General features: G+C 42.8%; 3 protein-coding genes and 2 long non-coding RNA genes across 8 annotated transcripts; 1 reads left to right on the top strand and 4 right to left on the bottom strand.

Annotated features, from left to right (window-relative positions):
* Window positions 1-2,887: 2,887 nt before the first annotated feature.
* On the bottom strand, window positions 2,888-11,195 carry LOC146760376 (uncharacterized). Of its 2 annotated transcripts, XR_014947686.1 has the most exons (4): window positions 11,107-11,195; window positions 9,592-9,812; window positions 4,275-4,385; window positions 2,888-3,169 (listed from the first exon to the last, which is right to left on the bottom strand). It is a non-coding gene; the product is annotated as an uncharacterized LOC146760376 (long non-coding RNA). The 2 variants fall into 2 exon arrangements; XR_014947687.1 differs by lacking the exon at window positions 4,275-4,385.
* Window positions 11,196-47,588: 36,393 nt separating this feature from the next.
* On the top strand, window positions 47,589-57,015 carry LOC146760375 (uncharacterized). Of its 3 annotated transcripts, XR_014947684.1 has the most exons (6): window positions 47,589-47,910; window positions 49,195-49,613; window positions 49,939-50,024; window positions 50,631-50,740; window positions 51,047-51,170; window positions 55,990-57,015. It is a non-coding gene; the product is annotated as an uncharacterized LOC146760375 (long non-coding RNA). The 3 variants fall into 3 exon arrangements; XR_014947682.1 differs by lacking the exon at window positions 47,589-47,910 and having other exon boundaries at window positions 48,159-49,613; XR_014947683.1 differs by lacking the exons at window positions 47,589-47,910; window positions 55,990-57,015 and adding an exon at window positions 54,228-54,348 and having other exon boundaries at window positions 48,159-49,613.
* Window positions 57,016-58,929: 1,914 nt separating this feature from the next.
* LOC146760374 (pre-mRNA cleavage complex 2 protein Pcf11-like) lies at window positions 58,930-77,491 on the bottom strand. The gene is made up of 16 exons (XM_085551541.1): window positions 76,974-77,491; window positions 73,646-73,771; window positions 71,357-71,545; window positions 70,748-70,939; window positions 68,745-69,853; window positions 68,284-68,473; window positions 67,557-68,196; window positions 65,751-67,063; window positions 64,720-64,807; window positions 63,919-64,041; window positions 63,286-63,391; window positions 62,805-62,988; window positions 62,284-62,406; window positions 61,693-61,785; window positions 60,985-61,020; window positions 58,930-60,370 (listed from the first exon to the last, which is right to left on the bottom strand). The coding sequence occupies exons 1-16, from the start codon at window positions 77,160-77,162 to the stop codon at window positions 60,161-60,163; spliced, it is 4,911 nt and encodes a 1,636-aa protein (XP_085407667.1). The 5' UTR covers window positions 77,163-77,491; the 3' UTR covers window positions 58,930-60,160.
* A 6,868-nt stretch (window positions 77,492-84,359) lies between these two features.
* Window positions 84,360-88,107, bottom strand: LOC146760373 (kinesin-like protein KIF20B). The gene is made up of 5 exons (XM_085551358.1): window positions 87,578-88,107; window positions 87,071-87,151; window positions 86,216-86,342; window positions 85,536-85,678; window positions 84,360-84,520 (listed from the first exon to the last, which is right to left on the bottom strand). Exons 2-5 carry the CDS (start codon window positions 87,107-87,109, stop codon window positions 84,440-84,442), a joined length of 390 nt encoding a protein of 129 aa, XP_085407484.1. The 5' UTR covers window positions 87,110-87,151; window positions 87,578-88,107; the 3' UTR covers window positions 84,360-84,439.
* Window positions 88,108-96,786: 8,679 nt separating this feature from the next.
* Window positions 96,787-99,180, bottom strand: LOC146760372 (myosin-binding protein C, fast-type-like). The gene is made up of 3 exons (XM_085551357.1): window positions 98,662-99,180; window positions 97,938-98,042; window positions 96,787-97,040 (listed from the first exon to the last, which is right to left on the bottom strand). Exons 1-3 carry the CDS (start codon window positions 98,672-98,674, stop codon window positions 96,889-96,891), a joined length of 270 nt encoding a protein of 89 aa, XP_085407483.1. The 5' UTR covers window positions 98,675-99,180; the 3' UTR covers window positions 96,787-96,888.
* Window positions 99,181-127,886: the final 28,706 nt, after the last annotated feature.

Genomic DNA, 127,886 nt, shown 5'->3' with positions numbered 1-127,886 from the left:
GATTAACAACACACAGGAAATGGTCTTTATGAAGAAATCCAAGGCCTGCCTATCCAACTGTCTGTACAATTCATTGTCCGGTTTACTTCATGCTAACTTTGTCTTTCAGCCAAGCCAGCAAAGAGTTTCTCTATAATATTTACAAGAAAGCTTCGTTTCATTTCAGTCCTTTCCCCCAATCCCAAAAGGAAACTTCTCTTTTCTTCATTGAACACACTCCCCTTTTACATTGCTTTGATAATTCCCACTTCATTGGCCTTTGTCAGAACTGTCATCTTTTCACTTCTGGAAAACCTTACTGGGATGTATCTCGGGACATGGCATCAGTGACACTTTAGTGACCACAGAGTTTGCTGTTGAATGAGCCCAACCTGCTGACCCTCAGATTAGAAGTTAGGTACCACAGCAGGTCTCTGCTAGAGCTTCAGAGCAAGCAGCAAAACAGTAAAACATTTGGTAGGGAAAGGAGAGGTATCATCAAATAGCACAAACTTTCAATATATGCAGAGACAGGAGGAAAGCTATCCATTGCAAATATTGTATCATTTCGGTTTATTTTCCAATCAGCCTCATCTTTCTCTTGCTTACCAGATTACTGCAAGGCACGGCTGCAGTTGTCCCAGGGCTCCCAGGCTCTGAAGGCAGCTTTCACTGAAGAGAATGGATTTTCCTCATAAGGATCCTCACCCTGCCTGGAAACTCTCAGTCAAGCATGCTCTGTGTGCCATGCACCCTGAACCAACTAGTTTAGACCAAGCTTGTTTAGACAAAGTAAAAGGAAAGATCAGATCAAATTTCACTGGGATGTTTGAAGCCACTGAGGACTGCCAGTCCCACAGATGGCAAGCCTAGAAGAAACAACCAGCAGAAAAAATTAAGGGCACAATTATCTCAGAAGATACAATTGTTACAAGGTACGAGTGCACTGTATCCTAAAAATTTATGAAGAAACTTAAATTTATATTTATATACATGTATATATATATATACATACATACATGTATGTATGTATATATATATGTATACATACGTGTATGTATGTATATATATATATACATGTATATAAATATAAATTTAAGTTTCTTCATAAATATACATACATGTATATAAATATAAATTTAAGTTTCTTCATAAATACATAAAATAGATATTCAAAGAAAAGAGATGAGAATTCAGAGCCATCAGCTGCTATGGGACATCGATAGTCCATTGTGATGCAATTCCTGATCATTTTAGCTAATAAGCCAATAGACTGATCTACCCATGCAATCCCTGCAAACCCAGCTCTGTGCTCAGCAGGCATTTTGCAGAGGATATTGCATCTTTTTTACTGCAGCTTGAAGTAGATCAAAATTCAACCTCAGCAGAGGCACAACCAACAGCTGCTGCTCCCTAGCACAGAAAAAAGCCATTGGAGTGCTTTTCAAAGCTAACCTTCTCAAGCTTGTGCCTGTGACCTGCTCCCCTCTCCATTCTGACCTCACCCAGGAAGCTTGCCTTCCTTGTAGCACATTCATTTTGTCTCTTTTGCATGGGTTGTACAGGCTGCTGTGTTTTCTTTTCCATCCACATCTTCACCCTCATCCTTCCCCCTACCTTTTTTTTACTTCTTTTTTTATACTGTGCAGGCAAGCTGCCAGCATTAACACTTTGGTTAAGGACTAAGCTCAATCACTGGCCTGTTTCAATACAAATCCCTGAGCTGCTCTCCTGGGGGAAACAGGTTCTTCACTCCCCACTCCTCATTCAGTTTTCCCTCAGGAAACACCCGGCAGGGAACAGGCAGGGACTGGCACTGTACCCTGGAAGGACAGAGGAATAACTGGCTCAGACACTGCCCTCAGACCCAATGCACCTTCGTTCAGTGAGAAATAAGGTAAGCAAATAAAAAAGCAGGGGAGAAGTTTCTCACCGCTTGCCCTACTCTGCTTTTGGGACATGCATCCAAATAGCTCAGAACTGTTCATACAAACACCTCATAGTGTGCACATCTCCATTAAATCAACACAGAAGCTTTTCCAGATAAATCTTCTCTGGAGAACAAACTTGGAAAACACGTGATTCTATTTCTTTCCTCACCTCATTAATTAATGTGGGAGCGTTGTCTGACTCCCACATCCAGATCTGCTGCTGAACTGGTCTCTCTGGGCTGCTCTGCACATTGAGGCTCTTCTCACACATTACCACATGCCTCCTGCTCATCGAGATTCAAGTGCAAAACTCACACATCTATTTTTTTGTCTGTTTACCGATCAAGACGAAGGTATCCTAAATTGACCTTTTCAGGAATTGCTGTCTTTAATACAGTTACTCCTCTAAGAAGCCCAGCCCTACACAACCCTATCAGAGTAGAGAAACAAAACAAAAAAGGGAGAGTGGTGCCCAAGGTTCATGTTCTCCTCCACCTGCATACAAACCATTCTCACTGGATTCTGTCCTTGAAGCAGCTTTTACGCCAGCCTGCAGCCCGCTGTCTCTTGGGCAGAGTGCTTGTACTTCCAAACACAAACACCTTCCAGCAGGAGAGCAACTCTCAGCAGTTCTCCTCTACTCTTGTTGTCTCAAGCATAGCAACCTTGTTTAGTACGACTGAATATTAAGACAGTCTTAAAAACATGTTCTTATCTTCCTCCTTGCCCCACAATTGCTTCTAACTAATGTCTTCACTGATGTAGCAAAGTTATAAGCAATTAGTAAGTTCTAAATAAGGTGATTTGGCTTGCTGCAGGTTTTTGTTCTGAATTTAAAACTTAAGCATTTTTTCAGTGCCAGCCCGTTGCCTCCAACAGTCAAGACAAATAACCAAGGAGCGAGTTTTAGGACTGAGTCTCCCCTCACCTTAAGAATTCTAATCCACACCTTTTCACAGCACCCATGTATACCTTGCCAGTGCCTGATTATTCCAGGTCACTCAAACCCTAGTTAGTGTGCGCACAACTCACCAAGGCAGACTGCTGGCTTCTTGCCCCCTCAAATCATCTTCCCAGCTCCAAGGCAGTCACAGGACACACTCAAGATGTGTTTCATGAATAAACTTGTTTGGAGTCACAATGCCCAAACAGGTCACAGAATTAGTCCAAGAAATAAACTGATGTGGGGCAGAGGGAGTGACGTCTTCTTTTTCACCCAGGTCATCTCAAGAGTCAGCTTTCCAGCACAGACCTGCAAACTGCAGCACAAGGCACCTGAACCACATGCCAGCTTTCTCCCTGAGGAAAATAGATAGCAGAGCCAATCCGACTCCTTCAGAGAAGAGCAGCTAGTCAGACAGAAGGAGAGAAGGGACTACTAAAAGCTGAGCCAATCCAGCAATAGGAAGCCAAGTCAAATCCATAAAGATATGTCCTTGGTTTTGGATTTTGGCTTGTTTTAAGGATTTTTCTCGGTGGTGTTCATGTTTGGTGAACTTTTTGTTGTTGTTGTTCTTGTGTTTTGTTTTTTAAAGATAGTGTTCTTGAAGAGTTAAACTCACTCAAGTTCATTTTACAATGAAATCGGAATGTTTTAGATGGAAACAACCTCTTATAAGTGTAATCCTATATTCCTAATAAGCAGAATTAACAGTTCTAGGACCATTGTTCTCTCACACACTGTAATGGAGAGCATTATACCAGCAATGGACCATCTGGAACAACAGGCAGGGAGAGCCTTGGAGGATCAGAATGGATAACCATTTGCAGACTACATGGTTTTGGGGGAGTGAGACTTTAATAGCAGAGTGCAAGCATCTGTTTTCCCAGATACATGATCTGATTTGAACCATGACTCTTTGATACTGGTACCTACTGTTTTACTAGAGCCAAGTGGCTCTAAACAATGTCTATTCAGTTACTGCTAAAGAGAAATAAACAAATTAACAAGCTTATTTTCAATAAAGTTTAGAATTGGAAGAAGAATCTACTTATGTTGTGTAAATCTCCAGCTAGAAATTAAAATATCTGGACTTGGTTTAATTACATTTTGAATGTGGCCCCCAATAGGACTCTGTAACCTTTAGGGTTTAATAACTTCAGCTCATTTAATGTCCTTTCATTACATTACTGTAGCAATCCAAGAGTGAGGTTTGAAAACTAAAACTCTGTGCTTCCTCCTGGGCTTTCCCATATGTTCACCATCTTTAGCTTAGACTCCCAGGATACTCACGCCAGGTCTTACAAAATTGCCTTAGCAGAACAGAAAAATATCTTCTTTCACTTTATTCTATATACTTATTCTTTGTAGAGGAAGGAAAGGGGGAAAAAAGTTTGCCAAGCAATGCTCTGCTGAGTACCTACAGAAGATCCTGCCTAACTTCATGGAGAAAATCCAGGCAGCTCTCCTCATCCAGCCCCAGGAATAGGTCAGATAGCAAGGTACAGGCCCAAGACTGGCTGCTATGTTATGACCTGTTAAAAGACAGATTGCCCGACTTAAAACCTGCCACTAATAACCATGAATTTGAAAAACTCTGGATGAAGAGTCATAGAATTAACCAGACTGGAAGAGGCTTTTGGAGGTTGCATAATCCAACCATGCTCAAAACAGGGCTAACTTGCCCTAGTTGTAACAGCAAAGGACCCATTTGACAAAGTCTCCTACAGCACCTCCACTTCTCTCCTATGCATTATGTCAAATGAAGTGTTTTAGAATGTGGTTCTTGTGCTGACAGGCAGAATTAAAACATCTGGAGACTACATTTTCACATCTGTGAACTCTAATGTCAAGGCAAAAATCATACTGGTGTGCAGGAAAGCAGAACCACAGAAATGCAGAGCGGGAGGCCAGTAGATGGGAAGCACCTCACTGCAGGAACCACTCTGTGCTGACACCACAGGTGGGATGCACATCACTGAGCTTCAGAGCTGATGACTGTGATACAAACATCTACTCTCCCTCCATAATCAGTGGAAAGAAATAAACCTCTCAGGCACAATTAATCTGACCTATTTAAGTGTTGCTTTAAGATAGCAGGAATTGCACTCGAGAATCTACTGACTGTCCTGATGTGATCTCCACTGACTCTAAAGAGACATAGTTGTAAGGAGATGAATCCTACCCAGTGATTGCTTTTACTCACAGCAAACCTTAAAATAGAAATAATGTGCATATGTGAACAAAGCAGGGGTGGAATATACCTTTCAAAGCCAATACCACTCAATGGAGACTGTAAAAGGATAGCGTTTCTCTTACAGTGAATAGATACAAATCTGTACAAAAGACTATAAAAATACATAGACATACACTTATAAGTGTTTCTCAGAGTTCCTTTCAACTACAATTTCTGCATCTCCAGGCAGCTGTCCCCCTTCATTAACAAGTGCGAATACATATCGAGATGCCTCTGACTCCACAAACAAACTGAATTCATGCTTTTACTTTACAGGGTGCTTTAAGAAAAAATATATATGTGTATATATATATATTTTTTTTTTAATGACACTTCATTAATTTTTTTTCCTAAATCCTGTTCATAATAAACTAATTTCTCATGGCCCAATAACAGTGTGGATAGGAGGATGTTCTCTCCATGGATTAACATCAGGACTGTAAGTCCCAGTGCCACAATTTGGCCATGCCCACACAGACAAGTACTCTTCCCTCATTTGCCACTAAGGAAAGATTAGGACATCGTTTAATTTCTAGACTGTTCTATAATCCAGAACTGCTAGAAACAGAAAAGACCAAGATTCTTTTGATTCAGAGCTACTAGATATTGGAAAACACTGTGAAATTAATGCAACAGATGGCTCTGAACAAAGACAACTGTTAAATCCAGGTATTATACACATATAGAGCACTTATACTTGAGTGCATAAAATAGCCACTAGGGCAATTACCATTTAAAACCATAAGGCAATGTTATAACAGAAGTCTAGTGTTGAACATCCTCTAAATATTATGGATATAAGTTAAGGTTTTAAGCCTGATACCTACTCCACTACAAAATGAACGTGAAAACTGCAGCACCAGACTATAATCCGACGTAGGTTTAATCAAGACTGAAATTTGTCACTACAGACCTACATTTAATTTAACAAATACATAGGTGAAACATCTGTGAATCTACCACGGCAAGTTTCAACTTGATGTTATGCGCCCCATGTTTAACACAGGCCAAAAAGACAAAGCTCTGATGATGGAAAGCCTCAAATCAGGAACAAACAGCTCCAGATTTGTATGGCTTTGTACTGCTGCCACAGCACCCATATATGTCATTTATGTATACAAATCCACTCATACACACTGCTGAGCTATTACCAAATCTTGAAAGGAATTTCCCAGCTGCACAAAAATGAACTACCACTTGGGCAAGCAAATGAATTTGTATGTGCAGCAATAACATCTGATTGATGTCACTGTCACATTCTCTTTAGTTTCAGAGAATTTGATAACCCCATCAGATACTGCTGCTGTGAGGAGAATCCCTATTTGTTAATCCAAATGGCATCTGTTACTGGAAAAAAGTAGAGACATCATTCCTCAAAGATGCAGTTCATATACTGTTGTTCATATATTCCCAGCTAGACATGATTTCAAGTACTCTGAAGATTAAAGAGGAGCTGTTTTGTGTTTCAATTAAGAAACAATTTGAATCAAACAATCAGCTTGCCTTCTCCTAAGGAATTATATTCTCGGTACATATATTTATGCCTACACAAATTACCTTTTGTGCATTCTCCTGAGTGTGTGTGGCATGTAGCTGTGTGATGAGCTGCCCAGTGGGTGCTGGCAGACACCACACCTCTGTACTCATATCTGGGAGGAAGACGTACCAGCAACTGCCCCTAAGAAGTGTATTTATTGATGCTTGTACGCAACTATGTCATGATGACCCATCGCTTCAGTTTTTCCTTCTGATCTCTTCCCCTCCCCTGCAAATCTCTGCTGAAGGCATAACAGTCCTTGAAGTATAGTTTTAAAGCAGATAAATGATTTCATTTAGGACTCGCCATAGATCCCTTTTTGTACCCAAGCTATCAAGACCAGACACTATCCTCTTCAATTCTGCTAAAAGAGCAGAATGATACAAGTACAAGAACAGAGGTAAAAGTTGAATATGACAAGATTCATGTTATAGTCAGACATCAATTATATTACAAAAGCATTTTCATTTGTGTCTCTAACAGCTCTAGAAATAAACAAAAGGAAGGCACATATGATTTAAAAGTTACATCCGATTTTTAAAAGCCTGCTTTAAAAGTTCTGATTCCTATAACATATGTAAGAGCATTGAAAGTGGAAGAAGCACATGACTCTAAATAAGTACACGAAGATTTAATGCAATACAGGGTAGGCAGTGTAACTGCCATTAGTGAAGTTGCAAGAGCAATTGACCTTATAGGACAATGATATTTTAAGTGTCTATAAACTGGTAGTAAAGATGTTTCAACATTAAGTGCCCATATAAGACTTCAATAATGTTTGCGGGGTTTTTTTTGAGTACTTCATGTTTTACTACACTGCATTTCTGGTAATAACAGAGCAAGTAAAACACAGCTTAAGATTTATAGCTTAAGATGGTCAAGAAATAAAGTCAAAGTTTTCTTTAAACGTAAATTATTTCTGCTCTCAAAAAATAACCTTAAATATCCATTGTTCACTATGCTCTCAATAAAGCAGTCTTTAATGAGACACTAAAATTTGTTTGTGGAGACTTGTTTTGTAACAGCACTGAGGACAAATCTATTCTAGCGTCATGTACAACCGTAACAGTGTTCCCTTTAACTTATCATCTTACACTACATTTTTAAATTAGAAAGACCAGATTATCTTTAACTAGCTAGTCAGCTGCAGCTGATGCGCTGAGGACCCCACAACTTCAGGTTTCTCACTCATATTGTGAGAATGGCTCTTCCTTACAGTTTCAAGCACCCAGGACTGACGAATGAAAACCTAACATGATGCACTCTGCCACAGCTACTGAATGAAATCTTGAGTGTGCAAAGCATCTGACCCAAAGCCCAGATGTAGACATGAGAGGCATGCAAAGCGTTTCCATTCAGAAATGAGCATAACAAAGCAACTTTGATTTCCCATGAATCTGACGTCCAGGATGATCAGAAGGGTGAGCGAGCACAGTGATTTTCAACCTGAGATCCATCATCCAGAGACACTGAGCCTGTTGGCCCAAGCCCCATCATCAACTAATGCAATGTGGGGCTCTTACAGATGCCATGAATTCTGCAGGTTTCATTAAATGCCAGCAACTGACCAAAACATTCATAGGACTGCTCGTAAGTGTGGAATTTTGAAAGGCACAAGTTTCCCAGCCAATCAGACTAGTTTTCATATCTCCTGAGCATTATGTACCAGCATTTCCTATTTCCCTCTGATATTTTTATAATAGAAATTTATTACAAGAATTTAAATTAGCATCAACAAGATTAGTTAAGAGGTTTGTGACTTTACTAGTTTCTAGAGCATCCCCCTCATGTGATTTGACACGTGGCTGAAATTGGTTAAATTAAGTCAATGAAAAAGGGCTTGCATTACATATTTTGTTCAATTGCATCTATGCAGATTCACAAATTCTTCTTGCTTATAAAATGAAAGAGTCTGAAGTTAAATTGGATTTTATGTCATTTCCTTTAGGTTCTGCCCATAGGTTAGTACAGTGAGGTTACAAGAGTGTTCATGAAGAGCAAAACTGCTTTCCAGTTATGATTCTATGAGACTGGGCTCTTCCTACCTCCTCTCTTCACAGCAACAATGTGAAATTTAATTTAATCTATTTCAGAACTGCAAAGACAAGTACTATTTTAGCAAAGCATAAGAGGGTTATCACTTTGAAGAACCACATTAGGCACTATAGTTCAGTCTTACACAAGAGATTAATTGACATGTGCTGTAGATTAATCAGAATAAGGCTTTTCATTATGAGTGGCCAAACATAACCAAATCACTTTGGAAGCAAATTACTGACTTGCCTAGAAATATATATGCAACAATTGCAAGTTTATTATTGCTGCTTGATGAAATGAAACAGCCTTTCAAAAACATTTACCTTGATTCTACATGAACCTCCTCTCACCTGCAGAATGCCTACATTAAAACTAAAACTAATCAAAAGCTACTCCACACTCAACAGAGTACTAAGTTGTCAAGCACAACTGGCATTCTCCTCTCAACAGCAGTGCTTGAGTCAAATTTCTGGCTGAAAAGGCTGCATCCTTTCATATACATCCAGTTGATAAACTATGTTCTACAAAGAGAAGTTTAATGAACAGGAAGAAAAGAAATGGAAATAGGAAAAAGAAACCACAGTTCTCCTTTTGTAGTATAGCCTTGTAACAAATAGTGCAGCGAAGAATATAGAAATTCTGATCTTTTGTCACCTGTCAAGGAATCCAAAGGAGGCAATACATGTTGTTGACACTGTGAAACCCAAACTTTTTCATCTGACTCTCACACCCACTTTGCCCATTTTCCATTTGTTTTTAAATAAGGTCTGGAAAAAGCCCATAGAGCTACCACAGACTAAGAGCACAATTTAGGGCTGTAACACAACAGAAAGCACAACTACAACAGCAGAGGAGCAAGATCACAGGCTGCAACAAGTGAGGATTTGCTCAAACACAGCAGACACAGAAATAAAGAAAAGTAGCTACTTACTTTGAGAAGGCCTCAGGTATACAGGAATCTCCAACAAGATATCCTCACCTTCACCACCAACCCTCAAATGAGGTGTTGGAAAGGGTAGATCTTGGCTCCAGCCCTTCCAATCACTCAGACACATTACATGCACTTAAGCTCCCCTGGGTAGGCCCTGCCTTCCCACCAGGAGCTCCGTCACTGGTGCAGGCTGTGACTCAGCAGTTCTGCTTCAAGAGTATCTATGGGGAATGAAATAGAGAGAAACTTACCAACCACTGCACCGTGAAATTCCACAACATGAAGAGTATTTTCCTGAGTGCCACACCACAAAAGAAAAACCTTCATACACGTGTCCCATTTTTTCATAGGCTATTACTTTTGTTACATGCTTCACCCACCAGAGGCAAGTTCTAGTTCAAATTCATTTTGATTCAAATTTAATTAGCATCCTTTTCATGCAAAATTATCCTGTGTAACTGCTGACATGTCAGTGCATCACATACTTGTTGATCTTTGTTTGGAAGTGGAGAAAATACATTTTTATGGCATTTCAAAAGAAAAGTACATCCACGTGGAAAAAAAAAAAATCACACACTTGACTATAAAACACAAAAGAACTTCACGTGTACCAGAGCAGCAGCATCTGTACACTCAGCCCAGAAAATAATGTTTCTTTCCTGTGTTAAGTGCAAGTTTCTAGCACAAATTTACTTGGTGCAATTTTGTTCTGGAAAAAAAAAAAAAAATGTTAAAAACTGTTTGGATACACAGTGAAATCAGATGCAGTACATCTTTATTTTTAATGGAATAATAATTGTACCCAAATTTCATATTCAGCCTTTGAAACATTTACCAGGGGAAAAAAAAAAAACAAAGGTGTGCTGTGAAGGTTTTTTCAGCATGACTCATATTGCTGTCATAAGAGTAAAAAAGTTTGAATTGATTTTGGTTGTATTGTTTCTTTATCTATAGCAATTGTCTGTCCTCTACTATCTATCTGGCCACCTACTACTTGTGTCAAACGAAGAGATCATCTAGCAAGTGACCCCTGACTTTGATTAGGACACTGATTGCACTATTACCTGATTGCATATTTGTATTCCTTGTAAAAGAGTCTGAACTACAAGAAGAAAGTATCTAAGCTCAATTTTGAATGAAATATTTTTGTTTTGTTTTGCAATAGATTCACCTCTCCTAGCACCTATATCACACCATCTTCTAGAAGTAAACAAGTGTAAGCCTTAAGTGAGATCTGATTTTGTCACTTATCATCTAGACACAAATGGACACAGAGCAGTCTTGTAAATAAACTTACAGATAAACAGGTAAAGGGCAAAGACCAAAGATTTCAAAACAAGGTTTATATGAATAACATGTCCTCTCTATGAACTCTGTTTGACAGTGGATTGTGCACATATGGGTTTTCCAGGGCATAGGACAGGATATGTCAGTCAGAATAAGGTCATGAGCCCAAATGCTGACAACTACATTGCATGTGGAACACAGAGCTCAAATGCCAAGACTGGGACTCACCTTCTGGCATAAACCACCCACGAATCCCAGAGCCAGCAACTACCAGCAACTCATGAGAAATGAAGCTTGCCAGCACGGGCACAACCTGGAAAACAAATCAAGGACTGATTGGCCAGAAATTTATTCCCACGTAAGGAGTATGTTATTTGATTTCCATGCCATTGTTCTTCTTTTCAGAGGAGAAGCTGAGTTATTCAAGCTCAGTTTCTCTTTGTACTTATTCAGTTCATTAGTTAATGAAGGCTTCCTTATATTAGTTAAATTCAGCCACCATTCATCTACCTGTTCCAGAGTTCACAACAGATGCCCTCTGGCACTTCACAAAGACCAGAATCTGCCTCAAAACAGGAATAATATATCTTATGAAAATGGAGATGCTATTGTTCATATGCTTTACCCCTGACCTATTTCCTCTGCACTCACAGGGCTGACCTGTTCTCTATAATTTTATACTGACTAAAGCAGTAAAAGGCTGAAGTTTATTGTAATATTACATCAGTCTTTGTTTAGCCAGAAAGGAGGAAACTGCATTCAATCTGTTTGGGTTCTTACTGAATAGTGAAGAGCTCTGTACTCATCCAAAAGCTGCGGGTTCCTCTTCCTCACTAGCAAACACTGATAGTCAGTTCCCTTCCTCAGGTCTTTTAATCCCTATTCTGCTACTACACACACCAGCTTCATTTATACCCCTACAGGTCACCTTCAGCTCTTCTCTTTCAGTCTTAATTAAAGCAAGTGGGTGCTGCCTACCTGTAAATCTTTCCCAGACTCAAAGCTGCTTCTTCTTCTCTTATTTTAGAGATGCTGATGCACACATTTTCATACTCCCAAACTGACTATCCTTGCTGGCAATCCTAACTCATTGTTTAACAGTTTGTACGGAGCAAACTCTGAATAACGCACTGATGTGTCAATTATGTGGGGTGGCCACAAACTGCTTGCAGACATTCTTGGCAGTGCCAACACACTGCCTGCCTCTTAGCTAACTTAAGTGCTGCTGATTGTTAAAAACTCCACATTGACACCATGAAATGTGGGAAAAGGTACAGAGCTGTGGACACCACCTCACTGTGGGAGCAAGGGGGAGCCCTGCTGGTGGAGTCTTACTGATATTCAATCCCCACAAAAAAACAGAGCTTATTCCTACTCAGAATGTAACTGATCCAAGGCTTTGCAAACTTCCTACTTAAAGATTAGAGACTGCCTGACTCTAACATGGGCCATCCCAACCGTCTCAGTGAATAATGGTGCTGATTATGGATCAAAGTCTGGTAACTCAGCTTTTCCATCAGCAAACCCACAGAGGGCTGCTTTCAGTCACCTTTCTGACCAGGGTGTAGGATTGCGCACCAGAAAGTTACCACGTCACTCACTTTCCGTGCTTGAATGTGAACTTCAGGATTCTGCCTTAAATATCCCCAGCTTAGGCATAACCCACTGCTCACTTGTTTTGAGAGCTTCTCTCCTGATTTGCTCAACACAGCAGACATAGTTATTTCCTAATTGCAGACAAGCTCCAGATGTAGGTCAGGGAGTATTTAGCTAGAGGAGGCTAATAAAACAAGTCCCCAAGTGATGGGCTTGTCTTTGTTTCCCTGACATTGCTTACTTTTGAACATCAGAGACTACGAGACTGTTTTGGTACAGGAAGTATGTTATGGCTGATGTAGCATAACAAATACTAGCTCTACATCCTTCTATTTAGGCTTCAATAATGTCAGAGGGCAGAAGTGACAATCAATGTATTTTGCATTCAGCAGAGATGACAGGCAGCTAAGAGCAATGGACAGACACAACATGGCAGAACAGAAGGTACTTGCCTGGAATAAATATCGTCTTTGCTCCAGGCCTTCAAGAAATAACATTTCCGGTTTAGATTAATTCGTAATGCACAATGTATGATTGCAGACCTTGCTTTTGTACACAGTCCTGGCCTTAAGCATTGTTTGAACTGGTGTTGTCAGTCCTCTCTTGATCATTAAATTTATTTCCTAAAACTTAAGAAGCGTAAATGAAAGGCAGCTTCTGAAAAACAGTATTCAACATTTTTATGGAAAGTAGGTTTCTGGCTCTGCTCTTACTAATGCACCCTTCAATCATAAATAATAAAACTGGTGAGTTCTATCTCTTTTTCAGAAAAGTTAGACGGAACTATCACCCAGTGTATACAAAATAGGGCTTCAAAGACACCCGCTCTGCAACATAATAGAAGAAATGGTGCTGAATGATGGATGGGAATCAGTTAAACTGATTTCTGGGACACGTTGTGCATTAATAAATCAGAGGCTGTGTGTTCACTGAAAGAAGCGTAGGAGGCACATTAAGAACTTTTACGGGAGTAAAGAAAAAAAAAGTTAACACTGTATTTCAAAGGAACCTACAGGAGGATTAGTACTAAAATCTTTTTATGAGCACTAATTCTGAGCACTTACATGAAGATCAAGAAAATAGTCAGCTCCACAGGAAATCCTGGAAGTTAATTTTTTTAGAAGACACTGCCGCATTTCACTGCATTTAATGACAACCACGCACTATTTCTGAAGCGTTCTTGCCCAGCTCACAGCAAAGGTATTAGTTCCAACACTGATTGCTAATTCTAACACTACAAAAACACCTTCCTGCTTAGCAAGAACACAGCTTCAGAAACCAAGAGAAAAGCACTGAAACTAGAATCAAATATACACCTTCATCATGGATCCCAAGAAGTGCCCGCTGCAACACTATATTGTGAGCAGAGAGAGAAGCCTACAAGTCCTCGTGACTTGAGTCTGCAGACAACCTCAGTGCTATCTTATCTTCACCTTCCAAGTGGCTGGCTGAACTACATTTAAAAAGGAGGAAGAAAAAAAAAGAAATAAAACTCCTCCCAACCTGAACCAAAGATTGACTCCTTGCAGCTCCCAGGGACACAGAACTTGTGTAGGCAGAGAAATTTCACCGGAAAAAGGAAAAAAAACAGATATTTTGTCTTATTCATTTACAGAACGACCCTGCTGCTAATAGCACATTGAGGGTGCTGTTAGAGGCTACAGAGCAAAATGATTAAGACAACCATAGAACAGCTATGTGCTAGGGAAACAACATTTCAGTTAATAAGACAAGATGGTGCAGAAGTCTGTGAACACAGAACCACTCTTCTGTCAATAAACTCTTACCCTGTTTTCCTACTTTATTCAATTACAGACTCTTAGAATAGATGTACCACCATATAGTGGGCTTATATACCATTCAGTTAAGGTAACCTAACCATAAATACTTCCATGATTTCAGTAAATTGGAAAAAAAACCACGGTAAGTGAATACAAGATATGTCCTTCATTTACTGTCATTGTAATATAGTCGAGCTACAACACAATCTTCATTTAGGCAGCTCTAGGTACTAGACCACTTTCAGCAATGGACATGTTATAGCACAAAGAAACACGGGTTTCTTGAAAGCACTCCTGCATCAAAAGCTTAGCATTGTTATGGTGTGTGCATTTTAATGGAGTGGATTGTGTTGTGTGTTCATCCTACAGCTCATAGGAGACACATTTTCTAGAAAGCTAGAGGTTAGACAGCATTCTTAAGATGAAGAGCAGGCTGTTATGAGAAAACATAAAAACATGATTTGAGACAACTAAACTAGAAATTTAGAAATATATTGTAAGGCTTATAAATAATTGAAAAGAGAATGTTTTTTTTGATGTGTCATAAAAGCTTAGTTTAGAAGGTGATGAAATTATTTCAATTAAACAGAACAAATGTCAGCCGTGAATGCCTAAGCATTTTAATGTATTCATCCTGTAAAAGTACGGTGCATGCTGAGGCACGGAGGTGGTAGGGGCTCGCACAAAGGCAAGTTATTTGTGAATATAATTTGGACTGTACAAGAAATACGTTCCCAGACTGAGGAAGAGTTTCTCAATACAAAATCTGTAAAAGCTCCAGTGTTGCAGTAGAAACACTGACTTCAGAATGACAATATACAAAGATGAGGATGCAAATGGTCCAAAGCTACCGAAACAGTTTGGTCATAGCAACAGAAAAAAAAAAACTTCTTTAACTTGATCCTAATGCATATAAAACAGTTTTGGAACAGACTGATTCCATCGTCTTAAATGGTAGCACTCCCCACCCTGTAAAGGATACAATATTTTGTCTAACATAGGAGAAATATCTAAGTACCTAGTCAGTCCAAAGACAACATTCCCCTCAAGCAAAAACATGAACAAGGCAAAGAAGCTACACACAAACAAATACAGTGGGTAAACCTGGTACTCAGATTATTTCCCTTTAAGAAAAAGTGACCAGAGAAAGAAAATAATCAGAAGGCAACAAGCTTTAAAGTAAACAAAAACAACCTGCTGCTTGGGCACTTCAGAAACTATCAACTGTAGGACCCCAAAAGCACTTCAGAATACAGCTGGTTTTGATACCATTTCTTCTTCTTTGAGCCTGATTCCCTCAACCAACCATATCATTGAACTTGATACCAGATTTATCATATTTGCTAAATAGTGAGCATACATTACATACAGGTGAGTAAACAACCTGTGATGGTGCCCAATACTCCAACCTGTGGAATCCAGAGATCCCAAGCTACAGACTGTGTCATATGCATGTATTCAGTATGCTGATGTACAATGTGCATTGTTAGTTATGATACATTTTCAATTTGGCTGCATCTAACAGCAGCACCATGGACTCAGCTGATGTTATATTACCTGTAGATGAAGGTCTTAGGAAGGTGGCTTTGTCACATTGTAGAGTGAGAACCAAAATCAGTACTTCAGGAAAGGTCTCTTTCAGGCAACTTCGTATTCTTACACATCTTCCTGTAGGAGAGCAAATAAATGGATGATACTTGTAGCTGCTCACAGCAGTTCCTAAACACCTAAGAACAAATGGATTTGAGTTATGACAATCATATCAAACCGACAAACATACAGAAAAATATAATACAAGCTCGAAGCACTAAAGAAGAGTGTTTATTACTGGTATTTAGCTTCTCCCAGTATCTTCCAGTCATTCTATCCAGCCAAAAACCAAAGCTTCCAGATCATACAAATAAAACCTGATTCCTTTGCTCCACAGTAATAATAATGTACTGGACTATATTTCATAGAACTTATTTGTGTCCTGCAAAACAGACTTTTCCATGACTGCCTGTTGTTAATAACCTCTCATGGGCTCACGGGAAACCTCAGTTTATGGCACAGCGGGAGAAATGTCTCCAAATAATAGTTTAATTTTAAACTTCTTTGGCAATCCAGCCAGGTGCACCAACCTCACTAAGGAACAGGGATAGAGTTCCATCTAAGAGACTGTCAGATGAGTGGTAACTCACAAAGCCAAGGAAAATGGGTATTTGGTAGGTAAAATCAGGCCTGTTGGAGACTTCACATGGGACAACTGGAAATATCAAAGGCTTGTTGAAGTGCAAGACTGAGCACAGCAAACTGAGAACAGACTACAGTAATAGCACTTAGGGAATGGTGGAAGCTGTTACACAATCATTACAAACAGAAAGAAGGCAAAACACTGCAGGTATTCAGCAATTTGTAAGAAACAGCAGCCTCTGACAGGGTGTGAGCTATGTAGACAAAGAATGATTATGGATCTTCAGGCTACAAATGAAATTCATTCCTAGGATTCAAGTGGAGAGCAAGCCAAACTTTTGTGAAGAAAACTAGGAGGGGGTCTCTTCATCACACAGAGAGAGGAACAAATTGTGATACTTAAAAAAAAAAAAAAAAAAAAGTCATGAGAAGCATAGAAAAGGGGGGAAAAAATCTTTCAATAATAATAGATGAGTCCAGAATAATCAAATGAAACACTTGGAAAATTTAGATATATGCAGCCATAAGCATAAAGCATAAGCATAAAACTACTTAAATCTGCTTTTAATTTCTATTGTAATTTTTATCTGCCCAAAATGGCTATTAGAGTTTGCTGAACAGCACAGTCATTGATATGTTGATACATGATTACACAAGGCACAATGTCACATTTGGCAATCCAAATCCTAATTAATGAACAGTCCTTGAAATAATACTAACTCGAATGATCAAAATTTAAAGTGATGAGCTTGCAGAAGGAAGCAGCATCCCATGATTTCTTTTCCACTGAACCATGAGATCTACAGGAACAAAATAGAAAATGAAAAATAAGTTTTTATGCAATCAAATTAAAGACAAAAGCAGAGAAGAAAAAAAACAATAACAGTTTCTTTATCATCCCGAGCACTGTTAGTAAGAGTAACTTATTCCTCATAGCCTGGAATGTCATGGCTGAAGCTGGAATCGAGAAATCAACAAGTCACAATCAGCATCTGGTTGATGGCCAGAAGGATGCTCAACATGTATTCCGGTATTAAAGACAATCTACAAGCAGATAATAACGTTGCAGCTTGCCTTGCCTAATGGTGTCCAGTGAATCCATATTTCACATCCCAGCCACACTTCTTGCACAGCCATCCTTTACATGAGGATTTCATACATTACAGAGGTAGTTAATCCGATACCAGCAGAAAGCACTTCCAGGCCTCCCATACATGCAGCAACCTATAGTAGCAGTAGCTGCATTCAACTTATAAAACTAAAACCAAGAGCCTCCTATTTCTAGGAATATATTATATGGCGAGGTACAGAGTAAATGAACAATAACTTGTATCTTTTCCTATGTATCATGGATTTAAGTTTTAATGAGAGCAGGAAAAAAAAACAAACACTTTTATAGAGGATTTTACTAAGATGAGTGACACTGTTCTAATTACATTGAATAATCTTGAACCAAAGAATTTTTTCCATTTCATGCCTTTAATGGATTTAAAGAAAATAAAAAATAAAAAAGAAAGAAAAAAAGAAACCCACAAATTACCTTAAGAACTGAATAGTTCTGATGATTAACAATATTTAACCAGAAAAATACTTCAAAGACATTAAGCATCTTTCCAAAATCCCATTCACCCAGCCAACAGGAACAAGCAGGTTGGTTCTGCAGAACAACTAGCAAGGATATGGCCTGCCTCACTGATTTCCACAGCAAAGCTGACTTATCCCAAGGAAGACAGTGAAATGGCATCTGAACTCCTTACAGAAATGTGAAGGAGAACTCTATGGGTGATTTTAAGGAACTCATCTGAGTTCAGACTCCTTCCACAGCATCCTGCTGAAGACCAAGGAGATTTTTTTGCCTAAGGCCCTGAAGCCAGCTGCTGTGACAGCCTGTGCAATGGGGCAAAGACATATCTGATTGCTCTGGATCTGGATCTTCAGGATGTTAGGTCTCACAAAAACTGCTCAGTTGCCTTTTTCAAGGGGCAGGAAAACCCATAGGAATGATACCAAAGCTTTGGTCAGTTACCTTGACATTTCCTATAATACAAGCCAGGTTAAAAAAAAAATAACAGGAAAAAAAAAAAATTAACAGAAATCTAACATTTGCCTTGTTTCTAATGTTGAAGGACAAATGAACAAAAATAGAAGTGTGGTTTTCTCTTTAATCTTCTCATTTGAGGACCAGACCTAAGAGGTTTCTCACTCTATTCTGCAGTTTTAGACGAGACAACCCTGTGATGAAGGCTCTGCTCTTTGAAGAATCCTTCAGACCTCACATTCTCAGAGGAGAATACAGACAGAGGGACACATTTGCTACAAAATCCTCCCCCTTCTGCATGGCACTCCAGCTACTTTCAGATCTTGGTCCTTTTCTCAACCTTTGGGAATACCCTATTTAGCTTCAATAAGGATGCAGTTTGTGTAGTATTTCCTCACTACCATCTTCTCCCCTCCTCTACTGAGTGCCCCAATTTCACTGAACATGCTTGAAGTATAGATGTCTCTGTGAGAAAGTTATTAAAAAAAAACCAAACCAAATCACATTATATCCACAGTCAGGTCACAGACTGAAGAGGTAAGATCTGGACTAGAAGCACTGCTGACTTCCTAAATCAGTTTCACAAACCACACCAAGCATTCCACTGCTCTGCGCCAGCCACCCAAAAGATAAACTGAGGAGGGAAAAGAGAAATAAAGATAAGGCGTGATCACCACGAAGAGGAGAACTGTACACTCAGACACAGAGCGCCTCTACAGTGACACAGGTTCATGCAGATAAATGCATTTCCTCAGCACTTCAATAGAGATCAATAGCAATCCCTTGAGATAAACACCGCAAACAATATGCCACCACGGGAATAAATCAGAAGATTAGAAGCAGAAAGGATTATTTATGTAAAAGAGCTGCATTGCGTTTATTCCTTGGTTTGTGCAGCAGGTTTCTGAACGTCTCTGAGGAATTCTAAACTGTTCACTTAAGGACTGCTCATTACTTATAGCACTGAAAGGCAGCCACCCCAGGCCCGCTCTCTAGCCTCCACTAGCAATAGAGCCAGCATTGTTATCGTACATTGTGCTTTCCTTGAAGATGTGGCCATGGTTTTCAGATTATACAAAGAAAAGTCTCAGTCCTTTATTGCATAAGGAGAAACATGAATGCACCCTTATGCCAAAAAACTTGATAGCTACAGGACTGACAGCTGGTGTGAGCATGATGACACCACTCACTCACCACCTCCCCTCCAGTTGTTTCACCAAATACGACAGTCTTAGCAGACCCTGGCCTGTAGCCTTGGTAGAGGCAGATTTGTCCAGGACAGGTTTATGCAAGATCAGGTATTTCCACTGGATGTAAGACACTTTCAAGCTGGCATCTAAGAAACGCATCCTATGGAGAGAGTTTATCAGGGCTCCTAAAAGCAGTTTACAGTAATGGAAAACCAGTTCCTTAAAAGACAATAAAATAAAATAAAATAAAATAAAATAAAATAAAATAAAATAAAATAAAATAAAATAAAATAAAATAAAATAAAATAAAATAAAATAAAAATAGAAATAGGAAGAAATCACACACAGCACAAGTGTTCCTCGTGAAAGGTGCTAAGCCTTTGCAGTGCTGCAAGGAGTGCTGTTTCGTACAGTCCTGTTTTTAATTCAATTATCTCAAGCTCTGCTGGAGGTAAGGAAATGCTGTTTTGACACAAAGGCTTTGACTTCATATGGTATACAAGGCTAGAGATGGTAATGTTGGGCCTTCAGAAAGCTTCAACTAAAGTCACAAAATTCAATGAAAAATAGTATGGATTTTCCTTTTTGATAGGCGCAAGGATTATCTTCCATCACTAGAAAAAGCTATAAAGTTATATTCTGTGAGAATACCTTGAATTGATATTTCAAAGGGCTTCTTTTGAAAGAATGATTTATAGATCACAAAGATCAATGGGTCTTTTATCAAAGAAAATGGATTCCTTTTCTGAACCACAAAGAAAAGAATGACATCCTAGACCATATTTTTGAAAGTTGTGTACAGCCAAGAAGACAATAGCTACAGCAGGTTACCACTTTACAGCAATGCGAACAACTCACTAATTACAGATGAAGTCCTTACGGTGCTTTGTGGAAGCCAGAAAGCAAAAGTTATAGTGCAGGAAAATTCACACTGAGAGTTATCTTACTCACTCAGCACATATTAAAAATTACATGGAGGTTTTCACTAATAAGTGCATATGACATAATAGAAAAATGGATACAAGTGTGCCAGTGTGCACACTTCATATCTTACCAGAACTCAAAACATGCATTTATGTTAAAGCATGCTCCCTGTATGAATTTTAAGTTACCTACTTCTTGACCACATCCCCTCCTCAGCTCAGCAATGAAATTCCTATCAAGTTTTTATTTGGATAGCCTGGATAGACAGGCTTTCCAAAATTATTTTCAGTGCTCAATGTGGTGGTACAGTTGATCTATTTCCATCATTTCATGCGCATCTGCTAAAGCATTACTCATCACAGCAGACATGAGATTCCCCCATTAGTTTCCTATAGAAAGTTCCTCCAACCCACCAAGCCCCAACCTTTTTCTGCAGCTCATGAGCTCACAGAACAGTCTAACCCATAACCCTTGGCACTCGACAACTGAGCTAAGTCAGGCTTAGCAAGCAAGAAGAAAAAGAGCATATTAAAATAACATAATGCAACCTGCAGCACGGTTTTTTTATTAGCTTAATCAAATAGACATGATAGTAAAGAAGATAAAATTAAGAGTAAATCCTTACACAAGTTTATCCCTTAGATACCCAAGATATCCAAGGACAACATTATTTCTCCAATATTTTTATCAGTGCTTATTCCTCTAGTGCAGCATCACATTGTGCAAAGGGTACAGTCACAGGTAAGAAAAATCTTACTTCTTTGCTGCTTCCCTTTGTCTTTTTACTCTTCTTGTCGTCGAAAGCTTTGTTCTTTTGGGTTAATGTGGCATGTCTCCAACACAGCCTTGGAAAATGACTATAATGTGATTTGGGTTTGGTGTCATTAAACCTGATTACCAAGGAGTGCTCATGAAAATCCATAATTACCACACAAAACAAAAGAGACTTTTGTTTTTGTTTTGCTGGGGAACAACAAAGAGCTTCACTTCAATTTAACTATTTGGAGTACTCAAGAAAAGTTAGTCATATTTTTCTCCCTCTGCACTTCTCTGGGCTTTGTAAATATCATAAAATACCAAAATCTGCTGAAAACATCAATCTTCTCTCAAAACTGATTTCTTATATAATGCCAAATATACAGTCTTTATTTAAAAAAAATAAATAAAAATAAAAAGCCCTAGAGAACATAATGCGTCTTGATGGATGTGCTAGTGCTTTGGGTACAAGCTGGACTTTATGATTAGATCTATAATAGTGGAGGAAAAAAAGAAAAGTTGGCAATATCAGTGTAGTAAGCATTCAGATAATCGAACTGCCTCACCCCCCAGAACAGCAGTGTTGCAGGAGACATTAACCAGTAGCATGGTTCTCCTCCCCAGTTTTGGGGCAGTTCTACTACCACGGCTGATGGACAAGTGATGTCCACAAACCAGGAAAAGCTGGTTTAAGAGGCTTATAGTCTCTCCAGTTGTGTTAGATTAGAAGTTTATGTGGCCACAACCCTGGTTTTAAGCTAGTGGGTGTTCTTGAGCTACAAATGCCACAGACTCCTCCCCAAGCAGCTGTTATATCTGCATCCAGGGTTGTTCACCACAGGGTAAATACTGCCCCATTTTGACACTGAGACACACCAGGAATACCTGTGCAAAGCTTGCTGAACTCCATTCAGACACTTGATTAACTGTCCTCTATCTACCTGAACAGCAGGGTCTGTAGGCTGGGAAGCTGCCCTTGAAGTGCTCTAACATGCAAATTCAGCGCTGTAGGTGGAAACACTTGCTGTAAAATAATATTTGAGGAACTATCCAGCCCTAGGCAGTGAAGCCAAAAGACACTGACAATCTCAGTTGTAAAGTGAGAAATGTAAGAGGTAGACCAAAGTCACCTTCACGGTGTATGAGAGAAGTAAGCAAACTCTCTGTTGATTATATTAGAAGCAGGTAAAATTCCACTCACACATTTGCCCTCCACATGCAGGATAATCACGCTATCTAAATATGTGAAAAATAGCAAGTTTACTGCAGAAGCTCTTGGCTTGCCTCTCATGCACAGATTTGTAGGTACATGCAAGTACAGCTGATAGATTAGCTAGCTAAAAATTCCACCACTCCCTTCTGATCCAGTTTCGATTAATTCATTAGAAACAAATACCTGCATATCCTCCCCCTGGCCAGTTCCTTTTCAGCCCCACTGTATCAGAGACTTAAACACTGGGAGCCAGGTGAGAGCTTCCTAGAGCTGGAAACTGTCAGCAGTTCAGACTGAAAAAAGCCAGACAAACGGCTCCTGCATTTTCTAACCACTGAGAAGCTTTGGCTGCATGAGAGGTATTTAAGGCACCAAAAAGCTGTATGGTCATGTACAAAAGCACCAAATAACCCAGAGCTTCCATTTGCTTTCCAGTGAAAAAGAAAGCAGAACCTAGCTTACAATAAGAAGGTGCATACAACAGACCTGGAGAGCTTTATCACACAAATCGAGTTGGTGGAAACAACCTCTTACACTTGCCACTTCCCCGTCATCTAAGAGTATTAAAAACAAATGAAAACCCCACCTGTTGGATTAACATTGAACCCGGACAAGGGACGATCACTTAATTTAGTAGAAAGTTTAAAACAACCTTCAAGTATCGTCAGCAAAGGCAGTGTAGAAATTCTCCTTTTTGCATGACACAGTTCTGCCAATTAGCTGAAAACTGCAATTACCAGTTCTTTGCTTTATTATTTGTGAAGAACCTAAACTTTCTGAGGATGATAAATGGCCTCGTGGAAAATGCAATGCTCAGTTCTGCTAAATTTGCACTTTTCTGTTGGTTTTTTTTTTGTTCTTGTTTTTTCTTTTTTCCTTTAACTATTCTTCCATGTCATCTTTGAAGAGAAAGAGGCAGGGCCTGCTGGGGGAAACAAGGCAACAGGACACATATCAGGGCTGAAAATGGCAGGGAATGGTTTAGAGAAGAACACAGAGCTGTTCTCATTTAGCTCGCTGACCAGGGCCAAGGCATATTCCTACACCTTCATTAATTAAACAGAAAAGTTAACATTGTTAGCAACATTAAGAACAAAACCTCATTTAAATTGTTCTGAAACAAAATTAAAAATAAAAAAATAAAAAATAAAAAAGCCGATATATTCAGAGGATGACCTTTGAGAATTCTGGCTTCATTAACATTTCAAACAGCAAAGCACAAAATTAAGACAGGAAATAGAATTACAGAGCTATTTGACTGCAGAAGTATATATCATTAGCATGCCCATAATTAACAGGATACCAGTGTTTGTCCCATTGCCTCTGCTAATAATGGTGTAACATGCAAATGGGATTTCTTCTAAGAAAGTTAAAGGGGATATTTAAGTTCATTCCACGTTTCAAGCATACAAGCACAGCCAGACAAGCCCCTTTCTGCTCTGTGAAAGGGATGTCTCCATGCCTGCCTGCCTGCCCTCCCAGACTCCCACAAAACAATTGCAGAGGGAGGGCACCAGCTGCTGTGCTTGAGGCACAAAGGCCAGCTATCCAAGGTCAGACATCTTTTCCCACGTCACCACAGCAGTTAATTCTTTGGGGAGCTACCAGTGACCCACTCAAGTGTCATGAAAAGCAGTTCAGAGGCTAACATCACCCATCAACATGATGCCCTACAGGATAGCAGATATCATTCCTCTTACGGGGATCATATTCCTTAGACATGACAGCACAGCTCTGCCTGTCTCTTGTTCAAAATGCTGAGCTCCCATGACATCTGTCCATGACAGTTGTAAGCAGCCACACATCTCCACCGCCCTTACAGTGCTTCTAACTGAGCCTGCTCTTCTAAATGCTTCGGGACTTGGGATCCTGAAGCAAAAGGAGAAAAAGGCATAAAAAATAAAGCTTTACAGGCAAAATACAATTGACCACCCTATGTTAACAAAGGACTCTACTCTGGCCTAATTCACTAGAATAAGACATGAGTGCAACACACTGAAATCAGACTGAGCTGAAGTGCTACCAGGAGTCTTCCTCTGGCATAAATCAGTGAAAATGTCCACCTTTGGGCAGCACACTTGGATCCTTCATTAGACTGCAAACAACCAATTGATGTACAGTTTCCCCACCAGGCAGATAACAAGCTCCTCCTCCTTTACAGGGCAGTGTGCATGGGTTGGTTCATAGTTATCACCCCACTCTTAAGATCATTTCTGCTGTTTTCCCAGTCATACTCAGTAGTCCTCACTGCTGTGAAACATTGCTCTGATATTCTGCCCAGTCTCAATTTCATTCTCTTTCCCTGCGTTAGATCTTCTCAAACAGATGCTCTTCATGGTGTTTGTACTCCCAAGCTGTGGCACCTGGAGGCTGCCTGATTGTAAACTGACAGGATGTAGCATTTTTCCATCTCTCTTTCATCAGATCAGCCTGAAAATCTGGTAAGATCCATCTCTGCCTTGTGATAGAGAGGCGAGACTCAGCTCGGAGTTTCTGAAAGGATCCTGCTTCTTCCGAGGGCACAAGTAAAGGCTGGGTGTGAGGGAGACTTGAAGCATTGCTGCCAGCCCTATAATTCTACGATTAAACAAGTTACATAATTTCAGTCTATTCCCTCTTTACCTCTTTTCCATGCAAACAGCCTGAAGTAGCATGGAATGCAGCTTATTGACTTGTAAGGAATGGGATGGAGAGGGGTAGAGGATTATCCATCACCTCCCTTTCTTTACATTACATCAGGGCATCATTTAGATTATAAGTTTGCTTACAAACTCCTTGATAAAAAAAAATCAGACAGATACTTAGCTGGTCAGCTGCTTTGGTTGCATAATAAACATGGACAGAATTTCTCATCCTCAAGCCATTGTTACAGCACAAACAAACTAAGGGCTAAGGAAATAATTACTGTGGGGCTGAGAGACTCAATAAACAGCAGAAGCTGTGGGATGAACCAGATTTGTTGATCCCAGCAGATAACTACAATTAGGATGTAATATTTCCTTAAGTTTTTGTTTACCCCTTTATTGTTTATCAGTATTAAAAAGGCAATTTATACTTTGCAGTTCTCTAGATCGACCAGTGTATTTCACAGCAGGCAGGTGAGATTAAACTGTCCATCACCACAAGCTGTCCTTTCCCTGTTCTTATATTATCAAAGCCTATTGAGATTAGAGCCATAGGAAACTGGAGGAAATGCGTTCATTTGCTTCAAGTTCATAAGCTTATGAAGTTTGATTCCTACACACCTGTAGTCTTCTTTAATAAAAAAGCAAAATCCCAGAAGTTCCTTCAATGGTAATGAAAGAATTTAACACTGAGAAACATTATATGCATTTTCTGAACTTTTCCGAGACATCACAGAATGTCTTCCCAGAGTGCCCTAACACAGCAGCCAATTGGAAAAGAAACCTCCTAGAGGCTGACCTGTTTAAATGGGGAAGCCATTTATCCCGCTTGGCAAGATCACAAGAAAAGCTTCAAGCTGCTTTACTTTTCACAGATCCCTTACCCAGCGTCTCCCTCACAAAGCAGTCAGAAGAGTGGTCTGCAGGTGAGGGACGCTTCAAAACGCTTCACTGGCTCCACATATGAGCACCCAAAAAAAGTCTTTCCATGACACATCAGAAAGCTGAACGGATTTCTGTCTGGAGAAACTCTCTGCACTTTCCTAGGGGTCTGAACCAAAACTTTGAAGCCAGGGAAAACCATATATAAAATAGATTAGGGCTATAGCTGAGTTTGAACCCATGGAACAGAAAGATAAATAAATAAGAATACACTGAAATAAATAGACTCATTATAGTTGCAACATATCTTGTTCTAGTCAGCTTAGGCTGTAGGATTAAACTGACCAATAGACCTTTTTAAGACTCTGGCAGTCTGGAGCCATGACCACTGACCTGGGGAGCCTGTTCCAGTGCCCAGCCTCCCCATGGCTGAAGCCTTTTCCTGATATCCAACCTGAACCTCCCCTGTGTTATTATATAGTTAACATTCAGGAAATTACTTAGCATGAGCTAATTCAAGTCATAAAATCCACAGGACATCTTGACACCATGACAAAGAGAACAGCATAAGGAAGCAAGGAAAGAATAAGAAATTGCCCACAGAAAACTGCCCATGGAGCTCTGTGTCAGAACGTAGGCATATTGCATAGCTTTATTTCTAGTGTAGGCAGAATCTGTCTTTTTCTTTCTAGACCTCTTGTCAAGACCAGAGAAGTGGCTCTTCCAACCAGAGAAACTTGGGGAAAGAAGGCACTCTGGGCTGCCACATCCTTTTCTGCTCTCTGTGCTGATCAAACTTGGCCAAACTTTACCTTTGGATGCTCACTGACAAGTCCCTGTTAGCACAGAATTAGAAGAATTTATGTGAGCATTTTTCTTAGAAGCCTCTACTAGATACCCTTTATAATTCCTGGTCAAAACCTCCTTTCTTCCCACTAAAGCCCCCTGCCACTTAAAAAGGAGAATTGCCTCAGGACAGATGTATCCCTACTGAGAAACCACTGAACACTTCCTGTCCATCCCTTAACTCATGAGTCACATCCTCTGGGGTGTCAGTCAAACACACTGAAATTAAAAGCTTTCACAGCTTGGAGAACACAGTGAAAAGGCAGAAATGTGAAAGAGTGAAGGACTGAAAATAGTTGCTCCTCAATATGATTGATTTTTAAATCCCCCGCTTCACACATATTAAGCAGCAGTCCTGCATATCCAGATGTATGTTTCAGTCAAGATGAATGGGCTCAATAAATCCAGTAAACAGGAAACTGTTGAGGACAGGTGGGCATAATTCTTTTTTCCAGCTCCAGTCTGCTAATTGATAAAGTATACGACTGTTGGCAGTTCATTTTTCTCACCCATTTACAGGAACTACAGCTACATATTCTTATGAAACTCCTCAGCAGCTTTAGACTGCAGAAGCAGGGGAATGGGGGAAGCAAAACCTTGCAGTTTGATAAACATACTGGAGCTAAGTGAAGATCTAATCTGGTACTATGATGGCTGACATTTTTGCAGGGTGAGACCTTTAGACAGAATCTACATCCAGATGCTTCTGTTTTCAGAAGTGGCCAAAATACACATCCTTGTGCTTTGCCCTCCCACCCTCAGATCTGGTAGCTCACAGTGCAGGATGTGTTTGAGGACATCTTTGGTGGGATCAAAACCAGACCTCACAATAATCACATTCAAGTTAATTGCTGCTATTGTGCTTGAGCACAACATCGACTGGAAGTGTCCAAATAAGTACTTTCATTTGGTGCTGCGCAAACTTAAAATTCATTGAGAGCGTCTCCTACCAATGACTCATCAGCAGCTATGGCGAAAACAAAAGGTGCCACATGGGTTTCATTGTCACATTTTCTAAAGGGAGAATTGCCCAAGTGCAAAGACGAGACCAGCTTTCAAAAATAGTACAGCAAGATGTATCAGTGAAAAACACTGTCAGCAAAGTATTTGTTTCCCAGAGCAGGCAAGGACTAACACTACAGAAGCCATCTTATAAAGAAGACTATGAAGAATAGCAGACATTCTTCCTGGCAGGATTCAGAAAATGATACGTTACTGCAATGCATGGCACAAACAGAAATGAAGAAGCACAGCCAAGATGAGATTCGGAGTCTATGTTTGCAAGGAGCTTTTACAGAGTAAGGGGACACGCTTGAGATTAACAGAGAAGCTTATTAACAGTAAGCCACCTTTCTATACTTACAGAAGTATCAAATCTAATGAGCAGAGGCAATGCCACAGCAGCAGTCCACAGAAGGACCTCAAGTCCCAGGAAAGAATCCAGACTTCAAGGGGCACATGCTGAGTGTGTTCCAAAACTTAGCACTAACCCTGTCTGCTCATCCAATATTGTTCAGCAGCAGCAGCCATCACAGTATTCTGTCTACTTGTTAAAGTTCACAGACAGCAACGGGAGAACCAAAATCAGTTTCCAGGAAGATATATTACAAAAAGAAACAAGCCCAGCAGTAAGAAAAAAAATCCCCATCCACTGGTACTGTTGAGTACCAGTCTCCCTGCATAGATGTTAATGGGCAATAACAAGGAATTTTCATTCCCACAGACTTCATGTGTTTGAACCTCATCAAGTATGCTTACAGCAACATAAGTAATGTGAAAGAAAAGGCAAACCCTGCATTGTGACAGACATCCATGTCACCTTTCTGGTCAGGCTAACAGCTGGGCAACCAGCAAAGAAACCAGCTGGGAGGCAGCCAGGCTTGTTATCCTGCAGTAAAGATGCCATAATTTAGCAGGCACAAAGAGAAATCAGAAAGATTTATTTGAGACACTTGAGAGACCCCAGATAGTTTGTGGTAAAGGAGGAAGAAAAAAATAACTGATTTTTCAGTTCTTAAATGGAAGGGGTAAGATTGGGCCAAACACCTGCAGACATGAGCAGCAGTCACCCCTCTTCAGAGGCACAAATTAATCCACACAGAGCCCACGTGCAGCAGCAGGAGATATAGCCAGAGCTCTCTAGCTCTAGAAGGAAACTGTAGATGACTAACTGAGGGCCAAATAGTATTATCATTATTCACGTTGCCTGGTATATTACGCTGTGAGCGGTCCCTTTGGTTTCAATTAGTTGTTATCCTGATGGGTGCTGACTTAATAGCAGATAAATGCCCTTCCTTGGCAAGTGCTGAAATACCACCTTACGTGTTCCTACTAGATGCCTTATTGCTTTGCAGCTCATCAGTGCACTTGAACTGATCTCAAATAGGTCTCAATGCTATACCTCTTGCTTCAGAAGCCAGCTTTTTCCAGAGATGCATACCTTGACCATCAGCAGGACCCAGAGGAGCAGCTGGCCCAGGAACAACCCCAGCACTGAAGCCGTAAAGTTCATGGATTGCTATCCCTCATCTTCTGCAAGGTACATGTTGGTGAAGTGTGGCCAGGAGGAGGAGGCTGGAGAAAACATTTTTGATGTCTCAGTTTTAAGAGAGAGATAGAGAGGTGCTGCAGTGTTAGTTACAGCAGAGCCAGTGAGCTCAGAAGCCACCCCACGTGTTTCAAAATGGAGCTGTTCTGATTTTATATATGCCCTCTGCACAGGGCTGTGTGAGGGTCAAACAATCCTAAACAAAAATACTGAAGATAAACATAAACCTCCAGGAAGAAACATTTGTAAGAATCAGCTGCTACTTTTTCATTTCATAGCTTTTTAGGAGACTTTTACTGAAGGTTTTTTCATGGCTTCAAAAAAGTATGTTAAACACAGACTGGATGCCTTGTATTTATTATGCAGCCACTCTAGCTTGCATGGGAACAAGACATTGTTTTGCATTACATTTTTCTCCTAACATCTCCATTTGTATACAACACTAATCTTGCTCCGTAGCAGGAACAGACTGACATAATGTCTTCTAAAACTGCATGTTTTTCAATTCCAGAGAGGAAAAAAATAAGAAAAAAGAAAGACCAACTTATTATTTTCTCCTCCTCCACCCCCATCTTCAACAGACAAAGCAGTTTTCCTATGACCCCAAGGAGCACAGGCCAACAGAGAGTCATCAGCAGAGCAAGCCTGGGGGCAGCAACATTATAGAAAAAGTTGAAGCCTTTGATGAGAAGTTCCCTTTTCATCTGTAACTTTAAGCTCTATCAATTGCTCAAACTGCTTTTTTCACCTCTGATGACTTTGCTGAGCAGAATGGACTTTTCAGCACCAGAGTGCCTAGGAAGACCCCAGAGGTAAAGCTCCAGGTAATATCTTCTACACAGGAGAAAGCAAAGCATGCTCCCAGCAACACCCGCAATGGTCAGCAGGGATTGGATGGTCATGCACAGCTTGTTTTCTTCTTTCCAGCTGCTCTGTTGGGCCTACCTGACAGGTGGGTAAGAGGATTTATCTCCCCTGTGGTAAGTAGGAAAGTTACATAGGAGTTCAAATTACAAAAGTTTTGACTGTATCATGTGCCTGTTCCAGCCTAAGTCTTAAGTAGCTGTCTGACAAACAACAGGTGCTTCTGCTAGCAAAACACATGAGGAAAGATGGGAAAAACAGTCCAAGGGAAATAAGAGGGGGAAGGCTTTACATCTTATGTGCCTTCCTCAGGACTTTATTGGTTGCAGGCTCACCATTAGATGCAGACTGGCTAGATACTGGGGAAAGCAGCCTAGCTCACTATGTCAACCTTGGAGCCAGTGACTTGTATTTTTACTCATGTATTTTTTAATGACTGAGGCCAAAACACTGCTGGTGTAGATCTAGGAGATGCCAGTGACACCAGCTGGGGACAGCTAATAGAAATGTGTCTAAGTTCGTCTGCAAGAGACCATCAGAAGCCGAGAAAATGAAGAAGAGGAAAAACACAAATTATTCACAGCATGAACTAGGCACTTCCTACGCAGTCACTCATGGAAATAAATAGTCCCATTTTGACTCTCAGCCATTTATAATCACAGAAGAATTGAAGCCTTGTTACCTTAGAAGCTTGTAGACATTTAATCACTCTAAACCTCATCATTCTTTGAAAAAGCAGCTGACTGGCTCCTTTCCTCTTAACCAAAATGCTGAACCTTGGTCTATGCATGCATAGCTCAGTTCAGAGCAGGGAGACCCGCACAACCCCAGCAACATCCAAGCATCTTTTCTCACACAGGGCTTTGGATGACCCAGAAAAGCTTGTAAAACAAGCAGAGATTTTCCTAATTAAATGGAGAGCATCAAAAGTAATCTAAGTTCTTAGAGAAATGTTACAGTGTTTATAAAGGGAAGGTGATGCTGTTCAAACTGCTCCTGTGAGGACCATAGGAGCAGCAAGTTTCCAGCTTCTAGAGTATGTTTGTCTACTAGATACTTAGTAATATATCTATGTACACTTATTAAAAGTGAAAACATATACAAGCCTTGGCAGTCTAGACACCCGCTGTGGATTTAACACATACTGCTTCTATGCCCATTTATTTTCTCACATGCCTAGAGCGCACCCAACAAAGCCCAGAAGGTTTCAAGAAAAACCTTCTAGGGTGCAATACCACTGCCATAGGCAGAGGTAGAAAATAAATGACTTCAGGTGCTTTGGGAACATTAGTGGTGCTGCAGGCAGAGAGGCAGGCAGTGGAAAATAAATACAGCTAAGCAGCGGGAAGTAGATTACTTCTGCTCCTTCAGGTTTCCCACAGGGGAAGGGGATGGGAAATACAAGGCTAGAAAGGACTCCCAGAGTTACCAACACCCCTAGTTTCCAACTGAGGAAGTTATCCTCTTTCCTTTCAAACTCTTCAGCTCTCCCTGCTAACATTGGGAAAAGCAAGCAGCAAGCTCTGGTGGAGTCCTGCACACCGGCTACCACCCACACCCCAGCTGGCAGCTCCAGGGCTGAGATATCTTGGCCAGAGAAAGGAAAAGAAAGCCTCAGGTGGAGCTCCTCTTGACTTATAAAGCTGACACAACAGAGACTTGGATAGCTTTAGCACATCAAGCAGGCAAGTTCCAGCCATGTGTCCTGCATAGCGCAAGTCTTGCATGGTGGAGCAGGAGAGAGGAGGCACCCAGACATCTTTTGCCAACCAAACTTGTGTTAAACAGAGCTAGGTACCCACCAAAACAGCATACATACACATACCTGCATGAGCTGTAGCAGCTATCCTTTGGTGCAGACCTCAGAAGGGCTGAAACAGGGCCTGGGCAGGGGTGGGTAAAGGCCACAGGTGAGGCCTCACACAGCTGTTGGGGCAGAGGGGCCAGCGTGGCACTGGGAGGGGTCTTGCAGCCACCCTCACTCTCTGATGTCCCTCCTTTGCTCACACCAAGGAGTAGTTGGCCCACTTTTTCAAGTTAGTAGTCAGAAAAAATGCCGCCTCTAAGCATGTCCTTACCAGCTGTAGGCCCGCCCTTGGGGAGGCTGTTGGAGAGCCCGGATTGCCAGCACAGTGAATGTATGGCACCTACGAACTGTTAAATCACTCTTCATCAATGATAATCTCTGCAATTGCCTTAAACAAGAGCAGCTTTTGAACAGTCCTCACAGGATGAAAATGCACGAAGACAAATCTTTGTACACTAACAGCCTTCCTACCCACCTGCCTGCACATTCTGCATTGTGCAGGGCAATGACTGCTCCCGAGGATTCAGACTTCCCTCTCTTACGGCTTTTTAAGCCACATAATCCCACAGGAAATTTAGCTATCTTTTAAAAAGCAAAAGGAGAGAACACAAACCTCCAGCCCTCCAGCCCTTAGAAAATAGTCCCACAGACACCTCAAAATTCCAAGATAGGGTGAGGAGAACTAATTTGTTTTTTCTTGTTTAAATCTCACACTATGACATTTTTTGCAGCTGGCAGTGTGCTCAGCACTCTTCAGCAGAGCAGCCTTTCTGCATGCTGCAGTACTACCTCTGTGTCACAGGCAAGAGAAAGGCAGAAAGAAATGCATAAGCCTCTCCCCAGTTTCCTCCCATTCTCCTAAGACCTGTGGGTGAACCATTGAACCAGTTGTTTGGAAAATTTCTGCTCCAGCAGGCTTATTCAATCATCCCAAAAAGAGACAGAGGCGAATCTTCAGCTCTCTCATTTTGAATTCACTGGGGCATTCCCCTGTGGAATGTCTCAAAGTACCGAGGGACACAGCCTCTATTTTATCATTATACCCCAACAGTAGTGAGCCCTTCCCCCTTTTCCTATTGGCTGAAGTACTTGGGGTTCACGTTCTTCTCGGTTTGCCTGTCAGCCATCACCCCCAGTAGGTACCCCCCCTTGTTTCCTTTGGTTGTACAGACTTTGCAATCTGGGTTCAGAGTTTGTTGTTTTGCCCAGATTCTTCATTAACATCATATGAAACTAAAAAAGTTTCAACTCACATTTGATTTTTAGCTTTCTTAGTGGAGATATTTTTTGAAATAACACTGTGAAAACATAGGAAATAATTTTTAAAGTAGCACTTGGCTTTTTAACGTGAATAAATTTAAAACTCCAGATTTACTTTTAACTTCTTTGCTTTTTCATTATTAACTTTCCCATATGCTGTACTCATCATAGCCCGATGTAGAAATATGAGGAAGTAATTTAATATGAAGATGGAAAAGGCTTGGATAGATAGAGCAAGTTCAGTCAGTCTGTAGAAAAAATGATCTTGCAATCCTTTCTGACAATGAAGAATGAAAGAACATCCTGGCATTTATTCTTGTCTGGATATCTGGAAGCTACTGAGGGTCTAGCGAGATCGAAGAGAGACTTGTCAGGCACGATGCTCTCAGAAGAGAGTGGAAAGTTGTACAGCCTGCACTCCCAAGAGCAGCGTGACCCATCTTTATGCAGGATAAAGCATATCACTCTGTGCAACAGGAATCTGAACAAAGGGATCTGCAAAGTAAATGTGATAGGTACAGCAAGCTCTGTATTTGGGGTTACTGTATTTTCATTGCATTGTGAGCACCCAGAGGTCACCTACACTTGCTCCAAATGAGCCCTGATTCCCACTGCACAGCACTAGCGGGAGGTGAAAAAGCCTCTGTGCAGGTGGAGAAGACCTTCTGTAACTCAGGAAAACAGGGCTTCATTGCACCCTGCTGCTAACACTCAGCAGCAGTGAGGCAGGTACAAGTCATATGCATTTGTAGACCAAAGGCTTTGAATTTTGTTATGAGAAAGGAAGGAAATACTCGATAAAATTCTACTTTTAAGACTACCTCTCATCCCAAAGTGGTTATCTAGCAAGCAAAAAGGTGTCTGTATTGAAATGCCAGAGCAGGCTGAATTCCTCTGCAGCTGTCAGAAAATGTTTGTTTTCTGCATAAGAAAAAGCTTAAAAGCCTCCATATGGAAGCAGGAAGACTTTTTGGCATTTAAAGAATTAGCACAGAGAAGAAATCTATGCTTCAAGATATTTCTAGGGCTGACTGCAGCAGAACTGCAGGAGGGAAAAAAAAGAAGGGAAAGCAAAGAAGAAAACAAAAGCATTAACAATATGCACATTGACAAGCTACCTGGACAGTGGAACAAAAGTATATTTGGGAGTGCCACTGCTGTGGCTAAACTAATCAAATGAATAAACTGATGTCTTAAACAGTGCTACACTAAAATGGAGCAAACACAAATTAGTGGCCGTTCAAGAACTGTACACAGAAGATGTTAATTGGAAAGGGTATTCAAGTAACGTAGCACAGCTTGTACTAAGTTGTTTAGGAAATATATTAGTTCTTTCCTTTAGGTTTATAAAAACATACACAAGATCTGCAGCCTAGAAGCCATAGCCCACCTATGGCTCAGTCCTTGGGGAAAAAAAAATGTGATACAAGCCTTCCAAAACTGGAGGGATTCTGAAGACCACTGTTACCAAGAATAAGATGTTACTGAGCTAGATTTGCAGCCTCAAGTGAGTCACAGAAGAGAAGCATCAGTATGCTCCAGTTGGAGCAAAAGTGTTGGCTGCTTTCACAAGAGGCTGACTCCAATCTGAAATACAACACTGCCATTCTGCAAAACGTGTTTCTCCCTTCAGTCTTGATGTGATTGCAGCGTGGTGATATTCAGATACTATGAAGCTTAAATTAAGAGTCCATTTGCAGATGGGATGTTATTTGATAATCTGCATCTGTAAGCAAGAAGTTAGAGAAAATACAATGCAGAGCCAAGTTCAGGCACTGCAAACATGCTGTAGCAGTAATATAAAGGAAAACAGGGCAGAGGAAGAGAATATCTCCCCTCAGGGGAAAAGCAGTCTTACTGATGAACGAGATAAGACAATTAATAGCTAGAAGTGAGCAGATCAAAGGCTGGAAACTAAAATCAGTATTAATATAAGCTGTCCACGCAGGTGACAAATGCTCAGATCATGGTACAAAGACCAGATCAGATAAGAAAGAAGGCAGAAAGCTAACTTGCTTTTGACCCCTCTTTAAGATGGAAGAAGAAAGAAGCCTAAATGTCAGGCTGCCACACAGAGGGCTGCAGGAAGGCTCACAAGCCATAAAATCCAATCTAAGCATGCATGCAGGTAGCATTAAGGATCTTGTCTCTGCCAGCTCATAGCCAACCCAAACAAGGGCCAGAGCTTCACTTAGGAAAAGGCTTTTCAGGATCTTTCCTGAGGACAGAAAGCATTTGAGCCTCAGGACACTGGTACGTGTGTGCTTCATCTTGTGCCCACGGGCACGCTTTAGGAAGCATGAAGACCTGCAGGGGAGGAGCAGAAAGTCTGACTCCAAAGCTGGAAAGAGATGCTACACAAAAGGTCTTGAAGCACAAATATCCTTTAAACAACAATGGTAACATGCACTGGTCTGCTCATAGCAAATATAAACCAGAGACAGGAATTTCTTCAAGGCTACTAAGGCAGAAAGCTCTGTAAATATTATCAGATGCAACAATGCGGGTTACAGTGAAATTTTCACCTCACCGAAGACAAAATACAGAGGTATCTTCAAGGGAGAAAAAAATCAACTGTAAGACCCTCATACCCTTCACTGAATACCCCATTGGTATTGGAGTTTAATAGTGCTGCTGGAGCCAGATGCAGCTGCTCATTGCTCTTGAGTTTTTTACTCAAGGGGTACAAAAGCTAAGGAATTGCCTTGCCAGGTAAGCATCCCTGCTAAGTAACCCTGATTAATCTATCAAATGATGACAGTGCTCTGAAAGGATGAGCAGCGCTGCGATCTTCATGGTTCAAGGCTTCACAGTTGAATGAAATCATCTCTTGTCAGCTTTCCGCAGGCTCTGTCAACTCCACAGATACTGCATCACACAGGTTGAAATCCTGTCTCAGTTAACAAATGCCCTTGCTATCTGGGTCTAGAAGCGTGCCTGGGAAATTTTATGAATGAGGTATTACGTGCTACTACATGGGGTACTACATGCATGGGGGTACACAGAGAATGCAAGAGAAGGGCACCAGTATCTGGAGAAACAGAATATTGAAAGCAGCCTGCAAAAAAGAGAAATCAAAGGTCTACTCAAGGGGAAAACAGGACGACATGGCACATGGGGTGGGCTTGCAAAGAAACCACTAACTCCCATCACTGCTGGATTTCCTCTCCACAGGTGGCACAGCCCTAAGCAGAACATCTGTATAGGTTGGTGACTTGTGACTGGTCGTGGACACCCAGTGCTACCTGAGCAGATGTAGGAAAAGAAGAAAGCCAACAGGGAAAGATATGAACAGAGACTATCTGGCTGGACTGCATCAGATACAGAGCTCTAAATCTGCTGACAGCCAGAAAGTCTGTTCTCCCTTTTAGCCTACACAGATGTTTTCGTTAAGGTATTAGGTACAGCTCATTATAACAGCATCAAGATGTTTGATCGAGCATTACTGTTTATGGCAGAGAAAGAGCACTAGCTAACAGGGAAATTGGAGGCTCTTTTTCAAATATGCTGTGACTAGCAAATTTTAGCAACCTGTGCTGCGAAAACCCTATTTTTTATTGAGGGAACAACATGACCCCATTGTGACAGTATAGGTGTTTACCCATTTTGCCTGGACTGCAGACACAAAAACAGCTTTCTGTACAACAGCACTTATTGTATTTCAGATTGTTCCAAGACGCCTTTTAGCAGACATACTGCTAATGCTGGAGATGCTAGATACACTGAGGTACAGCAAGGAATCAGTTAGCTGTAGCTCTTAGATATCCCATAGCCAATAGAGAAACACTGCCAACAGGACCCTGCTCTAGGCTCTCTAATGCACTGATGGTAACGGCAGTTTATTGAGATGATATGCCGAGTCTCCAGAGCAGTTCACAGGTCCCCAGTTTTCCTCCTTTCTTGTGAGTCAGTTTACAAAAGCTGATTGCATTTACAGCTTTGATGAGCTCTGTGCATTCGTGAGAGCACAAATTAAATATTGCTTCAGCATATATGGGGATGTACAAAACCCCTTTGGTACACTGATGTTTTACCTCCACTCTTGCTGGAGGATTACATTTCCACCTCTCAGATACCTTCCTTCCCAGACCATACACATTGCACTAGGAACTCATTCCTGGATCTACAGCAACTTGTAATGTGTATGTAAGGAGAGACATCTGCTGTGGGGGCTCTCAGCCTAGCCCCTTCATGTGGTGAAGTGGTATCAGCCCTACACCAGCCCACACAGGAGCCCCCAGGTGCAGCCAAAATGATGCTCCCTGACGTCCCTTCCTATTCTGGTACTGAACCACCTTACAGCCTCTCTCCCCTGGGCCCCTTTCCTCAGCCCACACAGACACTGGCCAGCACAGAGAGCTCATGGACCTGTGGAAGCAATGTTTCTGCACCAGCTGATCCATGGGCAGCACTTGCTCATATGAAGAGCCTCCTCCTGCAGCCCTGTGCAGACAGCTGGGAGCTGTCACCCTTTGCCTTGCGAAGGCCTAAAACAGACGAAGTCTATTTGCTGCTGTAGCATCACTGAAGTAGCAGAATCCTCAGCAGGGTGATGGGAAAGCAAACAGTGAACTGATGGGCAGGACATCCACAGCCTCTCAGGGCTCTGTGTGAGATGCCTACTTTGTTGTCTCGAGGGAGGCGTGCTGCCTGAGGAGCCCATCTTATAAGAAAGCTGTATTTTTAAAAGCTATTTTAAAAAAAAAAAGTCTTTCTAAAAAGAATGAGGGATCAGTGAAGTACAAAAAAAGGAGCTGTAATGAAAAGTGCATGAAAAAAACGGGATAGTAAGGAACAGAGAAACTATGCAAGCTCATTGGAGGTTGCTTTTCTTACCACATGTGAGTCTCCCATGGTTTGTTAGTAGAACCTATACTTGCAAGCAGGCACGGAGAAAGCCCACTGTTGTTAACACTGGGTAACCTCTTCACCTGTACTTGAGTTAGATGAGACTTCACACCAAGAACAAAAGAGAAATACCTTTTTGGCACAGCACAGACGTGCACTTGCATGTCTTGCCTGCAGCCAAAATGTCAAGCACGGCTGCAATAGGCAACCTCTAAGATCACCTTACCTTGAAATTTGGTTTCCTGAAAAATAGGGGGGCAAAATTTACCAGATGCTTTGTCAGATACTCGCTAAAATAACATCATCTCACAATTGTCAAATGCCCACGGATTGAAAGGGTGAGCAGCAAACTCAGCTGGCTCTATTAAGAACCTTATGGAATTTTTGCATGAGTTTGTTCTACTGAAAATAGGGCTTTAGTTATGCTTGGAAGGAGGTGAAGAGATTGTTGTTTCTGCGTTTCATGCGGAAGAGCCTGAAGCACACCCAGTGACACTGCATTTCACTTACCTTTAAGCTCTGAATCTACCTCTGGGGACCATAAAGTTCATGCTGAGAAACAAAAACAGCAGAAGAAAGGCACTTCTGAGACAACATCAGAATATTTGAGAAACTCGATGGGGAGGCAGAGAGCACAGGAGTTTGCCATGCAGTCCTCTTGTCAGGAGTCTTTCAGAGAGGGGTGGATCTAGCAAATTAATGTTACTGGGATGATAAAGTTTCTATCACACTGGGAATGAAAAGGAAATCGCCCAGTAACAAAAACAGAGATGGAAAAAGATGCTAAGAGAACTTCACTGCAGCACTTTGCTTTCCTGTAATGCTTTCCCCTTGTCTCTGTGCTGGTTTCTTTTGATCTGTGGGTCTTCCTTTGTGTCAGCTCACAGTGGGCTGCCAGGAGGCTCAGAGAGTGGAGCAAATCAATTGGTTTGTGTGCAGGCTGGGAGGAGGTGGCAAGGTGGTTTCCAGGGACTGGCACAGCGAGAGAAAGAGTTGCCTTGGCCTTTCTCTACTGGCATCCCAGTGCTGCCATAGCAGAAAAACTTTGAACCAGAAGGTTTGCCAGCAATGCCCATGCTGTAGATCTGGCCAGCTTGGAAAGCACCAAGTAGGCTGGCAAAGTGTTTGTGCCATCTCCTTGGCATCATTGCCAAAACAGTAACGCAGAACCTAAAACTGGTGATGCTTCAGAAAAGAGAGAACAGCAACAGCCCACCGAATCTGTCTTCAGAGCACGGGAAGCCATACCCAAAATTCTGCTCCAGCTGACATCGCAAAGGGAAGCTTCATGTCTCTCTTCAACTCCTAACGCCCCACACAGGGAGAAGGAAGGGAGGCTGCTGCCCATCCCTATGAGCCTTGGCCTTTTGCCTAGGTGTCACAGTGCTGCAGAGGGAAGAAGGACCTTTCCCAAAATGAACTTTCTTATTATCACTATGACTTTTTAGAAATAAGCCAGTGTTTCTGATGAGAAATATTGCACTTTTTGTTAGTCAATAAGAAAGGCAATTGAAATCCCATTGCAGCCTCCAGCATGTAACACTCTGAAGGTTAGCTTCAAATGTTTCCCAGTGCAGAATTAACCAGAACATACATCATCGCTTTTACAGGCAGCATCATTTCTGATATCTCCAAAGATAACTGTATGGATCAGGGGGATTATCGTGGCATTAGCTGCTCTGATTACCTTCCCTACAGTTTAATAACAAGAGCACTTAGACTGTAGGTGTATCAACAGAGTTTTAGATTTGCGAGCAAGGAAAGTTGGGGGTTATTAGCAGAACAAGAGGAAAGAAAAGGTCACGCACTGCAATATGCCTCTCAGGATGCAGCTGACATATTCAGTGGGGCAGGGAAGTGATTTTTCACTACAGTGTCATGAGTATTTTGACGAGAAGCAGTAAGGACTTTGAAGATCCATCTTGTCACATCCGGGCTGCTTTGGCTGCAAACTTAACCCATTAGAAAATAAGGCAACCACATTTGGCAACATCACCGCCTTTTAAAAACCTTACCTACGCTCTGCACACAGTTCACTTTGCTCCTGTTTACCTGCCTCTGTCTACAGTGACAATCCTGGATTGCACTGGTTTTATTTTAATCAGGAAGCAGACATTACTTCCCTGGGAATAAAAAGCCAGAAGATGGGGTCTCTGAAAAATGGTGTCTACTAGCTCCACTATCACTCCTCCTGCCCGACACCTTCCCCAAGGAGCTTCACTGCTCTCCCCAGAGGAACCACAGAATCACAGAATGACCCGGGTTGGAAGGGACCTCGAGGATCATGTAGTTCCAACCCCCTGCCTAACAGGGCCACCAAACATACACATTTACTAGATCAGGTTGCCCAGGGCCCCGTCCAACCTGGTCTTGAACACCTCCAAGGATGGGGCAAGGAACCAACTGGTTGGTATTTTACTGTGGAAAACAGAGGGGTTGCTGAAGAACCTTACAGCTAAAATTACAAGCTACCAATGAGATTAAACATTTTTCCCAGGCGCACTTACCAGAGATAATATAGAATAAGTTTACATTTCTATTGTTCCTGCTCTCTCTGCTTGTTAAAGTGCAGAAGACAATCCGTGGTCGCTTATTTTGTATCTAAGCAACTGTCAGACTCTATATCTACTAATAAGAAAGGGTATAATTATATGCTGCTACTTTAATTAGCAGCAGATGCCTATGTTTATGAAGTAAAATGTAAGATTTTCTGAAGTGCAGTCTTGCTTATATGCAAATTGCAAGAGCACTTCCATGGGTTTTTAAAGCTTTTAGTGGGCCCGGGCAGCTCAAGTGGGGAAGGGCCCGGGGTTCACACAACACACTGTTGGTGCTTCAGTGCTTTGCTGCCCCAAAGGCCTGTTTGGGAAAGCTGTGAGGTGAGGGCAGATCAGTGCCTGCAGTGCCCTTCTGACACCACCAGCACTGGAGCAAAGCAGGTGGCTGCCCTGAGCCAAAGGGCAAAAGCTGCCTGCTTTGGGCACCTGCTATAGTGCCCTGGAGACGCAGCTGCAAAGCAGCTGAGATGGGGAAGAATCCTTAACGTCAATTCTTGATCTCATTGAGGTGCTTCAGCAGCACATATTGATGCAATGCAGCATTTCTTTTCAGAAGAAATAACAGCAGGACTATTGCTGAGGGGCTCTGCATGTAAGAGCAGACGAGAGCACCAACAAAACAAAATGAAACCCCGTCTCCATGCAAACATGTGCAGGCACAGTATATAAATGAGAATAACCTTGTCCAGGATAGAAAATACTTGTTAGATGAGACTCTAATTTCTGTTATTCTGTATTTTTAGTCTTGTTTCCATAGAAACAGCACTTGTGATGATACTGTCCTGCAAGGTAGCAAATGGATATACATAAGTGTATGTTCGTATATGCATTCCCTCCTACCTCCTGAAGCTTTGAATGTATTTGCCAGCAAAGTTGGAAGTTCCACGGATAGCCAGATGCAACCAGTTCTGGGAGAGCATCTGGGTAAGGAAGAAGTGATTGTGCAGTTCCCCAGCCAAAGAAATCTCATCAGAGGGCAGAGAGCCTGCCAAGAGGGGAACAAGAGGTGGGCCACGCCATTACTGCCGCATCTCCTTGAGCCTCTGTAGCAAAGCTCATCCTCGCATGGACACCAGCCTTTCTGTCAGCCATGAGCCACATGTCCATGGGAAATCTGCTCCCATGTCTGGAAATCAAGACTCCCGTTCAGACGCTGGGAAAGTGCAAGAATCCCATGTGAAGGCTCGGCGCACCAACATAAAAACTGATGTCCGTCTTCCTTCTTTGCCCATCTTTTGGGGTCTCTTGCCTTGCTATGCGTGCAATTCACAGATAAAAGGTGGAGCAGCCAACCAAATTTGGCCCATTTCTTCAGCAAAATCCACTGTGCTACCTCTCATGGCCTTACATTCTAGATAAAGGACAGGTCAGGGTCAGATCACCTATCTAAATTAGAGAGAAATGCTGATTGTCTGCACTCATATTTCTCATTCTAGAAAGTTACTGAATCCTTTAGCATACCTTTATATTCCTAGATCTTACACCCCTCTGTAGTGGGTGTTATTCCAATCACAAGACTTAAGTTACACAAGACTGCACCCTAGCAGGCAGCAAGGGCTTGCAAGCACACAGCCCTTGCCTTTGTCTTCTCTTCTTGCACTTTCTAATCCCTAATCCACCCTCTGTGAGAGTTGGCAGCCACGGCTGTGCTTGCTGCAGTGCAGGCTGGCAGCAGAGACTCACGCCAGATGCTTTCCCACAGAGCCTGGGTTTGCTCTCGCTCTCACTCCTCAGTTGTCAGTTCTCACTGAAGGTCACCCCAACAGAAAATGTCTGTTTGTGCTTGGCCTTCACGCATGTGGTGTTGAGGCAGCGCTCCTTTAGCAGGTACTGCTACGCGGTAGAGAAAAGCAGCAGTGAAAGCGAAAAGAAAGATTAAAGAGAAAAGCAGCAGTGAATAGGAAAAGCAAGACTAAAAGGGAAAAGCAAGACTAAAAGGGAAAAGCAGAAGGGAAAGGGAAAAGCAAGACTAAAAGAGAAAAGCAAGACTAAAAGGGAAAAGCAAGACTAAAAGGGAAAAGAGAGACTAAAAGGGAAAAGCAGCAGAGAAAGGGAAAAGCAGCAGTGAAAGGGAAAAGCAGCAGTGAAAGGGAAAAGCAAGACGAAAGGGGAAAAGCAAGACTAAAAGGGAAAAGCAAGACTAAAAGGGAAAAGCAAAATCAAAAGAGAAAAGCGGCAGTGAAAGGGAAAAGCAGCAGTGAAAGGGAAAAGCAGCAGTGAAAGGGAAAAGCAAGACTAAAAGGAAAAAGCAGCAGTGAAAGAAAAAAGCAAGACTAAAAGGGAAAGACAGCAGTGAAAGGGAAAAGCAGCAGTGAAAGGGAAAAGCAGCAGTGAAAGGGAAAAGCATCAGTCAAAGGGAAAAGCAAGACTAAAAGGGAAAAGCAGCAGTGAATGGGAAAAGCACCAGGGAAAAGGAAAAGCAGCAGAGAAAGGGAAAAGCAGCAGTGAAAGGGAAAAGCAAGACTGAAAGGGAAAAGCAAGACTGAAAGGGAAAAGCAAGATTAAAAGGGAAAAGCAGCAGTGAAAGGGAGAAGCAGCAGTGAAAGGGAAAAGAAGCAGTGAAAGGGAAAAGAAGCAGTGAAAGGGAAAAGCAAGACTAAAAGGGAAAAGCAGTAGTGAAAGGGAAAAGCAGCAGTGAAAGGGAAAAGCAGCAGTGAAAGGGAAAAGCAGCAGTGATAGGGAAAAGCAGCAGTGAAAGGGAAAAGCAAGACGAAAAGGGAAAAGCAAGACTAAAAGAGAAAAGCAAGACTGAAAGGGAAAAGCAAGACTAAAAGGAAAAAGCAGCAGTGAAAGGGAAAAGCAAAACTGAAAGGGAAAAAGAGCAGTGAAAGGGAAAAACAAGACTTAAAGGGAAAAGTGGCAGTGAAAGGGAAAAGCAAGACTAAAAGGGAAATCCAGCAGTTAAATTGAAAAGCAGCAGTGAAAGTGAAAAGCAGCAGTGAAAGGGAAAAGCAAGACTAAAAGGGAAAAGCAAAACTAAAAGTGAAAAGCAAGACTAAAAGGGAAAAGCAAGACTAAAAGGGAAAAGCAAGACTAAAAGGGAAAAGTAGCAGTGAATGGGAAAAGCAAAACTAAAAGGGAACAGCAGCAGTGAAAGGGAAAAGCAGCAGTGAAAGGGAAAAGCAGCAGTTAAAGGGAAAAGCAGCAGTTAAAGGGAAAAGGAAGACAAAAAGGGAAAAGCAGCAGTGAAAGGGAAAATCAAGACTAAGAGGGAAAAGTGGCAGTGAAAGGGAAAAGCAAGACTAAAAGGGAAAAGCAGCAGTGAAAGTGAAAAGCAGCAGTGAAAGGGAAAAGCAGCAGTGAAAGGGAAAAGCAGCAGTGAAAGGGAACAGCAAGACTGAAATGGAAAAGCAAGATTAAAATGGAAATGCAAGACTGAAAGGGAAAAGCAAGACTAAAAAGGAAAAGTAAGACTGAAAATGAAAAGGAGCAGTGAAAGGGAAAAGCAGCAGTGAAAGGGAAAAGCAGCAGTGAAAGGGAAAAGCAGCAGTGAAAGGGAAAAGCAAGACTAAAAGGGAAATCCAGCAGTGAAAGGGAAAAGCAGCAGTGAAAGGGAAAAACAGCAGTGAAAGGGAAAAGCAGATGTGAAAAAGAAAAGCAAAACTGAAACGGAAAAGAAAGACTGAAAGGCAAAAGCAAGACTAAAAGGGAAAAGCAAGACTAAAAGGGAATAGCAAGACTAAAAGGGAAAAGCAAGACTAAAAGGGAACAGCAGCAGTGAAAGGGAAAAGCAGCAGTGAAAGGGAAAAGCAAGACTAAAAGGGAAAAGCAAGACTTAAAGGGAAAAGCAAGACTAAAAGGGAAAAGTAGCAGTGAATGGGAAAAGCAAGACTAAAAGGGAACAGCAGAATTGAAAGGGAAAAGCAGCAGTGAAAGGGAAAAGCAGAAATGAAAGGGATAAGCAAGACAAAAAAGAAAAGCAGCCGTGAAAGGGAAAAGCAGCAGTGAAAGGGAAATACAAGACTAAAAAGGAAAAGCAGCAGTGAAAGGGAAAAGCAGCAGTGAAAGGGAAATACAAGACTAAAAGGGAAAAGCAGCAGTGAAAGGGAAAAGCAGCAGTGAAATGGAAAAGCAGCAGTGAAAGGGAAAATCAACAGTGAAAGGGAAAAGCAGCAGTGAAAGGGAAATGCAAGACTGAAAGGGAAAAGCAAGACTAAAAGGGAAAGTCAAGACTAAAAGGGAAAAGCAAGACTAAAAGGGTAAAGCAAGACTAAAAGGGAAAAGCGGCTGTGAAAGGGAAAAGCGGCAGTGAAAGGGAAATCAAGACTAAAAGACAACAGGGAATTGGCTCTTGTGCAGATGTCATGGTTTTGTAATTTTCATTAAAAACCAGTCAAGACTAATGTGGCCTCATAGCGCTCAATGGAGTCCCAAGGGAGATAGTGGGAATGAATAGAGGTTCACATCTGTATGCCCCGAGGCTGTTGCTCGCCTCTCTGACTGTGGCTTTAGGCTCCAGAGCTGATGTTGGCTTCCCTTACTGTGGCTTTATGGGCAGGGCCAGTGCCGGCCTCTTGGGCTGGGGCTTCTGCCAGCTGGATACAGCTGCTGGCTGAACTGGCCAGGATGGAGCCTTCCCTGCACAGCCTCCCATGTGCATATCCACCCCAAGAATGGAAGTCCTCCTTCTATGCGTACCCCATTACACCACAATGAGGAAACCAAACCATTTAGGCACCTGAAATGCTTCTGCTCCTGCAGTCTGGCAGAAAGCAATGCCTCATGCCATCTCTGCACAAACTGGAAGGGAATGGGGATACATATGTCAGATCCAATGGGACAGGACTTCACTGGCTGCAGTTTAAAAGCAAATCACCCCAGCTTTTGTTGCCCTCTATTGCTGGGTACCCCTTACCCCTGGCCACTGGATTTCCACGCATGCATCCTTCCTTGGAGCTAAGTGTGCCTTTCCCAGCAGCAAGCAGCAAGCTGGAGTCAGCACAAAACCCAAAACCTTATTGTGCCTTTCCCAGTCCTTCTTTCACACATCGTCTTTTAGTTTCAGAAAATAGGGCCAGACCCCAACGAAACAAGAGCTCTAAGACAAAGCAGCTGCTTTATTTTCCTCCTCCCCTTTCCTCATCTACACCCCACAGAAAGACCATTTGCCAAGTAAGGGATGCAGTGATCAGGTGTATGAGGGGCAAAGCGAATCAAGCTTAATTTCAAAGGCTTGTCTCTTCCACGTGACTTCCCTGAGGTCTGATACAATCGTACAGCCATAGACTCATAGAATAGCCTGGGTTGAAAAGGACCACAGTGTGCAGGGTCTCCAACCAGCAGACCAGGCTGCCCAGAGCCACATCCAGCCTGGCCTGGAATGCCTCCAGGGATGGAGCATCCACAACCTCCATGGGCAACCTGTTCCAGTGCATCACCACCCTCTGTGTGAAAAACATCAACCTAATATCCAACCTAAACGTCCCCGTATCACTTTAAAAACATTCCCCCTTGTCCTATCACTATCCACCCTCGTAAACAGCCATTCCCCTGCCTGTTTATATGCTCCTTTCAAATACTAGAAGGCCACAGTGAGGTTTCCCTGGAGCCTTCTCTTTTCCAAGCACAACAAGCCCAGTTCCCTCAACCTGTTCTCATAGGAAAGGTGCTCCAGCCCTCTGATCATCTTAGTGGCCCCCCTTAGCATTATCTGCATTTCTCTTTTGCCTTCCTAAAAAGCACACCTGCTTCAGGGCACATTTCATCCCACTGTTAGGCCTTGTAAGAAGCACTATGGCAAGTCCATATGCAGAAAACACTGGCATTCCATTCACTAACAGAGAAACTATTCTGCCCTTGCTCCTGACTCTTGTCCCTGCCTCCTCCTGCACTGGGCAGTGTTTGTGGGCAATGAAAGAAATACCCACATTCTGGAAAATACAGACAAAAAAGAAACAGGCAGAAAAGTGGCACTAATACTTTGTCACTGGTGGGAATCTCCACAGAAAGTGCTGTGCTAAAGGTGTGAGGTTAAGGGATCATCACTATCAAGATAAAAGTCACAGCATGGAAGATTTAGCGATGGCGTGCTGACTAGAAGGAAAAAACAACACTTACCTTGGAGCTTGTTCATTTTCTCTCCTATCATCGGATATCTTCTCATCATCTACGTAGCTCTGAGGTTGGCCAAAGCCTGTTGCCATGAGCTTTGCTAAACGCAACAGTGCTGTGGCTCAGAGGTATTACACCGGCACATAGCATAGGAGAACTCCATAACCCAAGTGTCGAGGGAAGAAGGAAGGGGAACTGTTACAATTAATTACGTTCACTAAATTGATAATTGTAGGCTTCTTGTCACACACTACTGCCTACAGCAAAACAGCACAGATGTTGACAACTGTGATTTCTGCATACAAGCAACCACTCAAGGCTGAGCACTCTCTCCTGTCCCTTTGCCATGTCTAGAAAGACCCAGAAGAGCTCAGTGTTCTCTTGCTGTTAGTTTACATCCTCCAAGCACTTCCAAAGGCACGCTGCTCTGTAGAAAAAGCTGAGCTGCCCAGAAAGTTTGTGCAGGAAGAAGGCAGCAGTGTCAGTGCACGTCATCCTGGGGGATCTGAAAGCATTTGTGAAGAGAACAGGGAAAGAAGAGGGAAGAGAGCAAAACCAACAGGCACTAGCACTGCGGCCCACAGGGGGCGGGGCTTGAGGCAGGGCCTGTGCCAGAGGGGGGCCTGGCACAGTTAGGGCCAGCTCAGGGCCCAGAGCAGAGGGGGAGCAGGCAGAGGCAGGGCCTTGGGGCCCAGGATGGAGGAGGACCAGGCACAGCTGGGGCCAGCTCAGGGCCCAGAGCAGAGGGGGACCAGGCACAGCTGAGGCCACTGCAGGGCCCAGGTGAGAGGGGAACCCAGCACAGTCGGGGCTGCTTTGGGGCCTGGGCCGGAAGGGGGCCGGGCACAGCCAGGGCCTATCCCCCTTTTTTGCACATATGAAATGCTCCCAGCTGTGCTGCACAGCAGAACATCTTTCAATGGAGATGAAAGCCTGTGAAATGAAAGAATCCTTTCTTATTTCTTTCACATTTGTGTTTGTTGACTGCAGTTCCAACCAGGTGGACTCGCAGTGTCTTGCAAGTGCCACCTGGAAGCAGGTACAGACTGGAGACACAGCACCCTCAATGTCCAGGTGAGTAACAGCAGCCAAGGAGGCCTCTGGGCTCTGCAGGGTCCAAGTGTGGAGCTTTACACACAGGAACAGCTGAGTATAAAGACAGTGGCAGAGCTGCAGAGCTTGCCATAGTAGGGAGGCACAGTGACTCAGCTCATTTCCCACAGTAACACAAGAAATAAGAGCCATGAGGGAAATGCAGATGCCTTCTGCCCCCATCAGAGGGGAGGAATGAGCTGCACTTCCACAGAGACATTCCTCTCACAGCCACTCACACCTCAGGTGTGGAGGGACGAGCTGGGGCTGCTGGTGGCAGCTGTGGAACACTGCCATCTGTGGTGCTCCATCCTGCCCTGGAGGTGGGCATGTAGAGCTGAGGACCTTTGTCATTGCACAAATGACTGCAAGCAGAGATGTAGCAGAGGGAACATAAAGCATTTAATAACTTATCATACAAAGCAATGAGTAATAGAAATGACAGTATTTCCAACCAAATATCCCCCATCCTAGCAGTCATATCTGATCTCTACAATCCCACCCAAACAATTTCCCAGCCCCCTCCAATTCCTCCTCACTATCCCACCCCTGAATTTTCCTCCCCCAGTTCATACACAGTAATTGCCCACACTAATTACCAGCATGCAGGGCATAGAGAACACCTGTTCCTTGTGTGCAGACACCTGGAAAAAAAAGAAGTGTCAGGGAACTGGAGGTCTGTAGCACGTTCTGGAGGCTCTGCATAGAACGTAACCCCAGACCACAACCCCATCAGCTGCTGGAGCAGCATCATCCCTGTCATTGGGGGATGTTGCCCGTGGTGGACATGGACACAGGGAGAAGCCACACCTTGGTGTAGCTCTGATCTGCTCGTGTCCAGTCCAATCCTCTATAGCACTTTCCATCTTCTGTCCTTTGTTCTTAACCGTATCCTTCCTTCTCTTCTGCTCTTTTCCTTTCTTTTAGGTGTCTTACCTGTATCTGCTTTTCCCCTCTTCTGTTCTTTTACTGCTCTGGTCAGCATCCAGTGTCTGCACCGCAACTCTAGGTTTTGGGATGGAGAAAGGTACACAGGGCATAGATTTGTACAAGAAAAGCTCTCTTGCTGTGCCCAACAGATGACAAAAAGGAGTCCTCAGGACCACAAAGGCAGCTTGTTTCACCAAAGGCCACAGCGTAAGCTCGTGTAACTGGGAAGGACTCTGTTATACATCTCCTAGAAGTGCCTTTGAATGAATAATTTTCTGGTCTTGTTTCCAATTGTTGCTCAGAGGAAATGAGGTTTTTATCCTTGTATCTTTGCAGGAAGACAGAGAGGAGGGAACCTGTCTGGTGAAATGCTCAGGTGCTGTTTCCTTCCTTGCACCAACAGCCTGTTTGTGTCCACACGATGCCAGTTGTCCTCCTGACAGTTTCTACCGATCCTTCTCCGAGTCCTTCTGCTAAGCACTGCTATTTCTGTATCCTCGGGGCCCTATTAGGACTAAAAAAAGGAGCGGATAACAGACGGAAGGATCTGGCCTTCTGCTGGGTGATAGCCGCCTGCATGTCCTGTTCCTGCTTTCTCTTTTCCCCAGGTGGCATTGTGCTTCCCAAGGAGCGTATGGACCTTTTAGATGGGAGTGTGCAGCAAGGAACACGTGGGGTCTCATCTTCCTCCCTGCTCTACATCTGAGTGAGGGACACTGTGACCTGCTCAGGAGGCAAGATGTCATGTCAGGGAGGTGTGTTTTCCTTGTTGTTTTTTATCATCTGTGCTTTGCTTTGCTGTGTTATTTTTTTTCCTTTGCAGTTCTATGGTTTTCTTTCCTATTTGGTGTTTTCTATGTCGTGTTTTTTTTTTGTTTTTTTTTTTTTTTTTTTGTTTTTTGGTTTTTTTATAAGTTTTTTTCTGTTTTTCCTTGTCTTAGTTTTTTTCTTTTGTTTGATTTATTATTTTTTCTTTGCTTTTATTATTATTATTTTTTTTAATTCTGTGTTATTTCCTAAAATCCTTCATGGTTTATTTGTTGTTGTGTTTTTCATCTATGCTTTGCTATTTTTCTTTAGATACGCTGTATGAGAACTGTTGAATCACAGTCTGAGCCACTGATTATCACCTAGGGAAGGGACCTGGTCAGCCCTGGTTAGTGCAGGTGAGGGCAATGCAGCTGAGTGACTGGAAGGGATGGAGCCTGGCTGCACCTCTCTTACAGCTCATTTTTGAAGGCTGACTGCCCCTGGGTGGAATTTTTTTTGATGGTTTCTCCTCTGTGGAGTTTGTTCTGTGCACTTCCATCCTCAGTGGTGGGTGAGCCATTCTTTCCTTACCTTTGTAGTATATTCACACTGTGCTAGTCTTTCTGCTGTTACAGATAGTATGTGTTTTTTTTCTGTTTGTTTTCTGTGGTTTTTTAAACTTTGATTCCCTGGTTTTTGGCTTGCTTCTTTTCTTTATATTTCTTTTTTTTTTTTTTTCTTTTTTTTTTTCTTTTTTTTTTGCTGTGTCCTATTCTGCTTTACGGTGACATTTGCAAGAGACTGTGAATTCTCCTGGTTCAAATTGCAGTTGGCTTAATCAAATGTGTAAGAAATATATAAGGGCTGCTGAGGCCAGGCTGGAGTTGCATTTCTTTATGAACTGGGGTGTTGCTGCGGATGCGTTTCTCTCCTGTTTTGTCTCTTTTATGGCTGTTCAAGAATATTTGAACGTGCTATGTCAGTGTTTGTTGCCATCCTGCTTTCTCTTCTCTGTCTTGCAGGTCAGCTCGTGCTAGAAGTCAGTCGTATCACTGTATGAATGGAGGTCAGTTTAGGAGCAGCTGCTGATGGAAGGAATCAAGACCAGGCTAATAAATGGAAGCATCTCCTGGTAAGGTGTCAGAGGTGGCAGTAATGATGTCTGTCATCATTAAAACCAGAGGGCAGGCTCATCCGAGTGCTTGCTGACTGATACTTCGGAGTATCTCGATCTCCAGCTGAACGATAAGAAAGCTAAATATGCTGAGCCATTACAGCTTGTGCTGAAGTTGTGAATGTGCCCCCAGATGTTTCCTTTAGTGGTAAATCATGTTCTGGCACTGTGGTAGTCATATCTCTGTCATGATCTGGAGCACCGTGTCTTGTTGCGAGCCTTGTGTGCCTGTTTCCATGAACCTTGCTTTCTTTCTCTCTTCAGAGTAAGGGCAGGGTGCTTCCTTGCTCTTGGTGGATTCATCCAGGAGGCTGTTAGAAGGCCAAATGCAATGTTCATTACATGGAGGGACAGGATGGGAATGGACTGTCGTTGCCACCAGGCAAAAGTGAGTTTCTTATGTCATGAATGATATAATTTTGATTATTCTGAGCAGTTGCAGTGTGGTAGAGGATGTCACGAAACCATTTATTTGGGAGCGCAGGGAAGAGTCATGAGAACCGAAACCGTAGTTTCTGTTTTGGCTGTCAAAATGGTGGAGTTTCTTTGGAAGGGCAATAGCTGGGGTTCCGGTTAGCAGGCCCCCTCTGAGAGATTGGGCTTTGCTTGCTGCTTTGCTGTGCCTACCTGCCTGCTCCCTGTGCTTGTTCCTTTTACCTTTCCGTGCTTCTTTTCCCTTGCTTTGATGCTTTTCCCTTTCAGGGCTCCTTTTCTCTTTCAGTGCTGCCTTTGCCCTTTATGTACTCCTTTTCCCTGTCAGTGTTACTTTATGCTGTTCCATTCCCTTTCGGGGCTCCTTCTAACTTTCAGGACTGCTTTTTCCTTTCAGGGCTGCATTTCTTTGCTTATTTTCTTTTTCAGGGCTGCTTTTCCCTTTCAGGGCTGCTTTTCTTTATCAGTTCTCCTTTTCCCTCTCACGGCTCCTTTTCCGTTTCAGGGCTCCTTTTCTTTATCAGTTCTGCTTCTCCCTTTCAGTGCTGCATTTTCTTGTTCCTTTTCCCTTTCAGTGCTGCTTTTCTGTGCTCCTTTCCCTTTCCCTGCCGCTTTTCCCTTTCCCTGCTGCTTTTCCCTTTTAGTCTTGCTTTCCCATTCACTGCTGCTTTTCCCTTTTAGTCTTGCTTTTCCCTTTCACTGCTGCTTTTCCCTTTCACTGCTGATTTTCCCTTTTAATCTTGCTTTTCCCTTTTAATCTTGCTTTTCCCTTTCAGTGCTGCTTCTCCCTTTCACTGCTGCTTTTCCGTTTTAGTCTTTCTTTTCCCTTTCACTGCTGCTCATCCCTTTCACTGCTGCTCATCCCTTTCACTGCTGCTCATCCCTTTCACTGCTGCTCTTCCCTTTCACTGCTGATTTTCCCTTTCACTGCTGCTTTTCCCTTTCATTTCTGCTTTTCCCTTTCAGTGCTGCTTCTCCCTTTCACTGCTGCTTTTCCGTTTTAGTCTTTCTTTTCCCATTTAGTCTTGCTTTTCCCTTTCACTGCTGATTTTCCCTTTCATTTCTGCTTTTCCCTTTCACTGCTGCTTTTCCCTTTCACTGCTGATTTTCCCTTTCACTGTTGATTTTCCCATTCACGTCTGATTTTCCCTTTAACTCCTGATTTTCCCTTTCACTGCTGATTTTACCTTTCACTGCTGATTTTCCCATTCACTGCTGAATTTCCCTTTCCCTGCTGCTTTTCCCTTTCCCTGCTGCTTTTCCCTTTCCCTGCTGCTTTTCCCTTTCCCTGCTGCTTTTCCCTTTCCCTGCTGCTTTTCCCTTTCCCTGCTGCTCTTCACTTTCACTGCTGCTTTTCCCTTTCACTGCTGCTTTTCCCTTTCACTGCTGCTTTTCCCTTTCACTGCTGATTTTCCCTTTCACTGCTGATTTTCCCATTCACTGCTGATTTTACCTTTTTGTTTTGCTTTTCCCTTTCATTTCTGATTTTCTCTTGCACTGCTGATTTTCCCTTTCACTGCTTATTTTCCCTTTCACTGCTGCTTTTCCCTTTTAGTCTTACTTTTCCCTTTTACTGCTGCTTTTCCCTTTTAGTCTTACTTTTCCCTTTCACTTCTGCTCTTCCCTTTCACCTCTGATTTTCCCTTTCACCTCTGATTTTCCCTTTCACCTCTGATTTTCCCTTTCACCTCTGATTTTCCCTTTCACTGCTGCTCTTCTCTTTCACTGCTGCTCTTCTCTTTCACTGCTGCTTTTCCCTTTCAGTCTTGCTTTTCCTTTTCAGTCTTGCTTTTCCCTTTCACTGCTGTATTTCCCTTTCACTGCTGCTTTTGCCTTTCACTGCTGCTTTTGCCTTTCGCTGCTGCTCTTCCCTTTCACTGCTGCTCTTCTCTTTCACTGCTGCTCTTCTCTTTCACTGCTTCTTTTCCCTTTCAGTCTTGCTTTTCCCTTTCATTCTTGCTTTTCCCTTTCACTTCTGCTTTTACCTTTTAGTCTTGAATTTAGAAAGAATTTATTCCTACCATTTAATCTCCTTTTTTATTTTTAAGTTGTTCCCTTCTGTCTTACCAAACCATTATCATCCTATCAATGCTGCTTGTGTGTTTTATATATGATGTGCTAGAGTTATCACATCCACAACAAGGGCTGAAAAACCAAATGATTATTCCTGACATACCTGGAAGGTTTCCATCAGTATCCACATCACCTATGCATGCTCCCCATCTAACAAGAAGCTGCAAACAGCCCAAGCCACCATGAAAAGCAGCATAATGAACAGGCTTCCAGTCATTCCTGTCTGCTGCGTTTACATTCTAAAACGAAAGCTGCAGGTTAGTTTGTTTATGAAGCTTAGACACGAGACATTCCATAAATAAGTATCAACAGTTCATTGTGCTACTTTATTTAAACAAAATCAAATATTTCTCCAAATTCAAGCCACGAAAGCAGCATAAGACGTATTTCTCACAGGTTCGTGGCTTCATTGAAATAAAACACACATAAAAGTTGTGTTTTCAGACATCTACCACCATGTTAGTCGTTATATAATACACAACTGGATTTTTTTAACATCTTACGATTAAAAAAATGCAAATTTACACTACAAATAAATTCACAGCGTCACCAATGAGAATGTACCAACAGAGGTTAATCTATAGTCCCAAACCTCAGTTAGTGAGGGGTTTGGTATGGAAAAGGATACCAGACTCTGGCTCTGCATTAGGGAATTGCAGGTAGAAGGCTCTCACCGCTCCACTTCGCAGTATGGTTTGCAATGTGTACGACTGCCCATGGGCTGCAGCCAGGTGTGATGGAGTGCACCCGCGGTCATCTCGAGCTTCTAGGTTTGCTCCATTTATTAACAAAGCCTACAAGAAATGCAAAGCTCACAGGCTGAAAGAGCAAACACTGTCTCACAGGGTGACTTGAGATGGTCAGCTGGGTTCCTCTGATAAATCTGATAGCACAGAGGGAACAAACGAGTGCAGTCATTTTACCAGTGACTTGGTTTCAGCTGTAAAGACACAGAGCCAGCTCCAGTAGGAGCACTTTCAGCTGATCTTCATGAGGAAGTGTCCAAACCAAAGGCCTGCCTTCCTTTTGCTGGAGAGTGAATATCTCTACATACCTGCACGCAAGCATCCTGCCCACGGATTGCCGCAAGGTGAGCTGCTGTCCAGCCTCTGACTGTCACACGTGTCACATCAGCTCCATGCCAGAGCAACCAGTGAAGGCACTGCGCAACCAAAAACAAGCTCTTATTCATTTAATAAACTCTTATTCCATAACAATTCTTATAACTCATCTGAGGCAAATGCTAACTATAAATCAACAGTAGATGTTACATTTCAAACAGTGTTAGGAAATGACATGGTCTCAAGGCTTCATCCAAGGGCACAAAAAGCACAACCAACCTACTAATTGCAATGACTTGCAGTGTGCCTTCTTTATCTTACAATTCCATACTTAAAATGCAGACTGTGAGAGCGTTCATGTGGCATGAGGTAAAAACACTGGGGAAAAATGGTGCAAAGATGCTCATTTGAAGTCCAGCTAAAATGAACAGCAGGAAAGATGCCATGAATCAAAAGTAAAGCCTCAGTTCATTTATTAGGCTTTCTTGAGTATATGTAATCCCATCTCTCCTCTCACCCATCACAGATTATTTTAACTTTATTCACCTTTTTTTCAGCAGGTGTTATTGCTTTCCATGGAAAGCTTAAAGAACAATTAAGAAAATAATAAACTACAAAACTAGTTAAAGCTTTTTGTTACACATCATTACTATTTACTGTCTTCTTTTAGGCTAGTCTCCAGCTCTCTTTCCTTTGGGACTTCATTTTTTATACGGTTATTTACAGCCTTGCTGTTTCAAAGTAAGATCGCTATAAACATTGCACAAGGAGGCTGTAACAGGAAGGTGAATGTTGTGCTGAATGCAGCAGCTCAGTCCTTCTGGAAATCAAATCATTTCTGCATCAACAGTCAGTGTTCTTGCTTATGAAAATGAACTGTATTTGAACTGTTTCTGTAGAGAATGAGGCATGGGACAGAACACTGGGAAATGAACAAACATTTCTGTGTCACTTCTCGCTTGGCTCAGTCACTTTCAGAATATTAAACATATCCTTATGGATTTTCCAAGTGTTCTGAGTGAAGGGGAAAACAAAAGGACAAAAGAAGGTAATGAGGCTAGAAGGGGAGACCAGAAGGCACACCTTGTTTGGTGTTAGAAAAGCTCTGATTTTGTAAAATCTGAGAACACTGATTACATAAACTGCCTGGGGCTTCAGAAAGGTAAAATGTAGTTCTAACAAACTGCACATCTTTCCTTAGTGAATACCTTAAATCAGAAAAAAAGAGCAGGCAGAGATTATAGATCTAGCTTGATCAAAGCTAGCAATGTTGTGTTCAGCCTCTCCCCAGAGGAAAATGTTAACCCATAAAACCTTGCTGTGTCCAAACACTAACATAAACAGGAGAGGAATGGCTGTTTTCAAGGGTAGATATTTTTAGGACAAGGGGGGATGAATTTAAACTGAGACAGGGGAGGTTTAGGTTAGAGATTAGAGGGAAGTTTTTCACACAGAGGGTGGTGACAGGTTGCCCAAGGAGGCTGTGGATGCCCCATCCCTGCAGGCATTCAGGGCCAGGCTGGATGTGACTCTGGGCAGCCTGGTCTGGTTGTTGCCAACCCTGCAGGTGGCTGAAACTGGATGATCATTGTGGTCCTTTTCAACCCAGGTTATTCTATGATTTTATGATTTTACCTCCAGGCTTCCAGAGTGTGCAGCACAGTGCAATGGTGTGAACTTGTGGACTAAATCCACCTCGTCGATAGAGGCTCCACGTTTTATCATTAATGCAAGCTGTTCTACATCACCAGCTTTCACTGCCTCATGTACACTGGTGTAAGTTTGCTTCTTCCTGACATCTAGTGAGGGATAATAAAAGCATTAGCCAGCTCAGTCACATTTCAGAGAGATGAAAGAAGTGATGAATCAAATAAGCATCAGGGTGACAGTTTATAAGAACCAGACAATAGTGTAACCTATGAGAGTGTAACTTGTATCAGCACAAGTCTTTAGCCCTTTGTGTTTCCCATAAGCAAACCAATGTTCAAGAACCTGAAAGAGCCACGTCCCCTCCAGCCACAGATAAAGAACAGGACAGCAGAGCAACTCCATCTATGTATACAGATGCTGGATCAAGTCCAACCCAATGCTGGCTCTCTTCCTAAACTGTTTCATCAATCACGCCTTCAGGTGTTCAGCCATTGCTCCTCAGGGGCTCTGCATGGCCACACTCCTTACTGCCACCCAAGGACACGGCACACCAAGGGCCCTTCGCTAAGTAGGCAAACCTTGCTAATAGGACATAAGGTCACGCAGATGCTCTTGACTGAGCTGAACCTATCAGTTAAAGCTGTTACATAAAAGCAATGCTTTATACAATGTGTTAGTCATCCTGCTCTGTTCTGCTGCTATACCCATAGCACTGCTCTGGCACAGGTTACTTTGTTAGAAACCTAGTATTTTTCTCCCACCAAAGTCAATAGTGTTTTCATGGACTTCAGTGGCTCAGAATCAAACTCTTAATGTAGACACAGCGTGGTCCAAAAAAAAAAAAAAAAAAACCATCACCAGGCCATGGGATCAAATAGTCTGTATTTTCCTTCAGGCCTAGTTACTGTTTGACACTGTAACTGTAAACAATGGGAGCTGGATATCTAAATCCTCTTGCAACATTTTGGCATTTTGCCTATATTTGCCAATAAAAATAAGTGATGTAAGTAGTTTTAATGGCTGGGATGGCTAACTTGAGATAGCTAAGCATATGAGTAAGCCAAAACAATTGATAATCACCTTCTGGAGTAGTCATCATTCTGGAACCAAAACGCACCAACACTCTTTGATTAAATTTCAGGCTCTAAGAAGTCTTGAAGAGGCAGGTTGTTGTTCTGCAAGTCAAGCATACACAGAAATAATGGTCTTACGTTATTAGAGCCTCAGTTTTCCTGCCCATGGAGAAGAAATTGAGGCAACAGTTCAAATAGTTATAAATGTGAGATCAAAAATGTTAAAGCATATCAATGAGTTGCTGCTCAAAGGTGCCTGGCGTACATAAAAGCAGAAATTATGATGAAAACAGCTGACGTTGTTTACCAGTACTTATACCTGTTCCCATGTAGTCTGTAGCATGAGAGTAATGCTTGGCCAGATTCAGCACTGCCACAGAGAGGAAAAGAGGGTGTTAAACTGTTTCATTAAGCAAAGCTGAGTGTTGTATCACACCCTGGTGTACCATCACTTCACTCCCACTCCCCCAAGCGCCAGGCTGTACCACTGCCCTGCACAGAGGCAGCAAAACAGTGCATGAACCAACACCAGCTGCAACTCAGAACAGCTCATGTTGGAAGGGACCTCCTGGGGTCCATGTTTTTAAATAGAACTTAAGTACATGCAGCATTCTCGTGTTGTGTTTTCTAAACAAAGCATCACTAGGACCTGATTTTCCCCCAAGGGAGAGACTTCTCACGATGCCAGGTGAGGGTTACAGACTTCAGCACGGTGATGCAGGCTGACATCAGAAGCATATCTAGCCAACCAGACTGCTTGCCAGAGCACAAATGTGTTTAACACCACGTACCAGTGCAATGGGTTCAAGGTAATATTTACTGTTTTTTAATCCAGAACAATTTTGCCCTCTTTTTTCTTCCGGAAGGGGCAATGAACTACAGCTGTGTGCAGGTGGGTGCCAAGCTGCAGCCCCATGGCTCAGGCACCACGAGCACAGCTGGGACTGGAGTTTAATGAACAGCTGTTAACACAAACTCCCTACAAAACACAACTGGTTTTGAGAGCAAGTGATATTTTCCATAACTTCAGTGCACTTTGTTATCAAATGCTTGTTCCCTAGTTGCCCTGTAGAAAGAAGTAGATAAAAGAGTGAGTGTTACAATGGTACTTAACCAGAATTCACCCAAGAAATTACTCAGCCTGAGGGAGGGAGAAAGTGTTAGGTTTTCCCTACATCTCCATAACACACAAAAATAAGCCATTGTGGTGCTTTTTGGCAGCAGTTGAAGGGGATGAGGCACAAAACCACACAGTGGGCAAAGACCGAGGTCCTGAGCCCTGTGTGGGGTTATAACCCCATCCCGGCAGTGCCCGTGGGGGTTATGCCACCTTTCTCCGCGTGTTTGGCAAATATCGATTAGTCTGGGGTATTTTAGGTGGGCCCAATACGAAATATGAAGTTAACTAACGGGCAAAACAACTGAGGAGAGCCGGAAAGCGCGGGCACAGCCGCCCCGCGGGCGTCCCCCTCACGGCCGATGGGGGGAAGCGGGACAAGGAGCAGCACAGCCCGGCCCGGCTGTCAGGGGAGGACGTGGGGATAAGGCTGCGGGCGGAGCGGTCTCACTGGCCGGAATAGGGCTGGAGCCGCGTTCTCCTCTTCTTCCAGTCCTTCCCCCACACCGCAGCAGGGTTGCTATGGGCGCAGTCCTTGCAGGAGGAAAATGGCAGGCGGCCATGGCGGCTCAGGGGGACGGGCCCTGCCCCACAGTGATGCGGGAGGTTGCTGTGGCTCCTCTCAGAATCATGAAGGCCATGTCCCTCAGTGCCACAGCACTTCCCCAGCAGCCTGTGCCAATGCATCACTGCTTTTAGACCGGATTTTCCCTATATCAAATCTCTCACTGCAGCCTTACATAAAGGTGTGGGTTATTGCTTGAGGTCTGGTTGTCAAAGTTCACAGCTGATACTTACAACATGCACTGGGATGAATTTGGATTTTCTGAGTACCCGACCTTGCAAGAGCCATCTATCCTAAGACAGTGACATTTCCTCTGACTTTTAGATGAAATCCACCCCTGCCCCTGAAATCCACACCTGGCAAAATGCATTTTTATCCCAAGACAAATACCCTATGACTTATGCACACTTACACTTCCATGCATACATACCTATGCAGCTTACTGCCCATCCCACAAACACACCCAACCACACAAACCCACTACAGAAAGAAAGAGACTGACACAAACATATGCTTCAATTTTATTTATTACATTTAAGAAATATTAACATCTCAGGATATCTGGTTTATCACCTAAATTCAGTCATAAGCAACGAAAAAATTAAAAAAAAAAAAAATTAAAAAAAAAAACTTCAAATGAGCATTCTTAGATTCATACCTCCCCTGTAAAGAAAAGTTTGTCCAGCTGTATTAAACTCTTATGTGTGACTAATGGGAAAATTTATCATTGAAGATGTCTCAGCTACCAGGCATCCTGGTTTGTTAATGGTCTGTTGGCACTTGTGTTCACAACTGAGCAACTCTGGTTGCTTTGTTAAATTCTGGCATTTCTACCCAAAACAGTCTTATGGTTACTTGTTTTAACATCTGGATATGTAAAAGATTGTTCAAGTTAAGGTTAAGAAGAAATCTAGGATTTTATCTTGAGAAGTCCCAGCATTGCTTCCCTTGATCACCCGCTTATGAAATAACTGAAGGAAGTTGCTTGCTTTCACTTTTCTGAATCTGATTCAGCAACAGGTTTAAAACTGAGGTCTTTTTATTTCCATTTAAACTGAAAAAAGTACAGAAACGCTGTCTTTGTTTGATGGTGTGCATAAACATTACACTCCCCGTATATAGCAAAAATAGGTTTTATTTATAATTTACATTTCCACAAGTAAAAATTGTACATTTTTTACATGTACAATTTCATTCCATTAAATTTTCACGCATCTACAGAATTTTCACACAATGACACCTGAAACAGTGCAGGCAATAAGAAATTTAAATACAAAAATGTATTTATTAACCAAACAGTCGCTGAGGCCCTGCCTCAATTTGAGTGCTTTTATTTCCTATAAAAAGTATCTGCTTTCCAGAATTAACACAGGAGCTCTTCTGTAAAAAAAAAAATCAAACCTCATTCTAAACAGACTCATCTGGTTCTGTTTTAACATCTATAGAGGCAGGTGTGCTCTCTTCTGCACAGGCAGCAGGGGTGTCATCAGGTTCTTCTTTCACTTGAGGTGAGTCACAGGACTCATCCGTTTCCTGTTTAACAATGTTCAACATAATATTTAGGGGATCTTCTACAGGGGTCTTGCTGGGAGAGGGTGTGCAATCAAATGATGATGTCTATAAAACAAACATTCACACAGCATTAACACATTGTTCAAACAACCATTTTTTTTTACCTTCTTTTCCTTTCTGTCTCTTTCAAAGCGCAAACACGTGGGCAAGCAGAGCACTCAAAATCCAAACTTCCACTTATTACTTTCTACTTTATCTAATAATACAAAGTTACTATATCATAGCATTACTTTTCCATAATTACTATCAAACGGTATTATCCTCACAGCGATGAAATGCTTAATATGTTACTGTAAAATATTCCCAACTATTCCCCCCACTGTTAGCTCCCAACTCATAACAAATTTAACATATACTAACACTCATTTTCTCCGTTTCTTAAAATTCTTAAGATTACACATGCTAACAATAAAATCATAATGGCTTCACTTTAGTCTCACCTATATAACACGAAAGCTGTCATGGATACATCATAGCTAACTCTAACTATACATTACAAACTTGCCATTCCCAAGGCATTCCCTCTGATTCTTTGCCTAGGCACATGCAAGAGGAACTGATTCTGCAGACCTGCTCTATATAAAGACAGTGATCAAGCAAACAAACTGAAAGCAAAATAGTTTTAAAAAATATATATATGAAAGTAAAGGTTTTCTTACGTTTTGGTAATCTTCATAGCAGGATGGATGGAAAATCTGGAAAATAATTGTTAACCATTTAAATACATTAGGGATACAGTAAAAGCACCAGTCATAAACAGAACAAATCCAAATCACACTATTCCTCCAGGACAACAATGTGTAGAACAAGTATGGTGTCAAATGTGACTGGGAAGATATCTGGTGTATGCTTAGTTAGGAAAAGCCATCATATAAAAACCTTGTTTAGCACAGGGAAATAACTGGACCAAAACCAACACCCACACTCACAGGACATTCACAGAACAGAATGGGTGGAAGGGACATCTGGAGCCAAGCTGCCCAGCACCACATCCTTTGGCTTTTGAAGGCCTCCAAAGAGAAACAGGCTCCACCACTGGGCTCTTTCCAGCACGGTCTCTCTTGTAATGAGGGGCCCAGAAGTGGACCCAGTAATCCAGGCAGACTCAACAATGCTAAGTAGAGAAGATCACCTTCATTCATCCTTTAGCAACATATTACGAGGGAAGCCTATTGTGCCTGTACTAATGATCCCAGGACTTCAAGCATGTCCAAAGGTTGAGATATTTATACAACTAGAAGCAGGAAAACTAACAAGGGAGTCCTTCAGAAAAGATGGGTCACTGTGGTCTATTTCTGTAATTCTTCTCTTATGCTTTTGTTTTGCTTTTTAATATAAATGAGTGCCACGTAACAAGATTGGATTACCTTCTCATGCATTCTGATAGCATTCTTTAGATGCCACTCTTCCTCTTCCTCATCCCAGTACTGCTCAAACTGCTCCCGGCAGATTTCACACCTCTGAAAGTTATTGAAGTAACATGATAGATACATGGTGTTATTAAAGCCATTACTGAACATCAACATCAAGAACTTGGCTAGTAACAGTCACATATATATATACATTAAGATAACACGAAAACTACATTTTACCTCCACGCTTCCAAAATATCTTTAAGAAAATGTTAATAGAAATTATTTGAGTACAGTTGGTAGAATGAGCAACAACATTTGTCAATTGAAAAAGTTAAGTCTTGTCCCTTTAACAAGGAAGTCTCAGCAAGACACTCTGTAACAATCTAATGCTGTTTTACTGTCAATTAAGACAATCTGGTGCAGGGATTTAGTTTATTTCATGGCATCTTCCAAAACTCAACTCTGAGTTAGAGTGAGAACTGCACAAAGCATTAACACCCTTCACACTTCTCTGCAAAATAAACAGCGACCTCTGAGAACAAGGCACAAGACTTGAATCTACTTACAGACCATATGGGTTACAGCAGGAAAACTGGAACTCACCTCAACTGCTCCAGCTGGTCCAGCAAGCACACTCTGAAACTGCTTTTCTTTTGCAGCTTTTTCAAAGAACTGGCTTTTTGCACGCTCCTCTAGGTCGGCTATTTCTTCAAACTCAATCCAATCCTAAGGACAAGAATTCAATCACAATCACAAACAGCCAGAAATCATTAAAAAATACGTTTGGAAAAAAAAAAAAGAAGAAGAAAAATGGAATCCCTGAAGTAACAGATATAATCAGCCTTAGTTCGTTAAACTGAAACAGTCTTTGAAAGGCCATTATACTTCAACTTCCATTTCATTCTTAGTCCAACCAAAGCAGTACGGATAACTCCAAGCTGCTTATTGTTCACCACATAACAGCCTTTTCTTTTGGCAAGTATGTCTGATATATCAAGTAGTTTTCATACATCACTGATCACCAAACTCCAATGGTAATACAACTTCAATCTCAATCCCACTCCATGTATGTGAAACACCAAACCCAGCCCTAATTAACAAGGCCCAGGTCCTGCACTGCTCACCGTTACGCTGTAGTACCACCTTCTGTGTGTAATTTTTCGGCGAACGTCTTTTTTCGAACGGTTCTGGCGATAGTGCCAATCTAAATGGTCTGCATAAATGTCTGTCTTTGAAGTAGGAAATCTCATTCCACACGAGCAGCACTGAATTCCAGTGTATAGTCGATTTATAACACTATCATAACGCCTAGAAAAACAAAAAGAAGTTAACATTTCTTTGGAAAGAAATTGGAAGTTTCTCAGTAAGTTGTTTCAAGTGACCTCAGGAGTAGAAGAAAAGCATGATTGTCCTATAAGGTTAAAGCATTTGACAGTCAAAGCATTCATGTAAGTACATTAAAAAGCATTCAAATAAGCATGAACTACTCACAGTGAACACACTAGCATTGTTATATCACACCTACTCAATTGCCTTGGATTAACCGCCTAGATACCACCATGCCATTATTCCTAGTGCAGAGTAAGCTCATGCTGCAATACGCACTGACTGAGTTCTTCAACTTTAAAGTTCGTGAGGTCTGGGACATCGTGATCACCCTGGTCATCATCCTCCTCTTCAGCAGCTGGCTGCGCCGATGTTTCATTCGCTTCTTTAAAAGAAAGAATTTCATCAAAATTTCAGCTCATTTTCAGAACAAAATAAGGTGCACCTGGATATTATTTTTATTCAAATACTAATAAATATAATCTGACTACATTAACCTGAATGTGCATAAGAGCTGAGTCAGTCTCATAGCTTTAAAAAGCGTACAAAAAACAGTATACAACTCCAAATGGCAATTTAACATGACTCTACTTCATCTAAGCTTCTGGCACTAAAATTCAGTATTTAGAGAGAGACAAATATTTCAGACACTGACAGGAATCTGATTAGAATCACTGACAAGTTATTGAGGTGGGGCACCAAAAAAAAAAAAAAAAAAGAAACGGAGGCTCTAAATAGCTTAAAAGATACATTTAGAAAGTTAATAATTCACTTTATCACACGCACCAAATGGTTTCCCACAAAGATCCATTTAAGAAAAAAGAATGCAATAGTTCACATAGTTCTTACATTTCACTTTACACTTTAGCTACGCGTAAACTGGTGAGTCAGAATGTAATGAAAGCTACATACGTGCTGAAGTGGAATCCGTTTTTGACAGTTTGAGGATTCCTGTTGACAACAGTTTAGCAAACAATTCGTTGACATCGAGCTGACCAACGTGGTTATCAGGATATGAATGTGGAACTGCTCCTCCTAGGAGAGGGGAAATAAGATCACAACACTCAAGGAAACCAAAGGTTAGCATAAAAAAAAAAATAATCACCTCCATCAGCATTTCACAACACTCTTTTCCTTCTACCCCTTTTTACTTCCATTTTTAACTTCAATCTACTCATCCACTTCAGTTTGCCTCATACGCAGCCTTTGCCTCATTTCTGCCCCTACAACTTCCTTCCTAATGTGTTTTGAAATGCCATCTACCTGTTTTCTACTGAAATTCCCATGGAAAACGTAGTATTTTCTTGTTCTGTGCTTAAAGATCTCATGAGAATCTATCTACTTGTATCATTTACAACTTGATACAAGACTTTTATTACTAACAATTAATATAGTGGGAATGTGTATTCAGCCTGGCCAATTGAGGTGCCCTTCTGCTATGTGAAAAGCAATCCAAAAATTGGTTTCAGTGGTTCTGTTTTGTTTTAAAGTGTAACTACATACCAAAACCACGCAGTTAAAGCACTCACTGCTTGAGAGAAACCCCTGGAGAGATGACAGTACTCCTGAAACGCCACCTACTGCCATCTCACAGAGAAGGATGCCCTTTAGTGTACAAGGACCCACGGCACCATCACCGTACAGCACTAATTTTTGTGGTCATGAACAGAGAACAGTCCAAAGGACACAGAAGGAAGTTAACTATTACAGTACCTGCAGGGTTCTGAACAAAGCTTCCAGGATTTGGTAGATACTGTTGACCTTGGCCATAAGGTCCTGTCTGAGCAGACATGTGCGAAACCTGTAAAATTAAGCATTTAAGCAATCTTGGCAAGGCAATTTGTTTTTAATTATTCCATCATTAACCTCTACACACTTCTCAGTACAAACTTTTCTTCTACTTGCGCATCCTTCAAGCACATTTTCCACTTAAAGTATTTCAAAGCAATCCTTTTCACCAAAAAAAAAAGGGCTAATAGCAAAAGAAACTGGTAAACGTTCACCAAGATCACAATGAGGTTTTATCTAATAACTGAGATAGTACCCATGACATGAAATGCATCCTGAAAGATGGATTTTCAGCAAGCCAGCTGCAAGAAACTTCAGAAAGAAAATAAATTTTTACAGCACGCTTGTAGTATGTCCCCTACAACCTCCAATCTACTGGGAGAACAGACATTGTTTTCACTGATTTACAATTACTTTCTCCTTTAGAAGAGAGCGCTTCCAAGAAGCAAACGCAAGGACAACTGACACCATAAAGCCTGCCAGTGCCATGATCATTCTTCAGAAGCCATAGCTTAAAAGCCTGCATCTTTCTCAACTGCTCCCAAGTTATGGTTGTCTCCAAAAAGACTGCAATTATTTTGGTTCATTTTAATTCTAAACCTCTCAGAAAAAGTAATTACGTATATTCGCTTCAATAATCTCTCATGATTTGTAGGTAACATGCTTTGTGTAAGAGAAAACATCGCATTCTTCCTATTACTTAATTCATTTTCAAATAAAAGATACGGATGTCAGTGCAATATCCTCAGCTATAAAATGGTTGCAAAGAACTGGCTTTTAATTTCTAAAAACAAAGACTTAACAAATAGCAATGCCTGCCCCTTTTTCCTTGAATCATCCAGATACTACTTAAGGGTATTTTTAGTCTGCAAAAAAATGCTTTTAGAGGAAAAACTGCTAATTTTCTACACAAGAATACTTCTCTAAGTAAATTATTTACTAGAATCAGTTCTTACCTGATGACCTCCCATTGACATATTATTGAAGTTTCCGTATTGTGAACCTTGAAGTTTGTCATCAAAGTAATGTCCGGATGCTCTCAATGCAAAATTCTGTGCTCCTGGGCCAGCTGGCCCACTGAAATTTGGTCCTAGTGAACTGTCAAACATTTCAGGCCTTTGGAACTGCATTCCATGAGCTGGTCCGCTGTAGCCCTGTCTGGGATGGTCAACAAACGGACCACTTTGTCCATATGGCGACATCTCTAATCGTGAGGCAGGATGGATACCTATATTTTCAAAACGTGAACCATGAAGGCCAAGGGGCAGGTCAAATCTTGAGGCAGGCTGGTGAGGGCCATCAAATCTTTGAGGTATGGCTGCATCAAATCGTAGCTGTGCGGGCTGGCCAGGAGCCCTTTCAAATCTTGGGCCGGGCTGTCCATGAATTCCATAAAATCTTTGCAAAAGAGACAGTTGTCCAGGTTGACCATCAAAGCCAGCATGACAGCCATCAAATCTCGGACCGGTCCGTCCCATAGGACCATCAAATCTAAGTCCACCAACGCCCTGGTGCACTGGTCCATCAATCAACCTGGGCCCTACACCTGGCTGCCCATGTGGCCCCTCAAATCTGAGGCCGCTTCCAGGTTGACCATGGGGCCCCAATGGCTGTAAATGCGGACCCTCAAACCTGAGACCACCTTGACCATGAGGCCCCAAGGGCTGACCATGAGGTCCCTCAAACCTGAGACCACCTGAAGGCTGACCACGGGGTCCCTCAAACCTGAGACCAACTCCAGGTCCTTTGAATCTAGGACCACCAACAGGCTGGCCTGCAGGCCCCTCAAACCGCAATGGTCCAAGAGGTCCCTCAAGCCTCAAAGGACCTTCCCCACCAACCTGTCCGTGAGGTCCTTCAAACCTGAGAGCCCCTGCCAGCTGCCCTGGTGGCCCATCAAATCTTAGGGATCCAGCTCCCCCTGCTCCTGCCAGGGGCCCATCAAACTGAGAAGCACCTGCCCCCACCAAAGGGCCCTCAAATCTCAGAGCAGCTTGTCCAGTCGGTCCATCAATTCTAGAACTTGAACCAGCAGTAGGGCTATCGATAAAAGGACTTCCTTGTCCATCTGCCCCAACTCTTGCAGCAGATGGTCTAGATGAGCCATCAAATAAAGGTCTGTCTTCCATTAGTGCACTTATTCTCGGCTTTGCTTCTATGCCTCCAAATCTTGACCCTGGACTGTCAGGAAATGGTTCTTTATCTGGATCTTCGTATCTAGCTCTTTTGAAACGTTCATTGAATGGTGATCTTGGTTCATCTCGAACACCTGAAAGAGGAGAAAATAAAAGATAAGGCACTGTACAGAGAAGGACCTAGGTGTCCTGGTGGACAAAAGGTTGACCATGTATCAACAGTAGGCCCTTGTGGCCAACGAGACCAATGATAAACCTAGAGTGCGTTAAAAAGAGCACGGCCAGCAGGTCAAGGGAATAATAGATGAGGTCAGGCTCTTTTCAGCAGTGCTCAGCGACAAGATAAGGTGCAATGGGAACCAAACTGTAACATAGAAAGTTCCATAAAAACATAAAGAAAAAAGACAAAACACTTTACTCTGAGGGTTAAAGAGCACTGGAACGAACTGCCCAGAAAGGTTTTCCTTCTCCAGAGATAATCATAATCTGCCCAGACACTTTCCTACTCTAAGGTACTTGCTTTAGCACTGGGGCGTTGGACTATGTATCTCCTACAACTCAACAATAACTACTTGCAAAAAGATTGCAAATTATTTGAAATCTGTAAAATAAGGCAAAAATACATACCAGATTTCCCAAGCAGCTGTCTTTCTTCACGGTTATCAAACCTACAGACTGCATCACCATCGATCTTCTGGAACTCTGTTGTACCTTTTCCCTGCTGTCTGAGAGCATCTCTGAATTCATCTGATTCTCCCCAGTTGTCGTAAGGGTCGAAGTTTTTTGAACCTCTTCCTCCTTTACTAGCATTTTGTTCCTCAAGCCTTTGTCGACCCTCCAGAGGTGAAAGGTTATCAGCAAAGGGTCTGCTGGTGCCACTTACAGGAGAGTGCCATCTTGATCTTTCTCCAAAGGGTTCTTTTCTTTCAAACTGCACTCCACACTTTGCTTTCCCTTGCTCACAGTTCACAGAGAGCAATGCATCAGGTACATGATAATCCAAAATATCATCAGGATCCAAGAGATCAAGTCTTGACAATGAATGCTGAACTTGTGTCCTCTTCAGTTTAGTTTTATGCTCATAGTATGTTAACTCCGCATCCGACAGAAGAGGCTTGCTTTTCAAAGAGCCTTTTTCATCTGTAGGGCTATCCCACACATTACATCTGTGCTTTCCTTCCTGGTACTGGAACAGCTGTCGAATCTGATGAGCTACCACAAGGAACTCGTCTTGTGTTATTTCACCAGATGCTAAGCGGTCATTGGCCTGTAACATAAAGTTTGGATTTCTAAGAAGAAAAGCAAAGCACAACTATATCCAAGACACCTCTACAAATCAATCAATCAGTATTACCTTTTTAAGTAATTCTCTCTTGCTTGCAGACGTCAGTTCTTTGGGAATTTGCAAATTGGCATCCACACTTAACCGGTGTTGCTGTTTCGGTGCTCGGGGTGACAGAATTCCTTTAGCAGCAGGCCAGTTTTCTCGGTGTTGTTGGTGAGGGGATTTACCAACTGCTTGGTGTTCTTCATTCTGCTGAGAGCTGTGAATAGGAACACGTTTAAAACACAAGTTAGTTATTTATTCAGGATGTATTACATCTCTATCAGAACCGATCATGGTAAAACATCACTATCGATTTAGAAAGTATGCATAATTGCCATTTTTTACTACAAGCAAATTATGAATCTCAATCAAGAACTTCTGTCAGCATGGGCTGTCTGAATGTTTCCTCCCAAACCTAACTGTACTTCAGCCAAGAGCAGAATTTCCACTTACTTCAGAGAGAATTTGTTTGAAATATGGTAACTTACTATTTATTTTCCTCCCAACCGGGTTTCCACCTCTTGCCTGCTTTGGATCCCTGCCAATTCTCTGCATTCTCCTTTGGATCAGGAGAACCTTTTGTAGAATGCTGGCTTGCTGTTTCTTGGGGCCTGTCTTCTTGGCTTTTTTTCACCCTCCTTGGATCTCGCACCTCTTGTTTAACATTTCGCTTATTAGAATTTCTTTCATCTCTTGCCCCTTGTGAGGCTTCTTCAGCAGGAGACTGTTCAGCGCCAATCTGGCATATCTTTCCAATTTTAGGAGTTGAAGAAGTGGGAGATAAACTCCTGAGTCTTCTTTTGGGTGATCTCCTCTCTCTTTGTTTTGGAGAATGTGTAGATGGTGACCGTGACTTAGGAGAACGGGATCGTGACCGTTTTCTATTACTGGATCTCCCTTGTTTTCCACCCTGTTTTTCTGATTCTTCTGTAGTCACATCTTGTTTCTGGACAACACCATTAATTGTTTTATTCCTGCTGCCTACTGGTCTATGCTCAGATGTCTTATGCTCATCTTTTTCTTTTTTCTCTGTATTTCTCCTCTTTTCTTTCACCTCATCCCCTTTGCTCTCTGGCTTTTCTTGAAGATGTTTTTTCAGTCTTGGATCCCGTTTACTCATTTCAGATACTTTTGTGCTTTCAGATTCTTGGGTTTTAGTATCTTTAGTATTGGGAAGCTTGTTTTTCAAAGGAGATGGAGATTTAGACTTCGTTTCCAACTGATCAGGTTCTTTCTTTTGTGGTTTTTCACCTGCTTTCATTTTCTCTGGCTTTGTTGAGCTTTGTTTTTCAGACTGGGATGTTTTGCTCGCCTTGGTATCAGACTGACCAGATGCGCTTGGTGGAAATTCTTTCCTATGGGACTGATCTTTAGCATGAGAAGAATGTTGTGACATTCTATTAAGTCGAGGATCTCTATTTACTATTTTGACATCGTGAAGTGGAGGACTTGGGGATGGTTTGATCTTCTCAGACTGTAACGAAGCCTGAGTAGGCGTCTTAACGGCCATGTGAGGTGTCTGGGACACATGTGGCTTGGAAGGTGCTGGAACTGAAGGTATAGAAGATGATCCTTGCTGAACACTAAGAGAAACAGCCTGAAATAAGGTGACAAGAAAAAAAAATAGCATTAATCTGTGTGATACAACACCTGCACAGAGATGATCATGTTCTGTTTTGAAAACAAAGATGAAAATAGAAATGTTTTGAAGTAGTTATCAGACTAATCCATTTAACTGAAAATGACCCATTCATTCCTCATCGCAGCAATTAAAATAACATAGTACCAACACAAAAGGCGAAGATCAAGTACAAAGTCAATACTACAAGGTCAACGCAGCAAAAAAAATCAACGAAAGCACACCTCAATACAGCTTTAGTTTTTCTATACATTCCTCATTTCCAAGACAACTAAACCAACATGTTTATATATTTTCATTTCTACACTTCTACGATATTTCACTTTAGTATCATCAACTTTCAACACAAGATGACTTTCAATTATGAATGTAAAAACAAAACAGGTTTAACTGCCACCGCCTTCAGATTGTGACAGCCACCACCCTCAATGTCACCCTCAGATTGTGACATCAAACCAACCTGACGTAATGAAGACAGAAACTGCCTTGACATTTCCAACAATCAGGATTCCCCGTTCCTTATGGAAATACTCAATTTTCTAAGCACAAATGTATTCAAAAAAAGCCTTGTTTATGGTGAGCCACAAAAAGAGGTGGAAGACACATCACAGGTAGACATAATTTTCAAGATGAGAACAAAAGACCACAAACATTTTTAATCTGTTCTGAATGTAATCCTTAAGATTTTTATGTAACAATTACTGGTCTAGAGGACCAGATCAACTTGCACTACTCTAGTCCTAAAACAGCTCCTCTTGTCTAAACTTAACTGCAGTTACCAGTATAGACGCTAAGGTACGACCAAACAAAGTGAGACCAAACTATGGACCATTCACCAACTATCCTACTCACCAACTGTGCTTTAGTCTGTTCCAACTCCAGCTCTAACTTTTTTTGCTGAAGTTCTAACAACTGTTTTTGCTTCACAAGCAATTGCTGCCTTATCAGTTGCTCCTGTGTCAAATTCTTTTGTATTTCTGGAACAGCTGGAGGAGTAGAGGCACCAGAAGTGACAGCAGAGGTAGATGCAGTAGATTCCTCTGGCTAAAAAATAGAACATAAGGTTACATTCAACATCTTAATGGATCCAGCTAACTCCATCTCTCTTAACTGCTAGTGTGATACAAAACTGGGACTTAGCTTGCACAAGTTAATGACTGCATTTTTTATGCAAAATACAAACAAAACAATTTCTGCTCCTCTAGGAATTGCCTACTGTCATAGGATTAACTGTGCCACCATGACAGAATATGGCATTTAACATAAATGTTTGGAAATCTAGAATTCAAGTTATAAATACTTACAATAAGCCCCTTAAATACTGAGTCCATAAATTCCTCTTGCCTGTCTCCAGAGATCAGATGCTTTATTCTTATCACACTACGTTTGTCAAAAGCAGCATACAAACAACAAAAACAACACGTACTGCCATCTGTTCATACAGTAGGTATAGAGACTTACCGATTTATTTAAAAACTTAGGATTCACATGGATGCTAGAAGTATTCACATTTAGGGGCAGAGGTTTAATTGGCCAAGCAGGATCTAATGAGTTGACTCTGACGTCAAGTGCATACAGTTTCTTCAAAGGAAAAATATCGTCCCATGTGGAGCGTAATTTAAATAAACTTTTCCTAGTATTTGCATCCACCTAAAACAATAAAACAATTCTATGGCTTGTTAAGTTAATATAAAACAACCTATACTTTTCTGTAGAACTTAAGATCTCATATGCTTTATATTCTTACCAAAGTTATCATTTTAACACAACGAACTGGCTACAAAGAACTTGTAAGTGGTGTAGATTGATACATCTACACCAACAGAATCGGTAACAGAAGTTCAAATGCGGACATGTGAAGGTTTAATTGTGTATTACCGTTCTCTGAGAATTTTCTTTCAGCTTTTCCATTACCAAAATTCTCATTTTACTTGGCCAATTTCTGTCAAAAAAAATACAGCGACAAAAATATCCAAAGAAAATGCCTCTGAAACAATACAGTAACTCAAATGTTCGTGCTGAGCGGCACACAGCAACAACAACCAAATCAGAGAACAACAAACTTTCTGAACAGAGAAAGTGTTTTGTTGAGCTGTTTAATCACTGAAGGTTTTTTTCCCCCTAATAAATCCCCCTAATAAATCCAACAAAAGGTGTATGAGTCAAAACGAACTCAAGTACATTTCAGTTCAACTGCAAAATCAGACCCATAAATCAAGCACTAATAGTGCTACAACCCATTTTCTCTTTGCAATCAGATGTAGCAATTAAGCTCAAAACTCACATTAAAGAAAAAATTCAATTAATCTCATAACTCAAGTAGTTAATTTAAACAAATGGAAAACATCTGCTGACAAAACACATGCTGCTGCTAACTCAACCATTACACATTGACCCTTTTTTTTTGGCTTTTCAACCTTTTTCAGGCTACAGTTTTATTTTAGTTGTCACATTAAGACACGTTGTCCAGAAAGTTCAGAAGTTCTTTGAAAAAGAGGGCAGGAACTTCAATAAAAGTAACTCATACTTAGCTAGTATGGGTGGGAGGTGCCTCTACACAACTTTCAGTGTGAGGGTATCAAGTTCACCGCTGCCATGACTGAGCCAGTTTCTGACATCGCTAAGTGTTTAAAGATACCTTCAGTGATCATTTACTGATAAAACAGAATCTCTAGCAATGTCAGGGTGAGAATTTCATCTTGCGATATCATGAGTTATCTAAAGTGACTGACACTTTACATATTGAATATCAATTTAATAGTTCTAGTTAGCTTATTGGACAGTTAACTACAAAACTCAGCAAATGAATTACCCAGAGCTTCAGCTGCAAGTTTAAATGCAACTATGTGAAAGAACACAAACCAATATTGGAAAAATAAGTAAATGCCTGCCTATCTACTCTATACAAAGGAGTTCAATATCTCTGAGCTCACTATTACAATCTACCCCTTATTTAGTCACTCATTGTACACCTGAAAAACAGATATAAAACATTCTGGGATCACAGATCCTCGCTGCTATGCAATAACAAATACACCAAAGCTCCACTTATCTCATTCAGATGCAGTGCCACTTTGTTATGTTAGGGCATACAGGAAACCACAGAAATTAACCATTAATTCAACTTAAACCCATTCAAGTCCAGTCTTTCAAAAGCCGGACTTGGATTTGCCATTCTCATTGAGGAATAAGCACAATTACTTCACTGGGTTTAAAGACTTAGGAAAAAAAAAAAGTGAATACATTTGGCGGCAATTTTCAACACTGAATGAAATTAAAATGGGTATCTTTAATGTAACAAAGCAATAATATACTCTCACAACCTCCCCCCCTCGCCCATCATGTTTTTTAATCACAGACCACTTGAAGAATATCAGCTGCTAGTGGTATTTGTTGCAATTTAAGCACCCATTTTTCACATCAAAAATTAAGTGAATCAGACAAATCTAACTCAGAGAGCTCAGAAAACCTCTAAGAAACTGATTTTCAATATATTCCTGACACAAAGACTAGGTACTTCCTTAAAAAATAAATCAGCAATTCATAATTAACTGTTCTACTAACTTAACTTACAGGCTTGACAACAGCAGGAATGCCCTTCCACATTATAGATACAGTATTTGCCATTCATAAAAAGCAATTAGTTCTTCTGGTTCGGTACCCAAGAAAACCCAAAGCTGAGAGCATGTATTTATTTTACCAGGAACAACTTTGCTTAAATACAGAACTTTTCTGAAAGTGTAAATATACCTTTTCAAATACACAAATAAATGTTGCAACTAGGTTTTTAGTAAATGCAGTAAGATACTCTCTTCCAACTTTCTTGACAATGGAATCCATAAGGTACATAACAGGAAGCTTCTCTGACGCAGGAGCCTGGAGTAAGAAGAAGAAACTGAGAAGTTTAGTACAACAAAGACATACATTAAACTATATATAAAGGGATTACCAATCCCAGAAATACAGACCTCTCTTTTGGGTTGCCACTATCAACACCAAGGGATTTGCTTGGGATTTTGGTTTTGGTTTATACAAAAACTTAAAAACTTAAATCTGGAAAATCAATACTCAGTTCAAAGTATAACGCGGTGGGTCTACCACAGAGAAAAGGAACAACTTGGGTTAATCCTGTTTGTCTCAAAGCTTTGGGGTGAAAAAAGGGGGGGAAAAAAAAAAAGAAAAAAGAAGCCCACAAGACAGTATTACTGCTAGTGTACTGAGTGCAGCCTTTCAAAACCCACTGGAGAAAGTAACTTGAAATGAGCAGGAAGCCATCGCTAGCACTTCAAGGAACTTCTAAAAAATAGTTTATCACTTGGACCTCCCGAATGCTGCTTTTCTCCATCTCACAGAACACAAATCAGACTTCCTCTGAACAGCCCGAGTTAGAGAACTTCGGTAGTAGCAGATTATACGTTGAACATCACAGTCCTTTCACAAGCCACACGCAGAAAAGGTCACAACTATATCACTGTAATCCAAGGGAACGGAGCAAGCAGTCCCAGTCTCTGATGGCACTTCATGTGTTTGGGAGTAGTTAGAAGTAATCACACAGAAATTAAGGAAGCCTACTTCAAAACGTGACAGCATTAGTTTAGCAGTGCCCTCCTTCCAACATCAGCTACTCAGGTGGCACAGTCTAAGAACCGTGACTTCAAAAGAGTTGGGTTATTTAAGTCTTCATTTTTTGGTAATGTTTATTATGTTCTCTAGCCCACGTTCCAATAACCACACAAATGGAATCCCAGATTTGAACCTCTTGTTTTCAGGTGATCTAGACAGTACCCCCTAAGCAAAGAAAGAGACCCACACAGAGCTAAACCAACAGCAGGGAGGCTCCGCATACCACCAGAACACACAGAATGCTAACGCTGAGCTCATCACCACAGAATTCCCACTCTTCTTTCAAATAACGTATGAAAGCTATTGTTGGAAATGTGTGGCTTTGGTTTTTTTTTATTAGTTTCCTAAAAGATAACTTAAAAAAAAAAAAAAAACAACTGAAAATCAAACCATAATCAAACCTCGAGTCACAAACTTGCAAAGAAAAAAAAGATTTTAAAAACCAACTTTGTACACAAAATGGGTCTCAGAAACAAACTCTGCACTATACAATGATAAATAAAAAGACAAATACATATTTCACACTTTTTATTTACATATTTTTTTATCATAGCAGTCACACATTTCAGAGCCATTAATTCAGTCGTAAAGCAGAGCACTCCAGTTTTACACTAAACAAAACTGTCTCCAGGCAACACTTTTTAAAAGTGGCTTAAGCAAAGGAGAGCACTTTCCCCCCAAAAAAACAACTAAGAAAACTTGCCTTGAATAAACCACAGTCACAAATAGTAACTAAGGCAAAACTAACCATTGATACAAGATTAAAGACAGCTTTCAAAAGAAGGAGGAAAAAAAAATTAAAAACACACTTCAGGGCAGGCTCTAAAACACCCAGAAATGAAGAAATTTGACAGCATTGATATTTATCACATGTTATATACATCCACCACTGCCCTTTAGGAGATATAATGGTGAGATCTATTCGATTATGACGTCACCTCCCCAAGGAATGGCAAAACTTGGTCACTGGTACCATTTAAAACTAGACTGGAAGAGGTCTGTGGAACGCTAAAGAGCCATCCTGCATTGGTAGAAAGACAGATTAAATAATGTAAGAGATCTTTCCCTCCCCAGCATTAAGACAATACAATTCTCACCATTATAAACAGCGATTTAAAGCCAAAGGGGGGAAAAAAAGGCCTATATTAGAGGGAGCCTGGTATTAGAGGGAGCAAGGGAGACAATGGGGAAGGGGTGACTGGCAAGAACACACGGTGGATTGAAGAAATAACCCTTTTCTTACAGAAAGCTGCAATAGAAAGGTAAAGTAACCCCCTACCCCACCCCCATCCGTGTTCTGAGGCTGACTGATGTCAGCAACTGCCTGGGTTGGGCTCAGAGGGAGCCTCCTCTTTCCCTTCCTTTTCTATCACAAGGCTTTCAGACGCCATGTTAGGATCCTACAGGCTTTTCTACACAGTCGGGGAGAATTTCTTCTTCCCATCCTCACCAAATCAACCTCGCTAACCAAGACAGGTGAAGATAACACAGCACTCGCTTTACTTAGGGCAAACAGCCACCTGCAAGCCAAACGGGTTACCCCAAGCCCACATCGCTTTCTCTAAGCAGAAAACACAAGAATCACCCGACCAGCAACACACACACTTCCCTACTAAGAGCAGATGATCGCCTTTCACCTCAAAACTTCCCTGCAAGATCAGCCCCCCACCCTTACTCCTCCAGTTAATATCTCACTGGGAAAATAACCTTATCTTTCAAACTACAAACGATACTTTAAAATAAATCATTATACTTAGCCTTTCTAAAGCGGACGATTTCCGTGCTATAAACTCAACCTTATTTATATTCCTTCACGCTACCTGGATATAAATTGGGGGGGGGGGGGTGGACGACAAGAAACCTGCACAAGGTCAGGCTCTCACTAACGAGACTTATAAAATCGTTATCTACGTTAGAAATCGCTAAATTCAACGGTTTTGACACCAGTTTAAAGGGGAAAACTCAGTTCCAAGGGCGAGGCTCTGCCCAGTCACGGCCAGGCCGCCATGTTGCATCTGCTACCGAACCCAAGGGACCCCAACCCGTCCGGGTGCCCTCGGGTCCCCTGTTCCCTACGGGGTGTGGGAATAAGGGGCAGCCCTCAGCCTGGCCAGGAAGGGAGGGGTAAAAGGCCGCTTAGGGGAGGGCCATGCTCCCTGCCGAGCCACGCTGTCCTCCGCTTGCTCCCAACAGCGACCCCCAGGCCTGCTGCCCCCACCCCCCCTCCCTCAGCTCTCCCTGCTCCCCCCATTGCCATCTCTGACCCTGGGAGCACCTCACTTGAGGCCCCGAGCCCTGCTCCCCTTCCCTCCCCCTCCCAGCCTCGGCCCCGCTGCCTCCCTCTCTCGGGCCCTCCTTCTCTCCCTGCCTCCTCCGTCCCTCAGCCCTTTCTCCTGACCCCGGCCGGTCCCCCCAGCAGTATAGGTAGGAGTAGTAGGCAGTTGAATATAAAAACCTTGGCGATTTGCGCCTCGATCAGGGAGACGATGTCCTTGGCGAAGGGCACGTTCTCCTTGGCCAGGATGGTCAGCATGTTGATGTGAGGTTTGCTGTTGAACGTCAGGTCCTCCAACGATGACTGGTAATCGCGGCACACATCCTCCCGGGCCTCGCTGCTACCAGTGCTGCTCTCCGGGGCCGACATGTTCCTCCAACCGGGGCCCGCACCAGGACTCGACCCACCGACCGACGGCCCCCTCTCTGCGATTCCCCTGCCGCCTCCGCCACCGAGCGACGCTTCCCCCCCTCCGCTGCCGCTGGGTTCCTCTACCGCATCCTCCGAGCTGCGTCTCCGCTGCTTAATGACGCTGCTAATGCTGTCCGGATCGCCAATGCGCTTCCGACCGCCGCCGGCTCAAGTCTCAACGCTCACAAAATGGCGGCGGCGACTACGGCTCGCGAACCGCTTCCTCCAACCGTTGCGTCATGTGAAATTGGGCTGAGGGAAAAAAGGGGCCGGCAGCTTGGAATGCCCCTTTTGTTCGCTCAGCGCGTCCCCATTGGGTGATGCTCAACCGCTCCGCATGCGATTGGCTCGACCTGAAGAACATGAATGTGATTCGCTGGACCATCTCAATCTACAGATGATTGGTTGCTATGGCCAAAAACCCGCCCTCACCTCTGCGTTCAGACTTACGATTGGTTGTTTTTCCCCACTCCCCTCCTCTAACTCCCCGGGCCAATCCCTCCCGCCTTCCCCTTCAGCCCTCAGTTCTGATTGGTGCTCCGCTGCGATCCTGCCTTTCCTCCTCACCCTCCACAGAGTCACACAGAATCAGTCACAGAATGACCCAGGTTGGAAGGGACCTCAAGGATCATGTAGTTCCAACCCCCTGCCTAGCAGGGCCACCAAACATAAACCTTTACTAGATCAAACATACACATTTACTAGATCAAACATAGATCTTTACTAGAACAGGTTCGCTATTGGCCAGCCGTTGTTGTGGTAACGCGGCTTTCCGTAGTCGTAGTAACAAAGCCTGCTCGTGATATTCTCCCAAAGATAATAATAAAGCTTGTGGAAATAAACTCGGTGGCGAAGTGTTTTCTCCACAGCCCTTCCAAAATGCTGCTCCTTTATGAGGAAACGAAACTGAACTTGATGCCTCTATGAGACAGGCAGGGCAGCCAGGTCTGATAGATAGATAGAAATACTATCATAGAATCACCAAGGTTGGAAAAGACCTAAAGCATCATCCAGTCCATCCACCTACCACCAGTATTTGCCCACTAAACCGTGGTAAGAAGCCATTCAAGAATTAAGTACTTTCCCAAACATCTAAGGTTGCAGATACTACCAGAGTCAAACACCGTAGGTTTTCAAACATCAGTTTAATTACATGTAGATTACCTCACTGTACTGTAGGTTTTCGAACATCAGTTTAATTACATGTAGATCACCTCACTGTACATGAGCTCAAGTCCTTTGTTCTCCAGCCCAGATTCACTTAAGGAAGCAGATGGTGTTTCTCTGTGGTTCACAGAATCACAGAATTATCAAGGCTGGAAAAGACATGGAAGATCATCCAGTCCAACCATCACCGATACTTCCTGGCTAAATCATATTCCTCAACACCACATCCAAGCATTTCTTGAACACTCCCATGGTCGGTGACTCTACCACCTCCCTGGGCAGTGAATTCCAATGCCTGACTACCCTTTCCGAGTAGTAAAATTTCCTCCCAAAGGAGGAAATACTGTTTTCCCCAAAGGGGAAAAGGAGCCCTGCAAGGGGAAAAGGAGCCCTGCAAGGGGAAAAGAGCAAGGAAAAGCAGCCCTGAAAGAGAAAAGCATTACAGAATTGGAAAAGGAGCCCTGCAAGGGGAAAAGGAGCCCTGCAATGGGAAAAGAGCAAGGAAAAGCAGCCCTGAAAGAGAAAAGCATTACAGAATTGGAAAAGGAGCCCTGCAAGGGGGAAAGGAGCCCTGCAAGGGGGAAAGGAGCCCTGCAAGGGGAAAAGGAGCCCTGCAAGGGGAAAAGAGCAAGGAAAAGCAGCCCTGAAAGAGAAAAGCATTACAGAATTGGAAAAGGAGCCCTGTGTAGAGAGTGTTTTTTACAGCTAGCTGAGAAGTGTCGTAAACACGGTGCAGTTAATCAAGCAGCCATGCCACCTGCAAGGACAGTGAGATCAACAGGATGCCCTGGGATGGTGAGAAACTAACCATGGTTTTGTGAACTTGGCAAGGGAGTAACTTTCAGGATGATAACAACAAGCTGCAAAGATACTCGGGGATGGTATGTAATTGGGAACCAATGAAGAGCTCCACTTTTGCAATATGTATGAGCTAATTATCCGTATTATAAAGGTACACGCAGCCAAGGAATAAACGAGAATAGCTGATCATATGTCAATGACAGGTGTGGTCGTCTGCTTTTCTCCCGCCATTCTGCAACAATTGGTGACCCCCGACGTGGCCTACCAGGAAGGATCGCAGCAGCGAAGGTGTTCGGATTCTTAAGCAGCGGGGATAGCATACACCAGGAAAAGAAGGTGCAGGTGCTCTACATGACCTTATAGAAGGGCCTAGCTGATACGGGCCGACGACGTCCTTTAAGGCTGCAACAGCGCGCTGACAAATAGGTATGGGAAGGCAAGTTGTTTATGAATTATTTTCTTGCTTTTTTAAAAAAAGGTGTCAGGTATTTTCTTGTTTTTTGAAAAGAAAGCGTCAGGTTAAGGGGACAGACTTGCAAAAGGAACTCCCCGAGTTATTAGCGTATGGGTATGCTAAATGGTTATTTCAGAATCCGCATTTAGTGCATGATCTTTTTGAGTGGCGTAAATTTGGAAATGCAATTTTTCAGGGAATATTAGATGGGGATAAAACAGCTAAAAAATGCGGGAAGTGGTGGCGTATGGTTTATAATGATTTGTTGCTACATCAGGCAGAAAAGAAAGCGGCAGAGCAAGCTAGTGCTGTGCAGGGGAGGAATAAGAATTATAATGAGTGGTTGGATTGCCCGGTGCCCCCTGCTGTGTCCACTGTACAGTTGCCGCTGGCCGCCGAGCCTGCATTGCCGGTGGCTGCGGAGCCGAGTGCCCCGTCTCCGTCTCCCGGCACGTCTGTATCAGACGAGCCGCCTGCATCGACCATGGCGCTACAGCCGGCCCCCTCGACCCCCCTTTGCAATGAGCCGCTCCCTGGGGCACGGAGTGCCCTGGTGGAGGCCGTCGCGCAGGAGTGGGAGGGGGCTTGGGCTGCGCTGGCGCGGGCTTGTTTAGAGGCGGGAGACGGTGAGGCGTTGGAAGCGGTGCAACAGATGGTGCTGCCGGGGGGGTATTTGCCTAATGTTGCAGGCGGGACAAAGGCTACTATCAGTGCTTTAGATTGGAAGTTGTTGTCACAATTGCAGTCTATGGTCAGTCAGTTTGGAGTAAAAAGTGAGCCAGCGAGACAGATACTGGATTATACCTGGAGTACTCAGGTTTTGTTGCCATCTGATTGTCGTTTGATTTTTTCGCAGCACCAACAACTGCTATTTAATGCTTATTGGGAAGAGATGTGCCAACAGAGTGCTGCAATACTTAGGCAGCCCGGAGATCCCTTGTATAATGTCGCCGTTGAAGAACTTTTAGGGGTGGGTCCTTTCATCCGGACGGAGGCCCAGGCTTTATTAGGACCAGTTAAATGTAGGGAGTCAATGTATCTGGCCAGGCAGGCTATGGATAAGATCAAGGCACCAGGTGGGCTGCCGTCTTATATGGGAATCCAGCAGGGAAGAAATGAGGATTTTGGAGCGTTTCTAGATAAGGTAGCTGGAGCCATAGAGAAGGCTGGAGTACCAGAGTACATGAGGGAAATAATGCTAAAACATTGTGCACTTCAGAATTGTAATGCTACAGCTCGTGGCATTCTAAGTACTTTGAGGAGTAACTGGACAATAGAGGAGGCGTTAGACAGATTATCGAGTGTGCCCACAGGGGCTCAGGCTTTCATAGTTGAGGCTATTAAAGAGCTAGGGGCAGGATTAAAGGCACAGGCTGAGGCTTCTCAGAATCAAGTGTCAGCAGCTCTTGCACCCTTACAAGCATCTGTGGTAACCAGTGCAGGCCCAAGCACCTCTTTTAAATGTTTCCGGTGCGGCACTAAGGGACATTTGCGACGGAATTGCCAAGCTGTCGGTGTGTGGTGCCAGAACTGCCGCTCGGACAACCACACCACCGTCACCTGCCGTCACCGGTCAAGAAACCTCCAGCCCAGCGCACGAAAGAACAGCGGCCGCGCTCCGACACAACCAGCCATTCCCAGCCAGCGGCCGCCTGCCGCCCCCCCCCACGTCGCTCACCGCGTTGTCGGTCTCTACGGCCCCCCCGCCTTTCAGTCCGCCTACGTCGCTCGTCGCGCCCCCGCCCTCTGCTCCGCCCACGTCGTTCTCTGCGCCTCGCCATGCCACCCCCCCCTCGTCGTGCACGGCTGCGTCTGTGCAGCCCATGTGTAACGTAGTTAAAGACACGGACGGACCGAAACCAGAGGATCATTGTGATCCCGGTCCAGTAGATCCAGAAAGAGAATCGGACGCATTTCCTCCTGATGATACTTTGAAGGGAGCAGGAATGACAAATTTCCCTACAGCGTACTGTGATGTCTTAGAGCAGTGCAGAAAAGAAACTATATTAAGGGGTGATGCTGACACGTTGCAAACCTTTCCTAATCAGGTCCCCCATTTGGAATCCCTGCTTTGTGAGGCAGTGAAGGAGCTAAGGGAGTCAGTGAGAACATACGGAGTTCAGTCAGCCTTTACATACAATCTTTTGGTTGCAAACAGTGACAGTTACTCTATGACCCCTCACGATTGGAAAACTGTGTTAAGAATGATCCTCTCTCTTATGCAATACACCATGTTTATGACTGAATACCAGCTACATAATTTGACTGATATCTTTTTGCCTCAAATTGGGACAAATCCATGTGGCACAGCACCTCTTCAACTGTGTCAGACAGATGTCACTCACGTTCCTGAATTTGGCTGTCTAAAATATGCACATGTAATAATAGATACTAATTTTTCTTACGTATTTACCACAGCACATACAGGTGAACACAGTCATGACACCCGTAAACACTGGTTATCTGCTTATGCTGCTATGGGAATCCCACATACTACAAAAACAGATAATGGGCCTGCGTATACCTCTAAGGCCACTCAAACTTTCCTCCAAGAAGGGGGTGTTAAACATACTACGGCCATTGCTCATTCTCCCACTGGACAAGCTATCACTGATCACATTTATCAAACATTGAAATCCATTCTTATTATTATTAAACAAAAAAGGGGGAATATGGGAGACACGCTACAAGAAATATTATGCAAGGTTTTGCTTGTTTTGCTTGTGCTGAATTTTTTGAAAATATTATGTAAGGTTTTGCTTGTTTTGTTTGTGCTGAATTTTTTGAATCGTGATCATAGAGATACAGCTTATGTGGATTGTCATTTTGAGGCTTCCCCAGTGCTAAAGGAACAGCCTATGGTTAATGTTTGGAATATGGCCACAGGACTTTGGGGCTGTCCCCTACCACTGACAACTTGGGGTCATGAATATGCTCGTATTTCCACAGGGACTGGCCCTATGTGGGTTCCAGCATGATATCTTCGGTCTCATCTGAAGTCAGAAAATAGCATCCAGCCTTCATAGTAATTGTAATTGTGTGTTTCTTACTTAGTGATATTGCTTTGTAACTTGCTGTGTTATAGATAATATTAGTAATAGTTTGACATAGTGTGTGATTTTCTGTTTTACCAATGCAGTCTCAAGATTTAGAGTTTAAGGCATTAGCTAGGATGTTGTGTGCTTCTTCTATTTTAGTAATAGATCAGATGTGTATTAAACAGGATTTGATCTAATCAATGCTAGAATCTACAGGAATAGCTCTTTTAATGTTTTAGTACTGTTTGGTTATGATATTATTAGCCTATTAATTAGCTTTTCTTAATTTGCAAAGACAAAACCTGGAAAGGAATCCCAGGCAAAGAGATGACCCTGTATCATAGAATAGATACCTCTCTTACATCTAACTAACTGGGATTTTTGAAATATAACCATGCATCATTTTAGACAAAAGTGCACGCTAATAGAACTAAATTTGATGGTTTATTCTGTTTTCCAAGCAGGTGTTCCACTTGGGCTCTATATCACGCACTGGCCATGCGGATATGGTGTACAACTGGAAGAAATCCTTCAGACCCTGAATGCAGGAGAGAATCTGTGATGGGTGAGAGAGGAAATGTGCACCTTGAAGCAGGGGACGCCCTGCTGGCACTACCTGTCGCATCCTCCACCAACATGGCTTGCTGTTTCTCAAGGGTCAATAAGTAATAATGCCCCTAGTGATACTCTAGTACGTTTGTCCTCTAAAATTGGTTCTATTTGACATGTTACTTCATAAAATTGCACGATCATTAATCAATTATTAGCCCAGATAACTCAGTCGGTAGAGCATGGTTATGAGCATCTTAAAAGCATTTATTGCACAAATTTTAGTGGTCATTAAAATCAATATATCAGAGTATATGAAAATTGAAGACTTTTCCTGATCAGTTACAGATTAACACAATTGGACCCTCATGGATTTATTTTCAGTTTACAGAAACTTAGGTTGCAGTACAAACATGTTTGTTCTTTTTAGTGGGTTTAACAGTAATGTTGTTATGTTGTATTTGACTTGTCTCTTTTTTCACTTTTAGAGTATTGTCAATCGAGGCCTTGATTGAGTTATAATAGTTATGTTATTAATTTAAGTAGTGTTGCTATTCTATAGGCAGTATTGTAAGAAGAATTCTATGGAGCGTCCGTCATGGATCCAGATGAGAAGTTCACAGAACAGCAGCTACGAAGCAGGATAAAACTACATGAGAACTGATTGAACAAATGAACTGAACTGCTTGTTAAATATGATTAATCGGTCGTTAAATCAAACCCCTTTTCAGCCTAAAAGAAAACGGGGGAAATGTAGAGAGTGTTTTTTACAGCTAGTTAGCTGAGAAGGGTCGTAAACACGGTGCAGCTAAGCAAGCAGCCATAACACCTGCAAGGACAGCAAGAACAACAGGATGCCCTGGGATGATGAGAAACTAGCCATGGTTCTGGGAACTCAGCAAGGGAGTAGCTTTCAGTTGATAACAACAAGCTGTTAAGATACTCGGGGATAGTATGTAATTGGGAACCAATGATGAGCTCCACTTTTGGAATATGTATGAGCTAATTATCCGTATTATAAAGGTACACGCAGCCAAGGAATAAACGAGAATAGCTGATCATATGTCAATGACAGGTGTGGTCGTCTGCTTTTCTCCCGCCGTTCTGCAACAAACATCTATATCCAAATTTAAGAACACAAAGGAGTAACTGTTACTGTTTATTAACAACCAGTTTTAATACTACGATAAAAGTATGTCCTGAGAAAGGGGAACAAACATGCTTCTTCAAGGTTTTTTAGCTGTTCTGGATCTCAGCCGTCGCTTGATGATCAGATGATCACTTTCCTTCTTTTGTTCCTCAGATTCCTGAAGAAAACATTTCAAAAGTTACTGATCTTTTCACACAAGACTGACAAGCTCTTCTTGACCCACGCAAACATATTTCTTCCCCTAAATGGATTTCAGAATGGCATTTGCTTATTATATTTTATTCAGAAAACTATGGGATACCGAGATCATTTTAATGCAGCTTAATCACAAGGAACAAATATGGAGAATGTACAAAATCCTGTTTATCTTAAAAAAGCACACACATCTGAGGAAAGCCTGAAGGCAGCTTTCATTTTGAAATACTTGTTTTCAAAAGAGTATTATAATACTTGTTTTGTGAAACATGAAGCGTTCAGAAAACATTTTTAGCCTCAATCCCTGTAGCTATGACTTGCCCAGAATTTCAGTTCTCGGTTCAGTTCCATGTTCTCAGAACTACAGTGAGAAAAGAAATTCTCATCTTCTTCATCCTCTAACAAAAAAAAAAAAAAAACATTTTGGTTTCTGCCCCTATCATTCGTCAAATCATCAAAAAATTCAGAGGGATATTACAGTATGGGCAAATGATCACTATGCTGAACAGAAAAAGGACTCTAATATAATTAAAAGATGCAGTTCCAACAGAGCAAGAATGTTCTTAGCACAATAGCTGCCGACAGAGTCATGAAACTGGCACATCAGATCCTTTGCAAGTTGGCTTAGACAGGAGATCATAGTTTAAGCATACCTAAAAAGCTGTCTAAGTTGTGCTCTAGAAAAGCGTGTAGTAGAAAAATCCCACTCCGACACACTGAAATTATCTATGACTCCAAATTAGAAGACATCTCCGTGATTGCTACATCACCTACTTAGTAAACTGTAAGCCAGCCAAACACAGAGATCTTTGAGGACAAAATAAAACAGAACAGCAGGAAGACCAACAAGAATGACTTGGTAGAATAAAGAAATACCTCAGTACTTTCAACCTCCCCCTGCAAATAGATGAAACCTCCAGTCTGTTTGGACTCCTTAGTAGTTTATTTTAAGCCAAGACTACAGTATAATCGCTTACCGAAGAAGCAGGTATATTTAGAGGGCCAGAAACGACAGTGGAATACAGCTTCCTTTTGCATCGTTTTGGCTTGGTCTCTCCTTCTTCGAGACTTTCAGGTTCGTTTGATTTAGGAGAACTTACTGCTGACATCAGCTTCTTGGCTAGAAGAAATTTGTTTTGATACATAAACCAATCAACTTACTGGATTTGTGAGTCTTTAAATCAATGAATGCAAAAAAAGCTTTGTAACAAACTTGGTTTATAAATGACACGTAAAATTTAAGTGAAAATACTCAGAAATTGTATGTGTTCATCGAGGTTCTTTATTGCTTCTATAGCTGAAACTGTTTATAGGTTCAGGTACGGCAGCTTAAAGCACGCATTAAAATGGAGTATGAAAGACAATCATGGCTCAGAAGTCGCTGGAAGTCAGAAACTTCAGCAGGAGTTAAACAACAGGCCTAACTTTGGTGCTGACAGAAGCACAAGACAGAACCAACTTTCTCTGTATACTTGTAGGTTTTCACAAATGTAATAATGAATCTCTGAAGAGACGAATAAATGCATTTACTTCATAAATCAAAGGACAACTTAACATGGCAGACAAGTCTAAGAACACATACATTAATAGCCTACAGCAGAAACAAGCCATTCTACAATTTCTAGAAAACATGGAATAAAACTTATTCTACACCAACCTTTAGAGTGTATAATAGAAGGAGAGCTTTGAATAAAATCTCCAACTTTTTGCAGTGTTTCATCCTTCTTTTTAGTCAGTCTTGAAGCATGTACTCGCTTTCTCAGGAAGTAGTCTTTTCCGGATTTCTGTTCAAAAGAGATGTGAACATGTGAAACAAGAGCATTGTTTAAACTTCATTTTAGTTCAACGTTATTTTAAGTTGACATTTTGAGCTTTACTACTGACACCTCTGTTCATTATGCTGATGATACCACAACGGCAAGTAATGTAGACAATTTTATACCCTTTAGGGAGTTGTCAAAATCTCAGCTATTTCAAGGCATACGTTTCTTAAAGTTTCTTAATAAGGCAGTAGTTTCTTTAAAAGTAGCTCCCAAGCTGTGGAGTTGTTTCTTACATAAGCTGTTCTAATTACATAAAATAAACAAACATACAAAACAGAAGACAACAAATGGGAAAAATCTACTACTCATACTCTGACCATGCCAAGGATACTGCTATCACATGTGAACATCTGTTTTTAATAACTGCCATGCATATTAATGATATGAACCTTAGTTTAATACAAGGGCTTCACTTACAAAAGCACACGATAATACACTAAAGCTTCTCTTCCCAACTATTCAGTGTGCAATATCCTTCCCTCCAAATCATTACACAGTACAGCCATTACACGCTCTGGGGACAGACTGACTTGCCCTTTGGTTAGCTTATGGAATTTAATAGGAAGAGCTCATAAGCATGTAAGATTCCCATTCAGGTATACACATAAGGATAAGACACTGCTTCTTTCGTGTGACCACACAATTACAGGAAGTCCCAAGCTAGCTTCAAAACTAGAACAAAAACCAACCATTTTCTCGTTACTTGCAGAGGGTGAATTAAAAGCCATGACAGATTTTGTATTTTTCGTGTTCTCACTTTTCACAAAATCCTGGGAAAATAAGACAAGTTTCAGCCATGATTCTTTTGGAAAGAACAATTGATGTCACAAAAGTGAACACTTTAAACACTTTTGCTAATAGCAGGGAAGTATTTGCTATTCCACTGTAAATCAAATAATAAATAAGCATTCAATTATAAAAACAGGACATTAAGATATCAGTATTAGACATCTCATGATGTCTAAAAAGCTGATTTATGTCTACAGGTTTCAAAGAAAATACACAATGGAGTTAAGAGAAATTAAAAAACCATGGAATTGCTGAACCTGAATATACACAAGGAACAAACTATCACTTATCTACAGGCTATGGTTCCAAAGGTAGAACATCTCCTCTAATTCCTACTCAAACTGGTTATTTCTCTTTTAGATTAATGAACTATTTCTGTCTTCTACCTTTCATATCGCATAACTCACCTTTGTTCTTCTGCATCAGCTCTTCTTCAGTTTTAAGTAGTTTGGTGTTTTTCTCTGGTAGCTCTTCTTTGGTCTCCATCAGTTCAAAGTTAGTTTTCTCCAGCTGCTTTTCAAACCAGCCAATATCTTCCTTCGGGTCCTCCAGGGATACAATGGAACTATGTGCTGCCTCAGCTTGCTCTTTAATATCCATGACATCATAATGCACAGAATCAAGAATGCCCTCAGGATCAACACAGGTGTCAGGCACTATGCTATGTTCTCCACCCTGAAACGTAATTTATAATCAGTTAAAACTGGTGAATAGCTGACTACATAATAGCTGTTATTTCTACACATAGTCTGGATAGCCACTATGAAGACAGCCATACAAGAAGTTTTTAATTTCAGCTTCAAAACCCACCTCACAAATTCACATACAACATGACAGTGATTCGTATGGGGGGAAGATAAGTGGCATTCTAGTAACAGCTAATATATTTTATAGTATTTGATGACCACACTCCCCCTTTTCTTTTTTTTTTTTTGTTTTTTTAAATATTACCCCAGATTGTTCTCCTTCAAATTTAACGTACAAGTTCGGACTCCCCTTTTCTTTGTATACAGCGTAAATTTTCATTTTGTGTTGCAGAAACAAGGAAAACGCCCAAATTCCCAAAGCTTTCTGAAACTGTTCTTAAGGCTCAGCAACTATTCCTGCTAGATGAAGAATAGATGTATCTTGCTCATCATACAGCAACACAGCATGCACTTCTTTGTAAACAGCCTTGTGTTTCTATAAGATGTGCCCATAACATTTAAATAGTAAAAAGGAAAATATTTAAGGAAAAAAAAAAAGGAAAATATTTAATAAAAAAAATATACCAGGGTGTCATGGTTTAATAATTTTGTAATTTTGCTATCAGTATCACTCCTGTTAAGGAGCTATCTTAGGTTTGCGATTCTGCACCTGTGAGCTTGACCTTGAAAGTCCAGGCGGACTGCCAATACTCCGGTTTATTTTATAAACACTGCTGAGCTTTGGTTTTTTTTTTTCACTTTTTTTCCCTCTCTATTGAAAAAAAATAAATAAATAAATGTTCCCTCTACTAAGTGTGCATTATAAGGTACTGCATTTCATTAGTTCCTCTTTTACGATGCTCCAAACATATTGGACCATGTTTAAGCTAGCCTATTTTTCCTATGAAGTTATAGGAATGTATAATAGATTGAAAGCATGGTTAGCAACACTTATTTGGTATTTGCCTGCAGCTCCAGAGGGAGCAACTAATGCAACCAATAGTATGGATATGGTGGTTTTTGAGCGTGCTTTTCCTTTTTTCTTTGCATCTTTTAAGCAGTCTTCGACTGACCAATTGTCCCAGTGGACCACACTGTCAATCGTATTAATCTCCCTCAATTTGCTGTTGGTTATTGTAGTGATCTCACTCGGTATCTGGATTTATAACATCAGGAGGAAGTCTTCCTTAGAGTCAGAGAATACTGAGTGGCAGGGAGTGTGGAGAAACTTTGGAGAGACTTTTAGAGGACAGACATCTTTAGTGTCATGGAGCTTTACTCCTGAACACTTAAAGAATCCTGAGAGTTTGACTGCATATTTGAGACAGGAATGTTGTGGCTCAGGCAGATCTAAGGAGGCACAAATGACTTGGGGCCTAGCTAATGCTTATCAGGCCTTATTCAATACCATTCCTGAGAGGGAAGATTTTGAGGTTGAGAGAGAGAGTCTCAGGGCTGAGAATGAGAGTATCCAATCCAAACTCGACACTCTCCAGTCCGAGCATAACGTCCTCCGGTTCGGGTACAACACTCTTCAGTCCAACTACGACAGCCTCCAGACTGAGTTTGGTGCTGTCCAGAAATATAAAGCCTTGGTGGACATTGGTGCACAATGCACCCTAATGCCCTCAAGTCACCAAGGGACACAACCAATATATATCCATGGAGTGACTGGGGGTTCCCAAGAATTGACTATGTTGGAGGCCGAAATAAGCCTCACTGGTAAAAACTGGCAAAAACAACCTATTGTGACTGGTCCAGAGGCTCCATGTATACTGGGAATCGATTACCTTAGGATGGGATATTTTAAGGATCCCAAGGGGTATCGATGGGCCTTTGGGATAGCTGCTGTTAACACAAACGGTGTTAAGCAGATGTCAGCTTTACCTGGTCTGTCAGATGATCCTTCTGCTGTGGGGTTGCTCCAGGTAAAAGACCAAGAGGTACCAATTGCCACCAGAGTGGTTCACAGACGGCAGTACCGCACCAACAGGGACTCATTGCTCCCCACTCACAAGCTAATCTGCCAATTAGAGAATCAGGGAGTGATTAGCAAAACTCACTCGCCTTTTAACAGCCCCATATGGCCAGTGCATAAAGCCAGTGAAGAATGGAGGTTGACGGTGGATTACCGTGGCCTAAATGAAATCACACCTCCATTGAGTTCTGCTGTACCAGACATGCTAGAACTCCAGTATGAACTGGAGTCAAAAGAAGCTAGGTGGTATGCCACCATTGACATTGCTAATGCCTTCTTTTCCATCCCATTGGCTGCAAAATGAAGGCCACAGTTTACTTTTTCCTGTAGAGCTGTTCAGTATACCTGGAACCGTTTAACTCAAGGGTAGAAGCACAGCCCAACAATTTGCCATGGGTTGATCCAAGCTGTCTTGGAACAGGGTAATGCTCCTGAACACTTGCAGTATATTGATGATATTGTCGTGTGGGGCCATACAGCAGCAGAGATTTTCAAGAAAAGAAAACAGATAATCCAAATTCTTTTGCAAGCTGGTTTTGCCATTAAGCGCAGCAAGGTGAAGGGGTCTGCCCAGGAAATCCAGTTCTTAGGTGTAAAATGGCAAGATGGGCATCGACACATCCCAGCAGATGTGATTGAAAAAATCACTGCTATGTCTCCTCCCACCAACAAGACAGAGACCCAATCTTTTCTGGGAGTAGTGGGCTTTTGGAGAATGCATGTCCCAAACTACAGCCACATAGTGAGCCCCCTCTATCAGGTAACACGGAAGAAGAATAATTTCTCGTGGGGTCCTGAGCAGCAGCAGGCTTTTGAGCAGAGAAAACAAGAGATAGCCCGTGCCGTGGCCTTGGGGCCAGTACGGACAGGACAGGATGTAAAGAACATCCTCTACACTGCTGCTGGAGAGAAAGGTCCCACTTGGAGTTTGTGGCAAAGAGCTTTAGGAGAAACCCAAGGCCAACCCCCGGGACTTTGGAGTCGAGCATATAAAGGGTCTGAGGAGTGCTACACTCCAACTGAGAAGGAGATCTTAGCTGTGTACGAGGGGGTTCAGGCTGCTTCTGAAGTAGTTGGGACAGAGGTTCAGCTCCTTCTAGCACCTCGCTTGCCTGTGGCCCCCCTGTCACGGACACAGGTAGATTTTTGTTTAAACCGTGACAACTACCCAGAATGCAGCATCAGGGAATTTTTGCCTAGAACTCTGGAGGACTATTTGTAACTCAGAAAGGTCAGAGATAGAAAGTTCACACTGATTTCTGGGTCACCAGCCTCACCGTACATCAGCATTTTTGGTTTTTAAATGATACATAAAGTTCTCAATGGCACTGCTCTAGTCGGTAGTTCTTTTTTCTTTCCGTGCAGCTTGCTCTGTGCATGGCTTGTGAACCGCTATTCAGGCCAGACAGCTGCAGCCCCAAAGACCTGCCATAAATGTACAAATTCTACCAGGATAATGTCTTGGTAGTGGAGAAACAGGATGCGCAGTCATATGGCTCTCACACATACCTTGTACAACCAGCTTGGCTCTGGACTGGGCATCACCAATGTCACAGGTGTACACGTCACTGTCACTTTTCTCCAGATTTTTTATGCTCAGCTGCAGGTCTCGTCCTTTCTGTGCCATCTCGTATTTCCTGCCAGGCCTGAGCTCAGCAATGCCTTTCCTCCATATGACGAAGGATGCAGCTTTCTCGCTCTGACATGTAAAAAGTGCACTTCCACTTTCTTCAGTTTTCACATCTGAAAGTTCCTTGATAAAGTAATTAGGTTTTTCTGGAAGGAAAAAAAAAAGGATGAGGGTGTAGGACAAAGGGATTTGTTACCCCAACAAGTCCCAAGCATACAGAGGTGTCCTGAATCTCCTTTGCCCTCATTTCAGAATATCACATAGAGATGCAAAGAGTCTAAGAAGACCACAGAGTCCACCCATTTACATAGGTTTGATAATTCCAGTAGATATCTGGAAAGTTCAATACCATTATACATGCGCTGTTAGGATCTCATCTGATAAACTGCATATAGTTTTGATTACACATATTCAATATAGACTAATTCAGATTGCCATCTTTTCTTGGCTCACTAACACCCAAGATCATAGAATCATAGAATGATCACAGAATCATAGAGTGGCCTGAGTAGAAAAGGACCTCAAAGATCATCTAGTTTCAAACCCCCTCCAAGGGGTCACCAACCACCAGACCAGGCTGCCCAGATCCACATCACACTGGAGAATCATTCAGTTTCCAGATTATTTTAAGGAAAAGATTTTAATCCATCATATTTTCTGAAAACTAAGAATTGATCCTGCTCAAGGAAACAGAAGAGAAAAACATCACCCACAGGCTGCAGATATTTACCTCGACTTCTCTACATGCCATCCCCATGTGCTTTTCAACTCACCTTGCACAGTGACCCTGGCTTTTGTTATGGAGTCCTCTGTCTCACAGGGGTACTCCCCACTGTCCTTGGCAGTAGAGTCATGGATGATCAGAATGGCCCCAGTTCCCTCCTGCTGCAAGTCGTACTTCTGGCTTTTTCTGATTGCTTTGCCATCCTTGTACCACCTGATGTTCAAATCCGGTTTTGACAGCTCACAGCTCAGGCTGATGTCCTGCCCTGCTGCTGCTGTCTTATCCTCCAGCTGTTTTGAAACCTCAGTAGGTTTTCCTGGAAGAAAACAAGCTTTTTGAGTAACATACACTTAGGGTAGGATGCCTCTCTCAAAATACATGCATCTACATGCTGGAGATAAGTTAGAGAGGCACTTGCAACAGACGCTATCCTACAGCCAGCAGTAATCTGCAAAGTACAGACAATAGAATTCCAGGCAGCATTTATTCTCTCTTAAATCTACCCAATTGAGGATGATGAACCATGTCTGAAAACTGCCTCTTTCTTCTCTCCACTCATCACACTGGGAGCCTCAGATGATGCTCTCAGATGCACATGTTCTAGATAGGAATTTGTTGTACACCTAGATGATGTGAAGGCCATCCCTTCAGCTTATACTTAGAGGATATTTGCTCCCACAGTTCCCTCAACAGATCATTCCTGATTTACTGTTAATGGAACAAGCTGTAGTGAGATGCCCATTTCCAACACTACCCCAGTGCTTTGGGTAGTTCTCACATTTGTGTAAAATGTTTCCTCCTTTTACTTATTTTTAAGAGAAATTCTCAGTGCTTTGAGGTTCAAGTAGAAGGTTGCTATTCACTTTAACCATATTATGAGTTAGCTCTCACGACAATCTTATCAGAAGACAGTTGAAGGAATCAGGCCCCAGAATCTCTCCCATCTCATTACCTTTCACAGACAGAGAGGCTTTGGAGGTTAGACGACGGGCAGTAAAAACGACTTCCCCAGCGTCAGTAGGAGTCACACTTTTGATAATGAGAGTATATTTCCGACTCACGTTAGAAGCTTTAAATCGCCCACCACTTTCCACTCTGCTTCCAGTCAGTGTCCAGTTGAACTCATCAATGCTTTCATGGGACAGAATGCATTCAAAAGTACAATCTTCTCCCTCCTGGATTTCAGTGTTTTTCAGCCATTTGGTAATGCCACTATTCAGCTCTGGAAGGTAAGAGATAGGTTAGTATGAGGTTTATATGGAGAAAAGGCATTTGTGACTGACATGAGTAGCAGTACTGGTGTTTTAACTCAGGATTTGCAGAACATGGCTGTGTTCCTTACTGATGTATTCTCTAAGACATTCTCCACTCAGAATTACCAGAAAGCTATAAAAAAAAAGAGACGTAAATCTCTTGTCTTTGCTCTGGAAGAACTACAATTAGAGCAGCTCAGTCCATGGAGCAGAATGAAGATTCAATGAGCTACAGAGGGAACAACCTAACAGAGAGGACAACTCTAGGAAGCTGGGTGAGAAAAAGGGTTTTGCCTATGACAAGAAATTAACTGTTTCTATTAGCTAATTTGTTACCATCCTACCCCTACTGGTGTTCAAACGATTTCTCCATTTTAGGGATGTTTAGAAAGGAAATATTTCCAGGACATTCTTGACATGTTTGGTGATTTTCATGGCAAAATGAGATACATTTACATCAAAAGCAATGGGAATTTTCCAGACATCACTGTGCTAAATTGCAGTAATACACTTCTATTGTAGAAACTAGTAAGGCTCGTGGGGGAATAGGTGTAAGACATAGTGACCATACTGAATGTGCTTTTAGCACTCCTTTACTTTCCACAGTACTTACCCTGAATGCCGACCTTTGATTTGGCAACATCAGTGCCAATATCACAGGTATATAAACCTGCATCTGACTTCTCAAGGTCATGGATAAGGGGACATAGGGTCTTCCCAGACTGTACCAGCTCATACTTGTTGCCAGAAGTGAGCACAACACCGTCCTTCTTCCACACTGGTTTGACCTTCTCTTTAGAGACTTTGCATTCCAATTTAATCACACCCCGCTCCTCACCAAAAACATCATCCAAGGACTTCATGAAGACAGCAGGGTTCTCTGCAATTAAAAAGGCAAAACAGAACAATGTGATACAGAAGTTGAGACATTTCCAGTTGCTTTCAGATTTTTAAAGAGGGATAAATAAATCTTTACCAGTACTGATGACATCAATATAGAACCTAAAGTGGTTTCATGTCTGTTGACTGAATGCACTTTATGGAATTCTGAACTAATCAGTAGGAGAATACAGGGAACAGGAGGGACAGCCTGCATTGCCGGTGGGTGGGACTGATATCATATGAAGTAATTGGGATGCAGCTCTTCTAAAGCTGGAGAGCTGGCATTGCCCTCACATGGAGCAGAGCTCATACAGCAGGCCACAGGATTAAGAGGATTAGCTGCTGAACAATTTTGATTTTCCTGTTTTATTGACTCCTTTTATCTATCTTCTATTTCACACATCAGATGTTTATACTGGGGAAAAAACTTCCACCAAATGCAAAAGAAAGGAGAAAGAGGAAATCCTTCAAACTCTGAGCGCATAGAGTAAAAGAGCTTAATTGCTGGGGAGAGCAGATTAGAATCACAGTACCCTTAGAATTGGAGGAGACCCTTAAAGGCCATCTAGCCCAGCTCCCCTGCAATAAAAAGGGACATTCACAGCTAGATCAGGTTGCTCACAGCCTGGTCATTAGTCATCCCAGAGGCAAAACACACATTGAATGATCTCTCCTTCAGTCATAAATCCTTGGAGACAACAGCATTGACACTGCATGTTACTGAAGCAGTAAAAGAAACTGCTCTTGTAACTCTCCTTGTGCTAAATAAAATGATGATAAAAAGCAATGGAATGCTTTGGCAGGACACCAAAACCATCCTCCTTCCTTGATATCTGCTGCAATGGAACCTTCCACTGGAAGAAAGCCTCTGATGACTTGTCACCCCAGAGAGGTCAGCTTTAGAAGCAGGATTGCTGCACAATAGAATGAACTGCAGCTCCTTAGCATTTCTTACATCCAGGAGGGGTGTGATCAGACCCACCTATCACCTTCAGGTGCGCTTTCTGACACCTTGTCTGACTTCACTGTCACTGTGCCAGCATCCTCAGGCTTAACCTGCTTCATTGTCAGTGTGCAGCAATTGCCAACGTTCTTGATGTCATTGTAATTGTTGGTGTAAAGGAGGTTGCCATTCAGGAACCATTCCACGTCCTCGTCATCATGGGACAGCTTGCAGGAGAAGACAGCAGAGCTCTCTTCTTCAATTTCCACATCCTGCAGGTGCTTCGTTACTTCTACATTGCGGGCTGTGGGGAAACAAGGTGAACTGTTACCACTGTTACTATAAATCATACTGGGATGTGGTAGAATGGTAGGACTAGATGATCTTTGTGTAATCTTCTCAGTGAACATTATACGTTTATAAATTTAGCAGGAGAGAATGGCAGAAATCAACCCCAAGAAGAGAAATCTGAGGTGAAATAGGACATGGAAGAGGTCACCCTCCCTGCTCATACCTTCAGCTGTCAGTGTGGCCTCAGTCTCTGCAATTCCTGCCTTGCACTTGTACACACCAGCATCATCGGGCTTCAGCTTCAGAATCTTGAGCTCTGCTGAATGCTTATCCCTCTTGATCTTGTACTTCTCAGAGGGCTTGATGAGTGTGTGGCCCTTGAACCATTTCACAATTTTTGGAGAAGGCCTGAAGTCACAGGACAGGATGACAGAATGACGTTCCAAAGCTGTCTTGTCCTCCAACTTCCTGGTGATTTCTATATGGTAATCTGCAAAGCAGGGGTGGAAGAGAAGAAAGGATGAGGACAATTGGAAGAAGAGGAAAGTCTCTTGCGTGTATTCCATTCCAATTAATGTCATGTTCACAATGGTTCTTTGAACCACTCTAAAGATAAAACAAACGATTGTCTATAGGGAATGCCATTGACTACATTTCTATAAAGTAATACTGTATATTATCTACCAAATGCAAGGTCCAGCTCTTGTTCTGTGCTCCCACAAAACAAATTGCTCCCAATTGTTGAGGCTTTTATTCAAATAAGAGTGAGTTGAGTTGAATAAGAGTGAGTTGAAAATATAACAAGTACTTTAGGATGTGAATGGAGACTCTTACGCTGGGGACAACAGCAGATAAAAAGCCTGCAAGTTTCTTTCAGATGAAATCAATGAAAAACTGCTTCAAATTTAGGTGCTACCAAACTTAAACTTGTCTAGTTCAGAAATACAATTAATTTCACCTGATCTGACTTCTTTGGTATAGCCAAGGACAAAACCTCAGCTCTGTAGATCTGAATAGTAAGCACATCACAGCTATTCAAACAGATCTTTTACTGAGATGCAGCTGTCTCATTGATTGTCCAACGGCTTTGAACTGGAAATGGAGCAGACCCTCCAGACACACACACAATATTTCAAAGACCCCAGTGAAGGAAGGCTGTACGTTAATTAATTCTTCATCTTCATGATGTAAAGCAAGCCTGGATATGTTACCTCTGACAAGCAGATTGGCTGTGGATTTTGATTTGCCAATTGAGAACTGAATGGTGCTTGTCATATCAGTGGTGGTTTTCGGTATGGTCAGCTGGTGGATGGTGCCTTCTTGCTGCATAATCAAGTTTCTGCCAGCCTGTAAGACTTCCCCACGTAGGAATACCACTTGGGAGGTTTCACAGAAGGAATGGATATCTCGCATTCAAATTTGGCTTCTTCAGGCTCAGTCACATAGTCATCACACAGCTCCTTCACTAGATTAATGGATTGCTCTTTAAGAAGGATGGAACAAGAGAAAGCAGAGATTTAGAAGGAATGTAAAAAAACCTTACATTATCACCCCACTTACTCACGTCAGCATTACTGCACATGAACACTACACCTATCAGCTCAGAATGCCTTAAAACATCATTAAAAAATAATAGAAAGAAAAGAATGTTGTTAAGAAGTCAGAGAATAAGACTGACAACCTGAAAAGAGCCCAGATCTTCTGATTCCCAGTCCAACATCCAAATCAAACCATGACCTTCCCATCCCGATATCAAACTCCTCGCATTACGAAATGGAATAGAGGTTCAATGAAACACAGACATTGATAATTACTTTGGTTAAATACAGCAACTTAGCTCTGAACAACAGGTTTTCACCTAGTAAAGGTCTCTGTAGCTCAAATGTAATGACTCTACTTAGGAGAAATTCATTTTCCAGGAAGTTCTTGCCCTTATAATGTTAACAGTGGCAAAGGTGGGGACTGAACACTTGAGTAGTGTGCTAACTCAAATGTCTCCGTTTTCTTTATCACACTTAACATCATATATATACCCTAACATTGTATATATTAAAAAAAAAAAAACAACCCTGTGCTCTTTTCAAACAGCAAGAGAAAATGAAGAAAAAGTCAAGCTATGTTTTTTATCCCTCAACGTTCAAACACAAATCTGAAGTCTAAACGTAGAAAATCAACCTCCTAAGAAAATAATCTGTTTTACTTAGCGAAAGTAAATTGCAAAAGAGAAGCTGGATATTTTGTGGGCAGAAAGGTAGGTAGGTAGAAGTTTTTATTTCTGTGAAAGGTCCTGGTGGTGTTTAACTTCCTTGAAATTAAAGCAAAGGATGTTAGCTCATTTATAACATAATTTAATCAAAATTGTCATGAGAAGCATAATTACCTTTAACTGAAAGATGGGCACGAGATTCTGCCTTTTCTGCTAGAGATTTTATTTCTGCTGCATCCTTGACTTGGACACGTGTGTAAGTCAGCGAGTAGCTCTTTCCTGAAGCAGAGAACCACAGAGTCACTAAGGCTGGAAAAGACCACTAAGGTCATCTAGTCCAACCGCCAGCTCATCCCTACCAAACTGTGCTCTTGAGAGCAAACCCACAACTACACTTGGCTTCCTTGAGCAAAGAGCTCTGAGGCACGTGGCCAGGCTGAGCATCATCCATCTGGTTTCACAGCATCACTGCCTGTTCTCTCATGTCAATGAAACCACACATTCCTCCACGTCCACATCCCCACCAAAGCGTAATCTAAACATGGCTTCTACAAGGACTGACCAAATGTGGCCACCGTCACCTTCAAAGTACCTGATACAGAAGGATCACACTCACTGTCAGACAAAACCTCTTTGGAGAGGTGAACTGACTGCCCTGTTCACCCCCACTTTCGAAATAACTGCACTCATTTCCTACCTGCTCCCGGCAGTGTGGGATGGTGGGATAGCATCACACTTCCCACACTAAGCATCCCACCATGTCACTTGTTCCACCCTAACCTCAGTCCCAAAACAAAAGGGGAACTCCCTTCTGAACCTTCTTCATTTCAGATGTCTTATATGCTTGATCTCCAACCCACCCCCCACTCAGGAGAAAGATCCCCCTCTTACACCCTACCATCTTGCCGCATACTGATGTTGTCATCAGCCTTCAGCTTGTTGTCATCTTTGTACCACTGGCTCTGAACCACATCGTGTGAAATCTCACAGACAAAAGATGCACTCCCATATTCATTCACTTCCACATCTTCCAGTGCTTTAACAATCTTGATATCTCCAGCTGTGAAACACTAGAGATATATTTGTCAGGGTATTTCCAGAACTGAGTGCAGCATCTTTTCCTTACACATATTTGCATAGAAAATAAGTAGGATTATGTTTTATTCTAAACCATCATCCATTCCTGAGTCATTTCTCTCTTCAACACAGTCAATGCATTATTGCCATTGAACTAAAAGATAGACTTACTAGCTACAATGGAGCTCCCTGCAAACAGTTTTCATGGAAACCAGAATCTCATTTATTCTAAAACCTTTCAAGCAAAATTAAGGGTAGAAAAACAATAGAACTGAATGAATCTTTAAGGTCATTTAGTTCCAGTCCCCCTGCTATAGGCAGGGACACCTCCCTCCAGACCAACTCTTCTCCTCAGGGTCAAGGCTTCTCTCAAATCATTCTCCTCTAAGCCTGTGCCTGTGCTTGGGATTGCCCTGACCCAGGTGCAGGGCCTTGTACTTGGCCACACTCAAGTTCATGAGGCTGCCAAGGGCCCACCTCTCCAGCCTGTCCAGGTCCCTCTGAGTAGCATCCCTTCCCTCTAGCACATCAACAGCACCGCTCAGCTTGGGGTCATCTGCAAACTTGCTGAGGGTTCATTTGATTCCACTGTCCTTGTTGCCTACAAAAATGTTAAATAACACTGGTCCCAACACCACCCTCCACCTGGACACTGAGCTATTGACTGCAGCTCTCTGAGTGTGACCATCCAGACAGTTCCCTATCCTGCAACTGGTCCATCCATCAAAACCATTTTTCTCCAGTTTGGTGACCAGGATGTCATGCAGGACGGGATCAAATGCTCTGCACAAGTCCAAGTAGATGATGTCAGTTGCTCTCCCATTATCCACTGATGCTGTTACTCCATCATGAAAGGCCACCAAGTTTGTCAGGCATGGCTTGAATTTGAGGAAGCCATATTGGTTACCACCAATCTCCTCATCTTTATTTTCCAAACTATGCCAAGGAGAACTAGACAGAACTCTACAATGTCGTGTCACTACAAACCTGTCTGAACCATTGGCTTCTCTGCATGCTCATCACTAGTCTCTCCTTAGCTTGTGTGCCCACAGTGTATAGGGAATGTCAGCCACAAATCTTACCTAGGGGACATCTTTGCTTCAAAATCCCTTGAACATCACACAATCCCTTTTAACTCTCCAGGTCTGCACTTATTTGTGTCAGAATCAGACCATATTTCTGTGCTGCTATTTCCCTTTCCTTCTGAAGGGCCTGGATACAACTTGGATTAACCAGAGGAGCAGAGTTCCTGCATAAAACAGCCTGTACTGAAACAGCAACCCAACCTGGTTGCAGACTGAGAGAGAAAATGAGAGTTCACCACCTGTGAATAATGAGACTTCTCTTATTTCCCTGGGAAGTAATGCCCACTTTTTTACTTTGACGGAGCTCCTTCCCATCATAGAAGGGAAAATATCAAGTCAAATCTACATTAGTCCTTCCATCTCTGCACTCAGCAAAGGGAGCCTTCAGATCTATGCTTAATTCACCCAATTCCCTAGAATTAATGGAACTGTACTTACTGGAACATATGCTGAAGCTTAAGCACAGTGCAGTGTTTTCAACATGTAGGAATAGCTATAGAACATGCATAAATTCTGGCTGACCTATGACAGCTTAAAGCACTGCGGAGGACTGTTAACAAGCCCGTTTGGACATCACCTTGAATAAATGACGTTATCCCCAAGTAAGGGAAGGAACAGCTGAGCACCGGGGAGGTACACAAAGGGCCAGAGCAAACTCTCACACTGTCAGGTGCAAAGAAAACTGAGATTTCACCCTAAAACCCAGTTCACAACAAGGCTACAAAATCCTGGCTGAGAATTTCTGAATGCTCACCAGTTGTTTCCAGCTCGAAGGTCATCTTCTGGCCAGCAGCATGGCAGATGTATTCTCCAGCATCTTTCTTCTCCAGCTGCTCCACAACCAGACGCCGTGTTTTGCCCACACATTCCAGTTTGAACCTTCTGGAGGAGGCAAGCAGTCTTCCATCCTTGTACCATTTTACTTTGGTTGTATCCTGTGCTACTTCACAGCTGAGGGAGGCACTTGCTGCCAGGGCAGCACTCACCTCTTTCTGCACCTGCTCCTGGTTTATAAACACAGGTTTTGGCTCTGAGGGAAGAAAAGAAAAACAGAAGGACTGAAATGAGACCATCTTGCAGGTTTGTATGTACAGGTTGGAACAGGTTTAGGTTACCACTTGTGCCCAAACTAATAGCCTTCACTAGAGAATATCAGCTCTTCTGTTGAAACAAAGTGTCAAATCTAGGCAAGAAAGAACCTAGGAACTGAAGGAACCAAGAGGGTCCTTGAACACCAGTCCCATGGTTGCAAGTCACTATGCAAACATATTGAACCCAAAAGAACATCTGTCCTGCAGGCAACCAAAACCTGAGTTCCTTTTACTTAAGACCCACTGTGAAACATCAAAACACATAAACATGTGATAGTCAAACCACTGGCTGCCTTTTCATGACCCAGAACAGTACTCCTGGCTTCCTGAACAGACTCCTCATGGCCTCTACCACTGCCACAACTGTGACTGTCAAAGGCACAAAGGAAATATGCTCACCAACGCAGTCCTTTGTTCTTTGTGTGTGATTTGCAGATATCTATTTTACTTTGAGCTCTGGGAATAGTCAGCTCTACCAGGTCTCTTACTGTGAGTAGCAGACTCACCTATCCAGATGCAGCCTCCAACATAAAGGCATAGGAAAAAGGCAGTGTACTACTAGGAGAAGTTCCTGCTTCTCCTGCCATGAAAGGCTGCACGTAGAACATGCACTCCAGCCTCACTGCACATACTTATCTTAGTCAAATGTTTCGGTGAACAAGAATTACAGTTTGGGATCTCAGGCACAGGAGAGATTTGAATAATATCTTGAACACTGCTTCCATTGTACATATATCAGTAATTATTATTCTACAGACAGACTGAAACAGGTCTTTGTGCCATACTAAAACCAAATACTTGCTACAAACCCAGGCAATCAAGTATAGGGGAAAAACCTCAGCACAGACTACTGCACCTGGAGCACTGTATAATAGAAACTAGATTTTACTTTACTGTTCTCTGCTGTATTTCAGACAACACCTGTCTTACCTGTGACATGAATCTTGAAGGTGAGTTTCTGGCCAGCAGCCTCGCAGCTGTACTCCCCTGCATCTTTCTTCTCCACCTGGCTCACCACCAGCCGACGCTGTTTGCCCTCTGACTCCACCCTGAACTTCTTGCTCGAGGTGATCAGTTTCCCCTCCTTGTACCACTTCACCTCCGTCTTCTCCTGGGCCACCTCGCAGCTCAGCGTGGCATTTTCTGTTGGTGCAGCCTTCACCTCCTTCTGCACCTTCTCCTTGTTGATAAAAGCATCTTCTGCTTCTGGGATTTAAGGCAAACGGGCACATTTAAGACATGAATCTTTTCTACACAGCCTTCCCCAAATGCCCAAATTAGTCTTTGGACTGTACCGTTGAGGACAGCTTTCCCACTCACATTTCCTGACAGTGCTATGAACTGAATGCCAACATCTGAACTATATCAATTGCCAGTGAAGAACTTCCTCCCTGCCAGACCAAAACAGCTTAGATAGCCCTAAACTTGTTTTCATTTCCACCAGTATCATGTTCCAAAATCTTCAAAAATTAAAAAACACCCCTTTCCCCACTGTCCAGCAGCACACCAGCATACGCAGTCATTGAAAAGTCTGTTTCATACAAGGGGACAGGCATTAAATTGTCCAAACAAGCTGACAGCTGTAAGTTGCTTTGCCAGCAAAAGCCAGGTGAGGGTCAAGGTTAAATTCTGTTTGTAATTAAGTCATAGTGAGGAAATGTATTTTTCTCACCTACATATTTCTGAAAACAATTCTAATATCTCCTGAGTTTTCAGAGGCAGTAATAAAATGGTTTCCCCTATGGAATCATAGAACGATTTGGGTATAGAAGGAAGCTTTAAAGATCATCCAGTCCAACCTCTTGCCGTGGTCAGGGACATCATTCACTAAATGAGGCTGCCCAGGGTCCCCATCCAGCCTGGCCTTGGACACTCCAATGATGAGTCACCCACAACCTTCACCGGACAATCTGTTCCAGTGTATCACCACCCTCATCATAAAGAACTTTTCTCATGTCCAAACTGAGTCTACCCTCTTCACTTTTGAAACTATTGCCCTTTGTTATGTTGCTACAGACCCTGGTAAAAAGCCTTTTTCCACTTTCCTATCAGACTCTCCTAATAAATAGAATGCCTGTCTTCCTCCATTTTGGAAAGAAAAGCACCAGCTTGAAGCCTTTCTATTTTTAAGCATTTCTTTTGTACCTGCTATAGAGAAGAAAACAAAAGAAAATACAGGAAAACCTTTTTAGTTGCAGGTTTCTTTAATTTAATAGAAACCACCAGTGCCGCCTTCTAGCATTGTGACCAAATGCTGTCTCTGAGACTACTTAGGAAGAAGCATTTGCAGGGGTGTGCTTGTGCCCTGAAGATATCTTTAATATTCTTTAATTTCCCCTGAAATTATTGACTTCTCATTTTGCTATCATTGCATCTACTTGAGATCCCCAGGGAAATTCCCCAGTTATTTCCAGTCTGTCTTAAGCTGAGGCTACCCAAGTTCTAAGTGTTCATAGCTTCAGAAGGCAAACAAAACAGAGCATGAAATAAACAGAATTTAAGCACCGTCTACATCACTGAATGCTGGGGCTGAATGTGTCAAACCACTTAACTTTCCCCTCCTTCTTTGTTGGGGGATTCAATACAGTCGAAACAATTTCTCTCACCTGTGACATGAATCTTGGTGAGTCTTCTCCTGGGCAAGCTCAGCGTGGTATTTTGAGTCAGTACAGCCTTCACTTCCTTTTGTACCTTGTCCTTGCTTGTAAACACGTCTTCTTTCTCTGCAGGGACATCAGAACAGTCAAACCGTTTTGCTGTAGTCTGCTGTAGAGCTTACTCCAGTTCCCCGTTTTCACTATACTTGCCCTTCACAGGGAGCATCGTGATGCCTCATTAAGACAGGAAAACACTTTCCTCTCTATTTTGCCTTCATGCGGGGGGGGCACAGCGTAAGGCAGCGGCTTTGAGGGGGGTGTTGGGGCTGTTTGGCACTGGGGGGGGGTTATTGGGTTATTGGGTGCCCCACCCCCACACACAATGGGGTGTTAATGTGGGGGGGGGGGCTTAAATCAGTTGCGTTCCCTATAGCGCCGCCCCCCCCCCCCCCCCCATTAACCCCCCCCTTTATCCTCACGGCTGAGCCCCCCCCCCCCTCAGCGCCCCATTCATCTTGATGGAGGGGGGGGGGGTTTGGCACACGACCCCGGCGCGGCTTAAGGCACATCGTCGACAACACCCCCCCCACCAACCCCACCCGGGGGGGGGAGGGGGGCGATGTGGGGAGGGGGGGGGGTTGCGGGGTTGGGGGAGGGGGTGGGCAAAGCGCAATATGGGGGGGGGGGTCACAAATTGGGGCGTGGTCTTTACCTGGAGGGCAGCGGCTGCACAAAGAGCCCGCGGGGGTCGGAGAGCAGCACTTTGGCTGGGGGGGGGGGGGTCCACGGGGTCCGGGGGTAATGCTGCCCCACCCCCTCCCCTACCCCACCCCCCACTGCCGACCCCCCCCCGCGTTGCCCCCCCGCCCCAACGTCAGCTCCTGCGGCAGCTCCTCGTCGCTCTCCTCCTCCTCTTCCTCGTCTGGGGGGTCAATATGTGGGGGGGGGGGTCCCATCGGGCAGCGGCAGCTCCGCCGGCTCCGATTGGCTGAGCCGCAGTGCGCGGGAGCGGCTGTTGTGTGCCGGTCGGTGGAGGGGCGGCTCTTCATGGAGCTGCCCCGCAGCCAACAACAGCCTGAATGAGATCCTGGAGTCCCAGACGCTGGAGGATGAGCTGGGAAAGAGCAGAGGCTCCCCACAGAAGGGCAAATCACGTCTGATAACGTGAGTGTGGAGCACAGCCAGCCCCTTCCTCACATGTGTGGGGCTTCCATGTTCCTCTGTGCCCATTGCAGTGTGCCACCCCAATCCTGCTGCCCAGCCAGGAGTGGATGGGATGAGCAGGTTGGGATGCACAGAGCAGTGCTCAGACATTGCTGGGACATTTGTGCACTGCTGTTGAGCTTCCCTTTGTGCAGCAGGGGAGAGGATGGAGGTTTACAGGTGGATGGTTGTTATTTCTATGGCATTGCACAGGTGGTAGAACCTTGTCCATTCCCAAACTTATTCCAGGGCATGCGGGAATTTGTGCAGTTGTAGTTCCTGAATTGTGCTATTTAAAACCCTCCTGTAAATGGGGATGTTTTGTAATGCCTGCTGGGGCTGCAGGCAGCATTGCCTTCCTCCTTAGGGGGCAGGTTTAATCACAAGCCTCCCTATTTCCTCTCACAAACGTCCTACAAACCATGTCTGGGCATTGCTGTCTCGGCCTGGATCTCAGCTCCTGAGACTGTCAGATGTGAAGCAGCAGCAGCTGGGACAGGGCTGGCTCTGTGTGCCCTCTGTGGGTCTGTGGGCACAGAGTGGGGCAGAGGGATGACTGTGAGAGGGAGGAATTGCCCAGCCACTAGAAAGAGGAAATCAGCTGAAAAGGGGAGATTTGAGAAGCACTGAGGCTGTGGCTGCTTTGACAGTAAGAAGAAACCAAGCTGTCACTGTGCAGATGGGAACTCCAGTAGGAGAGCTGTGGTGGCTTTACAGATGGCAGACAGCAGCTGGAGTGTAGAGCCAAGGGTAGGGGGGGGATCTTCCTCTTAGCAATGCCATGCAAAGAATGACGCAGACTCCTGCAGGGTCGGCTTTGCTGTGTGACCCTGGGTGGAAGCAGCTGGAAGGTCTCAGCCCTTCTGTGTTATCCCTGGAGCTGGGGCAGTGCTCGGTCTCATCCCACCTCTGCTAATAGCAAATGCAGAATCCCTTATCTGAGTGCCCTTTTCTCTCATGTAGAGTCACCGACCCTGGGAAGTTTACAAAAAGTTTGGGTGTTGTGTTGAGGGATGTGATTTAACTGGGAAGTATTGGTGATGGTTGGACTGGATGATCATAAGATCATCCAGATCATAAGATCTGAGATCATAAGATAATAAGATCATCCAGGTCTTTTCCAACCTTGAAAATTCTATGGAGTTGTAGCAGATTGTGGGGGTGTAGGTGTGGTATATATATGTACACAGATGGGAATATCCGTATGGAAAAGATAGATCCATGTGTGTTCTGGGCTGCACTGAAAAAGGGGTGGCCAGCAGGAGAGGGAGGTGATTGTCCCCTCCTGCTCAGCTCTTGTGAGGCCATATTTGCAGCACTGTGTCCAGGCCTGGGAAGGATGTGAAGCTGTTGGGGGGGGTCCAGAGGAGGGCCACTGTGATGATCAGAGGGCTGGAGCAGCTCTCCTATGAGGAAAGGTGGAGGGATCTGGGCTTGTTTAGCCTGGAGAATGGAAGGCTGTGGGGAGACCTCATTGTGGCCTTTGAGTACTTGATTGGAGCGTATAAACAGGAGGGGGAATGGCTGTTTATGAGGGTGGACAGTGATAGAACAAGGGGGAATGGTTTTAAACTGAGACAGGGGAGGTTTAGGTTGGATCTTAGGAAGATGTTTTTCGCTCAGAGGGTGGTGACGCACTGGAACAGGTTGCCCAAGGAGGCTGTGGATGCCCCATCCCTGCAGGCATTCAAGGCCAGGCTGGATGTGGCTCTGGGCAGCCTGGTCTGGTGGTTGGCATCCCTGCACATAGCAGGGGGTTGGAACTGGATGATCTTTGGGATCCTTTTCAACCCAGGCCATTCTATGACTGTACAGTTCCATAGTGGAACAAATATAAAATGCTAACTATGTAAAACATGGAGTCAGACCTGTGTGATTTGTCCACACCAGGAGGTGATTAGAAAACAATTTGTAAGCTACAAAGCTGCTTGCTGGAAAGGAAAAGAAAATAAAACTACAAGAATAAGGGAAAACATTTCTTCCTGAAAATAGGAAGAATAATGGACCTGACATGAAATTTGGGTGAAGCTGCCTGATTTTATGAAGCTATTCCCATTGTTTTCTTGGTGCTGTGTTTCCCAGATCAGTGGTTTCTGGCTCTGCTGCAGCACCAGTCTGCATGTGAACATCAACTCTATTCACCATCTGGGAAGATTAGGACTTCCCTTCTCCCACCAGCACCACTGAATTACAGTTACTCAGTGGTTAAACAAAGGAATCCTGAAAGAAGGGTTTACAGCTGTCGTGTTATCTGAAGTGCTTGGGGCATTCTGATGCTATTAAGCTCTATGTATTAACAAGTTCAAAAAGAAAAGGTAGGCATCTGATTGTTGTGACAGTTTCTAAGTGATTTGGAAAGCTGTACCACCCAACCACTCCTTCTATTTGATGGAGGTGACAAAGCTCAGTTTAATTTCTGACTGCTGTTTAAATTCTGAAGCTGGAGCTGGTTCCTGGAGCAGAAAAAGCTCGGAAGCTGTCTCTCCTACAAGCAGGCACCTCTGAGCAAAATATGACATCTCGATTTCTGATGGTAAGGTCAGGAGATCTGATTCCAGCGTCTAGCTTTCGGCTTCATGCTGTGTTAGTGGGACCTTTGGCATCTAGCACTGACCAACAGCAACTGACAGGCTGGTAACAGTGCACCCCAAAGCAGTTATGTGTCTGTTTATGTTATGAGGGAGAATGGTATCGCATTGAGATTTCATGTTTTTACACTTTGCAGATCTAACTAGCTGCTGGAAGAATCCTGTACGCCATGTTCACACCATTTTCAATGAGCTGGATGAGTCTGTTGTTGGCATTTTAATGCCATTTACCAGGCAGGCAATATGTATGGAGTATTTGGCTCTCTCTACAGTCATGAATATTTGAGTATCTTCAACATGTGGCTCACTGCTTCCATTTCAGGCTGCCCAGAGAAGCTGTGGATGCCTGTCCTTGGTGTTGAAGGCGAGGTTGGATGGGTGATGGGCAGCCTGAGCTGGTTAGTGGGCAGCCAGCCCATGGCAGGGTGTTTAGAACTGAATGATCTTGATGTTTTCTTCCAACCCAAGCCCTCCCGTGATCCTATGATTCTGTGATTTCATTCAGGTTTATTGAGATGAGTTCTCCTAAATGCGCTGTTCTCCATATGATGATAATTGGAGTCTAGATGGGTGACTTAAACCAGCCACCAAACTTTCTGATGGCCAAAATGAAATGAAATCAATCCTTTACTGTGTCAGTAGTCTGTAACTAGAGCCCATCAGGTAATTCCCAGCCTCCTGCCTGTATCAGTGGCTGCACACAGTGAAAAAGTCTGATGGGATTTTAACCTCTAAAATGTTCCAAAGCAACCAGAGGGTGAATATATTCACTATGCAAATACCTGCAGGGATAAGCTTGTCATGTATGTCCTCAGGAAGCACAGTAGATAATGGTGGGACTCAGTAGGTCATGCTGAAAGTTGAGTCTGCTTATCTTGAAGGTCTTTTCCAGCCTAAATGACCTTATGCTAATATTTCTGTATTTATTTCTGTTCATCTCCCAGAAAAACTCCCACCCAGCCCCCAACTGACCCCGTTGTGAAAAATAAAACAGAAACCTCAGTGACGCTGGCATGGTCCCCTCTGAAGATGCACCGCCCCATTCCAATCAATGGCTACATTGTGGAACCCAATAAACTAACTGGCTTCACCTGGGTGAGGTGCCACGAGTCTCATGTCCCCGTCCCAGAGTTCACGGTGAGCAATCTGTCTGAAGAGGCTGATGATCAGTTCCGAGTGTCTGCAGTCAATGCGCATGGACAGAGCCCGTCTCTGGAATTCCCAGGGAGCGTGCACCTTGGTAAGCACAAAAACCCCAGTGGAAATGGGTCAGTGTGTGCTGAGCAGCTGTGTTGGTTCCCTAAAGATGTTTCCTTTGACTTTAAGGACAGTAGTGCATTAACACACCAAAGGCTTTCCTTTATTCCCAGTTCTCCTATCTCCTATCAACCTCCAGATACCACTAAAGTGATACGAGTTATGTTTCTGTGACAGAGAGATGAATATCCTTATCTTTTGATATGTCACATGTGCAAGAGGCAGAACTTTCTGTAGCAGATCTTAAGCATAGAAGTGCTTCTTCCAGCACTCATGCAAAGGGAGAAGTAGAAATGTACCTATGATTTAATCTTCCATCTCTAAATGAGATACCAGACTTGCATCTAAAGAGCATTAAGACATCCATGTTGTTCTTCCTCAGGACCAGTCCTGGTTGTGAAATCCCCCCTAACAACTGGTGAAGCTGTACCTGGAGTGGATGCCATGTTTACTATTGACCTTACAACAACGTGTTGCGGCACTTGATGCCTCAATGGTAAAGTCTTACAGGAAAGCGAGACCTGCATCATCAAGAGAACCCAAACTACTCACAGCCTAATGATAAAGAACGTCACCAAGAACGATGATGGAGCAGAAGTGAAATTTGTTGCCAAAAATGTTGATGTCAGCAGCAAGATGAAAGTGAGAGGTATTTGCTTTGATCCTTCTCCTTTCCTCTTACAGTCAAGGCAGAGTTGCTGTGATCTGATGATTAGAACTGGGGCTGCAGGCATTCGCTGACTGTACCAAATACCTGAAATTGCATCCCATGGACTGACGTGAGTCCTGGTAATGACCTAAACATGATAGCACTGAGTGTAGGGTAAGCCAGTCTACCCAGCTGCTTGGTATCTGAACCAGATTGCTTCATGCCAGCTGATGAATGTCTGCAGTTCACAGCTACTGGCCAGTGCATTCAGTCACCAGGTTTACCACTGCATCACCATAGAGCAGTACTTTCAGCTCCAGGTTCAGACAGCCTTTCTGATTGCACTGGAATAGTTTAGAAGTAGGGGAGCAATCATTCCAATAATAACTCTTTCAATCAGATTTGCGTGACCAAATAGAACAAATAAACATTCATGATGGGAGGAGCTGTTTGTCATTGGGTGGAAACCTCTGCAGAAGCATGTTTAGAGCATTATTAATCGGTAGAAGGAGATGTTTGGTTGATTTTTACTTAGTAAATCCGGCAAGAAGACCAAATGAAACATCTTGAATTGCTCAGCACTGACCCAATGATGAGTGCAGGAACAGAAGGTGATACTTTTTCAGAGATCTTGCAGCAAACATTGACCACGTTAGCCTGATATCAATTGAAATAACGAGGCCTTTGCTCCTGACAGTTGCTGCAGTGAGATTTACCAATAAGAGCAAAGATGTAGAAAAGATCTCTGCTCCGCTGCGTGAGGAAGCCAAACTGCAGACTGAGCTTTCAGACACAGGTGCTACTGTGGAGTGGATGAAGGATGAGAAGGAGCTCAAGGCCAGTGAAAAATATGAACTGCACATTGTGGGGAAGAAACACACCCTGAAAATTCACAGCGTCTCAATGGATGATGCTGGAAGTTGTCAGTGCATCTGTGAGGGGGATAAAATGCTCTATCAGCTTTCAGTGAAAGGTATGTGACAGTCTGGGCTGTCCTCCTTTTGCCCAGGGCCAGCAGACTGCATTCACCTGACTCCCCAACAGTCCAGCTGTTGTCAGACAGCATCTGGGGTGTTTTCAGTGGCTGTTTTGACTTGAACTGGCCAATCTGCTTTGTAGAGCCATTTGATTTCTGTGTTCTGTCCTGTGATTCGTCCCTAAGATATAGAGGCAGTCAAGGGAAAGAGAGGAAAAAGAGCATCCCAGCCTTCCTGCTCTTCTCTCAGGGTGGCCACGAGAGATGATGTCAACAGCTCTTTTTGTAGCAGTGATCCCAAACGTAGAAGAGACCTGTGAAGAGTCACAGGGATGTTTACTTAGCTGTCATTCCATGGTGGGCTTTTTCTGACACAGATGGAGAGAGAAACTGAACTTTCCCATGCAGGTCTCTGTTTTGCTGCAGGGTGTAGGTCTGATCTCTGAGATCCACACGCATGGCCTTGATTGCAATAAATGAGAGCCCTTTGTTTGCTCCAGTGGAAGACTTTCCATTTCTGCAGTACCCTCTGCAGATGACACAAATGCAAATGCACCTTCTTCCCAGCAACAATTGCCTTTTTTTTTTTTACACTGAGTTTGCATGAGGCTCTTCATCATATTCTGCTGGCTTGTCACCCTTGTTGGTCCATGGAGAAACAACAAAGCCCTAGAGTAGTGTATGCACATGAATCTTTTAAGTCAATTATTCCACTGTGTGTTAATAGGGGCCAGTTTTATCATCTAACTTTTGCGCTCCAATTAATTTCCATAAAGGAATTCTGTTTATCTTTTCAGTCCTAAGTGATATCTCCATCTTTTAGGCTCGATTTGTTTGCCAGGGGGTTACAGTGCAGTAATAGATACCCCCTCCATTGATTTCCTTCTAGTTTGCTTGTTCCAATTCTTTCCTCAGTTTTCCTATTTTAGACATTTTCTTGAAGCCTTGGGCTTCTTCCTTTGGCTCTGTCCCCTGTCCAGTGTATGTCTTTCAACTTGTGGAGATAAGGTAATCTGGTACGTGGTTTATAAAAGCTGCCAATTTGCCAGCATCTGAATTAGAATCCAGCAATTAGAACTAGGACTAAACGTGCACGTTTGATCTTATGATAAATGAATGCCTCATGGTCACCAATGTCCCTGCAGTTCTTTACCATCATACATATTTTGTGTGTCCATATTTTGTTTCAGCAGTGGCAAACTTCGTAATCAAAGAGACAACAATCAGGGCCGTTGCTGGAAAGCAAGCTGAATTTGTTTCTGAGACCTCTGAAGCCAATGTCATGGTGAAGTGGTACAAAAATGGCAAAGAAATCACGACCAGTAAGAAATTCACAATGGAAGATAAAGGGAAACTGCATAAGCTTGTGGCTTCAGTTGTAACGAAAGTAGACGAGGGAACATACATCTACACAATTGGAGATGACACTCTGATTTTTGATTGGAAAGTCTCAGGTAAGTTTGTGAGGCAAACATGGGATCACAATCCATGTAAAGCACTTCAGACTTAATTCATTTGATTTGTCCAACCCTGTGGGTTTCCAGTATTTAGGACAAAGTTTGCATATCTCTATTGAAGCAATTCTGAACTTCCTGTTGTCCCTATGCAAATCCACAGTATAAGCAAATCATGTAACTGTGTTGTGATGAATTCAGGACAGCCTTAGCTCCAGCTCGGGCTGGAGTCACGACTTGAGCCCTGACATCTGGGCTTCATTCTTCTAGTTCATGAATTGCCTCAGCACTTACATCATCTTTAAACCTATGACTGAAATGTTCCTAAGTTCTTAGCATGGGAATCCTGTCTCCTCTTTTGACAAATTAAACTCCACATTTGGAGAGTTGAGTGTCTCCTGCTGTACCCGAAGGACGTTGTGATCTCTGAGGTGTCTCCCTGAGGTGCTGTAAGCACAGCCATTAGCTCATAGTGCAAGTAAAACACTGTCAGGTCAAGCCTGGAGGAGTAATGCTTGTCACTGACATGTTCCTGTTCAGGGTGGAGCTGGAAGGTAAAATAACACAAGAAATTGTCATTGAAATTCAAGATCTGTGAAATTCAGCTGGCTGCATTCACAGAACCTGGTGTTAAGATCTGTTTTCTGGTTTCTATCTTGAGCCTATTTTCCATAACCCAGTTTTCATTTATGAACTGAAGCTCTACTGAAAGCCTTTCGCTGTAATCTATCTATGTGATATTGATTGATGCTATTAGTTCTTAACAGCTTGACTCTAGAGGGACTGTTCTTCTTTGGTCACCTAGTTTTAAAAGAATAGATGGCTCCTGTCTATTACAATTTTTAACTCATTATTTGTTCACTGATGCCATAAATGTGCCTGGAATAGCAATTGGCCTTGGTATATGCAGTGACTGAAAGCAACAGTTGTTGCTCTAAGAAATGCAATACTAAGCTAGGTCTGCCTGTAGCTGACAGCCATCAGCTTGCTCCTCAGGCAGGTTCCGTGTGGATGGAATGAAGGGCATGAAATACTGATGTGCTCATCAAACGCTGCTTGGTAGCTTAGAGACAAGGTGTTGAATAGGTTTGTTCATGTATTGAAAACACGTTACTTAGCTACATTCATTTTAGCTTCAGAAGAACATGTGCAGAATACAGAATTGATTAGAAGAAATAAGAACTGTCTGCATAGAACTTACTCTTTCCTTACACAGGAGAATCAAGCACACGTTTGTATGTGAGTACCTCCAGAGGTGAAACTCGATCACCCAAATGTAATGAGCAGAGACATTACAATCAGTTCTAACTGTATCTTAATGCTGTGCTGAATAAGCCTGAGTCAGGATGTAAACCACTTTCTCTTTTTTTCTTCAGATGAAGCCATTAATTTTGTCAACAAGCCCAAAACGACTCCAGAAATATCAGTCAGTCCTTCTGAAGACCTGGAGCTGGTGTGTGAGGTGTCAGCTGCAAGCGGAGCTGTCGTATGGAAGAAAGATCAAACAGAGGTGAAGCAGGACCAGAGGACAACCATCATCTCCCAGGGGACGCACCGCAAGCTCATGGTCAAAAATGTGACCCTGAAAGACCAAGGGAGCTACAGCTGTGAAACAAAAGATGACAAAGCAACATTCCAAGTGAAAGTCAGAGGTGAGAAAATGCTTGGAAACCCAGAGATAAAGGAACGCTTCATTTGGTGTGTCTTTCATTTGGAGGATCAACTGACAGCCTCTCTGGTGCAAAACACTTTGGCTATAGGACTTTGTTTGTCATCTAGTGTCATAGCAACACTTTTCTACATGTGCTTTTCCATCCAGGAATGAATTACTGCAACAAACAATAGGCAAGGAGGGTAACTTGTGCAGCTCTTGTAGTCAGCTGGTGTCTGCAGGGTTACAGTGCAAGAGCACACCAGGCATGCAAGGAGTGAGAAAAGGGGAGGTGTTTGAAGAGATCTGGTTACAAAATTTGAATGACACAATGAGGTGGAAAATGCCACTAATCAGACTCATAAATGGCCTGGGTTGCAAAGCCCCACGGTGCTCATCCAGTTCCAACCCCCTTCTTCCTATGTGCAGGGTTGCCAAGCAGCAGCCCAGGCTCCCAGAACCACATCCAGCCTGGCCTTGAATGCCTGCAGGGATGGAGCATCCACAGTCTCCTTGGGCAACCTGTTCTAGAGGGCCGTTCCCTTCCGATTTACTGGAAATGTAGAGAGACATCAGAAGAAAAAAAGAGAAGGGAGGAGGTTCAGCAGTGCATGCAGGTGTTCTAAATCTCATGTCCAAATCTGCTATCAGAGTGCGAAATGTTTAGCTTTCTGATATGATATGATGTGATATGATAGGATAGGATATGATATGATATGATATGAACTGATATGCCTATAATTTCCCAAGGCAAAATAGAGGGGAAAGTATTTTCCTGTCTTAATGAGGCATCACGATGCTCCCTGTGAAGGGCAAGTATAGTGAAAACGGGGAACTGGACTTAGCTCTGCAGCAGACTACAGCAAAATGGTGTGACTGTTGTGATGTCCCTGCAGAGAAAGAAGACGTGTTTACAAACAAGGACAAGGTACAAAAGGAGGTGAAGGCTGTACTGACTCAAAATGCCACGCTGAGCTGCGAGGTGGCCCAGGAGAAGACGGAGGTGAAGTGGTACAAGGAGGGGAAACTGATCACCTGGAGCAAGAAGTTCAAGGCTGAGTCAGAGGGCAAACAGCGTCGGCTGGTGGTGAGCCAGGTGGAGAAGAAAGATGCAGGGGAGTACAGCTGCGAGGCTGCTGGCCAGAAACTCACCTTCAAGATTCATGTAACTGGTAGGAAACACATTTTGGTTGATATTCTTTGATTATTCCATAGTCTGGCTGTGGAAACGTCTGTGTGAACGTGTCCTCTTTATTCTGACATGAAACTGTTTTGGGGAGGATGAAAATAAATGCTTACAAACATGCAGCTAAAATGATTATTTGTTTTTAACAGTGTTTCATCCAGCTCTTCCCCTAGGACTACTTTTATCATCAGCTGTCCATGGATGTCCAACTGTGATTTGTACAATGTGCAACACTGCTCTGCCAGTTGATATTTCAACAGTAGTAGTTACAGATCTCTACTGTGGCTGCACTGAGAAGGTTTGTGTCACGGTTTGAACTAAAAATCCACCTGCGCCCGTGACAGGGGGCCGTGGGCCCCGGAGGGGCCCTAGGCCGAAAGGAAAAAAATTAATTAGGAAAAGAAAACAGCGGCAACAATCTAAGGAGGCACACTTATTTACTAAATACTATATCGAAATACAGGATAACACAATATAATACAATATAATTGAAATTTTGAGCTAACGAATCAAGCAAAATAGGAGAGAGAATGAGTCCCGTAACTGAGAGGCCTACTGTGAATCTAGGCGAACGGCTGAAGGCTCCCACACACTCCCCTGACCGCCAGAACTCGAAAGACGTCAGTCTGTTCTGCGACAGAGTTAATATAGAGTCCAGGTCCCGTGATCTATCATGTTGTTCCCTGGGAGATGTAGTCTTCTTCTGTAAGTTGCAGATTCAGTAAAATTATTCATGCTTTATATGATGTTATGATGTGGAATACTGATAGCAAAAAATACAAAATTATTAAACCATGACAGTTTGGTTGTTGGTAAAAGTAAGAACTTTTAGTCAGAGGCATTGCACTTGCCTTTGGTTTGTTGAATCCCATGTTGACGACCATTCGTTCCATGTTCTGTAAATGTAATGACCAGTCATGAATCCATCGATACCTTTCTAATTGTACATTTCTCATTAGTCTGAGAGTTTAGCACGGAGGTAGATCTCTCACTCCAGCTGCAGTAGAGATTGCTCTGGTGTCAGTATATTTTGCACAAGATCTGGTAAATTTTAACTTAGACTCCAGATAGCCATGGGCACATCAGCTGCATTCGGAGTGACCATTAGTGAGCTGGCTGATGACGAGGGTTTGTCTTCTGTTTTATTTGTAGCTGCACTCTACAGGTTTTTGCTCATAAGTCAGCTTGTTCTCTGTTAACTTTACAGTTCTCGTCTTGTATTCTGAGCTGATCAGGACAGGGAATCTGTTTTCTCCTCTTCTTTCCTATGGCAGTGAACACATTGGAGCTTAATCCTGGTCAAGGTTTGGCATTTGATCAGCTATGTGGAGGAGCAACTGTACTGGGAGTCTACTGCCTTTCTGCTCACACAGACCTGGTGTCCTTGCAGGGCATAGCTTGCGTTCTGTTCCCTTGTAAAGGTCACAGTCTTTGCTCTCTCCATCTTGGGGCATTCTGCTCCTTCAGTCCCTGGTGTGCAATATATCTCTGCTCCTGTAGTAGACAGTTTTGCTGCTGCCTGTGGTGTAGACTCTAAACCATCAGCTCTTACTATTCCCACACCACGTGGATGTGATTCTGGGGCCTTTGGATCTGTTCCGTGAGTTGTGTCGCTCATGCTTTTGGCTCAGGAAACTGGCAGTTTCAGCAAATAGTGGTTTACAGAAAGGGTAGATTTGGGAGGTATCTGTCAGAGCAAATGAAACATGAACGTTGACAGAAAGACTATGGCAACAGCTGGAATCAACCAAGTTAATCCTCAGCAGCCAAAGCCAGCCCACGTCTTATTGCAGAGGTGTAGGGAGAAAACCCAGAAATGTAGTGCTTTTACACTTGAATTTTGCTAGCTGAGGGCTATTATTAGCTGTTTGCCTCAGAAACCAAAGGTTTTCTGTTCTCTTTCAGACCGGATGAGCTCATGGCTGCACAGGGTAATGTAATACCTCCTCCTCTGCCATACGTGGAGAGTGCTTGCCTAGCTACTGTTGCTGTATTTCTTATGTATTTCTCACTGTAACATGATGTGCAAGTCCAGCCCTCACTGCAAAATGATCTGGTGTGAAAGTCAGGAGGGATTATGAGTACTCTTGGAGTGGTTGGCTCTTTCACTACAGAAATCCTCATCTTACTAGCTTCTCCCAAAGTGCAATGGCTTCCTGAGTCTTAATTTCTCCTCTTACCATTGCACTCAGAAAGCTTTTCAGGGTTCCTCTACCCCAGGGTTCCACTGGTAGCACAGAACAATCCCATTTTAAGGACATGTTGAATGTTAGGTGCTCAGTGTTGAGCATTACGGGATGCAGATTAGACCTTCTTGCTTAAAAGAAACAAGTGCTGCACACCTTGGAAACCTATAGAAAACTAGAGTAAAAAGGGCTGATTTTGCCATCTCATTATCTCAGTATTTGTGGTGCACGCTGAAATCCTTATTTGAAGTGGGCCAAAGCTCCATTGCATTTGTGAGAAGTTTTGCATCACCTGGTTGGTCTAGGCCATGTTTGTTGTCTTGCTAATAAGCAACCCTTCTGATCTTCATCAAATCATTGTGGTTGGAAAAGACCACAAAAATCCCCACATCCAGCCTCACCCCATCCCACCATGCACACTGCCCACGTCCCTCAGTGCCACATCTCCATGGTTATTGAACACTTCCAGGGATGGTGACCCCACCACCTCCCTGCAAAGCTGTGCCACCACATCACCATTCCTCTTCAGAAGAAGTTTTTCTTAACATCCAACTTGAACCTTCTCTGAAAATCATCAGTCAAAACAGGGGCTGTTGAAGATGGGCGGAGAGAATGATGCTTCTACAGTCAGTACAAGCAGGGAGATCAAATGTAGAGTGTGTCAACTGCATTCTTGCATTGGCTTGCTGCCCTGCTCCCTCGCCTTCAGTGGACTGCAGTGCTGGTGGTAGAGCTGTGGTGTGAATCCTGGGATTGCACGTACTGCAACGGTCAGCAGCACAGGAACTTGAGCTGAACTTACCCTCCTGGGCAGCTGCTGCCACTCAGAATTCAGACAGCATGCAGAGGAGAAAGTCATGAAGGAAGGGAAAGGGATGGCAGCAGAAGGCTTCACAGAGTGACAGCGGGGAGGAAGGAGATAGGGGACAGGTCCTGGAAGGGTTTGCCATGACTGCTGGGGAGCAGGAGCCTTCCCGGTCACCTGAGCTGGGTATGCCTGAATATGCTTGCATGAATGATCTGAATGAGTGGTCTTCCATGTCTCCACTGCAAATAAAAGGCAATGTCAATCCCCCTCACACCTGCTAGTCCTGCATTCATGCTTGGAGCCTCTGTCTTGGTATCAGCATCAGGACCCTGGGATCTTTCCTGGGACCCAAACAAGCATAGGAAGCTTATTCAAAATTGCTCTGCTGTTAGAAGCTGGCTAGCACTAGAGAAGTCCATGATGTAAGTGCGTCAGAAATATTCTGCACTTCTACAGCCTTTTGTAGGGCAAACCATGGAATAGAAATGGAAGCCCATTTATTTAGGGTTTATCTGTTCTCCCACGCCTCAAATAGGAACTAGCATGAACGCTCTCAGCAACCAGTTGTTGGTAAAAGGAGAATCAGATAAAACAGTCATTAAAGTAATCAATAAAAGATTCAATGTATCAATCGATCCTACTTAGCAAGGTGATTAACTGAATCACCTTAACTGAAGTGTGTATGCCTAACTAATTACACTTGCTATCTTTCTGATGCTAACTCCATTTGTTGACACAAAGGGTAAGGTGGGCTTTAAACACTTTCTTCTTTATGTGTTAGTTATTAAGAGGAGATGACCTCAGCCAGTTCTCTGAAGAATCAGGGGTTGCTGAGAGTAGAAAACCATGCTTTATGCATAAAACTGAGCTACAAAATCTAATGTAGGCGAAATATTCACCATATTAAGGGCTATATCATTACCATAGGGTAGACTCAAAAGATGGTTTTCTGCTCTTAAATTTCTATGGTTTCCTGATCTTGAGGTCCTCACTTCATAATTGAGCTGTATTTGGCTGATCTCCAGTGCAGAGTGGAGCAATATCAAAAAGACAGACAGATGAAGAGCTGTCATTGTCTTCATTAGAAGAAATCTGAAAATTAGGAGTTCCAGCTGATAGTAAAGACTACTCAGAGGGATGGGATGACCATATGGACTGTGCTGAGATGCATTATAATGTGTGATAAACACTGTAAAGCAGTGTTGCTCCAGGAAATGGTCCAATACAACATAGAAGCAACTTTTAATGTCTTCCAGTCACAAGTTGTTCATATCTAATGTATATTTTACCCAATGTTTTCCAGTTCCAGAAGCAGAGGATGCCTTTATCAACAAGCAGAAGGTGCAGAAGGAGGTGAAGGCTGCACCAACAGAAAATGCCACGCTGAGCTGCGAGGTGGCCCAGGAGAAGACGGAGGTGAAGTGGTACAAGGAGGGGAAACTGATCACCTCGAGCAAGAAGTTCAGGGTGGATTCAGAGGGCAAACAGCGTCGGCTGGTGGTGAGCCAGGTGGAGAAGAAAGGTGCAGGAGAGTACAGCTGCGAGGCTGCTGGCCAGAGACTCACCTTCAAGATTCATGTCACAGGTAAGACAGGTGTTGTCTGAAATAACGCAGAGAACAGTAAAGTAAAATCTAGTTTCCATTATACAGTGATCCAGGTGCAGTAGTCTGTGCTGAGGTTTTTTTCCCTATACTTGATTGCCTGGGTTTGTAGAAAGTATTTGGATTTAGTATGGCACAAAGACCTGTTTCAGTCTGTAGAATAATAATTACTGATATATGTACAATGGAAGCAATGTTCAAGATATTATTCAAATCTCTCCAGTGCCTGAGATCCCAAACTGTAATTCTTGTTCACCGAAACATTTGACTAAGATAAGTATGTGCAGTGAGGCTGGAGTGCATGTTCTACGTGCAGCCTTTCGTGGCAGGAGAAGCAGGAACTTCTCCTAGTAGTACACTGCCTTTTTACTATGCCTTTATGTTGGAGGCTGCATCTGGATAGGTGAGTCTGCTACTCACAGTAAGAGACCTGGTAGAGCTGACTATTGCCAGAGCTCAAAGTAAGATAGATATCTGCAAATCACACACAAAGAAGAAAGGACTGCGTTGGTGAGCATATTTCCTTTGTGCCTTTGACAGTCACAGTTGTGGCAATGGTAGAGGCCATGAGGAGTCTGTTCAGGAAGCCAGGAGTACTGTTCTGGGTCATGAAAAGGCAGCCAGTGGTTTGACTATCGCATGTTTATGTGTTTTGATGTTTCACAGTGGGTCTTAAGTTAAAGGAGCTCAGGTTTTGGTTGCCTGCAGGACAGATGTTCTTTTGGGTTCAATATGTTTGCATAGTGACTTGCAACCATGGGACTGGTGTTCAAGGACCCTCTTGGTTCCTTCAGTTCCTAGGTTCTTTCTTGCCTAGATTTGACACTTTGTTTCAACAGAAGAGCTGATATTCTCTAGTGAAGGCTATTAGTTTGGGCACAAGTGGTAACCTAAACCTGTTCCAACCTGTACATACAAACCTGCAAGTTGGTCTCATTTCAGTCCCTCAGTCAATACTTTTTCTTTTCTTCCCTCAGAGCCAAAACCTGTGTTTATAAACCAGGAGCAGGTGCAGAAAGAGGTGAGTGCTGCCCTGGCAGCAAGTGCCTCCCTCAGCTGTGAAGTAGCACAGGATACAACCGAAGTAAAATGGTTCAAGGATGGAAGACTGCTTGCCTCCTCCAGAAAGTTCAGAATGGAATCTGTGGGCAAAACACGGCGTCTGGTTGTGGAGCAGCTGGAGAAGAAAGATGCTGGAGAATACATCTGCGAGGCTGCTGGCCAGAAGATGACCTTCAAGTTGGAAACAACTGGTGAGCATTCCCTTTGGGAGCACTAAGCAGCTGTTTATGTGGCTTAGAGGAAGACTGTCTGTCTTCTACCCTGTGGGCATGGAACAGCCACAATTCCCCCTGGAACAATATCAATGACCCACACCACTAATTGGATTCTCCTTTTTAATGTAGTGGTAGCGAGCTGAAAACCTGGCTGTGGAATACTTCTGACTAAGGAACTTCTATTTTAATTTCTAGGTGCACTGAATTACCCTCTTAGAGTATCTTTCTGAATATATAAGCAACCACGGGTGACTATGATCCTGATTTATATCTAGGTTCAGGATTACTGTTTCAGTTAGGTTAGATGAATAGCTCCAGAGAAGATAGGGAAATACAGCAGTTCACTGATACCACGTGTCAGAAGAATGCAGCTCAGTGCTGGGCAGTTTGCTGCTTCATTCCCTCTTACAAGTTGCACCCAAGGCTGGAAAAGACCACTGAGATAGCTGAGTCCAACCCCAGCCCACCCTCACTGGACTTACTAACCACGTCCCCAGTGCCACATACCCGTGGCTCTTGAGAACCTCCAGTGACTGCGGTATATCAGCGTGGTTGCTTCAGTTGTGGGAGTTTTCAGACACTGGCTGTTGTTCTAGCGAGGCAAAAAACCAAAACTGATGGAACAATGTCTATACAGGAAGCAACTGGCTGTCCTGATGGCTGCCAACAGTTTTGCACAAGGTGTGTCATGCAAGCTTGCATGAGTCTGGTTTAAAAACTTGCTGTTCTGATGGAAGGAGAGGATGTTGGTACCGGATAACTGCGGGATTTGTGCTCTCCCGACATCCAGTTGCAATCACAGCTTATTGTTGCTATAGAAAACAGCTTCTCTATAGACAAACTAAGTTAGTTCCAATAAGTGGCTGAAGCCCTAAGTGATCCAAGGTGAAGCATGATCCAAACTGGAATTTAGCTAATTGTAGTAGGGAATCCAAGATGAGTTATTTAAAATATGAGTCCTCCATCTAAAACAGCATTGAACTCTTACCCTGGTTGATGATAGAAGTGAGAGTTGAACAGCAGAAGTCTGAAGTTATGCTCCATATTTCTCATCACTGAAAAGAATATTTGAATATATGAATTCCTTTGGCTATGTTAGAGCTCATAATGCGGTCAGCTGATGTTCTTTAAATGCTTGGAGTCTAGCAATGTGGGGAAGTGGACTGCTATTTGCTGTTGAGCTTTAGGCTGAGAAGCCTGATTTTAGAGGACCATAGACTTCCCCTTTCCCTTCCCCTCTCCTCCCCTTCTCCCTGGACTGATCCCGCATGGTTTGAGAATGAGTTCAGAGCAAGGTAAATGAGGAATAGCCATGTGAAAACCTGTTGTTTTAGTGCACTATAAAAGACACTTAGTCAAAAGACAAGTGTGTGTTCCAAGCTTAAGATTACAGGAGATCCTAGAAACAACTCAGCTGCTCAAACCTGTAGTCTGGCTGAATATTTTATTGTCAGTTCTGGTCAGGACACCTTCCGAGGTGCTTGAGTAAGACAAATAAAAGGTCATGGGTAACTTGGTCCTTCTTGTGATATACTTCTAGGCTTTCATCAGGGAAAAGCTTAATTAGTCCAAATCATTCATCGGGGAGGCTCACTGTGACAGGTATTGGTTGGTGCAAGGTGTCATTATCTGCTCCTGTCCCAGATTACTTTAACAGCAGAACCAGCTTCCCTTCCAGCTGCAAAGAATGTTTTGCACTGGGCCATTACCACCAGAGTATCCCTCAAATATCAAGAGGATTGCTGGAACGTTATTGTCCCTAGCACAAGTAATGATAATGTGCTCAAAACAATAGTTTTTTTTGTTGTTAATTACAAGTTCTAGTAAGCATGGAGAGTAGGCACTGCCTTTCATTATTCCTTACGCCAGATGCTCCTAGAGACCTCATTCCCAACTAAATCCACATCCTTCTTTCTCCTTCTCAGAATTGCCTGTGAAAATCAGCAAACCATTGGCAGACATTAGCGTCACTCAGAAGGACAAGGTCACATTTGAGTGTGAGCTGTCCAGGCCCAAGGTGGACGTCAAGTGGTTCAAGGTATGGCATGTAATGGTATTTTCCTTTCTGACTTCTCTGGAAATGAATGAGAGCCTTTAATTTCACTTCCAAGGGATGCGAGTCTGAGCTTTTGCTTGATAGCTTTTGCACTGCTCTCTTTTCTTAGTGCTCTTTTACTTGCCCAGATCAGCACTCTTTGTTATTATGTCCTGAGTTCATTTATCAAGTAGAAATGGAAGTTTGCTTTGGGTTTCTTGTGAACTCCTGAGGTCTTGCTGCACAAAATATTGTTGGTTGGAGTACAGTCTTGAGCTTCAACTCTAACACAGAAATTCTCAGCCAGGATTTTGTAGCCTTGTTGTGAACTGGGTTTTAGGGTGAAATCTGAGTTTTCTTTGCACCTGACAGTGTGAGAATTTGCTCTGGCCCTTTGTGTACCTCCCCGGTGCTCAGCTGTTCCTTCCCTTACTTGGGGATAACATCATTTATTCAAGGTGATGTCCAAACAGGCTTGTTAACAGTCCTCCGCAGTGCTTTAAGCTGTCATAGTTCAGCCAGAATTTATGCATGTTCTATAGCCATTCCTACATGTTGAAAACACTGCACTGTGCTTAAGCTTCAGCATATGTGCCAGTAAGCACAGTTCCATTAATTCTAGGGGAGTGGGTGAATTAAGCATAGATCTGAAGGCTCCCTTTGCTCAGTGCAGAGATGGAAGGACTAATGGAGATCTGACTTGATATTTTCCCTTCTAGGATGGGAAGGAGCTCTGTCAAAGTAAAAAAGTGGGCATTACTTCCCAGGGAAATAAGAGAAGTCTCATTATTCACAAGTGTGAATATGAAGATCAGGGAACATCCACATGCTGAGCAGCCTAAGACAAGACATCAGCTACCCTAAAGGTTCATTTTATGTTTAACTGAAAGAGCAAATAAATCCTATTGTGGTATTTTGCACCACAGGAAGAAATGCTTCATGGGCAGTTTGGGCACTTCTTGGTTAGTCCTTTTGGATACCTTTCTCTTTCTTCTTTATGCTCAAGACAGATTTTCCCTCCATGTGTTGCATTGGTTAAACCCCAGTTTGTAGCTCATCACCAGGCTCTGAAGCATCAGACTGGTTACTGAACACACAGGTCTGCTGTGCCCTGATAGATGCCACCTTCCCAAGGGACGTATGAAAGGATGCTTTTTTCTGATTTCCTACTAGATGCTGTCCTCATGTGGCCACTTGGGTTCAGTGTTAGCATGAACATGAACATCTGTCCTGTCCCATGACTTTGGTGAACTCTCATTTTCTCTCTCATTCTGCAACCAGGTTGGGTTGCTGTTTCAGTACTGGCTGTTTTATGCAGCCATTCCATTTGTTCTGGTTTAGGTTCTTTTTTTTTTTTTTTTTTTTTCTTTTTTTCAGACATCATTTCTATACAGTAGACAAAGCCAGCCTATTACATTTGATTTACAGTTTTTAGCTTTTGCTGGTAAGCAATTCAGCTCTCAGGCAGTTTTACCAACAGCTTTGAAGAGCTGAAATGAACCAGCCTGGACACGATGGTCTGTTTTTGTTGGTGTAATGAATTTATGAAGTTAAACTGATTGACCCCATAAGGTTTTACAGTGTATGACTCACGTCTGGCAGAGTTATCACAGCAATGAGTTTATATACTTAGCATTTCAGGAGGCAAATGGTTGGGGATACTCTTTCATTTGCTTGCGTCTCAGAGTGAATCACTAGTATGTGAACCATCCTTCATCTCCTTTGTATTGCTTTTGTGTGTGTCTGTGTGTGGTTTCCCCTGTGAATTTCATTCTTTCCAGTTATATGTAAGTTCTCTTTTGAGCAGTGAAATTAGATGTTCCATCAGCAGTCATAATGGTAAAGCTGAGTTGCCACGTTATCTGTGTCCTTTCTGTCTGGCGTCTCAATAACTGCTGCCCCACCACAATATCTGCCTAATACTTCAGCTCCATGGATGCCTCCTTGTGCAAACTGAGAGCCTGTATTTGGTGTGCATAGATCTGGGCTTACATCTGTGCTGGTAAATGCACTAGTGCATGGGCTAAGCAGTCCTGCCTCCTGTGCTGTGGGCATTGAGATGGGGCTCCTACAAGCTGCCCATTGCAAGATATTTAGAAACTAATTGCTGCGGAGGTTTCCATCCTCTTTTCAGACTAACTAAAATTTGGTTAGTGGGATCAAAACAGAAGGGGCAGGGAGGGAGAGCTGACCAAGGACTACTGATGGAACAACTATGAATCCTTGGTTCCTCAGGATTCCCTGCATCAGCAGTTGGCAACAGGAGTAAGGGGGCTCAGGAGGACACTGTAGAGTAGTGTGAAAAATGAGCAAAGAGAGTTACTAATTGATGCCTCTTGGAAAGTAGTCCAAGAGTGGTCCTCTTCATAAACTCTCCTCTTGTGTGTGGTTTTATCTTTATGAGGTGTTCATAACAAGTGATGTGTAGATCTCCCTTATCTCATAATGTCTTTTCCTGCCTGCAGTGAATATGCAGGATACTGGATCATATACCAGCTTCTTTGAATTACTGCTCATGTCAGGAGATAAAATCTGCCTATTCTTTGAACTAACACTGGCGAGGGTTAGTTATTCTGGCTACCGAGAGAATGACACAGCAGATTAAACTCTTTCATTTCCTTCTTTGTCAAATGCCTTTTCATCTAACTGTGTGTCCCATAGAAATTCAGAGCAGTGTTGGCTGAGGGAAGTGGAAATATTTATCTCCTGTGTGTAACTGCCACCCTATTTAGACATGCTGGCAGAGCGCAGAGATTGGAGGAGTTGGATTAGGCAGTAGTTTCCCTATTGCTCACAGAACCACTTTTTCTGTGGTCTCCCAGCTACCCTGTGCCCAGTGGCCTATGCAAGATGGAGCGGAAAAGGCTCATTTTATGAACAAACAGGAACCTTTCTGGTCAGATTAATACCTGTGCTCTTTTAGAGAGATTTAGATACTAGAGATTTTAGGTACTGGAATAGGCTCCCCAGAAAGGTGGTTGAATCACCATCCCTGGTTGTGTTTAAGAGCCTTTTGGATGTGGTACTCAGGGATATGATTTAGTGTAGGGTTTTTAGAGTTAGGGTACTGGTTAGGCTGCGGTTGGACTTGATGATCTTCAATGTCTTTTCCAACCTGGGTAAATCTATGATTCTATGCAGGAACTCTTCTCCTGAGGTTAATCCAAGTTGTATCCAGGCCCTTCAGAAGGAAAGGGATATAGCAGCACAGAAATATGGCCTGATTCTGACATAACTAAATGCAGACCTGGAGAGTTAAAAGGGATTGTGTGATGTTCAAAGGATTTTGAAGCAAAGATGTCCCCTAGGTAAGATTTGTGGCTGACATTCCCCATACATTGTTTGTAGGCACACAAGCTAAGGAGAGACTAGTGATGAGCATGCAGAGAAGCCAATGGTTCAGACAGGTTTGTAGTGACACAACACTGTAGAGTTCTGTCTAGTTCTCCTTGGCATAGTTTGGAAAATAAAGATGAGGTAATTGGTGGTAACCAATATGGCTTCATCAAGGTCAAGCCATGTCTGACAAACTTGGTGGCCTTTCATGATGGAGTAACAGCATCAGTGGATAATGGGAGAGCAACTGACATCATCTACTTGGACTTGTGCAGAGCATTTGATCCCGTCCTGCATGACATCCTGGTCACCAAACTGGAGAAAAATGGTTTTGATGGATGGACCAGTTGCAGGATAGGGAACTGTCTGGATGGTCACACTCAGAGAGCTGCAGTCAATAGCTCAGTGTCCAGGTGGAGGGTGGTGTTGGGACCAGTGTTATTTAACATTTTTGTAGGCAACATGGAGAGTGGAATCAAATGCAGCCTCAGCAAGTTTGCAGATGACACCAAGCTGAGCGGTGCTGTTGATGTGCTAGAGGGAAGGGATGCTACTCAGAGGGACCTGGACAGGCTGGAGAGGTGGGCCCTTGGCAGCCTCATGAACTTGAGTGTGGCCAAGTACAAGGCCCTGCACCTGGGTCAGGGCAATCCCAAGCACAGGCACAGGCTTAGAGGAGAATGATTTGAGAGAAGCCTTGACCCTGAGGAGAAGAGTTGGTGTGGAGGGAGGTGTCCCTGCCTATAGCAGGGGGACTGGAACTAAATGACCTTAAAGATTCAGTCAGTTCTATTGTTTTTCTACCCTTAATTTTGCTTGAAAGGTTTTAGAATAAATGAGATTCTGGTTTCCATGAAAACTGTTTGCAGGGAGCTCCATTGTAGCTAGTAGGTCTGTCTTTAAGTTCAAGGGCAATAATGCATTGACTGTGTTGAAGAGAGAAATGACTCAGGAATGGATGATGGTTTAGAATAAAACATAATCCTACTTATTTTCTATGCAAATATGTGTAAGGAAAAGATGCTGCACTCAGTTCTGGAAATACCCTGACAAATATATCTCTACTGTTTCACAGCTGGAGATATCAAGATTGTTAAAGCACTGGAAGATGTGGAAGTGAATGAATATGGGAGTGCATCTTTTGTCTGTGAGATTTCACACGATGTGGTTCAGAGCCAGTGGTACAAAGATGACAACAAGCTGAAGGCTGATGACAACATCAGAATGCAACAAGATGGTAGGGTGTAAGCGGGGGGTCTTTCTCCTGAGTGGGGGGTGGGTTGGAGATCAAGCATATAAGACATCTGAAATGAAGTGAAGAGGGTTCAGAAGCGAGTTCCCCTTTTGTTTTGGGACTGAGGTTTAGGTGGAACAAGTGACATGGTGGGATGCTTAGTGTGGGAAGTGTGATGCTATCCCACCATCCCACACTGCTGGGAGCAGGTAGGAAATGAGTGCAGTTATTTCCAAAGTGGGGGTGAACAGGGCAGTCAGTTCACCTCTCCAAAGAGGTTTTGTCTGACAGTGACTGTGATCCTTCTGTATCAGATACTTTGAATTTGACGGTGGCCGCATTTGATCAGTCCTTGTAGAAGCCATGTTTAGATTCTGCTTTGGTCTGCTCCATTTCCAGTTCAAAGTCGTTGGACACTAAATGAGACAGCTGCATCTCAGTAAAAGATGTGTTTGAATAGCTGTGATGTGCTTACTATTCAGATTTACAGAGCTGAGGTTTTGTCCTTGGCTATAGCAAAGAAGTCAAATCAGGTGAAATTAATTGTATTTCTGAACTAGACAAGTTTAAGTTTGGTAGCACCTAAATTTGGTGCGGTTTGTCATTGATTTCATCTGAAAGAAACTTGCAGGCTTTTTATCTGCTGTTGTCCCCAGCGTAAGATTATCCATTCACATCCTAAAGTACTTGTTATATTTTCAACTCACTCTTATTTGAATAAAAGCCTCAACAATTGGGAGCAATTTAATAAGCACAGAACAAGAGCTGGACCTTGCATTTGGTAGATACTGTACAGTATTACTTCATAGAAATGTAGTCAATGGCATTCC

Source organism: Coturnix japonica, chromosome 6 (assembly GCF_054131305.1).
Source record: "Coturnix japonica strain WE chromosome 6, WE-NBRP24, whole genome shotgun sequence".
In the NCBI taxonomy this organism is placed as follows: Eukaryota; Metazoa; Chordata; class Aves; order Galliformes; family Phasianidae; genus Coturnix; species Coturnix japonica.
This window is presented reverse-complemented; position numbering and strand designations above follow the sequence as displayed.

What these genes read in the sequence shown, in the direction of transcription:
- LOC146760374 (XM_085551541.1), bottom strand. Translation starts at nt 77,162, where the DNA reads ATGTCGGCCCCGGAGAGCAGCACTGGTAGCAGCGAGGCCCGGGAGGAT. An exon ending in GGTGGTACTACAGCGTAACG is followed by an intron (nt 62,407 to 62,804) that starts GTGAGCAGTGCA and finishes TCTTGTCCTTAG; the next exon opens with GATTGGATTGAGTTTGAAGA. An exon ending in CTATCAGAATGCATGAGAAG is followed by an intron (nt 61,021 to 61,692) that starts GTAATCCAATCT and finishes ATTATTTTCCAG; the next exon opens with ATTTTCCATCCATCCTGCTA.
- LOC146760373 (XM_085551358.1), bottom strand. Translation starts at nt 87,109, where the DNA reads ATGGCTTTTAATTCACCCTCTGCAAGTAACGAGAAAATG. An exon ending in CTGCAAGTAACGAGAAAATG is followed by an intron (nt 86,343 to 87,070) that starts GTTGGTTTTTGT and finishes TCTTTTGAACAG; the next exon opens with AAATCCGGAAAAGACTACTT. An exon ending in TTCTATTATACACTCTAAAG is followed by an intron (nt 85,679 to 86,215) that starts GTTGGTGTAGAA and finishes AATTTCTTCTAG; the next exon opens with CCAAGAAGCTGATGTCAGCA.
- LOC146760372 (XM_085551357.1), bottom strand. An exon ending in TGCCCATCTTTCAGTTAAAG is followed by an intron (nt 97,041 to 97,937) that starts GTAATTATGCTT and finishes TCCTTCTTAAAG; the next exon opens with AGCAATCCATTAATCTAGTG.